Consider the following 144,179-nt stretch of genomic DNA (forward strand, 5'->3'; position numbering starts at 1 on the left):
ATTATTTATTCCCGCCACAAATAGGCTTACATTAACACTGCAATGAAGTTACTGTGAAAATCCTCTATTGCCACACTCCGGCACCTGTTTGGGTACACTGAGGGAAAATTTATCATGGCCAATGCACTTAACCAGCACGTCTTTCAGACTGTGGGAAGAAACCAGAGCACCCGCAAGAAAACCACAGACATTGGGAGAAGGTGCAGACTCTGCACAGACACTGACCCAAGCCAGGAATTGAACCTGGGTCCTTGGCACTGCGAGGCAGCAGTGCTAACCACTGTGCCACCATTCATCTCTGGATTAATAGTTGAATGATAGTACCACAAAGGCCTCCCCATTAAAGATGAGGGGAAGTTCTGTTTTTTTTCTATTTCACCTGCGCATCCAGAGCAACAGCTAGTGACATACAGATGCCCACTCCACCCAGTGCCGGATTTAGACTTGGTGAGGCCTTAAGCTATATAAAGCTTGGAGGCCCCTTGTTAAAAAGTTACACCAAAAGGACTCACAAAGGTGCGTACCAAAACAGGACCTTGGGTCGCCACAAAAAAATTGAAAACATAATTATGCCTTTTAATTATTTAATAGCAAGGTATTTAAAGTGAAAAATACAAATTATTTTCAAATGAATGCATTTACTGATTACATATTTATCACTTGGCTGGCTTGATCTCTCTCATAGATTATAATATAGTATACCCTGGAAACAATACTTAAATGTAATTTTAAAAATGATTTTAAGATATATTATATCTTAAATGTACTGGTGCTTTCTTTTTCTTTTACCGGTATCCGCTCTTAAATGTTCTCTTCATTGTAAACCTTCTGAAATTTTGTGAGGCCCGATGCTGCAGCTTGTTCAGTTTATGCCTAAATCCGGCACTGACTCCACCCCAATGCCATGTTGACATTCCCCCCCCCAACAATGAGTGTCCCAAGTAGGCTGACATCAACACTGCCCTTTTGCCTATGTTTTGGGGGGATGTGGAGGGGGGGGGGGGGGCGGGGGGAGAGGGATCCAGCCCCAAGGCAGCTGCTGCTGCGGGGCTGGCGCGCGGGGTTGGGGGGGTGGGGGGTGGGGGGCGGGGCTGGCGCGTCAGGGGGGGCGGGGCTGGCGCGCCAGGGGCGGGGCTGGGAAGCGGATCACGTGCTCCTGCTGCTGACGTGGGGACGGATGACGTGTGGTGAGGGCGCCGGGCAGCTTGTTTGGCCCTGTTTCCCTTCAGTTGTGATTTAACAGTTGGTGCAGCTTGAATCTCTCTCCCCCGTCCCCCCCCACAGTCTCTCCATGGACGCTCCGAACCAAGGTACTAAATCCTCGACACTCGGACTGGTAGTCGGCTCTTGTTTTATTTATATTTTTGTTTTGTTTCTGTTTCTCCTCCCCTCACCTCTCTGCGCGCTTTTTAGGCTTGGCCCCGCCGGAAGTTATACAGGGATTCGGGCATCAAACGCAGGCTGAGGGAGGGTTAGGCCAAGGCTCAAAAACTCAAGCACAGCAAGCCACTTTGGGGAGTGCTGTTGTTTGGGCTGGCAGCAGCTAATCAGTTGGCCAAACCCTTCCTTTATTTTATTCTTTGTCCAAGTTCGGTGGCCATAAAATGCAGGTTGCGGGAAGGTTTTAGTTTATTTGGCGTGTTAGCTTTGATCGTTCTTCAGATCGTTTGTATTATTCTTGTTGTCTCTTTCTCTCTCTCTCTCTCCTTCCCGACCAAATTAAAGTTTCGTTTGACTGTTGCGTAAAATTGAGAGTTGAGGCAGCAAGATGTGAAGTGCATAAGGCGAGTTGGTGTAAAGCTACACTTGTGTAAGTTAAAATACTTGTACTTTAGGGCTCCTCCCAGGGACGCCCTTCTCAGCTCAGGTAACTAGTGGCATCACTGCATTGCTTATGTATACCAATGTAGAGATGCAAAGTGCTTAATAGTTCGTGACAAGACAAAGAAAAAAATGTCTGGCGGTTCTCTCTGACCAAAGGTTTGAAAATACACTTTTGCACAGATAAATACAATCCCTACAGTACAGAATGAGCCCATTAGGCCCATTGAGTGTGCACTGATCCTCTGACAAATCATCTCACTCAGGACCGATCCCCACCCTATTCCTATAACCCCACACATTTATCCCACTAATCCCCTAATTTAGATATCTTGCGACACCTAAGGGGCAATTTAGCATGGCCTAGCCACTAACCTGAACATCTGTAGACTGTGGGAAGAAACTGCAGCACCTGGAGGAAACTGATGCACACATGGGGCGAATGTGCAGACTCTACACCGTCACCCAAGGCTGGAATTGGACCTGGGTCCCTGGTGCTGTAAGACAGCATGCTAACACTCTGCTCCTGTAAAGTTAATATGATTTGCAACCTCACCAACAAAAATAAAATAATTGTTTTACTTGAATTGGATTTTGCAACTAATAAGACAAATTGAAGAGCTGTCACTTGAAGGATTTTTAAATTCAGTCATTATGGGCTCAAGCAAACGATTTAACATAAACTGATACCAATAGTCCCCCATCTTTCATAGCATAAGGTTTGCACTGTATTTGGATCTTGCAATTATGGCATTGTCTTGCTGCAAATACTATTCAGTTAAGGGGAGAAGAATTACGGTGTAAAAACATTCAGTTCACATGTAGTTTCAAGTGCCCTATAACACGTTTTGAGAGCTCTGTTTGGGTTCATATGAATGCATGAATGTAAAAGGTTGTTGGTACAAATGAATCAAGGCAGAGCAGATGCATTGTATCAGTTTGCTTCCATTTTGATGCAAACATACCCACACACAATCGTCTCTGCACTGTTGGCAAGTCTGAACAGGCAGTGAATAATCTTACGACAGAGTGCTAGACCCACAAAAATCTGCATGCAATGATAACACTTAGCCCATGTATTGCACATCCCTAATTGCTCTTGAAAAGATGATTGTGTGCTGCTGTCTTGAACCACTGCAGTTCCTCCTGATGTAGGTACACCAACAGTGCTGTGAGGGAAGGAGTTCCAGGACTTGGAGCCAGTGTCAGTGAAGGAATAACAATATAATTCCAAGTCAGCATGATGTGCAACTTGGAGGGGAACTTGCAGGCAACGGTGTTTCCATTCATCTGCTGCCCTTCTCCTACTGGGTGGTAAATGTCACGGGTTTTGAAAGTGCTGTCGAAGGAGAGGATGTTTTTAGTTAACCTTATTGCAGGCATTGCTGCAGTTTGTGAGGCTTAATGAACAGCATAGCTACCCTGATGGTTGTCTGGACATGTACCATTTAGTGTTAGATTTAACTAAGATGGATATGCTAGGAAGTTGCTAGATTTATTGCTACATTTGGCAGCTGTGGTCTTGTAGAATATTTGTGATATTGCAGTTGGGCCCAAGCTTAATGGTTGCTTCCGATTGCAATTGAGCAGCTACTGCTTGAAACATGCAAGTGTAGATGTGGAGTAAGATCCAGCTCTGATACTTTGCATAATTTATTATTTGAGCTGAAGATTGACCACGAGAGAGATTTGTTGAAGGAGCGAAAGCTCAATGTGATTGTTACAAAAAGTTTACTTCAAGGTCTTGACAATAGTATTTTATCTTTCTACAGTTTTGTACTGTAGCAGTTGTAACATTCAAACAGTGAAGATTGTATTTTACAGAAAAGCTGTGACAACGCTGAATAATATTTACAAGATTTTTTTTCAGCTGTGAGAAGGAAATTCCCTAACTGGAAGTGTGATTTCGTTTCCCAGTACCAAGCACAATGACTTTCTAGTTGAAATCGGTGAATGGAAACAATCTCAATTTTTAAAAATAAGCTGACTTTAATGATTTTTTTTTCTAATTTTCACCATACCCACCTCAGTGTTAAATTGTGCTGGGACATAAAACTGAATATGTGCCAGTTGTCTTCCTTTATCTTGCTGTTATTCAGGTTTAAGGCTGGCCAATGTATGAAAAATATCTGGCCATAGAGGGTTTCAAAGCTAAGCCCGATCTCTGTTTTTAATGTCATTCTAATGTGGTGTTCTCGGCATGGATCACTGTATAGAAATCGGAAATGGGAACTTTCAGACTGACTTTACTTTTCCTCGCGCAAGATTGTTGAGGCAAGCTACACTAGTTCAATTGTTGCCTTTGCAGAGGTTGCCTATGCAGTTTAGCCTACTTTTTAATCTCGGGACTGTTGGACTGTATCACTTAGTGTGATATCGGGTGGGATGGTGCTTTCACTCGCAGATACTTCGGAAGTGAAAAGGAAAGCGCTGCTATAAAGTGCGATGCTTAAATTCTACAGAAGGATGTGTGGAAAATTAAAATTGTGGATATTGATTGACTCTTTATCTCCATAAAATGGTTTTGAAGCAAGTGATGAGAGTGCATTTTTATTTTTATTTGGGTAAACATTCTTTGTTGGTTAGACCCTGAAGATGTTTGTGTGTCTTGCACATTTCCTGAAAATCAGAAGATAGGAGCGTCATTAGTGGGGAAACAGCTTTCCAACTCTTGTTTCTTTTAGTTACTTTGTGTATCTAATTTTCTGAAACTTATTCAATCCTAGAAATGGATCTGCCTTTCTTTTGACATTTCCTGTTTTAGCAATATCTTTTGAAGTTCCTCTTTTGTAGAATAATACTGTCTTCTTTGCCTCTTCCTTTCCCAGACTTTAGTTTTGTACCGGTGAACCAGCTGTGCTTGTATGACTTTGAAGAGGAGAATCATTAACAAGTAATTTTATACCTGGTTCACTTATGTTTATAGCGGGACACTACAGCTGTTTGCAGTAATGATGCTTGGGTTCACTGCAGCTTGAGTCCCGTTGCTAGCTGTTTACTCGTTTGTTTGTTTGATTACCTGTGACAGATATCAACCTTAACTCTCCTAACAAAGGTCTGCCTGGAAACATGACGGACGTGCCTGTGGACACTCCTGCAAGTGGAGATGGAGTTAGTATGCTATCTGAAGCGGAAACAGAAGAGCTCAAGAGTGAACTTACCAAGGTATAGTGGAAGCACCTTTACAGCATAAAGAAAACTCAATGCTGGCTTTTAAGTGATGATACCATGCCACAATGTAACTTTTTTTGTTTCTGTTTTTTTTCTGTGCTGTAATTTGTTTAAGACTTAGGCCACTTGAGGCTCAAGGAGAATGTTTGGCTATTAGACTAGCAAGTTTAAAAATGTTCCTGAAAATGTAGGCAAAATCCCATATGCAGGATACTTATTTTCTGCTTTATACTAAACTTTTGTCCTTCAAATATATTTGGTTAAGTTTTTTTTAAAAATCAAATAATAGCAATCAGCCTATTTGTTCATTCAATACATGGCACGGTGGCACAGTGGTTAGCACTGCTGCCTTACAGAGCCAGGACCTGGGTTCAATTCTGGCCTCGGGCGACTGTCTATGTGGAGTTTGCACACGCTCCCCGTGTATGCGTGGGTTTCCTCCAGGTGCTCTGGTTTCCTCCCACAATTCAAAAGACATGCAGGCTAGGTTGATTGGCCATGATAAATTGCCCCTTAGTGTCAACAGGATCAGGAGGGTAAATAGGTGGGGTTACAGGAATAGGACCTGGATGGGACTGTTGTCAGTGTAGGCTTGATGGGCCAAATGGCCACCTTCTGCACTGTAGATTCTATGATTCAGATATCATGTTCAATGTACCTTGGTGCTATTTAAATTGTTGGCAGCTGAATTAGAGCCTGTTATAGCTTGTGGTTTTGAATGGGTTAAATCGGCTTATCATGTGCAACCGCATAAACAGCTTGTAGAGTTATTTATTTGAGATGCTCATCAATGGAATAATCTGAGATTTATTTTGTTCATTGCACTTTGAACAGTAGATTAGAATCCCTGCAGCGCAGCAAGAGGCCATTTGGCCTGTTGAGTCTGCACTGGCACTCAAAGCAATTTAGCATAGCTGATCGACCTAACCGGCTCATCTTTGGACAGCGGGGGGAAGAAAGTAGAGCACCCAGAGGGAACTCATGCAGACACGGGAAGAAGGTGCAAATTTCACAGTCACCCGAGGCCAGAATCAAACCAGCATTCCTGGCTCTGTTAGGCAGCAGTGCTCGCCACTGTGCCACCGTGCCATTTATTGAATGAATAAATAGACTGATTGCTATTATTGGATTTTTTTTGTTTACTTTCCAAATATCAGGGCGTCAGTTTATAACAAGTGAGTAATTCCTAGTGTTGAATTTTGGGTGGTTGAAGATGTCTGTTTGCAGTGGTGAATTTGCCAGTTAATTAGTCAATTGGAAAAAGTTGGGTGTGGTGCAACTACACTCAGTGACTCTTCCTCACAGCACACATTTCCCACCCCCATATTATAATGATCTGTCTGCAGTTGAAGGCAAGATGACTATCTACTTTTGGACACTCTTACAATGACTCGGCTTAATCTGTGACTCTCTGCTATGTACAATTGCTGACGAGTCGTCTTGTAAAATTTAGGCAATTAGCACCTTGCAAAAATGTTACTGGTCATGAAATAATGTGCATTTCCATCTTTGTTTTTGGTACTTTCGCAATACAGATTGCCATATGTAAAATAAAATTTAAATTAGACATTCCAAACAGCATTGCATTAAATTCCAATGTTCTGGTTGGCGATTATTTAGTTGTACAGTCAACACAAGAACTGTTAATCCGTCAAGGTTCAAGAAAAAAATCTTTTACACAGGCAACCATTCTGTTCCAGTCAGCTCCTTACACTTGGACATAGAAAGAAGTGCATTTTCAGTTCTTACTGGAGCATGTTTAGCAATGCAGACTTTCATTTATTGCTTTGTTTGATACCTTTAATTTAGATATTGCCAGAAGTATTTTGTGCTTCAGTGACCAAATTGCTTGCAGATCTGTATTTTTTTGTCCAAGTAGAATGTTTGTTTTTTCTGGAGTTGGGTAGGGGCAGGTGGAAAACATCTCAGTTGATTTAGTTTTGTCTTGCCCCACAAGCCTCTGGGCAGCTATTTCCAACATAGGACGTGAAAAATAGGGGCTGACTTTTCTGTCTCTGACCTGGCTGGCCTCCTGATGGCTATTCAGTCGAGCACACCAAGCTTGAGGACAAATAAGGGAAATGTATAAATGGGTGGAAATGCACCTGATGTTGGTTTTAGACTCATTCAGTACAATGGGTGGATTAGGCAAGTACACTACAATGTGGTGTTCTTGAGATTGTTATTTTATTATGAATTCTGCTTGTGATTTTAGCCTTGCTTTCTAAGTGTGTATATGAGTCCCTTTCACATTTTGGATAATTGCCATGTCATCGTGGCTAGCCAGGTATTTGGAAAGAGATATCTGGATGTGCCACAGTTCAGTAACTATAGCAACTTTTGTAGTAATTTCTTGTGGAAACATTCCCGATTCCGGGCATTATCATTAGATTTATTTTCTAAAATATTCTACTGAACAGTAGGCTGCAATGCATTTTCTAATTTCACAAAAGTCAGTGAAGATTAGGGTGGAGGTTTCGCCTATTGATTTCATTTTTCTGGAGCAACCTATGATCCATCAGAGCACTCAACTTCGTATTCATTCCTGATCCCAGTGTTTATTCCTCCACTGGAACAGGACTTCTTGTGCTGTTACTGGTAACTGTGATGAATTGCTTCCTGATGTCAATCCTGAGCTCAGCTCTTCCGTTTGTTCCATTTTAAAAAAAATTCTATTTTGATGCTTCACAAGCTTCTGTTGGAGGTACACTAAATTAAATATTTAACTTTTTTTTTCTGCGGTTGATCTGTTGGCAAATGCAACATTCAGTGTGATAATACAGATAAAGGAAATCTCCAGCTTTATCTCTGATCTGTTGTGCATTAACCTGATGTCAACTCGGCTGGTAGTAGTACTCCACTTATCCTGGGCAGGCTTGAGGCCAGGGGGAAGGAAAATTAAATCCAGCCTTCCAGGCCTGATTGCTGCACATTGATGCCTGCTGAAATGGATGTGATTGCAGACATTAGGTGAGATGAAAAGGTCGGGCTTGTCTGTAATAGGTCCTCCGTCATCAAAAATTGATTTTCCAGTTTCATTCGCAATAAGTGGTCAGCTGAATGAGAATATATGGTTGCTTGTACCTTTTGAGTTTTATTCCAATATGAATCACTTTCTTGGGGTGGAGACAGGAAGGAACACAGACTCAAACTGTTCCCTTGGCTAGTAACAGGATGGACCTGCAGCAGTACTTATTTTTTTTTTCCCTTTCCGTTTTGGCCCCCTGGGTCATTCATTAATTGACTGCGGGGAACTATGCTGCTTTTGGAAATCTGAGTGACTTTAGTTTGATTATGCGGAGGTGTGTGAGAGTAGCCTTTTTCTCCTTGCTAATGGGCACCTTCAAAATTGCTCAGTAGGGTAGGTTAATTGGAATTTGCTGTAGCCATTAGTGAAGATGCATTTTTTTTTTCTGGTGTTTGTCAGAGGAAGTGCCCTTTGAATTGTCAATTAGTATTGCATTGTGTGTGCTGTTTATATTTTTAATAACTGGACTGGGTGATGATCGTAATTTGTAACAGTGACAGTCCCCGTGCTGAACCAGTCTATTTCAGGAAGGGCCTGTGCTGGTGGACGTCTCTGTAGAATGATCTACAGAGTTGGTATTGTATACTTTCACATTGAATCTCGTTCATTTTTTTTGCCAAAATCATAAGTGTTGACAACATTTTGCCAGAAATTCACAAATGTACAATATTCACTGTTCTTTTTGTGGTGTTGGGACTACTTTGAATGATTTCCAAAACCACCTCTGCAAATACCATTCATTACAGTGAATTATTTGAAATGTTCTTTCCCTTTCTATGTCATGGAGTGGAATCTTACTGAGAGTATAATTTTTTAAAAATTAGTCACAAATAGGCGTACATGAACACTGCAAATAAATTATTGTGAAAATCCCCTAGTCGCCACATTCCGGCTCCTGTTCGAGTACACATGAGGGAGTATTTAGCATGGCCAATGCACCTAACCAACCAGTCTTTCGGACTGTGGGAGGAAACTCGAGCACCCGGAGGAATCCCACGCAGCAATGGAGAACGTGCAAACTCCGCATAGTGACTGTGACCCAAGCCGGGAATTGAACCTGGGTCCCTGGTGCTGTGAGGCAGCAGTGCTAACCACTGTGCCACCTTGCCTTAAGTACCTGCTGAATATTTTTTAGGTCAAGCTTATTCAATAAATTGATTGCACTTTCTAACTGTAGAAAACCCGAAGAAATATTTACACGAGAACTTTTGTGCTGAACACTAATTATTTCTGCATTTAAATTTTCTATTTTTTTCCCCCTCCCAGGTTGAAGATGAAATAGCAACACTTCGGCAGGTGCTAGTTGCCAAAGAAAGACATGCTGCTGAGATCAAAAGAAAGTTGGGATTAACTCCCTTCACTGAGCTCAAGCAAAATCTTAGCAAGAGCTGGCAAGATGTGCAAGCATCCAATGCGTGAGTACTTGGAATATGGAACTGGAACCTTTTCCATTGTTCACCTTTTTAAACAAAACCACGTTATCAGTATGACTCTTGAGAAGAGTCAGTTTCTGGGATACGTGTGGACGAGATTGCTTGTTAACTTGTGGGTGATGTCCTCCCAAATCTCCTCTGCACCTTATTTCAATTTCACATTAAGTCATTTCAGGTTCGGAGCTGAGTAAATACCTTTTTACTATCCCTCATCAGTGTGCTTTAACGTCAACCTTGTGGAGCATCCTCTTGCGTGCTGAATTTTATGTCTTTGGAAAACTCACAGTAATAGTCAGTGAGATTGCGAAAGTCAGCTGTTTTTGGAAGTTTTTCCTTTGATCCTGGCCCTTCATCCACAAGACTAAAACTTGTAGCCAATCGCCAAAGGTACCAGTTTTAAGGGGATGAATAATAAGGTTAATCTATTGTGTGTTTTAATTTTGATACTTTGGCGTGGCACAGGGGTTAGCACCACTGCCTCTCAGCGCCAGGGATCCGGGTTCAATTCCGGCTTCAGGTGACTGTGTGGAGTTTGCACGTTCTCCGTGTCTGCGTGGATTTCGTCTGGGTACTCCAGTTTCCTCCCAAGGTCCAAAGATGTATGCGTTAGGTTGATTGGCCATACTAAATTGACCCTAGTGTCAGGGAATTAGCAGGGTTAATACGTGGGGTTGCAGGACTAGGGCCTGGGTGGGATTGTGGTCGGTGCAGACTCGATGGGCTGAATGGCCTCCTTCTGCACTGTAGGGATTTAATGATTCTAGGACTTGCCTTTAAATATTAGACTGATATTGAGAGCAGTGAATGAACTGTAGCTAATTTTTGTCGAGTTTCTTCCTATTTCTCATAAATATAGATATAGTTAAAATTCTTATTTTATTAACATTTAAAGCTAATTGCTCAAACACCAACAGTAAAAATTATTCTGCTTTGTAGGTGGAAGTGATGCAAAATTCCTAAGCTGAGTAATTCCGTTTCTGCGTCAGAAACAATTTTCCCTTTTCACGATACTATGCTGCTCATACAGCTGAATAAAATGCTTACATTTCATCCAACATTGTGAAAGAATGAATGTGAAGGATGAATTAAATCCATTTCTCTCCCCTTTTCTCGCTATCCTTTATTCCCTTGCAGAAGAGTTTATATACAAACTTATTCAGCCATTCGATGCAAATTCTTTCATTTGCAAATTCTTTAACTCAATTTTCAAGGAGTTAAAATGATTTTGTGCTTCTAAAGCTGTGTGGTTATTTTTCAAGTTCTGACTAACTGGGTCCATTGGCATAGTTGGCACAGTATAGTTCCAGACAAAGGTTTGGAACCAATGGCCAAAAGTCTGTTGTCAGGTTATCTAAGAAACTGCAGCAACATATCGAGGTCATGTTTTGGGAATGCTATTCCTGTGAATAAGTACTTGACTTATTCTTTGTTTTTAACTTGGGCATTCCATTCTTTTTTGCTATTATTAAACCTATTTAAAGCTTCAAGGACAATAAATTTAAGAAAATAATCTTGCTACACCTGTTCTCACTTTGCGTTATTGTAGCAAAACCTGTTTTGCCGGCAATGACAACATTGGGCTGACAATTTCATCATAAGCCCACATCGAATTTATCGTTGGATTTGTGTGGCTGAGCAATTTTCATTTCCAGTTGGCAAAGGATTTGCACATGATTCAGTCTCCAAGTGAAATGATGCTGCTTGCATCATGTTACCGTCCTAGGTAGTTTATAACCAATTTTGTAACATTGTGTGATGTAGCAGCTAGCTAGTTTAATTAAGGGCTGATTGATTTGCATTCCATGTAACTTAGTGAGCACAATTGTAGAATGTGGAAGAAAAGTTGAATGTAATTTAAATAAATGCAGTGTGATAAGACACAAGTTTCTTTAGGGTTAGGAATTACGATTAAGATATTTAAATGCTTTGATGTCATTCCGTGCAAGTACGTAGTCATATAGATGTACAAGACAAAATAGGCCCTTTGGCTCATTGTATCCGTGCTGATCGAAGACCAAGGATCCAACTAAGCTCATAACACAGTGCATAGCTGCATCTTGACCTTAATGGTTTCTTCCAGATATGAAATAGTCATAGAGCGCAGAAAACGCCCTTCGGCCCACCATGTCCATACTGGTCAAAGACCAACCATGCAACTATTCTAATCTCGTACTGCATTTTTTTTGGTGATTCCAACACTGCAGCCTTGGAATCACCAACATGTACCCTTGGAATCACCAACATGTACCCTTGGAATCACCGACATGTACCCTTGGAATCACCGACATGTACCCTTGGAATCACCGACATGTACCCTTGGAATCACCGACATGTACCCTTGGAATCACCGACATGTACCCTTGGAATCACCGACATGTACCCTTGGAATCACCGACATGTACCCTTGGAATCACCGACATGTACCCTTGGAATCACCGACATGTACCCTTGGAATCACCGACATGTACCCTTGGAATCACCGACATGTACCCTTGGAATCACCGACATGTACCCTTGGAATCACCGACATGTACCCTTGGAATCACCGACATGTACCCTTGGAATCACCGACATGTACCCTTGGAATCACCGACATGTACCCTTGGAATCACCGACATGTACCCTTGGAATCACCGACATGTACCCTTGGAATCACCGACATGTACCCTTGGAATCACCGACATGTACCCTTGGAATCACCGACATGTACCCTTGGAATCACCGACATGTACCCTTGGAATCACCGACATGTACCCTTGGAATCACCGACATGTACCCTTGGAATCACCGACATGTACCCTTGGAATCACCGACATGTACCCTTGGAATCACCGACATGTACCCTTGGAATCACCGACATGTACCCTTGGAATCACCGACATGTACCCTTGGAATCACCGACATGTACCCTTGGAATCACCGACATGTACCCTTGGAATCACCGACATGTACCCTTGGAATCACCGACATGTACCCTTGGAATCACCGACATGTACCCTTGGAATCACCGACATGTACCCTTGGAATCACCGACATGTACCCTTGGAATCACCGACATGTACCCTTGGAATCACCGACATGTACCCTTGGAATCACCGACATGTACCCTTGGAATCACCGACATGTACCCTTGGAATCACCGACATGTACCCTTGGAATCACCGACATGTACCCTTGGAATCACCGACATGTACCCTTGGAATCACCGACATGTACCCTTGGAATCACCGACATGTACCCTTGGAATCACCGACATGTACCCTTGGAATCACCGACATGTACCCTTGGAATCACCGACATGTACCCTTGGAATCACCGACATGTACCCTTGGAATCACCGACATGTACCCTTGGAATCACCGACATGTACCCTTGGAATCACCGACATGTACCCTTGGAATCACCGACATGTACCCTTGGAATCACCGACATGTACCCTTGGAATCACCGACATGTACCCTTGGAATCACCGACATGTACCCTTGGAATCACCGACATGTACCCTTGGAATCACCGACATGTACCCTTGGAATCACCGACATGTACCCTTGGAATCACCGACATGTACCCTTGGAATCACCGACATGTACCCTTGGAATCACCGACATGTACCCTTGGAATCACCGACATGTACCCTTGGAATCACCGACATGTACCCTTGGAATCACCGACATGTACCCTTGGAATCACCGACATGTACCCTTGGAATCACCGACGCCCCATTCCCCTTGGAATAAGTAGCACTCACACCCTGCCCCTTGGAACCGCATCTTTGATAGATTTTAAACTGCAGGAAAGATTAGGCAAGTGAGTGTTGTAAACTGGCTGCATTTATGATCCATTACATTAGGTTACAATTTTATGACTTATTTAACCAATGTAGTTATGAATTTGTAAAAACTTGTTTGTAATAGGTTCCGTAATTTTCCCCGTAACCCCGATCCCCTTATTAATAGGTTAATAAGGGGATCGGGGTTACGGGGAAAAGGCAGGAGAACGGGGATGAGAAAAATATCAGCCATGATTGAATGGGCTGAGTGACCTAATTCTGCTCCCATGTCTAATGGTCATGAAGTTGGTCTAATCGAGGATTAAGTATTCCAGGAGTTGGTATAAATAGGGCCTTAGTTTGGGTAGTGCTTTGTTAGTTATTAGAGTTGTGGACTGCCATCGTGTAACAGTGGAGCATGTTTGCTGCTTGGAACCTGAGTAATACTTAATTGTTAGCTGTTGCTTTTCTCCATTTTTGATTTATTGTCACATGTATTAGCATAGTGAAAAGTATTGTTTCTTGCACACTATACAGACAAATCTTAGTGTACATTGGGAAGGAAAGAAGAGCGCGCAGAGTGTAGTGTTACAGTCATCAGCGAGGGTGTAGAGAAAGATCAACTTAATGAGGTAGGTCCATTCGCAAGTCTGGCAGCAGGGAAAAAGCTGTTCTGGAGTTAGTTGGTACGTGATCTCAGACTTGTGCATCTCTTTCCCAACAGAAGAAGGTGGAAGAGAGTATGTCTGGGGTGCGTGGGGTCCTTGATTATGCTGGCTGCTTTGCCAATGCAGTGGGAAGTGTAGACAGTGTCAGTGGATGGGAAACTGGTTTGCGTGATGGACTGGGCTTCATTCACATCTCTTTGTAGTTTCTTGCAGTCTTGGACAGAGCAGGAGCCATACCAAGGTGTGATACAACAAAGAATGCTTTCTATGGTGCATCTGTAGAAGTTGGTGAGAGTTGTAGCAGATGTGCCAAATTTCCTTAGTCTTCTGAGAAAGTAGAGGAGTTGGTGGGCTTTCTTAACTATAGCACCCCCATGGAGGGAGCAGGACAGGTTGTTGGTGATCTGGACAGCTTAAAAATGTGAAGCTCTCGACCATTTCTACTTGGTCCCCATTGATGTAGACGGGCATGCCCTCCACCGTGCTTCCTGAAGTTGATGATGATCTCCTTCGTTTTGTTGATCTTGATTTATAAAGGTTTTGCAAGTCCTTTTCTTAGACTTGACAACAAATGCCAAATGTATTTTTAAATACCTGGTATATCTATCATGAAATTATATGTTCCCAAAAATAATGTCCGATATATTCGGCAGATTTAATAGAGCAAACACGAGTTCGCATACAATAGTTGGAATTGTTCTTGTGATTAAGCTCTCTTGATGTGTAAATTGAGTGTAACATCTGCTCTGGAAATATACTCAAATTGTGCTGTTTTCCCAGTAGGTTCACTGAATCTCCTGTGAAGCTGAAGTGCATTATGTGCGCATAATCTGCTCATTAGTAGAAATAAGACATTTTCTGCTTTGTTCTTCTCTTGTATGGAGCATAAATGCAATCTTGTCGATCAACTATTTCCTTTCCTCCTTGCTCTCAAGAATTCCTCGAAATTTATGGCCCAGGCTTTCCTTTTTAGTTTCACATGTGCATTATTTGTCAGTTTTATTTGATGTAGCTATTTTAATTCCATTGGCTTTACCTCTGGTGCGAATGTTGCAGTCCTTGTTTCGTTGTTGTGGTGTTTTGTGCACAATGGCCTTGCTAAGCACTCCATTAATGCAAACTTTAAATTATTGGTGAGGCACTTCCACACTTAACAGTGGTATTCCTGTGCAATAATTATGTAATTCAGTGAAAGTGCCAGTGAGTACAGTTTCATTTAACAACAGAATACGGCACAAGATTTGATTGCCTTACCATCCCATGCGATGAAATTGGGCAATATTAACAGCACTTATGAACTACCTACTTAGTAGGTACAAATGAAAACAATGGAATCTTGCCAACATTATTGAAACAAAAATAGGGCATTAATAAACAGCACAAAAGTGGACCTCTAAATTCATTGCGTTTATGCCAACTTTTCAAATTGGTCAATTCCGACTGTTTCCCCACGCTTCTCTCCATGTTTGTTATGTTAAATATTTTGCAACGTTTATTCATACATCTTGTACATGTGGTAGTCGTGCAGGCTGTTTCTGGAGTGCAGTGTTCTGCCAAATTATCCTCTTCTCCACCACCAAAAATCAATTATGCCATAAATTAACCACGTCAGTGAGATAGTTAGCTTGTACCTGTGCTCCTTTATAACTCTAATGATAAACTTTAGTTATATGTACTAGAAATTTCATGTACTATTCTGGTATGAATTCATGTCCAAAATCTCATTTACGGACTGCCATATTTAAGCACTCTGACTGTGGCAACTGCCTAGTGACTACCTGGTGGTGCAGAATTGAGGTAATGCCATGGTGAAGGTGGTGTAACATTTGGAATTAACGTCATATCCCAGGATCCTGTGAATATTGATGTCCCAGCCCCAACAAATCTCTCGCTGCCATGTTTTGGAGGTAGCCAAAGCGCACAACCATGTGCAATCATATATTCTAGCTGGTATGACTGAAGTTGGTGTTGTTTATTTGGGCCTGTTCAGCCTGGCAAGTGACATCTACAAAAGCATTAGTGCGAGTACGTTCTCAGTAGACTTGTTTCACCAGGGTTTCATTGTAAAAGAAAGAATTGCCCTTGCGTATTTGCTTTGAGGACCACGAGGCATCTCGGTGCATTTTACCACTAATGAAGTACTTTTGAAGTGTCGTTACTTTTGTAGGATATTCAGCAACTAATTTGTACACAGCAAGCTCCTGCAAACAGTAATGTAAAATTAATTGGTCATTATTAGCAGCAGTACTATTTTTTTTCTCCTCTGGCTTCTTGGTTATGCCCCAAACACTGAATAGCTTACTGACAGCGCCACATAAGAATAAGTGGTTGACATGAGGTTGGCTAGTGTTTGATCTTGTCTTTCTAAGACACTGCCTCTAGTGTGTGTGTGTGTAGTTAGAGATATAGGCCTAAGTTTCTGACTTTTCTGATGAAGGATCATGTATGACCCAGTGCAACAAACCTTATAGGAAGCAGTGTAGAGAATCCGTGTAGTAACCACACCTTTTTAAGGCACTTTTTGCCATAGTTCAGTAAGTAAGAGCTTAAATGTCCCAAAGCAGCTTTAAAAACAGCTAAGGAGAGAAGGTATGTATGTAAGATGAAGAGATAGGGTGGCAGATTGGTTAGGTGGGTCAGGACTAGTCAAGTAGGAGGGGCATAGTTGGGTGGTGGGAGCTAGCCAGCTCTGATTGGAGATGGTCAGGGCACAAGTACATTGGGATATTTGGGTTATCAGTTGTATCGTTACCCAGGGATGAGACAAGAATTTTTCTATCTAACATTGCCTGGGTAACACTACTTAAGTAAGCAAGTCAAAATTAACCGAAGTCTCCAATTCTAATTCTGGAGTTGGAGAGGGTTTTTTTATGTGAGCTCCCAAGGAACATGGGGAATGTTCCATTGGAAGTTCAAATTTCCCAGTCAATTTCCATAGCATTCGTGTTGGGATTTCTGAGGAGTCTTGTAATGCATCTTCAGGGGTATGTCTGGTCTCCAACTTTCCAAACATCAGAACAAGTTTTATACCAGATATTTTGTGTATTAGAAACTGGAAATTTGTTGGAAAAAAACAGCCAATGGATGATGCCCAATACTTAATGGAGTCAAACAAATAGTAGGATCTGCTCAGAACTTCAAGAAAAATTGCTGCAACCAAATGATGTAGCAATAGAGGATCTGGCCTAAAGGAAGGGAGGAAAAGCACACTGATAATTTGTTCATTCTTTTTCACTTCTAACTTTGTTCATGGAATGTAGGTGGCTTTTTTGCCCATCATTAATTACCCTTGAGAAGGTGGTGGTCTGCTGTCGCCTTGAACTGCTGCAGTGCATGTGCTGTAGGAACACCCACAGTGTTGTCAGGAAGGGAGTTCGATGATTTTGACCCAGTGACAATGAAGGACTTCCCACCCATTCTCTCAAATGTCCCTGGCAAACGCACAGTATATATTTTTTTTCGGGATTACGTTAGGTTTGGTTGCCAAAATGTTCTTTGATACAAGAGTAGGATCACTTTGTCACTTCAGATACCTAATAAAAGTATTGAGCCTATTTTGAAATGTTGGTAATTTCAATTCCTGATGAGATAATTATGAAATAAATCGACTGAACCAGGCAGCTTGTTCTCACTAAGTTCAGCTCTTACGAAATGGTATTCACACTATTCAGGGAGGAACCTGCAGTAATGACTGTTCTGCCAAAAATATGACTCCGTGAATTCTGTGGGAGAAAAATAAAATAAAATGTGCTTTTAGTTGATTATTTTTCATGACCTTGGAACATCTCAAAAGTGTTTTACAGCCAGTGATTTTTTTTTTGAAATACAATCACTTGTATAAGTAGAAGGAAAAAAAAAGTTCCTTGAGCAGCAAGTTAGTGCAAACAACAAGATAGATGATTGGATTATCTGTTCAGGTAGTATTGATTTGAGGGATAAAATATTGGCCAGGAAATGTCATGTAATTAAAACTGATCTGACTCTAAATTAAAATTGGAAACCGAGTTCTACAGTTAAAACAACAAGATTTTTAAAGTGTGACGGGCAAAATAAGAGCAAGAGTTGAGTTAATCAAATTGACAAATTAAAACGCGAGTTAACCAACATGATCAACGATGCTTGAGTTTGGTTGATTCTTGAGAGGAAAGATAGTTATTGTGAGGCAAAACCAGGGATTGAAGATGTATCAAGGTTCAACAATAATGCACATGAAAAGCCTGAGGTGAGGTATGAAATGTTGGTCAGAGGCCAGTCTGAAATACTATTAAGGTCAAAGGGGACACCTGTGAATCAAGAACTTTTTTTTAACCTTTTCATGAACTGCACTTAAACGGTCAGTGTATTTAAATATAAAATTATGCTTCAAGCCTGAGTTAGTGTTTACTATTATATACCAGATGAAAATTTAGAGGTGTTGTAAAGTGCACTGATGGGTCGGGAGAAGGCAGTAACAGATTTTGTTTTGCATTCATGGCTGCAATTGTACAAATGCAGTCTGCACGTTGGAATGTGATGAGTTAAAATACCAAATCCTCATGTTCAAAGCACTCCTGTCTAATGTAATTTTCTTGCCAATGTAGAGACTTTCTTAACTTGTTTCGTCGTCTCCCTTCGGTCCCCACCTGCCCATACAACAGTGTATGGGAAAGAATTCACTGCCAATTTTAAGGGTGGAGTGATTCCTCAATGGCCCAAGCACCGCTCTGAGTTGTTGATGTAAGAGACCCTGCTCTCAGTTTGAAATTTGCCTTCCCAATTTGAAGTGGAACTTGGCTCGATTTGAAGTTTAGAAGTACATAGTGACATTACATTCATGGCAAATCCTGCAGACCTGCTGATGTTTTCCAACAAATATTTATTGCACTTGCACAAGCTTTTTGTTCGCATGATGTCAGTTTTCAGCTTGTTTTTCTGAACATTGGACAATACTATTCCAAAATACATGGTGAACCCATTAGATGTTGATCATTGAAAGTCGTCCATTGAAGCAGCATGTAGCATGGGACCTGGACAAAAATGCATAATTGAGTTTAACGGAGACCTTTTACAAAACATCGTTCTCTAAAATGTACTTCATGTCGGAGAGCAACTTGTATCCGTAACCAAATGGTTTGAGAACTCAACTTAAATGTTTGTGTATCTTGTGTCCCTTTCCAAATATGAATCATCTTGATTCACATTCTGAACACGGAAAGTAGTAAAATGATGTAGATGCCAAAGTTAGCTGCAACCCCAGGTGGTGGATGTTCACGATGTAAGTTAATCAAGTTCAACTCCCAATCGTACTGTTAAAAGTTTACACAGTATTTCCTTTTTCTGCTTTCAAAATAATTTCATCGACTGAATAAATTCTCTTTATCTTTATAGCTATAAAGGCGCATCTGAAAAAGTTGAAGATTTGAATAAGACAATCACTCAGTCTGAAGTGTGAGTGATTTTTCAATGGTTAAGAAATTGGTGCAAGTGAGATGGGATATAACGCTGGGTGTTTGTGTTCAGAGAACCTTGTTTACTAATTACTTCGCAAAATACTACATGAAATTAACATTCAAATCCGATATCTTTCTAAAGTTAGTCCTTGGCTGCTTTGGGTAACATTGTCCACTATCGAGTTGAGCCTTATCACTTCTCTAAGGATGTCCCAAAGTGTTTTTATTTTGAATTGCTTTTGCAGTGCAGTACTGTTGCATCTGCGAGGACTGCGAACTGAAACTGCAGTTGCTGTCATGTGACATATCTCGCCATGGGCTGGGGCAATATTGTTAAATTTTTAATAGTGACTACTTATCCCTTTCTTCCAATGGGAATATACTTGTCAAAGATTAACCATGCTGAGGTTAATTGCACATACCTTCAGATTGTGATAATCATAGTATCCCTACAGTACAGGAGGCCGCCATTTGACCCATCAAGTCTGTACCAACCACAATCCCATCCAGGCCCTATTCCCATAACCCTCATTTACCCTGCTAATTCCCCTGACACTAGGGTCAATTTAGCCTGGCCAATCAACCTAACCCGTGCATCTTTGGAGTGTGGGAGGAAACTGGAACACCCAGAGGAAACCCATGCAGACACGGGGAGAAAGTGCAAACTTCACACAGTCACCAGAGGCTGGAATCGAACCCGGGTCCCTGGTGCTGTGAGGCAGCAGTGCTAACCACTGTGCCACCGTGGTTTAAATTTCTTCAGCCCACCTATACTAAGAATAGTGATGTTTCCTTTGTAAAAATGTTACATTATTGCAGGTGGTTGACTTTGCCACTACATTTGATGTCCTCTTTCAACGTGACTCACTTGATTGCACTTCTGCCTTTGAGTGAGGAGATTTTGGTTCAAGCCACATCCAGGACTTGAGCACTTAGAACATAGAAAAGCTACAGCACAAGGCAGGCCCTTTGGCCCACAAGTTGTGCCGAACATGTCCCTACCTACTAGGCTGACCGAGAACCCTCTATCTTACTAACTTCCATGAACTTATCCAAAAGTCTCTTCAAAGACCCTATCGAATCCGCCTCCACCACCACTACCGGCAGCTGATTCCACGCACCCACCACCCTCTAAGTGAAAAACTTACCCCTAACATCTCCTCTGTACCTTCTCCCCAGCACCCTAAACCTGTGACCTCTTGTGGCAACCTTTTGAGCCCTGGGTAAAAGCCTCTGAGAATCCACTCTATCATTACCTCTCAACATCTTATACACCTCTATCAGGTCACCTCTCATCCTTCCCCTCTCCAAGGAGAAAAGACCTAGCTCTCTCAACCTATTCTCATAAGGCATGCTACCCAATCCAGGCAACATCCTTGTAAATCTCCTCTGCACCCTTTCTATGGCTTCCACATCCTTTCTGTAATGAGGCGACCAGAACTGGGCACAGTACTCCAGGTGGGGTATGACCAGGGTCCTTTACATCTGCAGCATTATCTCCCGATTTCTAAACTCAATTCCTCTATTGATGAAGGCCAGTATTCCATACTCCTTAACCACAGCCTCCACTTGCGACGCTGCTTTGAGCGTCCTATGAACCTGGACCCCAAGACCCTTCTGATCTTCCACACTGCCAAGCGTCTTACCCTTTAATATTATACTCTTTCATCCTATTCGACCTGCCAAAATGAACCACCACGCACTTATCTGGGTTGAAGTCCATCTGCCACTTCTCCACCCAATCTTGCATCTTATCCATGTCTCGTTGCAACTGCTGACATCCCTCTACACTATCCACAACCACACCAACCTTTGTGTCATCAGCAAACTTGCCAACCCATCCTTCCACTTCCTTATCCAGGTCATTTATAAAAATCACAAAGAGCAAGGGTCCCAGAACAGATCCCTGGGGCACTCCACTGGTGACCGACCTCCATGCTGAAAAAGACCCATCTACAACCACTCTTTGCCTTCTGTGGGCAAGCCAGTTCTGAATCCACAAAGCAACGTCCCCTTGTATCCCATGCCCCTTCACTTTCGCAATGAGCCTTGCATGGGGCACCTTATCAAACGCCTTGCTGAAATCGATATAAACTACATCTACCGCTCTTCCCTCGTCTGTGTCTAGTTACATCTTCAAAAAATTCAATTAGGCTCGTAAGGCATGATCTGCCTTGGACAAAGCCGTGCTGGCTATTTCTGATCATACTATTCCTCTCCAGATGTTCATAAATCCTGCCCCTCAGGATCTTCATCAACTTACCAACCACTGAGGTTAGACTCACTGGTCTATAATTTCCTGGGCTATCTCTTCTCCCTTTCTTGAATAACGGAACCACATCTGCAATCCTCCGGAACCTCTCCCGTCTCCATTGATGAGGCTCAGCAATCTCTTCTCTCGCCTCCCACAGTAACCTGGGGTACATCCCATCCGGTCCCGGCCATTTATCTAACTTGATGCTTTTCAAAAGCTCCAACACATCCTCTTAATGTCCACATGCTCAATCTTCTCAGTCCACTGCAAGTCTGCACTGCAACTACCAAGATCCCTTTCCACTGTGAATACTGAAGCCAAGTATTCATTGAGTACCTCTGCCATTTCTACCGGTTCTATACAGACTTTCCCACCATCACATTTGATAGGTCCTACTCCTTCACATCTTATCCTCTTGCTCTTAACATACTTGTAGAATGCTTTGGGCTTTTCCTTTATCCTGTCTGCCACGGCCTTCTCATGTCCCCTCCTGGCTCTTCTAATTTCTCTCTTTAGTTCCTTCCTACTAGTCATATACTCTTCTAGATTTCTAACATTACCTAGCTCCCTGAACCTTTTGTAGGCTTTTCTTTTCTTGACTAAATTCGTTACAGCTTTCGTGCACCATGGTTCCTGTGACCTACCATAACTCCCCTGTCTCATTGGAACGTTGCCGTGTAGAGCTCCAGCCAAATTTTCCCTGAAAATTTGCCACATTTCTTCTGTATATTTCCCTGAGAAAACCTCCTTCCAATTTATGCCTCTAATTTCCTGCCTAATAGCCTCATAATTGCCCTTGCTCCAAATAAACACTTTCCGAGCTTGACTGATCCTATCTCCAATGCGAATGTAAAGGAGATAGAGTTATGATCACTATCCCCAAAATGCTCTCCCACTGAGAGATCTGACACCTGCCCAGGTTCATTCCCTAATACCAAATCAAGGACAGCCTCTCGTCTTGTAGGCTTATACACAAACTGTGTCAGGAAGCCCTCCTGAATACACCTAACAAACTTGAATGCATGGAGCAAGTATTGTACTTTTTGAGGCTACCCAACCTTTAAGTGAGATGTTAAATCAAGGCTCTGTCTCTGAATGCTTTACGTAGAGCTTTGAGATCTTTTAACACTATTTGGGAAAAGATCAGGGATTTCTTCTGGTTTAATTCACTTTATAAACACTTTGGGAAATTTATGAGACATACAAGATGTTTCGAATTGATTTCAGCCTGTGGCCTGTAAGGCCAGTTGCCAACTTCTGTTGCAAATAAGTTTCTCTGAAATGCAATTTTCCTCCTTGTGTGGTAGTGTGTGTATGCATATAGACTTGTAGAACGGACAACTGAGCGAACTTAACGTGCCAGGGAGAATTGGGAAACTTCATTGGGTGGGAAATTTGATTTGTGTTGTATTCATTTACCTGATGTTAAATGAATATAACCAGGGTGGTTGAACTCTAACCCAGGGTAGTGAAATGCTGTTCCTTCTTGGCACTTGTGCAAAGTAACACAATCAAGCTTTGTATGGTAAAAACTCTTGTTATTTTGAGATCTCTGGCATTAGAGGCTTTTATCATAGAATCCCTACAGTGCATAAGGAGCCATTTGGCCCATTGAGTGTGCATCGACCCCAGTCCCATCCAGGCCCTATCCCCATAACCCCATGCATTTATCCTAGCTAGTCTCCCTGACACTAAGGGGAAATTTAGTATGGCCAATCAACTTGTCCTGCACATCTTTGGACTGTAGGAGAAACTGGAGCACCTGGAGGAAACCCACGCAGACACAGGGAGAATGTGCAAACTCTGCACAGAGTATCACCCAAGACCAGAATTGAACCTGGGTCCCTGTGAGGCAGCAGTGCTAACCACTGTGCTGCCAAAATATTATATTTAATATTACAGTAAAGTTACTTCTTTGTGATGCTCTCGTGTGTTTACACATGCCATTGGAGCTGGCTGCCACTGTCAATGCAATTACCAAGCTGGATGCAAATGCAGTGTTTGGACTTTGTTGTCTTCACTCATCCTGGCTGCTGGGAGTGGGACTCAAACTCTTGACTCTGACAGGAAAACTATCATTGAGTTGAGGCTAATTCTGACGAGAATGGTGTACATAAATTAGCATCCCGAGGCATGCTATAAAAGTGTTGGATTTAAAATCTGTTATGGCTGGAATGAGACTCCAAATATAATTATATTAGTTGCTCTGCTCATCTGCGTGTCTGTGCTGATGTCAGGACACTCATTATGATGTCAGTCCCTGGAGGCGTTGATGCTCGTTAGCTGCATTTAGTAGCCTGACCTAGTTGTAGAAGTGGCTTTCTCTGCTGTTGCTAGGCTTGTATAATCCCTTGAGGTTGCTTTCAGGGTGCTGCTAGCTTACTAGGAGTTGCATGCCAGAAGCCTGTGGTACCTATGTAATTTAACAATGTTTCTTACAGTTTCTTGTGACAGCATCTGGTTGCTGCATCACCTAATAGAGAAAAAACTTTCTTTTACTCATGCACAGGATGAATGCTCATAGTTCAGACTATTTTCCAAATTTAGGCAATGGAGGCGAGAAGCAAATAACAGATTCATTTTGAGAAATTGACATTGCGAATGCCTATTAAACCTCTTTAGGTAACCCGAAAGGGCCTGCCAGTCTTTTGAATGATGGGAGTACAAGTAAGAAACATTCTTGATTTTTCTCAACTCCGGTTGAGTTCTTCGCCATTGGACTTTATCGATGTCCGCAACTAAGTAGAGAAGTGATCCACATGTTGTCGTGCCATGTGTATCATGCTGGTTGGTATAATGGTAAATTTATTTTGCTGTGTGTGGGGTTCAATCTCTGGACTTTGCCAGTCTGCCTGACCTTGTCACAATGGGACAAAAAGTTTTTCCACCTCAAGTTCTTGAAAGGCAATGTCATTGTTTTCATCTCACCACCGTGTCTCTCATCCATTCCGCAAGGTGCGTTGGGACATTTTATTAAATTGTGCAAAGTAATCTTTATTATTTGCTGTATCCTTCCATCCCAGCATGTGAAGATTAGCTATGCAGTATGGTATGTAAATATGTTTTGTAAGGCACGAATGAATCTACAGGTAGGGATAAATTGTTTACACTAAACTCTGCACCATGCTTAAATGGGGGTACCTTTCTGCTTTTTCTTATCCCTTATTAGATGGTGAATTTTTGGGGAAATTATTACTATAACTTTCAGAACACTGTGCATTTAGGTCATGCTTTTATTTTTGCTTGTCCAGTCAAACTGTGCTTTGTAGCTCAAGTGCAATCTAAGCACTCACAGCTTCCTTTTCTGTGGAAGGAAAGAGAGAGAGAGTGCCTAAGAATCATAGAGATCTAAAGGCCCAGAAGGGCTTTGCATTCGATCTATTCATACCTTGAGTGCTTTTGTAATTGCCATATTTTATTGCATCAGATATGTTTTCCAAGCCCATATTTTCTATCAGTCTACTGTACTAAGACGGAAATCAAATTCTTTCGTTGTGTTCTCTCTTTCTCTGTGCTTTCCCTTCATACAACAGTGATACAGTTTACATTATCCACCAATGGCCCAGGAGGAGATTGCTTGCAGGAATTTAGAGTAATTTGAGAGGAAGTCACTATAAATTTGTGAATTTTAGAAACATTTGAGTGTCATTATATTTTAGGACCCCCCGTGAGGTTTTTGAAGTAATTTGTCATTGTCTTTTCATGTTGGTGGCTAGGCTTGACCAGTCGTTGTCGTCATTAGTAAGTGAGAGAGTTATTCCTGTACTTGGGAGTTTCCCCAAATATAACGGAACAAGTCACTTATGTCAAAATTGGATATCTTTGATGTTGAGACTTTATATTATTTAGACCTTTTTGTCAGAGCATGGGTGCTAAAGTAGGAGGTTATGGAAAGGCAAGTAGCACTCCTTGCGAGCTTAAATTGGAATTTGTATCTCCGGTTTCATGTCCGGGAGTAAAATTGACAATACAGACTGTTTCCCTTCACCTTTGCTGAGCAGCTGGGGTTCCCAGGAAGTGTTTGAATGTGATCACTACATATTTTCCTATGTGGTGCAGTCACATACCACAAGGGTATGTTGCTTGTTGACTGTACTAGCAAACTTGTGAAGGGGATCTCAGATCTGCAGATGCTTAAGCTTTAGAGCTAACAAGCTTCACCTATCATCAAAACAGAAAATTTTGGTTTTAGTGGTGTTCCAAATGATCCACTGTTTTTCTGTCTGGAGGATGCATCGTACCGTGAAGACCTCCCCCTCTGTGGAATTGTTTTCTAATCAGAAATTAATTAACTTTTTTTGCATAATTTCATGCATCTTACTGCCTACTGAGATTTCTTCAGGCAACTCTAATCAGTTATTTGATTTTCACCCTCTTTGTCGTCTTCCCGCCCCCTCCCCCAACTCACCCAATCATTGAATCTCTATTTCTTCAAACAAAAGCAAAATATTGAGTGCTGGAAATCTGAAGTAGAAACAGAAAATTCTGGTAATTCTCAGCAGGCCAGGCAGCATCAATGGAGAGAGAAACAGTTATTGTTTCAGGTTAATGACCTTTCACACTGGAAAACTTCAGAGACGTATTGTTTATAAGCAGATAAAACGGGCGACGGTGGGAAAAGAACAAAAATGCAGAATGATCAGTGCAAGGGTGGAAGATGGGTGATAGTAAATGACAGATTTGGTTGTGCAGAGCCAAAGGGAGTGGTAATGGGACAAGAACCCAATGGTGTGCCCAGACTTGTCCTATTAAATTGGAACGAGTAGAGATAGGTGAGCAGTTAAGAATTGTCATGTTTGAGTATTTCAATTGGTAAAAGTTATGCTAATTCTTTTTGTATTTTAACTGTTCTTAAAGTTTGTTTTGAAAAAAAGCTTCTGAGGGGGGTCAATAGAATCTCACCTCAAATGAACACCTTATCCTCACACTAATGCAAAATCAAAAATGGTTGGGGTCAAGTCTAACTTAATACACCTTGGAGTTTCTGATCTGGTCCCTAACAACACTGAGTGCTGCATACAGTTCCAATTATCATTTTATAAAAGGGATATGGAGGTTTTGGAGCAGGTGCAGAGAAGATTTAACATAATACTGGAAGTACAAGGACATGCAAATCAGGAAAGGATGAACAAACTGGTACTCTGTCTTTGGAAAAAGAAAGCTCTGGGGTAACCTGATAGAGGTCTTTCAAATTATGAAAGTCTTTGATCGTGTATGATCACAGTTGAGGTATTTAAATGGGTACTTTTCATCTGCCTTCTCTAAGGAAGAGGATACTGCCCCCAAGTCGCAGTGAAGGAGGAGATATTTGAGTGGATGAGCTGGAATTTAATAGAGGAGGTATTCGGCTGGCTGCACCTAAGTTCTCAGTTATTAAGACTAGATGAGATGTGTTTGAGGGTACAGAGAGAAGTAAAAGTGGGCATTTTGGGAACACTGGAGAGAGAAGGGAACACTTCCAACGTTTCTTTACAATACCATGGTGCTGCAAAACTTTTTGGAACAACAATTTGGGACAAAATCAACTGTCACTTGGGCAAATGTAGATTAATTAAGGAAAGTCGATGTGGATTTATTGAGGGCAAATTATGTTTACCTCACTTGGTTGAGATATTTTGATGACTTAAGAGAGAGAGTTGGCGTGGGTGAGGTGTTGTACATGGACTTCCAAAAGGTGAGTGCTTATGGCGCATAATAGGCTTGTGAGCAAAGTTGAAACCTATGGATTAAAAAGGACAGTGGCAGCATGGTTATCAAGTTGGCTGAGTGATGGGAAATGCAGTGGTGAACATTTTTTCAGGCTGGAAGAGGTAGACAAATGGCATTTCCCTGGGGTTGGTATTGGGCCCGCATGTAAATTGTGGATTTACATTAATGCCTTAGACTAGTGTGTACAGTGCAGAATTTGCACATGATGCAAAATTTGGAAGAATTGTGATCGTGACAAACTTCAAGAGAATATAGACAGGTTGGTGCAAGGGAGCAGATTGGGAAAGCATAAGGCATAATGGGTCTTTGGTCTTATAATTAGAGGTGTCAGAGTACAAAAGCAACCTTATCCTCACACTAAGGCCAAAACAGACATAATTGGGGTCTAGTCTAACTTAATGTACCTTGGGGTTCCTGGTCTGGTCCCTAACAAACCGCTTAACCAGGTCGAAAATATTGTTCGATAAAGTGAAATGTGACTTCCTTCCCTATAAAGCAGATTTTTTGTCATGAATTGCCATCTCTGGTTCATGAAGCAGTTGAAAATTTGCAATTGAAGGGGATGTCACAGATTCTGCTAATACCATAACTTAAACTCCTCCAAATAATTCATATTATCTACGCCTGAAGACAAATTCCACAGGCAAAACACAAGCCAACAGTTTTGTTTATAACCGTATAGCAGTATACTTTGTGTCATTAACTAAGACTGTGATATTGGTGGAATTTGGTTACAGTTCCCCTCAAGTTTTTCCAAGATGTTTACTCTCAACTGGACTAAGTGCCAGTGCAGTCTTGATGGGTAGAATAGCCCCCTTCTGTCTGTTCTGTTCTATGATCATTTTATTTACGGTGAATGCAACAAAATTCAAATCGCCATTTAGAAAATATTCTGATTTATTTTTGTTTTTCTTGCATCCAGACTGGGTTGTCACATTGAACTCTTTTTTTTAATTTTTTCTTATTAATGGGTTGTAGGCATTTTCCGCTGGGCCAGCCCTTGAATTGGGTGGCTTGCTAGGGCATTTTAAGAGTCAACCAAATTGCTGTGGGTCTGAAGACACATGTAAGCCAGACCAGTAAGGATGGCAGATTGCCTTCCCTAAAGGACATTGGTGAATCGGGTGAGTTTTAACAACAATCAACAATGGTCATTATTAGACTTTGTGTTCAAACTTCACCATCTGCTGTGGTGTGATCTGAATCTGGGTCCCCAGAGCATTATCCTGGGTCTCCGGATTATTAGTCTAGTGACAATACCACCATGCCACTGCCCTGCACCCCCCCCCACCCCCCCCACCCCCGCACCCGATAGTTTATCTATTCACTAATAATCTTTCTTTCTAATTTCCTGCTCCCATCTATGCAATCTACTATACTTCCTAATTTAGAACCATCTGCCAACTTGGACATGAAACTCTTCCTTGTTCCAAATCATTAGTATGTCATTAACTGAGGTTCCAGTACAGATCCCGAGAAGAAACAACTGGTCACATTCCACTAATCCCCTTTTTTCTTCTTTTGTCTCCTACCACCCAATTCATTTTCCAAGTTTATTCCATGTGCTTCCATTTTTTTTGCAAGTGATACCTTGTAAAGGATGGATGTAATCAGACGAGATGCAATACAGCAGAGATTTACAAGAATGAAGAATGTAGCTTTGAGGAAAGACTGGATAGACTGTGGTAATTTTCTTTGGAACAGAAGGCTAAGGGACGATACTGTCAGAGTTGGAAATTTTGAGAGACCTCGATTAAGGTGGTTAGGAAGGAGCTGTATCTGGAGCAGAGCGATCCATAACCAGGAGGCAAAGATTTAAAGTAGTTGGTAGAATAATTTGAGGGAACCTGAGAAGGGTTTTACTTAGAGGGTGGTGGGGGCAGTTCTGTAGCTCACTGTGTGAAAGGTTGGTGTAGGCAGAAACCAACATTGCATCTTTTTTGTAAAATGAATACTTCAATATAGACTTGATGTGCTCTGACTTGTCGGCCTCCAGACCAAAAGCTGGAAAGTGGGATTTGGCTGTAAAGCTCTATGGCAACATAGAGGGGCCAGTTGGATGGGGCCTCCTTCGGTGTTGTACATTTTCTATATTTCTACGTTATTGTTCCACAACTCTTATCTATTCTGTTTCCATTATTATTGGTGTCCCTTCTTTCTGGTGCTGTGCTCGTGTCTATCACCAAAACTGTTCCACAAAAACTCTTCTGGCTTATTTTTGGCTGATTTTTGAACGTGAGTTGAATACTGAAGATGCAAAAGAAAATATTTCATTTGACTAGCTTAAATGCAAGTACATCATGGAAAATCATACTTCGGGCTCAAAATTTTCAAACATATTAACAATGGGCAAAATGTCAATTATGAGCCCAAATCTTTGGAAACATTAAAGCCAAAAATTAACTCGGGTATTATAAAACACTAATTCAGTTTACTTCATGGAATCTTGTTTAGAAACATAGAAACATAGAAAACTACAGCACAAAACAGGCCCTTCGGCCCCACAAGTTGTGCCGAACATATCCCTACCTTTTAGGCCTACCTATAGCCCTCCATCCTATTAAGTCCCATGTACTCATCCAGGAGTCTCTTAAAAGACCCGATTGAGTTTGCCTCCACCACCACTGACGGCAGCCGATTCCACTCGCCCACCACCCTCTGTGTGAAAAACTTCCCCCTAACATTTCCCCTGTACCTACCCCCCAGCACCTTAAACCTGTGTCCTCTCGTAGCAACCATTTCCACCCTGGGAAAAAGCCTCAGAGTCCACCCGATCTATGCCTCCACCAATGATAGAATTTCATGTTATGTTTCCATGTGAGGAGGTTAAGTGCAAAATTAGTTTTTTTATTCATTCGTGGGACATGTGCATTGCTGGCTGGCTGGCATTATTGCCCATCCCTAGCTGTCCTTGTTTATGTGCAATCTATGATTTTGTGTACAAGTTTATTTTGAGCAATAGAAATTTTACTTGGGCAAGAATTTGGACATGAATTTTAGTTCGGTTCATCAACAAAACTGGCAGTGAAAGTTCATATACAGTTCTTGTGTTGTCATATTTTGATTTTAGTTCTCCATTTAAAAGAAAGCGGCAGAGTAAAGTTCATGAGTGTAAGAAATGTATGGCATTAGCAACATTTTTTAGTGTATAGATGTTCATATATTTTTGGAACTTTCCAGCTGCAGGCATGTTTTTATTCATTTTTAAGCCTGAACTGAGGACCCTTTGCAGTACCTCTATCAGTTTTGTGATAACATAACTCCTAGCCTTTTAAAATCATTGTTAGCTGCAATAGTAATATTTAACATAATTGGAAGATGCTTGTATGTGGTGATTGTATGGGTATCTGTGACAAATTAGGTTCCTATCAGGCAGTGTTTTGAGGGCTATTTTTCATCGGTTCCAGATCGGAACTGCAGAATGTAGTGTAAAGCTGTCAATCCAGTCTTTGGGCTCTTTTCCTTCCCAAATTCAAATTTCCCAATTTGCTTGCTCAGAATACTACTAACCTTAGTCTGTATTGTCTATATGCAGTAGTTTATATTGCTCCCCTTGTAGATAATGCAAATTATCACACTTGGAGAAAGTAACCAGCAATTTGGAACAAATATTATTCAACTGAAATTTACTTGGGAGATAGCAAATAAAACTTGTTGCTTAAAAATAGTATATTTTTTGTTGTTTGAAATACTTCACTATTCCAGCCTGATAGGATGTGCAGCCCAGACTCCAGGTCAGAGACTTATCTGGAAACTGTAATATTCCATAGTCTATATATTAATGTTGTTTGACAACTTGCATTTATATAGCACCTTTCAAGGAGTAAAATGTCCCAAGATGATTATGTATTATATAAACCACTTCATGGGGAAAGGAACCAGTTTTTTTCCCAATTAGATAAAGTTCTTTGCTTCAGCTTTGTTACTCCTTTAAAGAACTATTTACAATTAGCAGCTTGTCATCTGTTGGAAAACCAAATTCGAATGTTAGTTGTTAAACTTTAAGTACATTGTTGCATAGCTAATTGCCTTCCTGTGAACTCTGTTATGTACTCTTAAAAATGAGCATGAATACATGGTTCCCTTGAACTTGAAAATGGAACAAAATAATTATTTTCTACTCCACCTTGTGTCTTCAGAGAGGTCAAAACGTTTCACATGCAATGAACTACTACTTGAAATGCAATGACCAGTGCTGAGGTACAACAGCTGCCCTCACAGTAAGGTCTCCACAATCACTGAAAGAAAACGGTGGGAGAAGATTTGGTGTTGAAGCCAGACAGTGTAAATATACATTGCTCAGCTGAACCTCTTAATGGGAGGAGTCCATATGTCTGGACCAGAACTTCCAGGTTGAAGTCCAATGTCAGGAGTTGTTGGCCTCAGAAGGAGCGTTCATAACACCGTTCAATTGTGGAGATGGGGTGTGTGAAGATGTGTTTTATTAAAAAAATAAAGCCCTGAATGCATCAGACCATAAGTGCAACTAAAGATGGGGATGTGGAAATGGAACACTGGGGTCAATTGGATTCAATTGTGAGATTTACTAAACCTGGTCATTATTTTGCTTAAAATCTTAGGCTATTTTAAATTTTGTATTAATATTTTCTCTATTTTTGTTTAGCAGTATTTTACCCTGCTTAATCAAACAGTTCATTTTTTTCAAATGTGATGCAGTTAGTTGCCTTTCACCTCTGGGACCTTGGTTGAAATTCAACTTCGATTGGTGGAAATCTCAAACCGATACTTCACATTTTCGATACAACTTAAACTTTAAAACCTGCAACGGAAACTGCAATTTCAGTAGCTTCAATTAACTGTCAGTCCCCTGTATGTGATTACTTAAACAGGATCTGTTACTGTGAGAGAACACTGCTAACTTGGATATAGCTCAAAAAGTTGTATAAAAGTAAACAGCATCTGCTGACAGTGATCATAGATAAATGGAGCATAAAAAGAGAGCAAAAGTTGGCAATTGCAGAGACTGAGGGGGAGCTGCTGCTTTTTGCTTTCAATGTATGTAGGAGTTGGTGGACAGCAAGACCATCCTAAGTGAGCACATCTGCATTAAATGTTTTCATCTCTAATCTCTCCGACTTTTGAGTCATTGAGCCTTGGCAGCGATCTCTCTCACAAAGCCACATTGCCTAGATTCAACACTGGACCAGCTGTGCCAGCTCAACGTTCTACAAAGTATGGGAGCAAGTGTTTGACAACAAAGGGCTCCGCAAGTCAGCAGAAGTGTACAGAGTAGTTGTCTTTTCCAAACTCCTATACCGTAGTGAGATCTGTTCTCTATCAGCAAACCAAAGGCTAGAGAAATTCTATCTCAATGTCTCAATCCTATTCTCCAGATTCAATGGGAGGACCATCGAACAAGCATTGGTGTCCTTCCTGCACAGTAAGAAGTCTCAACACCAGGTTGAAGTCCAACAGCTTTATTTGGCACTAGCTTTCGGAGTCTCGGGCTCCTTCACCTGATGAACCAATGGTCAGTATACAAGGGGAGGACTAAAAAAAAATGCTTCCAAGACACTCGGGAGATCTCCTTGAAGCATGATAGCATTGGTGTGAATGACTGGGCCAAGTGTGCTACCAGTGGTTCAAATTCATTACAACTTGTTCTTCAACCTGCATTACACTTTGAGTCACAACATTTAATGATGAAGCTAAGCTGGGCAAAGAAAGAAAAGGAAGAGAATCCTGCACTCTGGATCCTAGTACCTCGGGGACACTCTACTATTTGAGAAATGAGAGGGGGAAAGCAGGGAATTGTGATCCCATTATCCTAATATCTCTGTCGAAAAATTACTGGAGTTTATAATTTAAGAATGGAATGACTGAACGTCTTGAAAAATTTTGAGCTGATTCGGGAGTCATGCTTGACATCTAAGAAATTTTGTTTTTGAAGAGATGACTAAAGTAGTGGATGATGGCCACTATGGATGTTTTTTATGTATACTTTCAGGAGGCACTTGATGAAATATCGTCATAAGATGATGCTTCCCAAAGTTCAAACCCATGGAATTGTCGATAAATTATTGACCTGACTAGGATATTGGCCGAATAACAGGGAACAAAGTAGACTTCATGGACAGGTACTCTAATTGGCAGAATGTGACTTCTGGGTGTCCTGCAGGGATCTATCTTATGGCCTCAGCTGTTAACTTTATTACTTAACTACATTGATGGGACAGGAAGACAGGTATCTGAATTGGCCAGTGACATTAGCTGGCATTATAAACAGCTTTTTAAAAATTCATTCATGGGACATGGGAGTTGCTGGCTGGTCAGCATTTATTGCCCATCCCTAGTCGCTCAAAGACAGTTGAGAGCCAACCACATTGCTGGAAGCGTAAAATTTCAGAGATATTAATGGATTAAAAAAAACAGACGAAAGTGTGGCAAATGTGATGACACCCATGTTGGACCTGAAAAGGAGAGAAGGGTTTTTAAATGGCAGGGGGCCAAAAAACTTCGGGTTCAGCTACCAGGCTCCATAAAGAGTACTGAAAATAGTCATATCCGAGAGAATTGGAATACAAAGGGGCAGAAGATGCATTCCAACTGTACGTAGCCCTGATCAGACCACACCTTGACCACTGAGAGCAATTCTGGACACCTCTTGGGAAGGAAGTCTTGGCTGGAGTGCAGCATAGATTTACCAGAATGTTATCTGGACTCCAAGGTTAAATTACGAGTAGGACTGCATTCCAAGGAATTTAAAAGATTAATGAGTAATTTTTTTCAAAATATTGAGAACAGGAAGGGCAGATAAAGGGAAGCTCTTTCCAGTGGTTGCGAGGTCTATGATTTGGGGGAGTTGTCTCATAAATAAAATTAAGCCTTCGAGTTAAATTCGGCAACATTTCCCCACTAAAAGGGGTAGAATTTTAGAATTCTGGTTCAGCAAATGGCAATTGATGCTCGATCATAATTAAAAGTCTGAATTTAATGGTTTTGGTTAATAGAAGGTATCAAGTGATTATGGGGCCAAGGTTGAGTTTTTGGAGCAAGGTCATAGATTTGCAATGAACTCAGCTGTTGCAACAGATTTAGAACCCAAGAAGGTCATTTTGTCCATGTACAAGTCTCCTCTGTGGTGAAATGAGGTTAGATATGATCAGCTTGGTTCCTGGTCACGTGAGCACATGGTAGTGCAGCACTTTCTCTCCTCTGTAATTAGCAATTTCTCATTCAGAAAAACCACAAGATGGCTGATATTGGAAATAGTGAAACACAGTGGGGTAGTAGAATTGAAGATTTATTTAATATTGTGCGAAACCAGAATGCTTGATGTTGATGGATGTTTTAAAATACTTCTAGTCCTCAAGATTGACATTCTCATCATGGATACACTTTTCTGAAAAAGGAAAAGGAAGCAAAACAAATAGATAAAATTCAAGGCTGCTCTGTATCAAGAGAAGGATTACATATTTTTCAGACTTGCATTTCATTTCTGTCAATGGTAGTGACACTTGGTTGGTTGATCATTTGTCAGTGAGTACTTTCTGGCATGGAGTAAAACAAAGTTAGAAGGTGAGAATCCTTGTATCTCAATCTCTCGGAATGGAACACTAAAGGATAGGAGCAAGGTACCTGCTTCTGTTGTGGACGCAAAAAAAACTTGATAACTCGTGATCAGAACAAGCAACTGAAGTGAAGCAAAGGGGTGCGAGTAATGCTAATTTCATCTTTGGTAGCTTGTGGCTTGACACTGAACTGTTGAATAGTTGTGGCTCATGTAATCTACAACTATCCATATGTCACTATTTTACTTATTTTCTTCAGACTTAATGAATCAGTGGTTTGATTTAATTTGCTTGATCTCCAATCTATTTTACAGAACCTCTTTCTATAGTAATTTGTATTAATACTTAATGGTTGTATTTTGCTTCATTTCGGTCATGCTCCTTACAGGTTCCATGTACAGAAAGTCACCCGCAAAACTAATTGTACTTTACCCCTTTTCACCAGTTATTATCCAATTGATGCTTTGTTGTCGGATCCCACTTTGCATTCTCTTTATATTCTTCCAAAATAAGCAGTATTACTTTAATTTTTAAATGCAAATTTAACTTTATGCGTAACATCCAAACTGTTACTGTTCTAATACAGGTACAAGAAGACACAAGCAACACTCTCTACTGCTGGGAATAAGACCACCAGTGCCATCTCCAGTGTTGGCTCAGCTCTTTCTAGGACGCTGGGAGAAATTAAGTAAGTTTGCTTTTGACTGTTGCACTCATTTCCAGTACAGAGATAATTAATTAAACTGCATAAAGTCATGAAAGTATGTACTTTTATAACAATCGTTTCAGAATGTATTGTCAAGTCTTTGAAAGTGAGGTATTAATAATAATTTTAATTGTGTTCCTGCAGTGCAACTTGAATTATCACTAATTGTAGATTTGTGTTCTGCTGATATCTCCAAGCCTTAAACTAAAAGTGCAAAGAATTTGAATTCGATGAAGTCTGGTGAAAAACACCTTGCAGAAAAATTGAAAATTCATTTTGACTCATTGAATGATTCTCCCGCTGATAAAATCATAGCCATGTTCCTATCCAAGCTTTTCCATTTACAGCTTACACACTGGCATCAACTGGATAATTTGGAACATTGCCCAGTATGTGCTGTCCACAAAAAGCAGGACAAATCCAAACCTGACAGCCACAACCCTATCAATCTATTCTCGATCAGCAGCCGAGAAATGGAATGTACTGTGAACCATGCAATTAAGTAGCACTTGCACAGCAATAACCTACTCACCAATTATGGGTTTGGGTTCCACCAAGGCTACTTGCCTCTGATATCATTGTAGCCTTAGTTCAAACATGGAAAAAAGAGATTTTTTTGAGAGTTGAGAGTAACAGCCCTGGAATTCAAGTTAGCGTTTGACTGTGTGGCATCAAAACAAAATTTAAATCAGTGGGATTTGGGGAGAATGTTCTCTACTCGTGTAATTCATACCTAGAACAAAGGGATATGTCTTCTGTTGTTCGAAGCAAATTATTTCAGCCCAGGAGTTCTTCAGCGTAGTGTCTTAGTTCCAAACATTTTCAGCTGCTTTATCAACGATCTTCCCTCCATGCTAAGGTCAGAAGTGGAGATAAGCACTGATGTTCAGTACCATTCACAACTCCTCCGATACTGAACCAGTCCATGCATGTAACCAAGCCTGGTGGAACATTTCGAGCTCTAGTTGGGAAGGGGCAAGTAACTCAGGCCAAACAAGTACCCGTCAACTAGAGAAACCGTCTTCCTTTGATGATTAATGATTTCACCATTACTGAATCCCCCATCAACATCCTGGATGTTACCAATGACCATAAACTTAACTGGATAGCTGAGTTATAAGAACAGGTCAGAGGTTGGGAATTCTACTTCATGTAACTCACCTCTACTACCCAAAGCCTGTCTACCATCTACAAGGCACAAGTCAAAAGTGTGATAGAATACTATCTACTTGCCTGGCTGAAGGCAGCTGCAACAACAGTCAAGAAGTTAAACCCCTTCCAGGCCACAGCAGCCCAGTTGATTAGCAGCCCAGTTGATTGACAACCCAACCACCACCTTAAGCATTCACACTTTCCACCAGTGGCAGACCTTCATAGCACTGTGCACTACCTACGGGATGCGCTGCAGCATCTTGCCACGGGTCCTTTCCTAAACCTGTGACTTCTGTCACCTAGAAGAACAAAGTCAGCAGAAGCATGGGAGAAGCACCATCTGCAAGATCCCCTTCAACTCTCACATTATCCTTACTTGGAACTATATCACTGTTCCTTCAAGGTTGCTGGTTCAATATCCAAGAACTCCCTTGCATCAGTACTGTGGCTGCACCTACACTGCATGGTGGATTAAAAGGGTGGCTCACCACCGTCTCGGGGACAATTGAGGATTGAAACACACGTCTTCAGTGTTACAGCTGGGATGTTGGCAATGCCTTAGCTTTTCATGCAAGTAGTATGCTCAGCTGTTTCTTGATAACTTGTGAATCCTATTGACTGAAGACTGGAATCTGTGATGTTGGGGACCTTAGAAAGCCAGGAAGCACCTTTGACTCGGCACTTCTGGATGAGGATGGTTGCAAATAGTTTACCTTTTTGTACACATGTGCTGGGATCCACCACCAGTGAGGATGGGGATGTTTGCAGAGCTGCCGCCTCTAGTTAACTGTCCACCATTCACAAGTGCATGTGGCAGAAGCGCACAACTTTGATCTGTTTTGTCAGTTGTGGGATTGTTTTGCTTTGTCCAGAGAATGCTGCTTCTGCTATTTAGTATGCATGTACTTTTAGTATGCCTGTGGTCCTGAGTTGTAGAATCACCAGGTTGGCACCTCAGTTTTGGGTATGCCTGCTGTGCTCCCCAACACTGCTCATTGAACCAGCGATGTCATTTGACTTCATGGCACTGGTAGGGTGGGGAATATGCCCAGTCACCAAGATGCATATTGTGGTGGAATATAATTCTGAGCTGCTAATGACCCAAAGTGCCTTATGGAATGCCCAGTATTGAGCTGCTAACTGTTTCCTGAATCTATCACCTTGGATGTGATGGTGTGCAGTGCAGCACAGTGGACGATATTCTCTGAAGATGGGGGTTTTCGTTTCCACAGGACTGTGGTGATCATTGCTGTCAACACTGGAATGGACTGATACTGTGATAGGTAGATTGGTGAGGATGTGGTTAGGAAGGCTTTTCCTATGTCGTTCAGAACTTGACCAACTCAGTCAGTCCTGGTGCTATTGAGCTACTTTTGGTGAATAGATATTCACCCTGACTAGATTCACTGTTACCCCGCGTGCTTCAACATGAAGGACTGATACATCAGTCAAGGGAGGACAGAGGTGGTAAACAGCATGTGATTTCCTTGTCCATTCCTGAACTGAAACCGAGACTTGATGGGGACTGGAATCAATCTGAGGACTCCTAGAGCCACTGCCTCTTCACGGTATACCAGCATCTGGTGGGTCTGATTTGTCAGTGAGATGGAGCTAATTCAAGGGCTTGGGAATGTCAGCTGTAAGGTATGATTCACTGAGCATGACTATCAAACTGTTGCTTGACCCATCTTCCAGTTTTGGCATGTCTCCAGAGCGCTCTTCAGGACCCTACGTCAGTAGAAGGCGTGGTATGTCAGGTTCCAGTCGACTTTTCTGTTAAGTTTTGATACAATTGAGTGGCTTCCTAGGCCATTTCAGAGGACATTTAAGAGTAAACAACAACAATGAGTCTGGAGTCAGATGTAGACCAGACTGGTTAACAATGAAGTGTTGCCTTCTCTGACATAAGTAAATCTTAGTACTTGAGAACAATCTCGCCTACCATTCAACAGCACCGTCATCCCACTGTCCATTCTGGAGTTTGAGCTAATGTGTGTAAAATGTGGTTGCCTGGAAAGCCAGTTTTAATCAAAATTATCGATCTTAAAGTTTCTCCTGATCATACCATGAGTCAAATGTCAAGATCTTTTCAAAGCAGATACTATGATATAAAATGCTCAAGATAATTTGTCAACCATGGGGAGTGAAATAATTTGTCTCCAGTGGTGAGCCAAGGTTAAGATGAAACTTTATTTCGATTTATTGACATTGTGACTTAATGAGACCCTTTTAAACACTGCATTACAAAACATTGTTTTGCTGCTTTAGAAATTATTTAATGGTCAGAGCTGCTAAATGTAGCATGTGTCTAACACACAGCTTTGCATTGTTTTGTGTTCAAATTCTCCACATTTCTGACTCTTAACAACAAACTCATGTTGCTATTAAGTAGCCAAACAACTATACTGTAACTGGCTTTTTGTATGCAGATAAACTCTTAAACAATGGGTACACAATATTTTTGTGTTGAAGTGTAAACACAAGATTGGTCAAGTACAAATTTGCATCAGACAATTTAGACTAAATCATAGAATCATAGAAACCCAACAGTGCAGAAAGAGGCCATCTGGCCCATCGAGTCTGCACCGACCACAATCCCACCCAGGCCCTACCCCCATATCCCTACCAAGGGTTTGGTTGTAACTATTCATAAGCTACATTTGACCAAGATCACTTCAGACTCTCCTTTTTCTTGTATAAACTAAACATACAATCTGTCCCCATAACGAGGTACTTTTTTACATTACTGGAAAATGTATGCAAAGGTGTTTAAGCAACCATTAATACAGTGACAATGCACAAATTGCTACAGTATTGGGAAGAAGTAACTTAATGAACAGTCAATTATATCAATTCAGACTTTTTCCTGCTTTTGCTAAGCCTTGAGATTTTCCTATTAATTTTGTTTGTTTTCGCTCCTTGTTCCTCTGTTTTTTTCCAGTGGTGAAGCAACTGCGATACCATTAAGCATCTTCTCATTGTGGGCACAGTTGAGATTAAGAGCTAATGTGTGGAGGGTGCTGGTTCTGTTCTACAGTTGTTTTGATACAGCATTTGCGTCCTCCTCTTGGCACTTTTTTGTAAAATACAGCTGTTTTTAAAACCAATTTTTACTATTTCCTTACCTTTTTCCACTGCTGCACCCCAACCAAAAATAACTCAAAACAGTATGAAGGTCAAAATGTTCTTGCAGCTTTGTGAAAAAAGGTTAATTTGATTAAGTTTGTCTCTGAATCTATTCAGGTACAGATTTAAAAAAAATCTTGTTTAAAAAGAAAAAATCCACTCAAGTGAATAGAGACTATAGTTTTGTGGTTTTCTCCGCTACCCTGCATGATGATTACAGTGTGCTATTTTGCATGTGAAATCAAATTTGGATTTTTTCTGACTTTAGTTTGAAATGTATAGTTGCATGTATTGTGTGTATTCAGAACGCTCAGATTCCCTCTGATTTGCTTGAGTGGTTAAACTTGTATTCCATTTCAAGCAAATCTATATATGTCAGATACTTATGCAATATTATTTTCCCAGATAAAACGTGAAGTTTGGTTCTTAAAGGAACATTTGTATGGGTTATACTACAAAGAGTAAGATTCAGGAATTTATTCCACAAACAGTTGTGATATATTGGCCACGGCCTCGAGTGCATTGTGTACTCGAGATTAAATTTTTATTTAGTGGGAGTTATAAGGATTAATACTTGGACGTGGTTGTCAAATTTTTAGAATGTTTGGCTGCCAAATTGGTTTTCAGTGAAAAACACAATTGTCTCCCCTAGGGTTGGTAACAGTGCGACTAAAAGCTCTGCTTGGTCACAGAAGGCTACAAAGAAGCATGGACTTGGAAATTTGCAGAATATGATAGAGCATAGGAGGAGCCCATTCTGCATATTGCACTGGCTCTTTCAGAGCAATATCCAGTGAATCCCATTTCCCTGTCCTTTCCCCATGGTATTTATCCCCTTCCACCACCCTACAGACCATGTGGTAATTCTCTTTCCCCTGATTTCTCCTTTGGTTCTTTTTGCAATTACTGTAAATCTGTAGCAGCTGGTTACTTAGCACCTGCCCACACCCTTAAAAACTACTCATGATTTGAAATACCTTGATCAAATCTCTCCTCTTGTTTTTTTCTGCTGAGGAAAATAACTCTCTTCCTCTTGTGTCTCCTCGTAATTGAAGCCTCTTTATTCCTGGTGCCAGTCTGATAAATTTTCTCTGCATCCTCCCTCAACTGTGCCCAGAATCACAGAATCCTTACAGTGCAGTAGGAGCCTATTCAGCCTGTGGAGTCTTCACTGACTTTCTGACGGAGTGTTTTAACCAGGCCCTCTACCTTGCCCTATCCCCATAATCCCGCACATTCACCATGGCTAATCCATCTACACATCTTGGGACACCAAGGGGCAATTTAGCATAGCCAATCCACCTAACCTGCACATCTTTGGACTGTGGAAGGAAACCGGAGCACCTGGAGAGAACCCATGCAGATACGGGGAGAACGTGCAAACTACACAGACCGTCACTCAAGGCTTGAATTGAACCTGGGTCCCTGGTACTGTGAGGCAGCAGTGCTAACCAGTGTTTCATGAAGTTTTAGCATTAGTTTGGTTTTGTACTCTATATTGCTAACTTATCATAACACCAATGCTTGCGAAGCACTGTTCCTTTACTGTCGCTGGGTCAAAGTCCTGCAACTCCTTCCCTAACAGCACTGTAGGTGTACCAACACCACAGGGACTGTTTTTTCAGGAAACTAGCTAACCAGCTCCTTGAGAGCAGTTAAGGATGGTCAATAAATACTGGCCGAGCCAGCGACACCCACTTCCTGTAAGTAGACAAAAAAATGCTGCTGATTTCCTTCCAGTGTGATAAAGAAGTTCACTACGACTATCCATCTTCTCTCCCAAGCTAATTTTGTATCCATGAATCTCCTGTGTCTTTAAGTTATTACAATAAGAGTTTTAACACCAGGTTAAAGTCCAACAGGTTTATTTGGTAGCAAATACCATTAGCTTTCGGACCGCTGCTCCTTCGTCAGATGGAGTGGAAATGTGCTCTCAAACAGGGCACAGAAACACAAAATCAAGTTACAGAATACTGATTAGAATGCAAATCCCTACAGCCAACCAGATCTTAAAGATACAGACAATGTGGGTGGAGGGAGCATTGAGCACAGGTTAAAGAGATGTGTATTGTCTCCAGACAGGACAGCCTGCAAGTCCAGGAGGCAAGCTGTGAGGGTTACTGATAATGTGACATAAATCCAACATCCCGGTTTAGGCCGTCCTCATGTGTGCGGAACTTGGCTATCAGTTTCGGCTCAGCGACTCTGTGCTGTCGTGTGTCGCGAAGGCCGCCTTGGAGAAGGCTTACCTGAAGATCAGAGGCTGAATGCCCGTGACTTCATTCACGTGCAGTCACGGGCATTCAGCCTCTGATCTTCAGGTAAGCGTTCTCCAAGGCGGCCTTCACGACACACAGCGCAGAGTCGCTGAGCAGAAACTGATAGCCAAGTTCCACACACATGAGGACGACCTAAACCGGGATGTTGGATTTATGTCACATTATCAGTAACCCCCACAGCTTGCCTCCTGGACTTGCGGGCTGTCCTGTCTGGAGACAATACACATCTCTTTAACTTGTGCTTAATGCTCCCTCCACCCACATTGTCTGTATCTTTAAGATCTGGTTGGTTGTAGGGATTCGCATTCTAATCAGTATTCTGTAACTTGATTTTGTGTCTCTGTGCCCTGTTTGAGAGCACATTTCCACTCCATCTGACGAAGGAGCAGCGGTCCGAAAGCTAATGGTATTTGCTACCAAATAAACCTGTTGGACTTTAACTTGGTGTTAAAACTCTTAATGTGTTCACCCCAGTCCAACGCCAGCATCTCCACATCTTTAAGTTATTAACAGGTCTATTATATGGTACCTGTTGAAATGGGCTTTTGAAAGTCTGTATTCATTACTATTATTGCCCACTTCAACCCTCTTTACTTATGAAAGAAATTAAATTATGCCAACATTATTTGCTGTTAATAAACAAAAGCCCGTACTATCTTAAGCCATATTTTTCCAGAAGACAATTTTTTCTAGGGTTCTTTATCTAAATGTTTTCTTACCACTGGCTTTTGGTTGACTGTCCTGAAGTTTCAAGGTATATCCCTCTCTAAACTTTGGAGCGGGGCTATAAAATTTATGCTCCTCCAAACCTCTGTACCACTCCCGTATCTGAAGAGGATTGAACGATTCTGGCCAGAATCTTTGCAATTACCACCCTTGCTCCCCTTAATTTTGAAACCATCCCACCCAGACTGGATGGTTGTTCTGCATTGAGCACTACCAACCTTTTGTATTTTTATCTGATCCACTTTCTGTACCACATCTTACTTTGATGTGACAGCCTTTTCTATTAAGAGTTGCAAAATGCTGATTTCATGCTTCAAACATGCTCCCCACTTCCACGGGGCTTTCTTCATTTTTGTCCTTAAACAGCCCCACCCTTCAGCTACCCTTTTACTGTTTGTCAATGAAAGACATCCGGGTCCCCTTGTATGTTACCCCTCAGTTATTTTTATATATGTTCTTTGCTCAGTTTTCCTCTGTACATTTGTATTCCGTTTGTTTCTCAACTGCATTATAAATCCAATATTTATTCCTAAACTTTCTTCTCCTATTTCCCTTGTCAGTCTAAGCTCTAGTATTGTATAACCTTCCTTTCCCGTTGTGGGAATGTTTCTGATTTCTTGCCAATCTTTGCTTCCGTTCTGTATGAACCAGATTAATTTTCACATTCAGATTTTTTTCTCCCATTAATCCTTTTCTGTAACATCTCTAAACTGCTTCCTAAATGCTCCTTGCCTCGTGTTCCTGAGAACTAGATTCAGCCTTGTTTCTTTCCACTTGGTCTGAGCATTCGGATTAAGAAACTTTTGCACACATTTCAGAAAGTACTCCCCCGCTTTGTTCATGAAACTATTATGTCCTTTATCTATGTAGGATAATTTAATCAAATGGTGGAATTCTATGAACTTAAGTATGATAAATCTCTAGATAATGTTTAATGATTGACTATTTTTATATAATAAAAAACTGCAAATTCTCAATTTTACTTGAGGCCTGGAATAAAAGCGTTCTCCCATACCTGTGCATTGTCAAAATTTTGTTCAGTGGGAATTATGAGCATTAATACTTGGAGATGGTTATCAAATCCTTAACTCAATATGGCAGCTAAACGTTCTATTTTCACGAAAAACAGAATATCTGTTTCCCTTGAAGTTTATAACAGTGTTACTTAAAGCTCGATTTAGTTTTGACTGGACAGTACTTTAGAAATATGCATATAATCACTCAAGTATTCACTCCTCTCAAATTGGGTCAATGCAATGCCAGCATTGCTTTAAGTGTCCACACTTCAGAGCTGAGTATGGATACTCAGTACCAGTTGCTTCTCGTACCAGATTTATTTTGTCTATATTTTTATTTCAAACTGGAACTATGTTGGGATTTGTTTTGTGCCCGCTAAGTAATGGAAAAATAGTCGTAATTTTGGAGCAACCCTAGGCTGAGAACTTTGATTCTAATTCTCTTTTGGGTATATTTTCAATATGGCAGCCAAAAGCTTTCTGACAAATTGAGGTATGGTCCTGATATTTAAGACTTTATGAACATTAATCACTGTGAGTGATATGATTCTTTAGCTGTTTTCTGTAGTCAAGTTGGTGATGTTATTGGGCTGAATTCTATCTGTTCTAGCTGACCTATCTTTCCTTTTTTGTTATTGCCTTATTTCAGGTCTCACCCTTTTTCTCAGTCCTTTAGGTAAGATGAATGTATAGCCTTTCCTGGGGCGTAGACTCAAATCTGACATGAGCCTTTTGTATTCATAAAATGGTGATTTTTGTTTTTCCTTCACCGCTGGCTCTTGCTTTTCTAAATTAACTTGGATTTAAAGTTGCGTTCACACAATAGCTATAGCTTTGATCTGAAGTTTTATTTTCACACATGTTGCTGTTAGTACAAATTCAGTCTGATTTTGATTTGGAGCCTGACCCAACACCAGAATATAAGAACAGAAATAGGTTCTTCAGGCCCTTGGGCTTGTTCTACCAATCAGTCAGATCATGATCTCTGCCTCAATTGTATGTAACTATCTTCGATCCACATTATTTGAAATCCTTAACTAACAAGAATGTTAGTTTCAGCCATGGAAATGGAGTGGAGCAGCATCTTTTATGCTGGGGGAAGGGTGGTTGGAGGGGATTGCAGATTTCCATGCCACTTCCTGTGTAACAAGTGCCTCAGAGTTTAATTTTACATGTTCTAGCTCTAATAAGACTCTTCCACCTTCTGAATTCCCCCAGGTGAGGAAATAGCTCCCCCAGTACCCACCCTATCGAATTTTTGTGTCATTTCAAATTTCACTTTAATTCTCGATCATTTAAACTTAAGGGGCTATTTAATAAGTCTGTCCAGCCGAGTGCAGAAGATTAAGATTTCCACGGAGTTAGTCTCTCTCCACTTTCTATTAGCACTGCAGGTTTGATTCCAGTGCAAAATCTAAACAGTTTTATGTTAATGTTAAAAATGTGCAATTTATTATTTCTCTTCCTAGATATATTATCATATCCAATTTGTACTGAATCTATAGGCATCAGGTTCAGGCCAGATGATTCGAGCAGATTTGGGAGTGAGAATGCCAGTTTTGTAGAATCCCTGCAGTGCAGAAAGAGGTCATTCAGCCCTTCGAGTCTGCACCAACTCTGACAGAGTATCTTACCCAGGTGCTCTCCCCCTCTCCCCATAACCCTATACATTTCTCATGGTCAATCCACCTAACCTGCACATCTTTGGACTGTGGGGGCACCCAGTGGTAACTCTCGCAGAGACAGGGAGCATGTGCAAACTCTACACACGGTGACCCGAGGCCGGAATTGAACCCGGGTCCCTGGCGCTGAGGCAGCAGTAGTAACCACTCTGCACCGTGCTACTGTTTACTTTGCAATGCTCAGGTTCAGAGACCTGAGAACAGGTCGAGTTCCCCACGGCTGAAGTTGGGAATGTCATGGGAAATATAGTGAAGGGGAGAAATTGTGGTCTTTTTGAATATTTGTTACATTGAACCATAGCCGATAAGGCACCAATACTATTCATGTTAGAAAAGGAAATTAATTTTAAGGTTTTATTTAAAAAGCTTCCAAGTATGAAAATTTAATTTGTTCATGAGTTGCATGTTTTTCTTTTTGTAGCTTTTGATCTTGCATTTGTAAAATTGTTAGGAATGTTTGTTATAAGGAAGCGATATATGCTCATTCATTGTTTTATAACCTTACGTGCCCATTGGGCCAATATTTATTTTTGTAACTTGGGATATTTGTTCGTTTTTTAATGCTTCCAAGTAGCAGTTACTCCATCCGTCATTCAATAAGCATGCCTGCTATGAGGTAATGTATTACTACATTAACTTGATCAGAGTCTTTTTTTCCTTTTCTGTTTAGTTGCTGCGTTGTTGGTAATGCTAACCCTTTAATTACCCAAAAGTGCAGCATTTTGTTTTGTTATCAGTTTTGCTTGTATGTGTCCAAATTTAGTAGCAGTATTCCTCATGTTTTACCCTAATTTAGTTTTATGATTTGTATCAAATCTAGTTGTCAGCTAAGTAGTTGACATGTACTTGCTGAACTATCAACAACTGGGATTTAAATACCATTGGTTTACTTATCATTCAAAAATTTCTATATTTTTCATTTCAGGGAATCGCCTACCTTTAAGTCATTTGAAGAAAGCGTTGGAAATCTAAAGGTATGAAATAAAAGCAGATCTACCAGTCTAATTTTTAACTTTTGCCTTTTAATTGTAGAGCAAATTCAGCTGCATATGAACCTGGAGCAGGAGTAGGCTACTTGCCCCTTCGAACCTACTCTACCATTCAATAAGATCATGGATGATCCTGCTTATCCCCTTGTTAATCAAGGATCTATTCACCTCTGCCTAGCAACAGTCTCTGCTTCCACAGCCTTTTGAGGAAGGGTGTTCCAAAGGCGCACTAACCTTTGAGAGGAAAAAATTCTTCTCATCCCTCTTAAATGGATGACCCCTTATTTGTAAACAGTGACCCCTAGTTTTAGGTTCTCCCACAAGAGGGTACATCCTCTCCTCATCCATCCTGTCAAGACCTCTCTTGTATGTTTCAATCAAGTTACCTCTTAATCTTCTAAAATTCAGTCGATACAAGTCTGGTCTGTCCAATCTTTCCTTATAAGATAACCTGCCCATTCCTGATATCATTTTACTGAACCTTTTCTAAATTGCTTGTAATGCAGTTTACATCCTTCCTTAAATACAGAGACCACCTCTGACTTTCAAAAAGGTTTCAGATGTGACAAAACGTATATTGCTACGAGATGCAATATGAAATGAATTTTGCTATTTTTTGAGGTTTATTCTCAACTAAGAACTGATCATTGTCAAGTGGTTTTGTGAGCTATAATCAGGAATATACTCCCTAAAAAAAATCCTTGCTAGGGCGATGGATTTATAGTGACTGTATAAATCAAATTCCATTTTCAGTGAATTGGAACCCTGGAATATTTTTAAATCATCACATTCCTTCTATTACAACTGTTAATTTAAGGTGACAAAGTTCCATTTTTATTTTCCAGGATTTTTAATCAGTATTTTAGGGATTTCATTGCACAAGTTTTTCAGTGATGCTGCTCATCAGTGGATTTCATCATAGCCCTGCATGGTGCACCCATCTGTATTTGTCAAGTGCTAATTTTATATTCCGAGAGAGCCCCAGGAAATAACCTGTTAGAGACTTGTATCTGCCTTGACAAAAAATATTGCATAAAGATGTATGTTCATGATGTGGAGATGCTGGCATCAGGCTGGGGTGGGCACAGTAAGAAGTCTCAACATCAGGTTAAAGTCCAACAGGTTTATTTGGAATCACGAGCTTTCGGAGCGCTGCTCCTTCCTCAGGTGAGCCTAACCTGAGGAAGGAGCAACGCTCCGAAAGCTCGTGATTCCAAATAAACCTGTTGGATTTCAACCCGATGTTGTGAGACTATGTATGTTCATAATTTATCTATACAACGTGTTGTACATTTCACACAAATTATTTCAAAATTGTCATCCTGTCCCATCTCTAAGGAGCGTCTCCATTTTTTCTTGTCCTATTAGTTACCTATTGTGTAGTCATGCCTAGAGTGTTACACCTTCATTAGTAGATCGAATTTTCTAAGCTGTAGAGGCTTCAGTTTATACTTGTATCTGCAATGTTGCTAATGTAATCTGAGAGCATTTTGCTTTGTTTAAATTGTGTGCACACAATTTTAAAAAAAAGAAACCAGAACAACTCCATATTGGGTATTAATTAAACTTTCTCTAGATCTGCCTCTAAACAGCTTTGGAAAGGATTTGTCTGAAATACTTAAGTGGTTGAGCCACTTCTATCTAATGAGTGGTGGTGCAGTCTGGAGATCTTAGCTGTGTCTGAATTTGAAACAGGTTAGCTGAATCTGTGAACTGCTGTTTGGGATCAAATTGAAATGGTTGTAAAGGCAAATACAAGTAGAATTTTTAAATACATTGCATGGTGGCTTACACTTGTTCTCTCATTTTGAACGCTACCTGAGCTGGACTTCTTCTGGCTGTACAGCTACATTCTAGCTGGTGAACGTCAAGGAAGGGGATGGCGTACTCAGCTGAGCACCAATGTATCAAATCTTGGTAGTCCGGATTTGAAGAAGGATGTTTAATTTATACAAGTAGAAATAATGATTGGTACTCAGCAAATTTCTATGTAGGCTAAATGTTAGTCCAAGAACAACAATGATCATAATTTGTACTGAATGTTCCTTGATAAAAGAATGGAACTTTTGGTTAAAACACCAATGCTTTACTTTCTAACTTGTCTTTTTAAACAAACTTCTTCCTGAATAATTATATTCAAGGGCGACTCTATAGTTCCCATTGCGCATATTGTATGATTGATACATTCTTCTGAATAGATATTGAAATAATTTTCATTCCTGGATATGAGTTGTGAATATTTGTTTCATGAAGTAGTAACAGTTTAGTTTTTCTGTGTTTGCAGTTATTTAACAGAAAAACTTAGCCAGTATTTCTTTGAAGGAAAACAGCAAAATCAGAGGGTAAGTTAGCCAAAGGTGCACACGTTCATATTGACTAGATTAAGAGTAGTTGAGGTAGTCTATTGATTCTGATACTCCAGTATCTTCTGCCAGATAGTGTTGTATTCTAAGCAGAAATGTAAGAAAAAGTCAGACATGTATCCATTATGTTTTTGGCATCAGTTTCAGGTCATGGGGTAGACACAGCATCACTTATGTTCCTGAAAGTGCAATTGAGCAAATTGCCTACATTTGCAAGCAGTCTAGAGTTTCTGAGAATTCTAACCATCTTTATGATGATCAAAAATGTCAGTTTGAACCTTGAACAAAATTCTCAGGAATCTCTCCAGGTTTAACCTTGTTACTGTTTTGAGCTGATTCCAACTTGGGAGTCTGAATCTCTGATCAACTATTTGCTTTTCTTTGTCTTTTTTCTGCTCACTTTTATTTCTCTTCCAACATCTCTTAAAATCTTTCTTATCTAAGAGGACTAATGACAGACCTGCTTCTGCTGGTGCAGCTTGATAACAGATGGCTCGCAAATGCACCAGAGCAGTGAATCAAGATGAACCTATGATATTCAGGAATTAAGGTTAGACATAGACGTAGAACAGTACAGAACAGAACAGGCCTTTCGGCCCACGATATTGTGCCGAGCTTTATCTGAAACCAAGATCAAGCTATCCCACTCCCTATCATCCTGGTGTGCTCCATGTGCCTATCCAATAACCGCTTAAATGTTCCTGAAGTGTCTGACTTCACTTTCACTGCAGGCAGTCCATTCCGCACCCCAACCACTCTGAGTAAAGAACCTACCTCGGACATCCTTCCTATATCTCCCAGCATGAACCCTGTAGTTATGCCCCCTTGTCATAGCTCCATCCACCCGAGGAAATAGCCTTTGAACGTTCACTCTATCTATCCCCTTCATCATTTTATAACCTCTAAGTCTCCCCTCGGCCTCCTCCGCTCCAGAGAGAACAGCCCTAGCTCCCTCAACCTTTCCTCATAAGACCTACCCTCCAAACCAGGCAGCATCCTGGTAAATCTCCTTTGCACTCTTTCCAGCGCTTCCACATCCTCCTTATAGTGAGGTGACCAGAACTGCACACAATATTCCAAATGTGGTCTCACCAAGGTCCTGTACAGTTGCAGCATAACCCCACGGCTCTTAAACTCCAACCCCCTATTAATAAAAGCTAACACCCTATAGGCCTTCTTCACAGCTCAATCCACTTGAGTGGCAACCTTCAGAGATCTGTGGATATGGACCCCAAGATCTCTGTTCCTCCACAGTCTTCAGAATCCTACCTTTGACCCTGTAATCCACATTTAAAGTTGTCCTACCAAAATGAATCACCTCACATTTATCAGGGTTAAACTCCATCTGCCATTTTTCAGCCCAGCTTTGCATCCTAGCTATGTCTCTTCACAGTCTCCAACAGCCCTCCACCTCATCCACTGCTCCACCAATCTTGTTGACATCAGCAAATTTACTGATCCACCCTTCAGCCCCCTCTTCTCGGTCATTAATAAAAATCACAAAGAGCAGAGGACCAAGCACTGATCCCTGTGGCACTCCGCTAGCAACCTGCCTCCAGTCCGAAAATTTTCCATCCACCACCACTTTCTGTCTTCTATCAGATAGTCAGTTACCTATCCAATCGGCCAACTTTCCCTCTATCCCACACCACCTTGCGTTCATCATAAGCCGACCATGGGGGACCTTATCAAACGCCTTACTAAAATCCATGTATATGACATCAACTGCCCTACCTTCATCAACACACTTAGTTACCTCCTCAAAAAATTCTATCAAATTTGTGAGGCACGACTTGCCTTTCACAAATCCGTGCTGACTATCCCGGATTAATCTGCATCTTTCTAAATGGTCGTAAATCCCATCCCTAAGGACCTTTTCCATCAACTTACCAACCACCAAAGTAAGACTAACCGGCCTATAATTCCCAGGGTCATTTCTATTCCCTTTCTTAAACAGAGGAACAACATTCGCCATTCTCCAGTCCTCTGGCACCATCCCCGTGGACAGTGAGGACCCAAAGATCAAAGCCAAAGGCTCTGCAATCTCATCCCTTGCCTCCCAGAGAATCCTAGGATATATTTCATCAGGCCCAGGGGACTTATCAACCTTCAGTTTATTTAAAATTGCTAGAACATCCTCCCTCCGCACATCTACTTCCTCCAGCCTATTAGCCTGTAACACCTTCTGTTCATCAAAAACATGGCCCCTCTCCTTGGTGAACACTGGAGAAAAGTATTCATTCATCACCTCTCCTATCTCTACTGACACCATACACAAGTTCCCACTACTGTCCTTGACCGGCCCTAACCTCACCCTGGTCATTCTTTTATTCCTCACAAAGGAGTAAAAAGCCTTGGGGTTTTCCTTGATCCGACCCGCCAAGGACTTCTCATGCCCCCTTCTAGCTCTCCTAAGCCCCTTTTTCAGCTCATTCCTTGTTAACTTGTAACACTCAATTGAGCCATCTGAACCTTGTTTCCTCATCCCTACATAAGCTTCTCTCTTCCTTTTTACAAGACATTTCATCTCTTTTGTGAACCATGGTTCCCTCACTCGGCCATTTCCTCCCTGCCTGACAAGGACACACAGTATTTGTTTCTTGAAAAAGTTCCACTTTTCTATAGTGCCTTTCCCTGACAGTTTCTGTTCCCATCTTATTCCCCCTAATTCTTGCCTAATCGCATCATAATTACTTCTCCCCCAATTAAAAACCTTGCCCTGCCGTACGGCCCTATCCCCCTCCATTGCAATAACAAAAGACACCGAATTGTGGTCACTATCTCCAAAGTGCTCTCCCACAACCAAATCTAACACTTGGCCCGGTTCATTTCCCAGTACCAAATCCAATGTGGCCCCACCTCTTGTCGGCCTATCCACATATTGTGTCAGGAAACCCTCCTGCACAAAGATGTGTGGGTTAGGTTGATTGGCCAGGTTAAAAAATTGCCCCTTAGCGTCCTGGGATGTGTAGGTTAGAGGGATTAGCGGGTAAAATATGTGGGGGTAGGGCCTGGGTGGGATTGTGGTCGGTGCGGACTCGATGGGCCGAATGGCCTCCTTCTGCACTGTAGGGTTTCTATGATTCTATGACACACTGCACAAAAACTGCCCCATCCGAACTATTCGACCTACAAAGGTTCCAATCAATATTTGGAAAGTTAAAGTCCCCCATGACAACTACCCTGTGACCCCCCACACCTATCCATAATCTGCTTCGCAATTTCTTCCTCCACATCTCTTACTATTTGGGGGCCTATAGTAAACTCCTAACAACGTGACCGCTCCTTTCCTATTTCTAACCTCAGCCCATATTACCTCTGTAGGCCGATCCCCCTCGAAGTGCCTTTCCGCCGCCGTTAAACTATCCTTGATTAACAATGCTGCTGCTCCTCCACCTCTTTTACCAGCTTCCCTACACTTACTGAAACACCTATACCCCGGAACGTCCAACAACCATTCCTGTCCTTGTTCTACCCATGTCTCTGTAATGGCCACAACATCGTAGTCCCAAGTACCAATCCACGCCCCAAGCTCATCTACCTTGTTCTGGATGCTCCTTGCATTGAAGTAGACACACTTCAACCCACCTTCCTGTCGACTGGTACCCACCCTTGACCTTGATACCTTCCCCAATACCTCACTACCCTCAACACTGACTTCCGGACTACAACTCCTTTTCCCACCCCCCCTGACAAATTAGGTTGCTGACGAAAGGTCATCAAAGTAAATTGTTAATTCTGTTCCTCATTCTACAGATTCAGCCTGTGCAATATTTTGCTTTGGCATTATGATAACGTTGTGGTATAATTGAAATCTGAAACCAACGGAGAGAAGTCAGTCACAGTCCTGTGTTTTACAAGGCTGATGTGCTGTGCCACCAGTCCAGTCTTTCACATGGCTTTGTTTAAAAACCTGATTAAAGACCAGTCCAGAAATTGAACTTATTCTGGTATTGCAGTGCCAAATGCAGGGCAACTAAATTACATATTCAGACCTGACTACAAAATTATTAATTAGACTTGTTCATTCTTCAGTACATTATATGCACATTTTCCAAATTTCTGGAATTAATGTGCATTCCTTGTCAAAATTGTCATGGGTATAATTGAGAGAGGGGAACTTGAGAATTGGTGTATCAACATAAATTGCAGCACGTCAATGTTTATCAACTCTTCACTTTTCTCACAGGCAGCAAATGGCATCCAACAAGAAGGTTCCCACCTTCAGCAGGATCCCGAATGGCTGCTGCAACACAAAATGGCCACCAGCCTTCTGTACAAGGCTGAATATAGTGGTTATTTGCATGTATGTTGCCATCTGCTGGTCAATTTGAAGTGTTCCATATTGTGTAAAAAGCTTTATTATATTTCATTGTGCACACTAGATTTTTATAGAATCTCTACAGTGCAGAAGGATTTGGCCCATCGGGTCTGCACCGACTCTTGACGGATTATTTTACCTAGGCCCTCTCCCCATCACCCACGACTACCCCATCTAACCAACACACCTCGGGACACTAAGGGGCAATTTTGGCTTGGCTCGTCCACATAACCTGTACATCTTTGGACTGTGGGAGGAATCCGGAGGAAACCCACGGAGAGAATGTGCAAACTCCACACAGGCCCCCACGGCCGGAATTGAACCCTGTTGCTGAGAGGTCACAGTGTACCACTGTGCTGCCGCTTTGGTACGGATGTTTGAGGTTAATGTTAACTTTTCGCATTAAATAAGATCTATGAAGAATTTTCTACTTGCACAAATATCAAAAATTTCAGCAGTTCTTAATGGTGGTTTGTGTTTCCTACACCCACGTGCATGAGCATATGCACACACCCCTCCCCAACATCAGCCAGCTAGTTGAGGTAGTGAACTGCTGAGTTATACGGATTAACTTAGTGCAAAGACTTCCTCAATTGCTCCAGTGCTGTTGACTTAGCAGGGGGAAATATCAGCCAGGGTTATTGAGTGCTGTTGAATGATGTCTTTAAGTATTGCAGGTGGAGGGTGAATATCTAATTGTGCTTTGCTGATCCCCTTACGTTAGAATGGACGATTACATCTTTCTCTTTACACACAATGTCTCGACTATGGCTTGGAATCAAAAACTTACCTTCCAAGTTCTGCCTGTCTCGTTGCTGAAACCTAATTGGTATCCTTTATTATTTTGTCCTTCTGCAGGACTTTTAGCTGCTCAGTTTTAAGGCTTATGCTATGAAGATGTCCCCTTGAGGTCAATTAGCTTTATATTCATGCGACTTGAATGGAACAAAAAACAGAAGTTTGTCTTATCACATGGTTGCTAAGAAATTTTTATAAAGAACAATTTTTAGCTTCACCTTTACTTCATGGCAGTGAAGCATCAACCCATCAAACATTAGAATATTTTCTTTTCCTCATTCTTTCATAGAATGTAGGTGTTGCTGGAAAAGCCAGCATTTATTGCTTATTCCTAATTGCCCTTGAACTGAGTGAAATGGCCTAATAAGCCAGAGGGCAGTAAGAATCAACCACACTGCAGAGAGTCTACAAACAAGTAGGCCAGACTGGGTAAGGATGGTAGATTTCTTTCCCTAAAGAGAATCAAATCTGTTGGACAAGTGCAAGTGCAGAGGCTGCCTCACTTGCATTCACACCCTCTTGTCCCTAAGCACAGACCAATTCAGGAACACCAAACCTGAGGTGTGACTGTTTCCTGGAACAAAGTATCCAGGTAACTTTTCCTCTCTCTGATGCTTGACATGTCCAAAGCTCATCAACTCTGATGCAAATTTCCTCTAGCTTCAGATACTCACTAATGTGAATGCTATGGATCACTGGGCCGCACATGTTACAGCTGCAATACATTACCCCTGGTTCTTTGTATTCTATTTAATTAATTAGGTTTCAGGTTTAGAAATATCACTAATTGTTGTCCGGTAGTTTAACGAGTTAAACGATAAACTTAATGCAGTATTTTTATTTCTTTTCCCACCACCAGATTAACCTGTTGCCTCAGTAAATTAATACTTGACATGCATTATCCTTCCACTCTTAATCATACACTTGCTGTTATTGTCATCCAATAAACAATTTTCATTTCTGTTTAGTGTTTAGGGAGGGAAGAGGAAAAATGCTCACCAACCAATCACTTACCTACTAATCTGTGACACCACACCTCCAATTATTTTCAAATGCATACTCCCAACCTGTTTTACCTCCCCAATGGTCGGTCTCTCTCTTGTTCTCAGTGTTCTGCCACCACCCTTTTATACTCCCTGCTGGTCTTGCTCTGTTCAGGAAATTTAGAACGTTTTTCCAAAGTGCTGAGGCCCAGCAAAATAACTTGTACCTAAGCTCCTTCCTCTCACAGATGCATCTATCTGTCCATGACAGTATCAGTAAGAGTAACCACCAAGGAGCCCTTGTGGAGACTAAGTCAGTCTTCACATTTAGGATACCCTCCATTGTGAGAAATTATTTACTTAGTTAAGCACAGTTGCCTCATTTGCTGAGTTTAAGATAATTAGAGGCTATGCTCCTTGGTAATGTGCAGCATTGTTTGTGTCCTTCCACAAGTACATAAGGGATTTGTTCTAAGGCTCCACTGATGGAGGTTGGCTGATTAAGTACGCTGGTCTATCCTGATCCTATTAGCAAGGACCACTCTTACTGGGGTAGTTCATAGCTTGCAATTGAACATATGGGGTTTGACACAAGAACTTGTTCATGACATCCAGTATTTCCCATTCCTTGATCCAGAGGATGTCTGCTGGTAAATCTTGCTCGGGGACAGTGCTCCATGTTGATGTCAAGATAGTAAGCGAGTACTAGGTGCGTTGAGCAGGTCATGGAGTGGTGAGATGCAGCAAGGATAGTTTCAACTAATTTGTGGATTTTTATCACAGCAGGTATGTGCGGCAATGATGGTTGCAAGAATAGGAAGCCAGGAGGAGGGGTGTTGAGTGGAGAGTTCCCGTTATGATGCACATTGTTGTATTCACTTGAGTGTCAACAAGATTATGACCTTTGCCAGACAGGTGCACAGTATTCTGGCCCATGATAGGGCCAGTACTGAGGTCTGGAGTGTTGTGGCAGCAGTACCCCCCACAGATCCAACAAATTTGGTTAGTTGGTTCTTCCTAATTTTCACCTTTGCTGTTTTCTCAATGTTCCCTGAATGGGCAGAGTCCTAGTTAGAGTAATTCCTAAGTTTTGTTGGTTTGGGATCTTAGTATCTGGCCATCCATGTAGATCATAGAAATCATAGAAACCCTGCAGTGTAGAAGGAAGCCAATCTAGCCTGCACCGATGACAATCCCACCCCAGGCCCTATCCTCTCAACCCCACACGTTTACCCCACTAATCCCTCTAACCTACACATCCCGGGACAATTTAGCATGGCCAATCAACCTAACCTGCACCTCTTTGGACTGTGCGAGGAAACCGGAGCACCTGGAGGAAACCTACGTAGCACGGGGAGAATGTGCAAACTCCACGCAGACAGTGACCCAAGCCAGGAATCAAACCCTGTTTTTTTTTTTTTGGCACTGGCGTTGTGAAGGTGGAATATACTGAATATGGTTTTATAGGGATTTAACATGAGACATCATGTTCTTCAGTAGTCTGTCAACCTTGGAACATTTTAATTCAGGATCTGGTCTAGAGTGCAGAAGGATGGAGCCTGGGTGATAAAACATGTCATCAGCATGGATGAACTTGCAGGTTGCTGGCAGGCCATTTGTAAATGTGTTGAACAGGGTTGGCGTTAGCACTGAACCCTGTGGTACTCTGTTGGCCTGTATTCTCCATACATTGCTCCCTGTCCAGGGGCGTCCTAACCTGTACTGCAACAGCCCTTTTAAAAGCTGGATTGAACACTATTTCAGTAGGCTGGGAGAAGGCCCTTGTGCAGCATGGATCTGTTGGGCTGCGTGGCCTGTGTTGAACTCTTAAGTGCTTGGGTTGCAGAGTCTAACAGGAGTTTTCCTTCAAGTACCAAGTCGTTGTTGGTTTTGAATAGTGTATTCTCATAGAACTAATTTTTAAAAACGCAACTGAAGAAGGAAGCAGGTTTGTGACTGAGAATGATCAAAATTAGCCTGAGTAGGAAGTGAAACTGGGTCAGGCAATGTGAGGTAAAGCATTGTCAAAAAAAACCCATCTAGTTTGATCAATATTAGATTCGAGCTGGTACTAAATAAAAATGAAGTAAGGTAGACCATTTGAAGTCCCGTGAAAAGAAATAGTCTTCACCAACTGTCTGGATCTGGATGTCACTCATTTATCACCTGTCCCTAGTTTTCCATGAAGGTGATGTTGAGCAATGTAGGCCATGTGGTGTAGGTCCACACGCATTGCTGTTAGGAAGACAGTTCCAGAATTTTGACCTCGCAACAGTGAAGGAATGTCAGCATAGTTCCCAGTCATGCTGGGGTGAGGCTTGGAGGGGAACTTGTAAGTGGTAGAGGTCATAGGTTTAGAAGATGCTGTGGAAAGAGCCTCGGCGCACTGCTGCATTGCATCTTCTATATGGTGTACACTGCTGCCACTGTCGGTGGTGGAGTGAATGTTTAAGGTGGTGGATGGGTGCCAGTCTAGTGGCCTGCTTTGTCCTGGATGATGTGTTGCTGGAGCATGTGTTGCTGGAGCTGCACTTATCCAGACAAGTGGAGAATATTCCATCATACTCCTGATTTGCACCTTGTAGATGGCGGACAGACTTTAGAGAGACAGGAGGTGAGAATTCTCAGCTTTTGACCTGCTGTTGTAACCACAGTGTTTATATGGCTGGTCCAATTCAGTTTCTGGTTAATGGTAACCCCCAGGATGTTGTTGGTGGGGGATTCAGTGATGATAATGCCATTTAATGTCAAGGGGCGATGTTTAGAATTCTCTCTTGTTGGAGATGGTCATTGCCTGGTATTTGGGTGGGACAAATATTACTTGCCACTTATCAGTCCAAATTGAATGTGGACCAGGACTTGTTACATATGGGTATGGATTGCTGCAATATCTGAGGAATTGTGAATGGTGCTGGACATTATGCAGCCGTCAGCAAACATCCTCAGGATGCAAGGAAAGTCATTACTGAAGCAACTGAAGATGGTTGGGTGGAGGACACTACCCTGAGGAACTCCTACAGTGACATCCTGGGACTAAGATGATTTACCTCCAGCAGCCACAAACATCTTCCATTGTGCTAGGTATGATGGACGGATGCCTAAGATTAGATAAAAGAAATGCTAAGAGGAAAAATTGAACTCGTTGGTCTCCTGTGATCACATGAATAGTTGGCACCAATGGCACTTTTCTCAGTTCGAGTTTTAACAACACCAGGTTAAAGTCCAACAGGTTTATTTGGTAGCAAATGCAATTAGCTTTCGGAGTGTTGCTCCTTCGTCAGATGGAGTGGAAATCTGCCTTCTCAATGAACTTCTCAGTTCAAGCAGTGTGAGGGGCAGAACAATGAAATTCCACCACGATAGTTGGAAGGGGAAATAGATTGAAGGGTAGGAAAGATGGAGATTGTGAGGAGCAGGGGAAAGAAAGGTTGCCTTTGCATGGAGTTTAATTTTTACCTTGGCACAGAGGAGTTGCGACCCAGTAACCTTTGCCTCTGTTGCCAGGAGACAGTACTAGTTTTGCGTTGTTAAGTGGGTGGTGGTGTAATTGGTGCTCGGTATTTCCTACCTTCCAAATATGGGCAAAGTTGTGAACAATTTTTATTTTCTGTCTCCTGGGACAAAGTAGAATGGCAGAGTTTAAACTGTTTAGTTTGTTTGTTTTCCTGCCGAGGATCTCTGGTTTTGGACTAGCTTCAGGATGGGAGTAAAGCTTCATTTATGGCTTTGGCATGATGTGCTTTAGTGCTTTTATTAAGGTTTTGTTGCTGTGTTGACAGATATTTTTCAAAATCTCTCAGCCAGCGACAAATGCTGTTTGGCAAGTTTCAGCCCAGGTGCTTTGTAAGAGTTGGAGTTAAAGTATTCACGTTAAAAGCTACATTTATGTAAAAATCATTAGATCGTCTTCCTTATCTCGATGCTTGCCATTCTTATTTACAACATGGATGCCTGTTTCAGAAACTAAACTAGTCAACAGTGACACTAGCTGGCAAAAGCATGTAGTTGTAATCATGAATTTTATGTTAACTTTTGGTTGGTCAGAAAGATGTTGTTTGGGCGGTTGATGAAAAATGAGGTAGTGCCTCATTGTTTTCCCATCATGTAATGTTAACATTTATAGCACCACTTACACGTGCAGTACCTGACGAATTTGAAATCATCCACTGTTTTAATATACAATCAGTGGTTGTAAGACAAAACATAAGATGGGGGCGAGGCTAGTTGTGGATGGATCATTGAAACCAGCAAGTGTGCAATTGGTGAAGAACCAAATTGTTCTTGGAAGTTGTATCCAAAGGCAAGGTATTGGGGAAGAGCCTGACAGTTGTAAAATTGCATAAAGCTCAGCTCAATCTGAGTTTAATATTTGATAAAATATATTACCATTTAATAGCTAGCTGTTCCTTGCATTTCACTATGAAGTTTTGATTCCTGGAATCTGGCTTTAAAGTCCAAAATAAAGGCCCGTTTGTTGCTGAAGTTTGTATCTTTCTCAGTGCACAGATTTTTTGTGTTCCAATTTACTATATAACACTGTCATTTTGCCATTTGATTATTTTACTATGAAAACAACAAACTTGAGTTTACAACTCACTCTTGCAGAAAAAGGCCTACAACATCTCATCAATGCAGAAATATAGAGATGCCAAGCTAAAGAAACAGAAATTAGGGGTAACTAGAAGATGGTCAAAGAAGATGCTCATAAGGATTTTATAAAGGAGGAGAGGGAAAATGTAGAGGCATCGGGGTTTATGAAGAGAAATTCAAGAGTGTGGAGCCTAAGTACCTGAAAACATATCTGCCAATGGGACAGAGGAGGGAATGTTGCACAATAAGCTGGTGTCAGAGGGCTGGAGAGTTCACTGGGGGTTGAAAAGCAGACACTGCAATGTCATAGTGCAGTTAACACAAGGGTGAGAATTCCAAATTTGATGCATTGGAGAACCTGGAACTGATGTAGATCAGCAAAGACTAGGATGTTGAAAAAGCAGGATTGGCATGAGGTAGGATTTGAGCAGTAGAATTTTGGGTGAGCTGACCTTGATGGCGGATGCAAGGCTGTTCAGACCGTTGAAACAAGTGGGTCTGTAGGTTAAAAAGGCTTGAAGGATTTTTTCTGTATCAGCATCATTATGAAAATCATGAATAACGTTACCAATGGTATGTGGACATGGAAGCCCCGTTATGTTTCCCAGTTTTTTTAGAAAAGAATCAGATTGTATTTTATGTGGTCAAGAATAGTTCAGGAATTCTAGTAACTCCCTCTTGTTGAAGGACCAACAACTATACAGACAGCACCTCGCTTTACTGGAATTTGAGTGATTTTATCTGCCTCTTGAACTTGTCAACAGTGTTCCACACTGGTCCTGATATGATTAGATTATAAGACTTGATAACATAGGAGGGGGTTGTTCGTCAATAATAGCTAACGTTCTCTGTGACTGGGCAACAATTTTTCTATGTTGTCGGTATTTGAGACTGTCCGATCCTCCTTCTGCATCATACTTGTTTTTATCAAAACAAGGTAACTGTAGATGGTGTAATTTTTTCAAAGTTGCAATTACAAGACCAATAAGTTATGATTGTCATTCAGGTGTAATGAAAAGGATTGATATCCCAAATAAACTCTGTCCTCATGACAGCCTTGATTCAAACATGGACAGAAAAGCTTAATTGCAGAAGTGTGAGAAACTGCCCTTGACGTCAAGATAGCATTTGACGGAGTGTGGCATCAAGGAGCCCTAGCAAAACTGGAGTCAATGGGAATCGGGGTTAAACCTTCCACTGGTTGGAGTCACACCTAGCACAAAGAAGCATGGTTGTGACGGTTGGAGGTAAATGATCTCAGTTCCAGGACATCACTGCAGGAGTTCCTCAAGGTAGTTCCCTGGCCCAAACATCATCAGCTGCTTCATCAATGCCCTTCCTTCTATCATAAGGTCAGAAGTGGGGATATTTGCTGTTCACCATTCGCAACAACTCAGCACTCCATGTCCAAGTGCAACAAAACCTGGACAACATCCCGGCTTGGGCTGACAAGTGGCGAATAACATTCACGCCACGCAAGTGCCAAGCATTGGCCATCACCAACAAGAAATAATCTCACCATTGCCCTTTGATATTCAATGATATTACCATTGCTACCATGAACTGGGCTAGTCATATAAATACTGTGGGTACAAGAACAGGTCAGAGGCTTGGAATCCTGTGGTGCATTACTTGACTCCTGACGCCTCAAAGCCTTTCAAGGCACCAACCAGGAGTCTGATGGAATACTCACCACTTACCTGGATGAGTGCCACTCCCATAAGAAACTCAACACCAATCAAAACAAAGCAGCCCACTTGGTTAACACCCCAATCACAGACATTCATGCCCACCACCAAACAGTGGCAGCAGTGCAAGGACTCACCCTGGCTCCTTCGATAGCACCTTCCGAATCCATGACCATTGCCATCAAGAAGGACAAGGACAGCAGACACATGTGAACACCACTACCTGGATGTTTCTCTCCAAATCACTTGCCTTCCTGACTTGAAAACATACTGCCATTGCTTCACTGTCACTGGGTCAAAATTCTGGAACACCCTCCATAATAGCACTGTGGGTGTACATGGACTTGTATGTGGTTCAAGAAGGCAATTCACCACCACTTTGCAAGGGCAATTAGGGATGGGTGATTATTGCTGGCGTCGTCTGTGATGCCCACATCCTGTAAATGACTGGTACTTTCTTGGATGCAGTGTTGTCAGTCACTCCCATTTGCTTGTTGTAGCTCCAGGTCAAATATGTACAGTCTCTCTCTCTCTCTCTCTCTCACACACACCACCCTCCCCCTCCCCTCCCCTTGTGACCTGAACTGGATGTTCTTATGTCTTATGTACTTGTGCACATGTATTTCTGCAGTCTTCAAAAGTGGAGCAAGCAAATACTTGTTATGATTAAGTTTTATATGAATCATGAAGCTGCTATATTTCACGGAGCTTGAGCATAGAGCCACAATTGTGCACGGATTCACTAATATCAATCAATACAAATTCTCTTTGTATAAAAACATGAAATATGAACACCATGCTTCTCTGCATCAATAGGTTGTCTTATTTGATTTTAACAATCTTTCTGTTGCATTCTGGCCTATAGCCTCGGGCAAAACAATCTTCCGGCAGTTTCCAGTTTTCTCTCCTGGCCATCAGTGCAGAATTTAATGGCTTAACATGGTAATGGTCCCTATTGAGTTGAAATCAAAAGCACTTTAACAATCGTAGTTGTGAATGATCAATAAAATACGACACTACTTCTTTATCATCTCTAGCACGCTGCTTTAGATGTCCCAGCTAAGCTCTATATTCCTAGCCTCCTCTTCCTGTGAATTTAACTTGGACAGTTGAATTTAGCTCAATATTCCTGAACTCAGACAGCTGGAGGTGGTGGTGGGAATCTAAAGGCAAGATGGAACACTGTACTGAGAATTTTCTGCACAGAATTGTTCTTTAACACAAATATTGCCCTAAAAATTGAACTCTTGTACCTTAACATCAAAATGATTTTAGCATTCTAACAAAGTAGTCTGCGATATAGGATTTAAAGTTTATTTCCTGATCTAGTCTTAATATCTTAAAACCTTAGCCTAATGTTACCTTGGTACTATTAGTCATATTTTGCCTGACTCGGGGTTCAAACCCCACTGTAGGATTTCTGCATGGAACCTGGACTGAAACTCAGCGCAATATTGAGTGATTGCTGCTTTGAGAGATGCCATCTGCTTTTCAGATGGCGATGAAACATTTCATGGTGCTACTTGACAGGCAAGCCATCTTTCCACAAGGTTGAAAGTTATTTAGCCCATCATTCATCCACCCAGAATGATCCTTTTTTCAAAAAAAACAAATTTCTGCACTCATGTTTCTGATGAATTCGGGGTTTTCACATTCACCGTTGCCCACTCTTATGTGGGGATAAACATTTCCAATTATTAGCCCGAAATTCCTTTCACTAGTTTGATCAACATTCCCTTATTCTATTTTGTACCTACTTCGTATCTTCCTTTCAGAGTAGTATTCCAGATTTACCTTTTTTGTAATCTTGTAGACCTCTCTAAAACTGTCTCCTAATGTCATCTTTCTCGACTGCAAACACCAAGTTTCTCTAGTTTTTCCTTGTATTTCAAGACATTTGACAGGAGGGATTAGTTCCTTTAAAAATCTGCACTCGGGCTTGAATGCTTATAACTTGGCTGCCAGAACTTGTATGTAATACTTCATATGAGAGCTATCAGACTTCCTGTGACCTGGTCTAACTATGTACTTCAACGTTCTGACTATTGTCTAACATTGGACACAGAGTCTCACGCTTACTCAATTTCCTTCGCAAAGATGAAGCATGCAAAGACTTTCAACAACATTCATGGTGTATGCATATTTTTTACGTGCAATACTTGTGTTAAGTTTCATTGTTTTGTCTTGCATACTTTATCAAAGTCATTCTGCAATAATTGTGTGCTTCCTGTGACTCAGCTGCTCCTTGTAGTTTGTGATCATTTGGAATTTTGACAATTTTCACTCAGTTTCTGAAATCCTATTTTTTGTAGGCATCAAATGATCATGGTCCCAACACTTGAGTCTAGAGATCTGTATTGTCTTGTCATAACCCTCTAATGTCCTTGTTTTGACCTATCATTTTTAAAAAACAATACTTAATGTTTAACCTGATCTTGTATAATGTTGACCTGAGAACTCTTGGTGTGGAACTTTAATTCTATTTTAACAGCATTGTAAGTCCACTTAGGTTGGTGATTCAGAATTTTCAAAGATGCTGTTAGACATCTAAACCCATGCTGCCTCATGGGGCCTGAGTCTACTCTGCCCACTTTTCAAATATGGGCACTTGGCAGCCCGTTAATTTTCTGACACTTTCCCAGTCTGCAGAAACTCTGGCATAATGTTGCGTCTACAGGAATCTCTGCCATCCTTAACACTTGCTCGTCACTTTGGAATTAATATTTTCTATTTGAGAATTTGCTGCTTTTGAGGCTTTTCAGAATTTTCGTGCTGCTAAATGAAAGTTAATGCATTTATCTCTGAATGCAGGGGGCATGTTGCTGATAAACATCCATGTGACTAATTGGAGAAAATAATTAGGCATTTTTTCTTCTTGAAAGTTCATTAGTTTTGAGTTCGTTTTCAGGTTTTAGGATTTTCATCTCTTTTCAGATCTCAATGTACTGAGAATTTTTATGATTTCCTCTGATGCGGACCTGGATCCTGTGATCGCCCTTTTCAAGTGTTTCTGCAGTTTCTTGTATTTATCCCAGTGAATCATTTTCCTTTGTCTTTCTCTTCAGGATTTGTAGCAACTGCTTTTCTTTATTTTACTTTGGGTTTATTAAATGATTTGGTGAAATTTGTTTACTCTGTGCTTGTGGGTATTCAGAATGTATTTATCCTACATGTTCAGAATTATTCCTTTTTAACATTTTCCATTTGCCCTTGAAGATTAGATGGCCTTTTGTTTGTGGGACCTTATGGTATTAACCCTATTTACAGTATTATATGCCAAGGAATAATTGGTTGTGAAGCACTTGAGACATGAATGCACATGTTATTTGTTCATCACTTTAATGTGCTTACTTAAAAAATATTGCCAGCATATTATTTGATGGTGTAATGGAGCTACTTGTATTTTCTAATATTATTATTTTTTTCAGGCTAAGGTTATCGGAAATGAAAACAACAGCAAAGGTGGCTATCATACTCCTACTGCCTCAAGTCCAAGTGCAGAGGAAAAACTCCCACAGGACAGTGCACCTTTCTGAACACGAGCTATTCTCTTCATACCTGACTCACTGAATCCCAAATCTACACAAATTGAATTTAGTGCTGTTGCAACCATCCCGTTAATGTACATACGGTTATTTGATGCCCATTTGGTGAAAAGTACATTACTGCTGATCTGGAAATCTGATAACCATTTTGTAATGTGTAAAACTTGGAACAAAATTCTTGACCTTCAGAATTCTTCTATCAAATTTGAAAGATAGTCAAATTATCTTTATAAAGCTGTTGTCACTATTTGAAAACCTAGCTTTGACGACCTTAAAACCTCAGTTTCAAAAGAGTAGCAAGTAGCAAGAACTACATAATTTACTCGGCACACTACTATTAACTCCGATTCATATCATACTCGCCTTACTTTGTGCTTTAATGTCACTTTTATATGTATGGGCCAACTCTGGGATATAAGTGGATAGAATTTCCAGTACTATTTAAGCTTGTATAGGATGATTATGTGCCACAACACACATCATTTCAAGAGTGCTTATTTGGACAGGGATTACTTCTGCTTCTGTTGTACGTTCAGCAGCTTTAAATATGTATGGTTAGTACACCTGTTAGCGACTGAAGCAAGCTGAATTTTCTTTTTAAAAATAAAGCCAAAATACTAGCGATTTACAAGCTGTGGTTTATATCCAGTGGGCTATAAGGGATACAAGTGTGAAATTTTTGTTGGATTTTAATGGAATGAAACACAATGTGGGTTTTAGTTTAGAATGTTTTGATGCATTATGGGTAATTGTCTGACCACTTCTGTTTTCAAACAAAAGGTGGGGGTTGTTCTGTTCCATGTATGCCAGGATATAATTGTACATTTCCCTTTCTATCACTAGAATGCTCACAATTAAACATTGGCTATTAAAGCATTCCAGAAGAATGTGGTGTTTTTTTCCTCCTTTGACCTCCTAAAACATATTCCTTCCTTTCTTCACCTGCCCTTCCCACTGCCCCGCCTCTTGCAAGTTAATTTTCAGAGTGGACAGTGTTTCCAAAGTATTAACATCTTGATTTTTCTCTGAAATTTCACTGACAATCTGAGGCATGTACTGACTATTTTACTACTTTGGATATCCAGTGTGTGGATCATGTTGGGGATGGGAAAGCACGGACATAATTTGATGGGTTGAATGATCTGTTTCCATGCTGTGACACTTGATTTTGCCTATCTTCACAATGGCAGTGCACAATACACAATATGACTGGCTGGTCTCAAAAGAGCTACATAATTTACTGGTGCTGTATAACTGGGTGATTAAGTATCCAATGTGTAATTGCTATTTTCTTTATGCGGTCGTTTTTCTCATACCCAAGGAAATTTTTTAAAAAATAACCTGAAGTGATATAACAAAGTGTCATCAGCTTAGTTTTTTAAATGTTAAATTTATATTAATTTCCATGTACTGAGTTGCTGCACCTTTGCAACTCTAGAAAAGAATAAACTAAGAGTACATAAAACTTCTAAAAATTGGCCCACTGGTCATAACTTCTAAAACTCCTTTTCCTATTTTGACATGAACTTAACCCAAAATGCCTTCTAGGCAGTCAGCTCCTGGGGGAGTTGTTCACTGTGCACATCTATTTGTGGCCATCTGCTGCCGTCCACTGCTCTGTCTGCCCCTCCATTCTCCTGATCTAACAGAAGGTGCATTTTAGCACAAACTTCAAATTAATTGTTAATTTAAATGGCCTTTGCTCATTCAAACTCCATCCCCTGACTTTGAGATCAGGCAAAGATTTGGAAAAGGCCTGTATGTGGATTTTCTCTCACATTTGGCTTCAAATTCTCTGGACACCAAGACCACGTTCCTGTGCTGCACCACAAGACTGATCCTGTTAGATCTGTGAGCAGTGGAAAAGATGGAAAAATCTAGATCTTGTCTCAAACTTGACTTCATATTCCTGAACATGTCTTGACATCAGGAAGATTCTTCTGCTCTTGCCTACACGGTGTGCTGGAAGATGCAAGTTTTGTCTCTAATCTGCTTCACAATATTTACAGTAACTTTGAGTTGCTGTTCCCCTTCACTGCTGTGAAAGACAATCGGGCTTATGCGGAATCTGTGACTCTCTGCTGATACAGGTTTGTCTGCTTCTGTTAAAATCATTTGCCATGGCTCCTCTCCTCTATCTCCAATCTCCTCCAGCCCCAGAACCTCCCAAGATAACTGCTCATCTAATTTTGGCCTCTGAGCATCCCAATTTTCATCACTCCACAACTGGTGGTTGTGCCTTCAGTTGCCTAGGCCCGAGGCTCCCATCTCTATCTCGCTTTCAAAGAGCAAAGAAAATTACTGCACCGGCACTGCGACCCTCCAAGCCTGCACCGACCATGCTGCTCGACTGAACTAAAACCCCCTGCCCATCTCCCGGAGACCATATCCCTCTATTCCCATCCTATTCATGTATTTGTCAAGACACCCCTTAAAAGACACTATTGTATCCGCTCCCATAACCTCCCCCAGCAGCGAGTTCCAGGAACCCACCATCCTCTGTGTAAAAAAAAAAAACTTGCCTCACACACCTCCTTTAAACCTTGTCCCTCACACCTTAAACCTATGCCCCCTAGAAATTGACTCTTCCACCCTGGAAAAAGCTTCTGACTCCACTCTGTCCATGCCCCTCATAATCTTGTAGACTTCTATTGGGTCGCCCCTCAGCCTTTGTTCCAGTGAGAACAAACCAAGTTTCTCCAGCTTCTCACAGCTAATGCCCTCCATACCAGCCAACATCCCGGTAAATCTTTTCTGTACCCTCTCCAAAGCCTCCGCATCTTTCTGGTAGTGTGGCAACCAGAATTGGACACGATATTCCAAGTGCGGCCTAACTAAAGTTCTATAAGGCTGCAACATGACTTGCCAATTTTTAAACTCAATGCCCCGGCCGAGTTTTTAAACTCAATTCCCCCAAAGCACTCTTCAGACCCATCCCTTTGACCAAGTTTTTGACCATTTGACCCAATTGCTTTGTGTGGCTTGATAAACTTTGATATTCTTATCATGATGCCTTGGGATAGTTTCTACGTTATAAATGCACATCGTCATGATGATTTTCTTTTAGATTTTTGAGATTTCAGAAGTTTAGGTGTGCACAAGAATGTGCACATTCTGTGGGCGGTGCAGATGGAATTCTCAAGTTTAGAATTAATATTTGTACAGAAAAGGAACATTTCCAAGGTCTTTAGTGCAGTGATCAGACTTTTGAATGGTCCAATCTTATATTAAGCTGATCTTTATACCCTAGCTTTGACTGTAGCACTATATTCTGCACATCCTTTCCTTCTCCCCTATGTACTCCATGAATGGTATGTCTTGTCTGTATAACGCGCAAGAAACAACACTTGTATCGGATACAGTGACATGTGACAATATATCAAATCAACCTGAAATCCCTCTTTCAGCTCTGGTGTCCAAAGGGGGCTGAGGTTTTCACACCTCCAGGGAAAGCCATTTTCTGAGGGCTCATTTGAATTTCAAGACTTTTCATGTCTGCCTGCAATCCACTTAATACCTTCTGGAAGCTTAATTATGTTGCTGTGGAAAAGGTCAGGTGACCGTTGGCAGCCATTTTTAAGGTTTTTGTGTCCATTTTGAAAGGAAGATGAGTTTTTCTTTTACAAAATCTGTTATCATGCAGTACACGTCTTGGAAATGTTTTAAAGGAATAATCAACTGATGTAGCTGTACATTGTCAAAAAAAAAATCAAGCATATTTATCTAGGCCAGAGTTAAAACTAACTTTGTAAAAATGTGAACATTTGGCGGGCATAAACTTAAGATAATCACAATAATTAAACAGAAGGTTGAGGGGGGAATTATGCAAGGATTGGTTTAAAATTTAGACCCATCCACAAACTGCTGTTAAAGCACTGTTAGTTATTTTAAAGGAATCAAATAATTGGTTATCATAGGATTAAACTAAGGTGGCTGATGAAGTGAAAAGCAGTGTTGCATTCCTGTAACAAATTATTTGTTTATGCTGTATAATTCAATAATTCTACATCTGACTTGCAAGCACTAGCAATTTTAGGTCTACATGATTCAATGAGGTAAAATTTGTTTCTGATTTTATTTCTTCTTGAGTGGTTTGTTTTCTTTGAATTTTGTGGGCCTGGAGTTTGGGAAGGGGTTGTTCTCAAGCATACAATGGTTACAGCACAGATCGAGACCATTTGTCCTGTCACGTCTCTGCCAGCTCTCTGCAAGAGCAACTCGGCTCATCCCACTCCACTGCCATTTCCCTGTAGTCCTGCATTTTTTCTTTAGCTACTTATCCAGTTTCCTTTTGAAGACCACTATTGAATCTGTCTGCACCACACACACTGCATTCCACTTGCTGTGAGAAAATGTTCTTCCCCACGTTATCTTACACGAATCATCTTAAATCAGTCCTCAGGTTGTCAACCCTTCTGCCAATCGGAATGGTTTCTGTCCAAACTAATCTGTCCAGACCCCTTGATCTCTTCTCAACCTTCATGCCCCTCATCCCAGAAACCATTTTCGTAAACCTTATCTGAACCCTCTCTAAGGCCTCCACCTGTCACTTTCAGGCAGGTAGCCACCATCTCCCTGATTGTGTCTGAAAGGCCCAGAGACTGGACCATGGCAGAAGACTGACATGCCAGCTGCTAGTGGAAAATTAGGTTTGCCTCGGGCAAACGTTCTGACCATCATTTCAGGTTGATGATCTTTATCCGAACTGAGAAAAGACATCAAATGGTTCATAAACAAGTATAAAAGCAAATAAAAAGCAAGGAGGAGCAGAAGAAAGAACGAAGTGGAAGGCAGGAGAGATTCAGTTACACTCGCAAGACAAAAGAGTGATAAACAGGATAAATAAATAACCTAAGGATAGATCTGGAGAATCATTGAAATATACTTTGATATGAAATTGCTCTGTTTAACATAAAAGGAACAGTTGGCACAGTAATCATGACTGACACACACACTTGGGGTCACTGACTGCAGCTCAAGTTAAAGATTCAAGTAATTTAACATTTTTCATTTGAGTCCTTGGAACAATTGCGACAATCCACTCTTTTTTGGAAGCATTAGTACTTGCTAAATCTTCATGTTATAGATAGCTGCTTTAGTTCCCTCATAATCCTAGTTTTTAATGTTTTTGATTACTGTATCTTTGTTAGGAATGGCTATCAAGTCAGCTTGAATTTTGAAGGTACACAATTTAAAGCCAAATCTGTACATGTATTTAAAAGTAGCCAAACCAGCATCAAGCAAAAGATCAATTGTTCAGTTTCTCTCGTGTGTAACATTAACCCCCAATTGTGTTGTTGCCATGTCAACTCTGTTGGCTATGCAGACAGAATCTCTTTCCTCTAACCACAGGTACTCGGGTTTAACAAAATGGCCCTACCTAGAAAATCCATCTTGAAACCTTTTGGTTGTTAAAAAAATACACATGTAGGTAATGCAATGATAGTGCTGTCGAACTATAATGTATTAAGAACCTATGAAGTAAATGTGCTTAGTTACTGAAGTAGGGTATCCTCAGCCTTTAGAAAAATGCAGACTTGTGGGCGTTGCATTTGCTTTCCTAATAAGCAGCCTGGTCGTCATCATCCTCAAAGAAATACCAGAGATTGAATTATGCTGAAATGGGAAGGAGGAGAGTGACAGGCTAGTGATTCACATTCAATCTAATCAGTTGGAGAGAAATACCTGCGGAATGCTGCTGAAGTCATATGTAAAATACCTCCATTTCAGAGAGAAGTGATTTGCAACTCCTCAGGCTCTGAAATTGTTTCTGGTTCAGACTGCCTCCATCAGCTCAGCATACACAATAAATTAAATGCGTGTCTCATCATATCTGATCCAACTAACAGAACCTACAGAATCCTTTTCCAGCAAGTTTTTGGCAAGATGATAGAATCATGCAGCAAGAACAGGCCCGTTGGCCCATCAAGTCTGCATTGACATCTTAGAAACACCTGAACTCCCATCTACTCCCATTTGCTAGCACTTAGCCCATAGCCCTGAATGTTATGATGTGCCAAGTGCTCATCCAGATACTTTTTAAAGGGTGTGAGGCTACTTGCTTCACCACTCTCGCAGGCAGTGCATTCCAGACCGTAACCACCCTCTGGGTAAAAAGGTTTTTCCTCACATGCCCCCTAAACCTCCTGCCCCTCACCTTGAACCTATGTCCCCTCGTGATTGACCCTTCAACTAAGGGGAACAGCTTGTTCCTTATCCACTGTGTCCATGTCTCTCAATCTAGTACGCCTCCATCAGGTCGCCCCCTCAGTCTTTGTGCCAACGAAAACAACCCAAGCCTATGCAATCTCTCTTCGTAACTTAAATGTTCCATCACGGGCAGCATCATGATGAATCTCCTCCGCACCCCTTCCAGTGCAATCACATCCTTCCGATAATGTTGTGACCAGAACTGCACACAGTACTCTAGCTGTGGCCTTACCAAAGTTCTACACAACTCCAACATGACTTCCCTGCTTTTGTAATCTATGCCTCGATTGATAAAGGCAAGTGTCCCATTTGCCTTTTTCACCACCCTACTAATGTGACCTTCCGCTTTCGGAGATCTGTGGACAAACACACCGAGGTTCCTTTGTTTCACAAAACTTCCTAGTGCCCTGCCATTCATTGAGTACTTTCTTGTCAAATAACCCCTTCCAAAGTGTATCACCTCACACTTTTCAGGGTTAAATTCCATCTGCCACTTTTTTTTATTCATTCGTGGGACATGGGCATCGCTGGCTGGCCAGCATTTTATTGCCCATCCCTAGTAGCTCTTCAGAAGGAGTGGTGAGCTGCCTTCTTGAATCTCTGCAGTCCACGTGCTGTGGGTTGACCCACAATGCCGTTAGGGAGGGAATTCCAGGATTTTGATCCAGCGACTGAAAAGGAACAGTGATATATTTCCAACTCAGGATGGTGAGTGGCTTGGAGGGGAACTTGCGGGTAGTGGTGTTCCCATGTATCTGCTGCCCTTGTCCTTCTAGATGGAAGTGGTTGTGCGTTTGAAAGGTGCCGTCTCAGGATCTTTGGTGAATTGCTGCTTGTAGATAGTACACACTGCTGCTACTGAGTGCCGGTGGTGGAGGGAGTGGTGTAGATGTGGTGCCAATCAAGCGGGCTGCTTTGTCCTGGACGGTGTCAAGCTTCTTGAGTGTTGTTGGAGCTGCACCCATCCAGGCAAGTGGGGAGTATTCCATCACACTCCTGACTTGTGCCTTGTGGATGATGGATAGGCTTTGAGGAATCAGGAAGTGAGTTACTTGCCAGAGTATTCCTAGCCTCTGACCTACTCTTGTAGCCACTGTGTTAATGTGGTGAGTCCAGTTGAGTTTTTGGTCAATGGTAACCCCAAAGATGTTGACAGTGGGGGATTCAGTGATGGTAAAACCATTGAATGTTAAGGGGCGGTGGTTAGAATGTCTCTTATTGGTGATGGTCATTGCCTGGCATTTGCGTGGTGTGAATGTTACTTGCCATTTGTCAGCCCAAACCTGGATATTGTCCAGATCTTATTGCATTTGAACATGGACTGTTTCAGTATCTGAGGAGCTGCAAATAGTGCTGAACATTGTGCAATCATCAGCGAACATTCCCACTTCTGACCTTATGGTGGAGGGAAGGTCATTGATGAAGTCGCTGAAGATTGTTGGGCCTAGGACACTACCCTGAGGGACTCCTGCAGAGAGTCCTGAAGCTGAGCTGACTGACCCTCCACAACCACAACCATCTTCCTATGTACCAGGGATGACTCCAACCAGCGGAGTGTTTGCCCCCGATACCCATTGATTCCAGTTTTGCTTGGACTTATCTGCTCATTTGACCATTCCATCAATATCTTCTTGTAGCCCAAGACACTCTGCCTCTACTAACCACCCAGCCAATCTTTGTGTCATCTGCAAACTTACTAATCCTACCCCCACATAGTCATCACTGTCATTTATATAAATGATGAATAATAGAGGGCCCAACACAGATTCCTGTGGTACGCCACTGGACAATGCCTTCCAGTCACTAAAGCAGCCTTCTTTCATCACCCTCTGTCTCCTACAACTGAGCCAATTATGAATCCTCTTTATCTTCTTTATGAATCTCCCATGTGGGCCTTTGTCAAAGGCTTTGCTGAAATCCATATAAACTACATCGACTGGACTACCCCTCGTCTGCACACCTGGTCTCCTCAAAAAATTCAATCAAATTTGTCAGGCATGACTTCCCTCTGACAAAGCTTTGCCTCTCCAAGTGGAGATAGATGCTCTCCTTCAGAAGTTTCTCTAATAATTTCCCTACCACTGACGTGAGACTTATTGGTCTGTCGTCCCCTGGTTTATCACCAACCATTCTTAAATAGTGGAACCACATTAGCTGTTCTCCAGTCATCTGGCACCTCCCCTGTGGCCAGAGAGGAATTGAAAATTTGGGTCAGAGCCCCTGCAATCTCTTCCCTTGCCTCCCACAGCAGCCTGGGGCACAATTCATCTGCACCTGGAGATTTATCCACTTTTAAGGCTGCCAATATCTCCAATACCTTGTCCTCCCCTATGTCAATTTGCTCAAGAACTGCACAATCTCTCTCCCTGAATTCCATACCATCGTCCTCATTCTCTTGGGTGAAGATAGATGTGAAGTCTTCATTCAACACTCTACCAATGTCCTCTGGCTCCACCCACAGATTGCCCCCTTGGGTGCCTTATGGGCCCTATTCTTTCCCTGGTTATCCTCTTCCCATTGATATACTTATGGAATATTTTGGATTTTCCCTACTTTTACCAGCCAGAGCCTTCTCACATCCTCAGTTTGCATTCCTAATTGCTTTCTTAAGCTTCACTCTACACTTTCTATACCTTATTAATGTCTCCACTGATTTGTTCCCCTTGTACTTTTTAAAAGCCTTTCTTTTCTTCTCATTGTATCCTGAATATCTCTGGTCATCCATGGTTCCCTGGGTTCATTATTCCTACCTATCACCCTTGAGGGAACATGCTGGGCTTGCACCCTCCCCATTTCCCTCTTGAATGCCCCCCACTGCTCTTCCGTAGATTTTCCCGTTAGTAACTGTTCCCAGTCTACCTTGGCCAGATCTTGTCTTATTTTACTAAAATCCATTCTCCCCCAATCCAAAAATTTTTTTTTTTTTTGCAGCTTGTCTATTTCCTTGTCCATAACAAGCGTAAATTGTACCAGATGGCTCCTGTTGTTCTGCAACCATTAAAGTTTACATCACCACATAATTTGGACCAGCCCTATCCATTGGTTTTGGCAAATCTGTCATCCTTTATTTAATGGTTCTTCACGTGTTAAGAGTGGTCATTTAAATTTAAGATACACAGTAAGACAACTTTGTTGAATTATGAAGAAAATAATGAACCCAACCACTCAGCAGATGGTGCTCACTCTAAGCAATGGCCAGAGAGATGGTGAAACATAGAAACATAGAAAAACTACAGCACAAACAGGCCCTTCGGCCCACAAGTTGTGCCGAACACATCCCTACCTTCTAGACCTACCTATAACCCTCCATCCTATTACGCTCCATGTACTCATCCAGGAGTCTCTTAAAAGACCCTATTGAGTTCACCTCCACCACCACTGACGGCAGCCGATTCCACGCGCCCACCGCCCTCTGTGTGAAAAACTTACCCCTAACATCTCCCCTGTACCTACCCCCCAGCACCCTAAACCTGTGTCCTCTCGTAGTAGACATTTCCACCCTGGTAAAAAGCCTCTGAGAGTCCACCCGATCTATGCCTCTCAACATCTTATACACCTCTATTAGGTCTCCTCTCATCCTTCGTCTCTCCAAGGAGAAAAGACCGAGCTCCCTCAGCCTATCCTCATAAGGCATGCCACTCAATCCAGGCAACATCCTTGTAAATCTCCTCTGCACCCTTTCAATCTTTTCCACATCCTTCCTATAGTGAGGCGACCAGAACTGAGCACAGTACTCCAAGTGGGGTCTGACGAGGGTCTTATATAGCTGCATCATTATCCCCGGATCCTAAACTCAATCCCTCAATTGGTAAAGGCCAGCACACCATACACCTTCTTAACCGCTCCTCCACCTGCGGGGCCGATTTTAGAGTCCTATGGACCCAGACCCCAAGGTCCTTCTGATCCTCTACAGTACTAAGAGTCTTTCCCTTTATATTGTACTCCTTCATCCCATTTGACCTACCAAAATGGATCACGACGCATTTATCTGGGTTGAAGTCCATCTGCCACTTGTCCGCCCAGTCTTGCATCCTACCTATGTCCCTCTGTAACTTCTGACATCCCTCCCGACTATCCACAACCCCACCAACCTTCGTGTCGTCGGCAAACTTACCAACCCATCCCTCCGCTTCCTCATCCAGGTCATTTATGAAAATGACAAATAGCAAGGGTCCCAGAACAGATCCCTGGGGCACACCACTGGTGACCGACCTCCATTTAGAAAAAGACCCATCTATACCCACTCTCTGCCTCCTTTGGGCAAGCCAGTTCTGGATCCACCGGGCAGCAGCCCCTTGGATCCCATGCCCTCTCACTTTTTCTAGAAGCCTTGCATTGGGGACCTTATCGAACGCCTTGCTAAAATCCATATAAACCACATCTACCGCCTTCCCTTCGTCAATGTGTTTTGTCACATTTTCGAAGAACTCCACCAGGCTCGTAAGGCACGATCTGCCCTTGACAAAGCCATGCTGAGTATTCTTGAGCATACTAAACCTCTCTAAATGCTCATATATCCTATCCCTCAGGATCTTCTCCATCAGTTTACCAACCACTGAGGTTAGACTCACCGGTCGGTAATTACCTGGGCTATCTCTATTCCCCTTCTTGAAAATAGGAACCACATCCGCAATCCTCCAATCCTCCAGCACCTCTCCCATCTCCATCGACGACGCAAAGATCATCGCCAGAGGCTCTGCAATCTCTTCCCTCGCCTCCCACAGTAACCTGGGGTACATCCCATCTGGACCGGCGACTTATCTATCTTGATGCCATTCAAAGATTCCAGCACAACCTCTTTCTTAAAGTCCACATACTCAATCCTTTCAGTCCACCGCACGCCCACAGTACATCCACCCAGGTCCTTCTCCTCTGGTGAAAACCGAGGCAAAATACTCGTTGAGCACCTCTGCCATTTCTACTGGTTCTGTACAGACTTTTCCGCCTTCACCTTTTATAGGCCCTATTCTGTCACGTCTCATCCTTTTACTCTTCACATATTTATAGAACGCCTTAGGGTTCTCCTTAATCCTACCTGCCAGGGCCTTCTCGTGACCCCTTCTGGCTCTCCTAATTTCCTTCTTTAGTCCCTTCCTACAAGCTGTATACTCTTCTAAATCCCTATCTTCGCCAAGCTCTCTGAGCCTTTTGTACGCTTTCCTTTTCTTCTCGACTAGGTCCCGCACAGCTTTCGTGCACCACAGTTCCTTTAACCGACCAACACCTCCCTGTCTGCTCGGAACGTAGTCCTGTAGAACTCTAGACAGACATTCCTTGAAAAACTGTCACCTCTCTTCAGTACATTTTCCCGAGAATATCTACTTCCAATTTATTCCTCTAATTTGCTGTCTAATGTCTTCATATTTCCCCTTACTCCATATAAACACTTTCCTAGCTTGCCTGATCGTCTCTTTTTCCAATGCAAGCCTAAAGGAGATAGAGTTATGATCGCTATCCCCAAGATGCTCTCCCACTGAGAGATCTGACACCTGTCCAGGTTCATTGGTCAGTATCAGATCAAGTACAGCCTCTCCTCTTGTAGGCTTGTCCACATGCTGTGTCAGGAAACCCTCCTGAACACACCTAACGAACTCTTCCCCAGCTCTGACCAATATCTTTGGGAAGGCCTGCAAGTATTAAGGGCCTCTTGAGTGGCCAGCAGTTAGCCTTCTCTGAGATCAAGGAACTTGGGGATGGAAATCCTGTCCCCACACCTGAGAGAGACCACTCAGGGGGCTAGCAGCTGTGCATTGCAGAGAGTTCCACCAGGGAGTGGTGATAGCTAGTGCTAATCTACCCACAGGCTGATGATTGCTGAGGGCCACTAAGTGTAATAGAAACCTAGAAACTAGAAGCAGGAGTAGGCCATTCAGCCCTTCAAGCCTCCTCCGCCATTCATTTTGATCATGGCTGATCATCGAATTTAACATCCTGATCCCCCTTCCCCCCATATCACTTGAATATTTTAGACCTAACATTTAGCTTCTAACATTTTCTCCATGACCGAACTTCGATTAACTGGCCTGTCGTTTCCTCTTTTCTGTCTCCCTCCCTTTTTGAATAAAGGAGTTACATTTTCCATCTTCCAATCCAATGGAACCTTCCCCAAATCCAGGGAATATTGTAAAATTAAAATCAGTGTGTTTGAGGATCAGCAGGGAGGGGGCAGCCCTCCGCATCCCTACACCCTTCTTGAAGATGTGTCCCTCAATCAGGAAATTACACAAAATGCCAGGGACACAGCTGATGACTAGTTCTGCAGGGAAAGGTTTTGAGGAAGGAAAATCCCCCTTTGTTTGATATTTGGGAATTCTTAAGGAGGACTATTTCACTTGATTGAAGAATGCTGATAACTTGGTAAGCAAATAGAGTCCATTCTGATTACTTAAAAAGCTTTCTCTATTATTTTTTATGACAACAGTGATGTTCAACAGTCATTATTAATCCCTAAGGACAAAGATCCGGAAAGAGAAATTGTATCTGATGAACTTTTGACTGAAGTACTTTATGAATAGACATACCACCCAGTATTCAAAAGAGCCACTGAGTAGTGAAACAACTGTAGTTGTTTGTAGGTCATCCCTGATCAAAAGACTTCTTGACAATATAGAAATTTGTGAGTGTTAAAGTTTATTTATTAGTCACAAGTAGGCTTACATTAACACTGCAATGAAGTTACTGTGAAAATCCCCTAGACGCCACACTCCAGCACCTGTTCGGGTACACTGAGGGAGAATTTAGCATGGCCACATGCACATCACCAGCACATCTTTCGGACTGTGGGAGGAAACCCACACGTACACAGGGAGAACGTGCAGTCTCCGCACAGACAGTAACCCAAACCGGGAATCGAACCTGGATCCCTGGCGCTGTGAGGCAACAATGCTAACCACTGTGTCACCGTGCCATGTTGTATGTTGGAGGATGACACAAGGGAGCTTTATTTACCGGTTTGAGTTCTCTTATATGGCTGCTTCTTCTCTGACTGTTTCCACTGTTAGGGATGTATAATGTCACTTATGGTGAATGTGTGAATGCATTAATATAGTAGAGCTCAGTAAGCCAATAAGAATGAACACAAATGCATAATATTTCCTCCTCCCTTAAATTGGAACATCCCCAACAGGTTAAAAACAACTTTAATAAGCAATAATTCAGTCACTATTAATAAGTCAGATGATCTAGAGATTGTCATCCTTAAAATGGTTGATAGCAAACCTCTGGCGTCTTCTTTACACTGGCATTTCTGTCTTTGGGCACGGTAGCACAGTGGTTAGCACTGCTGCCTTGCAGCTCCAGGGACCTGGGTTCGATTCCCGGCTTGGGTCACTGTCTGTGTGGAGTTTGCACGTTCTCCCTGTGTCTGCGTGGGTTTCCTCCGGGTGCTCCAGCTTCCTCCCACAGTCCAAAGATGTGCGGGTTAGGTTGATTGGACATGCTAAATCAACCGTCAGTGTCCCGGGATGTGAAAAGTTAGAGGGATTAGCAGGGTAACTAAGCAGGGATAGGGCCTGGGTGGGATTGTTGTCAGTGCAGACTCGATGGGCTGAATGACCTCCTTCTGCACTGTAGGGATTCTATGTTTCTATGTCCTTGCACAAAAGTCATTCAGTGGGGGTTTAGCCGGCATTGACGCTGGAACTAGAGGTTGTCTCGGTATCTGATCAGTAGGTGAGGTGTTGCTTTCCTCAACAGTGCCTGTTGGTGTCAGGGATGTAGGAAGGTTCAGGTCAGGACTTTATACAGTCGAATCTGGATTCTCCGCAGGTACCGATTCTGGAGGATCTGTTCCCCCAGCCAATAACTGGTCCACATGTCTCCTTCAGATAACGTCATCTCTGAACTGGACAGTATAAGAGGCAGGTCCAGTTTGTGCAAGGATTAGTGACAAGAATCCATTTCTCTCTTGTGGAGTAACTCCTAGCTAAAACTCCTTGTTCTTGGTTGAAAGCTCTTTGCTTTGATTTGCTTTCCTGCCATTCCATTTGTCCTTGTTGTTGCTGTTGTACGATCTCTTTAGTTTTTGTAGGATTCAACACATTCAATACTGACCGTAGTTGTCTCTTCACCATCATGTGTGGCATTCCTATACACTAGCAGGAATTTGTTGAGATATTTGATCAGTGAACCTTGTTCCCAGGTTGCTCTCAAGGTATGTTTCATGGTTTGGATAAAACGTTCTGCTTGTCCATTGCGAGCAGGATGATACAGTGTGGACCTAATATGTTAAATATCATTCTCTTGTAAGAAACTTTTGAATTCTTGTGAGACAAATTGAGATCCGTTATCACTTACCAGTTGTTCAGGGAATCCAAAATGACCAAATACTTCTCCTAGCTTCTCGCTAGTGTTCTCCAGCAGCTACCTTGATTTTCCGTTCACAGAAGGCAATAACCCAAGCTACAGCTTCTTATTTAACACACCCAACTCTATAACTGCTGCAGAGTATCATTCCTCATGTCCACCTAGCCCGTCAGGTCTGAGGCACATGCGAAAAGCTTCTTTTCTAACTTTTCCGTTCCCAACATATTCCTTGGTAAATTTGTCTTCCTGGGTGGCTTGCAAGCACCATTCGTAAGTTCATTAGATATAGGAGCAGAATTAGGCCATTCGGCCCATCAAATCTGCTCCACCATTCGATCATGGCTGATATGCTCCTTATCCCCATTTTCCCGCCTTCTCCCCATAACCCTCAACCCATTACCAATTAAAAATCTGTCTAACTCCTCAAATTTACTCACTGTCCCAGGATCTACTGCACTTTGGGGTAGTTCATCGTCCTTGTCACCAGTTTTTATGTTGTATGTCACTAGGGAGCACGGAGGATTTAAAACAACAGAACTTTATTTACAGGTGTGGGTTCTCTTACATGGCTGCTTCCTCTCTGCCTGTTTCCTGCACTAGGGATGTATGATGCCATGTCTGGTAAATACATTAATATCCAGAGCTCAGTAAACCGGAAAGAATGAATACAAATACATAACAGTGAGGACAATAAATAAGGATCTTCACTGCAGCATTATTGTCAGATTTATTGGAGTTTGGGATTACAATTAAAAATTCAGAGTTAATAAGGCAAAAATGTTACAAGTGAAACCTACCACAGTGAACACACCAAAGGCTGCATTGTTTTGAAAGATGGTTCTAAGTTGAGTTAAAATTAAACATATTTTAGTCTTGGTGATGGAATAAGTCAAAGTTTTTTTTGTCTTAAGGTGTTGAGATGGGAAGGAGGCAGATTTATCCCAGTTTTGTCAACCACAGAGATGTGATTCAAATAAGAAAGAGACCAGAATGATGAGTGCGAAGACTGAGTAAGAGAAACAGACCAGTTAATATGCAGGTTCCATGCAGGAGAAGCTCAGAGAACTGGAAAACCCCATTTCAGGGAGAAATTTAGCAGTTGCAATAATTTAACTCGATAAACATGTTCTCAAAGTTTCATATTAATGAAGTAATATGAATTTGATACCAGGGCTAGAAGGGTTAAATTTAGGTGCGTAGGTGAGGCTTGTAGTTTCACAAGTATAGCATCGAAGGATTCTAATCCAAGCAAACATGTAGCCACATAAAAAACACAGGAAACATTAATAATGCAATAAATAATTAAATCTAACTGTAAAATTAGTCATTTAATATTAGAAATCCCTACAGGATGTTTTCCTCACAAAGGCCTATCTTAATCTCTTGGGCTTTGGGTTTGATCACTAAACATGAACAATACCACAAAATATCTTCTTCTTGACAAAATAGGCACAGAATTGATATTAGGGCAGTTACTGAATAGAGTCACAGAGACTGCCAATGAACTTTTAACAATTAAACATTAAAATATTAACTATATTACATTATAGCTTCACCCCAACTATAACTTTAAAGATATATACAACTTCATAATGTTAACACAAGTTACTAAATTTACCTTGTATTCTAATGTTCACAGTAAGTACAGTCCATGTAGATCAATAGGCAACCTATGGTTAGACACTCCACACTCTGAAACCAAGTAACAGATGCCACCCAAAGCAACTTCTATGGATTTGTTATCAACATCCAACAGATACTTGTCACACTAAGAGTTAACTGCTTTTAACTTGGGCTTCCAATCTCCACTCTCAAAGAACTCACCTTGGTATTTCCTCCCAATCTTTGCTTTCACTTGGAGATCTTCAACTAGGATCCACCTCCAAGGTTTCAGTCTCTACTTCTGATTTTGCCCCCTGGATTGCCATGTGCATTCAAGCTTCGCCTTCCGCCCACAGGCTCAGATAGTCATCCGTACTAACAGAACACTACTGTTTCACAGGCCCAATATAAGGAATCACCAACCTTTGGCTGTTGCCTCTAATCTTCTGGCTTCTTGCAAGCTTGCTTTATCTTAACTGCAACCTTCTCCTTTTAATTCACAATCTTTTCCTCCGTACCTTACTTTAATTTCACTGAACAGGACCTTGTTCAGATTCCTGTTCCTTAACTTAAGTGTCTTCCTGGGCTTTTCTTATTGCCCCACTCCCTGGTTTCTGGGACTTTCTCCTGTTCTTTTGTGAAATCTGCTCCTCCTGCTACCACGGAACTAAAACTGCTTTCTGTTTCATAGAATCCCTACAGTGCAGAAGGAGGCCATTTGACCCATCGAGTCTGCACCAACAACAACCCCACTCAGGCCCTATCCCCGTAATCCCACATATTTACCCCGCTAATCCCTCTAACCTATGCATCCTGGGACACTAAGGGGCAATCTAGCATGGCCAATTCACCTAACCTGCACGTCTTTGGACTGTGGGAGGAAACCAGAGCACCCGGAGGAAACCCACACAGACAAGGGAAGAATGTGCAAACTCCACACAGACAGTGACCCAAGCCGGGAATCGAACCCAGGTCCTTGGAGCTGTGAGGCAGCAGTGCTAACCACTGTGCCACCATCTTTGTATCTAAGGGCTTCCTGTTGCTAAGCAACAGCCCAGGTTTTTTTTCTACTTTTGTTTAACTTCCCTAACCCACTACACCTTGAAAACACAGATCTCCACTTCAAGCGTCACAAAATCTCATTAACATGCAGATATACAAACCCACACATGTGCAGGAATCATTCTAAAGTGAAACCAAAACTCAAGTTTCTCCGTTCTTAACACACAGATACAGAAATATAAATTAAACTTAAAGCTATGGTTTAATCCTAAAATGGGTATAGAGCGATATGGGCCAAATGCAGGCACTTGGGACTAGCTTAGTGGTAAAAACTGGGCGACATAGGCAAGTTGGGCCAAAGGGCCTGTTTCCATGCTGTAAACCTCTATGACCCACAATATATAACTTACTTCAAACTATCTCTATTTCCTAACAAACTGGACATTTTGTTGCTGCCCTCTCTGCTGCCCTCTCTGTTGGGGAGGTATAAAAAAAATCTAAGGTTGCTATATACATTAAAGGAAGCTGGACAATGTGACTGATTACAAGCATACTTTCCAGTTAGCAGTTATTAAGTGATACTACCTATTTCATACATAGTGTTTAAGTAGTTTAAATAATTCTGTTGCAGTCTGCACTTAGATTTGGGTAAAATATTCATTTTGAAATGATACTTGGATGCTCTAGTTGTGATCCAGTAGTTGAATGTTGCAGCAGAGGCGTTATATTCCTTTTCTCCATGATGTTTGTCTTCTTTGTGCAAGTCGAATCTGATAAACACGTACTTCATCTCTCCCTTGTTGCAGTTTCTAATTACCCCAGAGGAATTCGTAGTGAGCTTGCCAGCTGGAGCTTGGAAGTGATCGGAGAGGGTGGTAATGAGGCAGCAGGGGGTGGTGTGAAGCTACATCTGCTTCAGTCAAACCTTTGTTCTTGAATTCATTTTGTGAAAATTGAAATGGTGAAGAATATGCCCACACATTTTCTGCATCACATCTTTGAGTTGTTGTTGCCACTCTGAGGTAAATAGAAAAATTGGTCAATGTTCCTGATGGTAAATCTATTCCAAGGCCGCAGCAATGGATAAAGTATTTCTAGAGTGGGTACCTGGAGCGGTTTCAACCCATTCCCTTTGAAATACAGGCAAACATTTTATTTGCCTTCCCTATTACCTGCTGAACTTGCATGCTAGTTTTTTGTGATTTATGCACAGGGACCCCCAAATCCCTCTTTGCTGCAGCCTTTCTCCATTTAGATAATGAGGTCATCCATCTCGAAATATTTCCTCTGTTCTCTGTCCACAGATGCTGTCAGGCGCTGGAAGTGATCGGACCTGCTGAGATTTTCCAGCATTTTCTGTTTTTGTTTCAGATTCCAGCATCGCAATAACTTGCTTTTATTATAATATTCAGCTCCTTTATTCCAAGTTTTTGCCCATTCACTTGACCTGTGTATACCCCTCTGTATAGACACACCACTTGCCCCCCCCCAACTATTTTGGTGTCATCTGCAAACTTGGCAAAGGTACATTTAGTTCCTTGTCCAAGTCATTAATGTATATTGTAAATAACTGTGGCGCCAGCACTGATCCCTGTGGCACCCCATCCTGAAATAGTCCCTCTATTTGTTAGTCAATCCTCTGTCCATGCTAATATGCTATCCCTAGCACCATGGGGATTTTTGGAAATCCAAGTATATTACATCTAATGGTTCCCCTTTATCTACATTGCTTGTTACCACCTCAAAGAATTCTAATAAATTTGTCAGGCATGATCATGAAGCCATGCTAACTCTGCTTGATTATATTTTATATTTCTAAATGTTCTTTTATATCCTTTATAATGGTCTCAAACATTTTTTCATTGACCAGTGTCAAGCTAATGGTCTATAGTTATTTATTTTTTTGCCTCCCTCCCTTCTTGAGTAGATTGGCAGTTTTCCAATCCTCTGGGACTTTGTTTATAGAATATAAGGGTTCTTGGAAGATTACCACCAGTGCATCCACTATCTCCGTAGCAACTTCCTTTAATGTCCAAGGATGCAACCGATCAGGTCCAGGGGACTTATCGGCCTTTAGCCCAATTAGTTTCTCTGGTACTTTTTTCTCTAGTGCAAGTGTTGGGGGAGAACAAATTGCCCCCCTCTTAGCTAGGATACATAAGATGACACGCAGCATCCATTTTGTGACAAAACAAGGTTAAAAGATATTACATCTTAAAAGCTGAAACCACAGAATGTCCTATCTGAACATTATGGAGTCTGAGCCAGCCCACCAGCTTAAAGACGTTAACGCATACACAAAGACGCATCAACAAGACAATCACAGAATGAGATCCAGACAGCGATCAGGAATAGTAAAGGACAAGGGATCACCCATCAAGACACGCCACTGGTCTAAATGTTTGCAAATGTATTTCAATGTCTCTGGCTGGTTTAATGAATGAAGATGGTATCAGGTTATTATACGGATATGGGTTTCGATGTCTTTGCAATTTAAAAAATAATACAGCAGTGATTATCTTCATCTGGGTAACATTCAGCTAAATCAAACTGTATGAATGTACGATGTGAATGTATCTTCCAACAAAGGTATAAATGTTGACACCTTTACACTGACTCTTTAAAGAAAGCACTAAGATTAGAACAGAAGCTTTCTCTTCACTGGTGTTAAATAAAACTACTTTGGAAGCCAGATCGGGACTCTGGGTGTGAAGTGATTTCTGAATTTGTCCACGCGAACAATAGTTATTACTTCCTCCCCTCTCTCCCCCCCCCCCCCCCACCCACCCCCCCCCCCTCCCCACCCCCCGCACCCACCTGCCTCGTTTCCAATTCTGAGTTAGAATTGGAGACTTTGGACAGTTCTGACATACTTATCTGGATATAGTTACCCAGGAAATGTTAGACAGAAGAACACTATCTCCTGGGTAAATACACAACTGACAACCCTGACTCCTTTCCTGATCCCCTGACCCCTCGGTTTCCCCCTCAACCCAACCTGACTAACCCCCACCACCCAATTACCCCCAACTGACCTGTCCAGCCCCCATCTACCACCCAACTCGCCATTTCCTTCAATGTACCTCAACCACCCTGCCCACCTACCTCACCCACCTGCCCACTGGAGTGGCACGGTGGCACAGTAGTTAGCACTGTTGCCTCACAGTGCCAGGGACCCGGATTCGATTCCCGGCCTGTGTCACTGTCAGTGCAGAGTCTGCACATCCTCCATGTGTCTGCGTGGGTTTCCTCTGTGTGCTCCCACAGTCTGAAGGATGTACTGGTTAAGTGAATTGGCCATGCTAAATTCTCCCTCATAAATAAACTTTAAACTTTACACCCCTACACCCTCACCCATTCACACACATATTCACTCATACACTCATTCACTAGCACACTGAGAAACCTGGGAACCATTAAGCTCTTTGAAGAATATGGCAGCTATTGCCATAAACAAGGAGCGTGTATTTTGTACCCTTCTCTTCACTGCTCTTTGCGAGAATTCCTGCGCTGACAGAGTTCTACAGGATTCTCCATTGGAAATTAGAGCCTATTTGACAGGTGCAGCTAAGTCTTGTCTGATCAGAGTTGAACATGGATATCGACTCTGATGGGAAATTTTGGGCCATAATTAAGGGCCCAATTAGGAGCCATTTTACAAACCTGGGGCAACCCATTATTGCATGCTAGCTAAATGTGATAGCAAAAAAATACTTTAATGGAGCAAGGAAGGGGCCGGGGCAGGGAAGGCAAAGACACGATAAAGTCCCCACAACCTTCCAAGCCCTGTTAATGTTTAATTTCTTTAAAACTATCTGCTTTAGGCTCAAGGCCTCCTGCATGCCTCAGTCCCTGTGATTGGCAAAATCAGGAGTTCACCCGCTATACCTAATTGTATGACAGACCCACAGGCAGCCAATCAGAAAATCACCTCTGCTAAAATTGCCAAGTAGGTCCTGCTGCCAACAAATGTGGGGTTGGGAGCCGCTTTTCACATGGACGTTTGGGTTCCTTCGAGGGCATGGTGACTGTAGAAGTGCTGACTGCCCAAAGACTGGCGACCAAGGAGTTATAACAAACAATACTTTATTCACTCGTCTTAGCAGCTCTCGTGCACTTGTCCTCTACCTCCGGCAGCTGGGAGACACAATGGGCTATGCACTAGCTGCAACAGCTTAATCTGTGCTTGACACTATGTAAATAGTTATGCATTGTTAGCCTGTTCAATCTACAATAAAATGGCTTGCACACAGTTAATTTGTGCATATGGTTACAACTCAGTACCACTGGTTGGCTCAACTCAAAGAGGACAGATGTAGACTGAGTGGTTATGTGATGACATAATGATGTGGTTACTTCAGAGATTATGTGACAGAAGCATACAAGTTCCTCCGGAAGTGCAGGCAGGATTGATAACAAATTATACTTTATTCACTTGTCTGAGCAACTCTTACATGCTTGTACTCTGCCCATGCTCTGGGAAGAAATCCCGTGCTTCAGTTGCATTCAATCTTCGGTAACCACATCATCACGTGACCACTCAGTCCACAGTGATCAAGGTTTGTGGAAGATTGTTCCAGTCTTTAATTGCTCTTGAGTTAGGAGTGTTGGGAAAAGGGGGGGGGGGTCCCAGAAGTCCCTCATACAATTCATTCTGAAGGTTTAGTCTGTACCTCAACCACCACATATGCTGAAGTGTTCCAGGATCTATTAGTCTGCAGTTCAAGAATTTTTCACCCCCATTCTTCTTTCAGTGAGGATCCTTGGCTTCTATTCCCTAGTTCCGTATTTGCCCATCAATAGAAAGGATCTTTCACTATTTACCAACATTAAGCTCTCTGGGTTTCACTCACTCCTTTATCGACTGCGCTTCTCCATGCCGCTCCCACTCACCATGTGGCTGATGCTGCTCTTGGCTTTGTGGGTAATGTTGCTCATGTCACAGAGCAGAATGGATGCACCATGATGGGAAATCAATAAGCTGATCTCCCAGGCGGCTGGAGGCACAGCTGGGAAGAGGTACAAGATGCCAGAAGAGTTTGGAACCTTACTCCCTGGCCTGAAAATCTATGGCAACACTTTATGAGGAGCCCATAACTGTGACTCTAAAATGCTTTTTATTTGTAGTTACATTCCAATTTAGGTCGCTAGCTTTTCATGAGCTTTCATGTGGTTGGACCTTGCTGTACTGGAGGGTTTTCCAGTGCAGACCTAACTTTGGTATCGTCCCAGCGTTTATAAATAACCCTGTACAGCACAAATGTGAATAATAAATAGCAACCATAAAAAATATGACAGATCAGTAACATATCCTGGGCTCAAATTTCACTTTAGTGCAATGTATGCAAACACAGCCTGTACCATTCTCCAATGAAGTGATCGGGTTATCACCCTATAAAACTGGAACATGCATGCAACGAGGCTATTTAAAGTTTATATAATCCATTAAAGGCATGTGATTACAATTTAATTAAAACAATCAATCTTCAAGGAAGGAAAGTTTAAAAACAGAGTCAGATGAGGCAAGTTAAAAAAAATTGGAAATGAGTGATCATTACTCAGTACTAAATGCACAAACATTTCAAAATGCTCATGTTTCTCTGATTTCATGGTTACATGATGTTAAATTTATCTCTCTACCATCTTTAGTATGTTAGTCGTCTTGTGTGATACAGATATCATTAAACGATAAAATTTACAGCACTGAAGGTTGCAGAAAGATGGAGTTAGTAATATGTTCAACATAAAAGCAGTGTGTATCCGCTGTTATCATCAATATTAATTTCCAATGTTACAAATTTGTGCAATAACTTGTAACATGTGCGGTATAGTGCACAGTGGTTAGCAGTGCTGCCTCACGGTGCCAGGATCCCAGGTTCGATTCCCAGCTTGGATCACTGTCTATGCGAAGTCTGCACATTCTCCCCGTGTCTGCGTGGGTTTCAAAGAACAAAGAAAATTACAGCACAGGAACAGGCATTTCGGCCCTCCAAGCCTGCACCGACCATGCTGCCCGACTTAACTAAAACCCCCTACCCTTCCGGGGACCATATCCCTCTATTCCCACCCTAAACATGTACTTGTCAAGACGCCCCTTAAAAGTCACTACCGTATTCGCTTCCACTACCACCCCCGGCAATGAGCTCCAGGCACCCACTACTCTCTGTGTAAAAAATCTGCCTCGTACATCTCCCTTAAACCTTGCCCCTCGCACTTTAAACCTATGCCCCCTAGCAATTGACTCTTCCACCCTGGGAAAAAGCTTCTGACTATCCAATCTGTCCATGCCTCTCATAATCTTGTAGACTTCTATCAGGTCGCCCCTCAACCTCCGTCGCTCCAGTGAGAACAAACCAAGCTTCTCCAATCTCTCCTCATAGCTAATGCCCTCCATACCAGGCAACATCCTGGTAAATCTTTTCTGTACCCTCTCCAAAGCCTCCACATCCTTCTGGTAGTATGGCGACCAGAATTGAACACTATATTCCAAGTGCGGCCTAACTAAGGTTCTATAAAGCTGCAACGTGATTTGCCAATTTTTAAACTCAATACCCCGGCCGATGAAGGCAAGCATGCCGTATGCCTTCTTGACTACCTTCTCCACCTGCATTGCCACTTTCAGTGACCTGTGTACCTGTATCCCCAGATCCCTTTGCCTATCAATACTCTTAAGAGTTCTGCCATTTACTGTATATTTCCTATCTTATTAGACCTTCCAAAATGCATTTCCTCCCACTGTCTGAAAGACGTGCTAGTTAGGTGCATTGGCCATACTAAATTCTCCCTCAATGTACCCAAACAGGCTCCGGAGTGTAGCGACCAGGGGATCTTCACTGTAACTTCATTGCAGTGTTAATGTAAGCCTACTTGTGGCACTAATAAATAAACTTTTTAAAAATGTATTTTGACAGTTTTTAAAACATAATTTGTGATTATAAAACTTCCTAAATTACGTATCAAACTTTAAAATTAATAGTTTAAAGCACCCCAAACTTTATGCAGCCACAAAGAATCTTCAGATGTGCAGCTTCACTTTGCAAATCCATTAAGTTACTTGGAACAATCTTTGACAGGCCTCCCTTTTGAGAAGTGATGCTTTGCACGCTTACCAACTGTGGAGGTGATTGAATCATGTGATACGGAGGAGCATTGAGACTTCCTGGCACTTTCATTTCCCAGAACACTCTTTTCAAAGCACACCTACACTTCCGGCCAATAGCTGCACACACTGTGTAAGAAGCCTGTAAGTAGAGGCACATCGGCTCCTTTTTCAATGTGTGTGTAAGAACTGATAAGGAATTCATTCACCAGTGAACTGCACGGTACCTTTCACAGACGGAAATCTTAGATGAAGCTCTGCTCACTGTAATTCCAGGGAAAAAATGGAACAGAATCAGCAGTAATAACTTATCCAGGAAAGTGCTGAACTATCTACAATTAGCTATTATTATCACCAGGGTGGTGGTATTGTTAGTTAGATTGAATTGTTCCAAGGGTGGTTTCTGGTTATTGCGCACACTGACTTTGCACTGAGCCTCTTTCTCCATGTTCAGTCAGACAACTTTTCGTAAACGTTTATTTATTAAAGTTTATTTATTCGTGTCACAAGTAGGCTTCCATTAACACTGTCACGAAGTTACTGTGAAAATCCCCTAGTTGCCACACTCCGGCACCTGTTCGGGTACACTGAGGGAGAATTTAGCATGGCCAATGCACCTAACCACACATCTTTCGGACTGTGGGAGGAAACCAGATCACCTGGAGGAAACCCATGCAGACACGGGGAGAATGTGCAAACTCCACACAGACAGTGACCCAAGCGGGAATCGAACCCAGGTCCCTGGTGCTGTGAGGCAGCAGTGCTAACCACTGTGATGAAGGCATTATTTTCCATATCTGTTCTTACAACCTTGAAGCAGAACCCCAAATGCAATGGCTAGTCATCAATGTCCTGTCTGAGAACTGATCAAACGTTATGATTGTGCAAAAGGATTCATATAGTACATGATCTTATTTGCTGCATAATATCCAAGCTGTACAATAAAATGATGTTTTTCCATGTATTTATCTTTAATAAATGGTCCAGGAATTGCGATGAGTGCCATGTGCTGAATGTGAGGACTAGCAAGGCCAATAGGTGGCACAGTGGCACAGTGGTTAGCACCGCTGCCTCACAGCACCATAGACCTGGGTTCAATTCCAGTCTTGGGTGACTGTGTGGAGTTTGCATGTTCTCCCCATGACTTCATGGGTTTCCTCCAGGCGCTCCGTTTTCTTCCCACCGTCCAAAGATGTGCAGGTTAGGTGGATTAGCAGGGTAAATATGTGGGGTTATGGGGATAGTGCTTGGGTAAAATGCTCTGCCGGAGAGTCGGTGCAGACTTGATGGGCTGAATGGCCTCATTCTGAGATTCATAGAATAGAGTAGAACTCCTATAGTACAGAAGGAGGCCATTCGGCCCATCGAGCCTGCACCAACAGCAATCCCACCCAGACCCTATCCCTGTAACTCCACGTACTTATCCTATCAGTACCCTGACACTCAGGGTCAATTTAGCATAGCCAATGCACCTAACCCGCACATCTTTGGACTGTGGGATGAAACCGGAGCACCCAGAAGAAATCCACATAGACACGGGGAGAACATGCAAGCTCTACACAGACAGCAACCCGAGGCCGGAATTGAACCCCATTCCCTGGCGCGGTGAGGCAGCAGTGCTAACCACTGTGCCACCATACCGCCCTATGTTCTATGAATATATGTAAGTAAGTACATCAGGGGAAACAGCAGGATCAGCAGTTAGGGAACCAGATGATCTATTGGGTCTACAATTGAAACTGTGCAACCTTTCCAAATCTGAGCTGCTGGTTCTCCAACTCGGAAGCCAGCAAATCTCTCTAAAGGTAAAGAGTTCCATAACACAAAAACTCCCCCCTCCCCATTTTCTTCCACCTTTGAACATTGGATTTTGAACTTCTCCTTCTCACTCCTGACTCCATTCCAGTTCCTAAGTATCTAGTCCTGGCTCTTGAGTCTTGCTGTGCTCCCTGCCCCTCTGCTTTTGAGCCATGGTTATCACTCTGCCACTTCTAATCGAGAAGCCTGAGTACAACTCTTGCCATCCTCAAATCTCCTGGTGTTTCCATTTCAAGGGCCATTCATTCTGCCTCAACCCTTGCAACATACAGGAATGTGAGCATGGGCAATGATTCTCAGTATACTAGTATTAAACAGAGTTGCAAATCTGGTTTAGTAGCTCCATCCCTTGGCAGCCTTTGACACACCACCCCATACAGATATTACAGCACCTCCCAGATAATTTTTCCTCCTCAAGCTCACATCATCTCATAGAGTCATAGAGGTTTACAGCATGGAAACAAGCCCTTCGGCCTAACTTGTCAATGCCGCCCTTTTTAAAAAAAATCCCTAAGCTAATCCCAATTGCCCGCATTTGGCCCATATCCCTCTATACCCATCGTACCCATGTAACTATTTAAATGCTTTTTAAAAGATAAAATTGTACCCGCCTCTACTACTACCTCTGGCAGCTTGTTCCAGACACTCACCACCCTCTGTGTGAAAAAATTGCCCCTCTGGACACTTTTGTATCTCTCCCCTCTCACCTTAAACCTATGCCCTCTAGTTTTAGACTCCCCTACCTTTGGGAAAAGATATTGACTATCTACCTTGTCTATGCCCCTCATTATTTTATAGACCTCTATACGGTCACCCCTCAGCCTCCTACGCTCCAGAGAAAAAAGTCCCAGTCTATTCAGCCTCTCCTTATAACTCAATCCATCAAGTCCCGGTAGCATCCTAGTAAATCTTTTCTGCACTCTTTCTAGTTTAATAATATCCTTTTCTGGTAATATAAACAGGGCCTAGTTTTAAGGCTGATAAAATTGGATATCCTAAATTAAAGAATTGGGCATATTAAAATCAAACACAGTCAAATCTCGGGCAGGCCAATTGTGCAAATACACAAATATGTCTGGACCTGACCCATCAACCACCCATCAAAGGTCATTGCACATTACTGATATTTAGCAGGAGATCATTGCACCCCATTGAAATGCACCGGCCTATCGTTCGAAGCCCAGATCGGGCCAGACTTTCTGTCACCCAGAGTTCCTGCAGTTAGCTTATCTGATAACAGGTTACATGTAAGCAACAGCATGGAGATGGACACCTGGGGGCGGACCCTGGCAGACATCAAGAAACCCACTGGATATTGGAACCCCCTCCTGGGACCTCATTGGCCGGAAGCCAGAGAAGTTTCTGGAAAGGCAAGCAGGCAGGGGGATAAAGGGACACATTTCAGACACACCAGGAGTGAAGACTCGACGAAGGAGGAGGCCTTGACCATTCGGAAGACTGACCAGAGAAGGAAGGAAGGAAGAGGAAGCTGCCATCGAGACTCACCTTCGTGATGACGGACCAGAGGGACTCAGAGAATCGAGCCTGCAGTTTAACCAAACCATCTTGCGGGTAGTATACTTGAATCTGGGGTATCCTCTTGTTTTATGTGGGTAATTTAAGGGTTAATAGTGTTATTATTAATAAACTTGTTGAACCTTTACTTGTGTTTGTCCTTTGTCCATCTTGCAAATAAGGGCACCGGGGTAAATCCTTGGAGTAAGCAAACTGGTCGAAAGTATCTGAGAATTAACAGGTAGGACACTTTCGATAATAGGGTGACCAGAATTGCACACAGTATTCCAAGTGTGGCCTTACCAATGTCTTGCACGACTTCAACAAGACGTCCCAACTCCTGTATTCAATGTTCTGACCGATGGAACCAAGCATGCCGAATGTCTACTTCACCACATCTCCTTTCCATCCAACAAATATTTCACCTTTTATCTTGCCCTTTACAAAGAATTTAAAGATATATATTTGTGAAATCAATAATGAAACATAAGCTGTTTTCGCACAGGGCAGTGAGAAGAGACAGCAAAGATCTATCCCACAGAAAGATTGAAAGAAGAGTCAAGGATGTAAAGGTGCAGCGACAAGATGAAAAAGGACATGATAGCCATATACAGGGACAGAGAGAAAGGAGAAAGACTGGGCAACAAATATAAAGAAGAAATATACAAATAACAACTTGAAAATGGAAGTGAAACAAGCAGTTGCAGAAAAGATAATGCAACTTTAAACCTATAGTTTTGTCCATGACTAACACCTGTGATGTTAGTGTATCTTTAAGAGTTTTTTTTTCAAATTCATGCTCACAGCATGAGATGATCTCATTGTTGGGAGGAAAAAAAAACTGTGCACAGGTCAGGTGACAGGGTTTCATTTTCAGTTTCAGCTTGGAGCTGCAGGTTTGAGTTTTTGCTTTTTAGAAGGGACAGCAAGATAAAAAGAAGTGTTTTCCCTCTCTCCCTGTTTTTCTTCCTTTGAAAATTCTCTTGTTTTCCTGAAGTGTGAAAATCTATTGTTGTTGGGACTGGACCAGAGTCCCTCTGGTGTTTTGGGAAGCTGCCTTGTCCTCAAACTGTTCGGAGTGAATCCAGAGAACTGCAGACTTCATCCAAAGGTCCCAAGTCCAGCATCATGCGAGCATTAGTCTGTGCTGTGTTAAACCTGTGAAAACGGTCTTTTGTCTATGGGATTGGTTTGATTGGAACATTGTAGATATCTTTGTTAAAGATTATACATTGTCATGATTATTTGTTTCTTGTTTGTAATTGATAAAAGTTCTTGCTAATTTTCTTACTATGCATGTTAACTTAAATAAACTTTGTTTAATAAAAGCTCCTAGTGGGGTCACTTGAATGATACCTGAAGTGAAACATCTCATGCTTATCCTAGCCAAATTCAAGATGCAAAACTTATGATTCAGGCGGGCTTCATAAAATACTTTGGAGTTTCTGGCCTGAACCGTAACACACCAAAAGGGATCAATTTGTTCTAGTAGATTCATAACAGGTCAGCACACCTTACCTGTAAAATAAAATTCTTTGTGGAATTGGACATATTTTAAATGCTGAAAAACCTTCTACTTCAATCTCATTATTTAATATTGTATTTTTACAATGTTGATATTTGATCTTATCCATGCATTTTCCTGCTGCCATTTTAACCCTGCCACAGCAACCTCTGCTGTCTGTAACCCTCACAGTTGCCTGGACCTGCAGAGTTTCACTGGCTGTCTTGTCTGGAGACAATACACATCTTTTTAGCCTGTCTTGATGCTCTCTCCACTCACGTTGTTTTGTTTCTTAAAGACTTGATTAGCTGTAAGTATTCGCATTCCAACCATTATTCATGTAAATTGAGTCTGTGTCTTTATATGCCCTGTTTGTGAACAGAATTCCCACTCACCTGAAGAAGGGGCTTAGAGCTCCGAAAGCTTGTGTGGCTTTTGCTACCAAATAAACCTGTTGGACTTTAACCTGGTGTTGTTAAACTTCTTACTGTGTTTACCCCAGTCCAACGCCGGCATCTCCACATCATGACTGCCATTTTAACTGCCATTGGATCGAACATTGTTGGATTTCGTTACATTAACACAGTGTGTAAATTCACAAGAATTAGGGTTAGGGTTCACGGGGGCGAGAGGAGGTGTGGGGTGGGGGGTGCGGAGAGCAGCATGATATAATTTCTGTAGTTAAACTGAACGTGGGTGGGAATGGCCAAATAATTGCTATTCATTCTAGGTCGGTAGGTTTTGGCCATCATCTGTGCTGTTATTTGGATTCTGAACTGGTCTCGGTCACAGCCTGAGGACTGAAATTTGTCAAAATTAATTTGGAATGTGCAAATTTTCACAGGGTTAGTTTACAACCTGATGTCAAATGCTAAGAAATTCAATGTCTTTTTAGTTAGTCACAGTCTCAAGGGGGCTCAGACATTCAGCTTATTTTTGTTGTCTTCGCCCTGAAAAACTGCAATTCTAACACCATAGATCTAGATCCTACAGTCTGTCATCTTGAGGCGATTTAATTCAGCTATTCATTACATCAGGCAATAAAAATCTATCATAAGCTGAATTTTAATGAATTTCTGATACGATTGGGCCTGAGGTACGTGGTGAGGCTGGGGGAGGAGGGGGAGGGGGGGAGGATGTGTTTTACTGAATAGTTTCAATAAAATATGAATTTGCGTACAAATGGTATAAAATGTTTGGTTCACTGTGGCTTCCCAGTTTGCACTGACAGTAAAGTTGTTGACTGCTTATGAATGGGAACTGGATCCTGTGACGTAAGGCAGCAAAGAATGGTTCCAGTGAAACATGAAACAGGCACCTATCAAGCAACATGTTACAGCATTGGTTAGAACGAGGTCAGCCCTGTGGGGGTGACATCTCACGAAACAATGAAGCTTGTGTTCCCAATTCATGCTTTTCCTTCTGGAGTCACATCTGTCAGCATTAAGATAAGGAAATTAAATTTACAGCCACTCAACTGGTTATTTTTCCCTGGATACAGCCTTTATATGTTCCTTGTGAAATGGTGTTTAACAACAATTGGATTGAAGTGAACTAAAGCAGAAAATGCGCAGTATGGCTATAAAGTCCAAAGACATGTTTATTGTTTTGGTTACCCTTTATTCTTTTTGCCTTTAGTTGCAGCTGGAAACTTGAGAAATAAGCAAACATTTTAGTACACTTGGAAACCTGGAGATGAAATGGAATGGTAGATACAACAGATGTTCCATCATAGAGTGAAAGGTAGTGGATAAATGATCTGCAGACTGATAGAAAACTGTTAAATGATATAAAACATTATTTCAGTGAGCCGATGGAAAACACTGAAAGAACAAAAGGTGCACATAGTTAAGACAATGAAACAAATACTAGAGGACTACATAAATGGAATGGTAAGTAAATAGATTAGAATCATAGAATCCCAACAGTGCAGAAGGAGGCCATTTGCCCCATCAAGCCTGCATCGACAACAATCCCACCCAAACTCTATCCCTGTAACCCCACATATTTACCCTACTAACCTCCCTGACATCCCCCTAACATGAAGGAGCAATTTAGCATGGCCAATCAACCTAACCCACACATTTTTGCACTGTGAGAGGAAACCGGAGCACCCATAGGAAACCCACGCAGATATGGGGAGAATGTGCAAACTCCACACACTCATCCGAGCTGGGAATCGAACCTGGGTCCCTAGTGCTGTGAGGCAGCAGTGCTAACCACTGTGCCACCGTGCCACCCAATTTAAGGATGAAAAATTGGAAATACTGGATATCTGAAGTAAAAGAAAGCACTTTTAATATTCTCTTTATAAATTGTAAAGCGCAACAAGATTCCCACAAGAGGGAAAATGAGATTAATGATCAGTTGATCTAATTTGGTGACATTGGCTAACGGATAAATGCAGAATAAATATTCCTCTTCGAAAGCAAAATATTGCAGATGCTGGAAATCGGAAATGGAAACAGAAAATGCTGGAAATACTCATAGGTCTGGCAGCATCTGTAGAAAGCTCTGGCTGTTGACACTGCTGGGATTCTCTGGTCCTGCCGGCCAGGCATCCCCTACTACGGGTTTCCCAGTGGAGTAGGGTGGCCTGAATGGGAACTCCACAGTGGTGAGACCAGAGGATCCCATCGCCAGGGAATGGTACACTGCCTCCCACTGCTGAGATAAACACTGAGTGGAGGCCAGTTCTGGTTGTGATGAAAGGTCAGGGTGGATGAGCAAACTAACCACAACAATATGGTGTAGGGGGAGTAAATAGGAATGACATTGTAGTAGGGGGCAGTATAATTAGAGGAATAGATATTGTTTTCCACAACCGAGAGTGTGAGTCTTGATGGGTGTGCTGCCTACCTGGTGACAGGGTTATGGACATCTTCTCTGGGCTGGAGAGGAACTTGAAGTGGAAAGGGAAGGATTTAGTCACCATGGTTCATGTGGGACATAGGGAGGTCTGAAGAGAGATTTCATTTAAGGTGTATGAGCAACAGGTAGCTAAATGAAGGAATCGCAGAACTACAAAAGTAATAATCCTTGGATTACTATCTGAACCAGGAACAAACTGGCATCAGGTAAATAAGATCAGGGAGCTTAATGCATAGCTCAAAGATTAGTATGGGAGAAATGGGTTTTTGATTCATTGGACACTAGCATCAGTATGTGGAAGAAGGGACGGTCTTCACCCAAACTGTGCTTTGACCAGTGTCCTGACCAGTTGTACAACTACAACTGTAGAGAGGGCTGTAGTCTAAATAGAGTAGGGGAAAGTTCACATGAAGGGAGATTTGGAAAGTTAAAGACAAAGGCCAGAGTGTGACAGGAAGCGACAGAGCATACAAAAATAAGTATGCACCAGCAAATATAATCAGAGTAGGAAAAAATGGCTTTAAATTATCTGATAGGAAGGAGACTGTAAGAACATAAGAACATAAGAACATAAGAAATAGGAGCAGGAGTAGGCCATCTAGCCCCTCGAGCCTGCCCCGCCATTCAATAAGATCATGGCTGATCTGACGTGGATCAGTACCACTTACCCGCCTGATCCCCATAACCCTTAATTCCCTTACCGATCAGGAATCCATCCATCCGCGCTTTAAACATATTCAGCGAGGTAGCCTCCACCACCTCAGTGGGCAGAGAATTCCAGAGATTCACCACCCTCTGGGAGAAGAAGTTCCTCCTCAACTCTGTCTTAAACCGACCCCCCTTTATTTTGAGGCTGTGTCCTCTAGTTTTAACTTCCTTACTAAGTGGAAAGAATCTCTCCGCCTCCACCCTATCCAGCCCCCGCATTATCTTATAAGTCTCCATAAGATCCCCCCTCATCCTTCTAAACTCCAACGAGTACAAACCCAATCTCCTCAGCCTCTCCTCATAATCCAAACCCCTCATCTCCGGTATCAACCTGGTGAACCTTCTCTGCACTCCCTCCAATGCCAATATATCCTTCCTCATATAAGGGGACCAATACTGCACACAGTATTCCAGCTGCGGCCTCACCAATGCCCTGTACAGGTGCATCAAGACATCCCTGCTTTTATATTCTATCCCCTTCGCAATATAGGCCAACATCCCATTTGCCTTCTTGATCACCTGTTGTACCTGCAGACTGGGCTTTTGCGTCTCATGCACAAGGACCCCCAGGTCCCTTTGCACGGTAGCATGTTTTAATTTGTTTCCATTGAGATAGTAATCCCATTTGTTATTATTTCCTCCAAAGTGTATAACCTCGCATTTCTCAACGTTATACTCCATTTGCCATATCCTCGCCCACTCACTCAGCCTGTCCAAATCTCTCTGCAGATCTTCTCCGTCCTCCACACGATTCACTTTTCCACTTATCTTTGTGTCGTCTGCAAACTTCGTTACCCTACACTCCGTCCCCTCCTCCAGATCATCTATATAAATGGTAAATAGTTGCGGCCCGAGTACCGATCCCTGCGGCACGCCACTAGTCACCTTCCTCCAACCGGAAAAACACCCATTTATTCCGACTCTTTGCTTCCTGTCGGATAGCCAGTCCCCAATCCACTTTAACACACTACCCCCAACTCCGTGTGCCCTAATCTTCTTCAGTAGCCTTTTATGGGGCACCTTATCAAACGCCTTTTGGAAATCCAAAAACACCGCATCCACCGGTTCTCCTCCATCAACCGCCCTAGTCACATCTTCATAAAAATCCAACATGTTCGTCAAGCACGACTTTCCCCTCATGAATCCATGCTGCGTCTGATTGATCGAACCATTTCTATCCAGATGCCCTGCTATCTCCTCTTTAATAATGGATTCCAGCATTTTCCCTACTACAGACGTTAAGCTGACCGGCCTATAGTTACCCGCCTTTTGTCTCCTTCCTTTTTTAAAAAAGGTGAAGAAAGATTTATACATTCAAAGAGAAAAACCGAAGCAATAGAAAAGTATTTCCACATGGGTAAAGACAAACTGAGTGGGACAGCAAGGGACAGAGAGTGTCATGGTAAAAGCTTGTCAGAGAGTCAGGTCCTCGCAACAAACAGCAGTGATCACTTTACCTGAATGCATGGAGCATCTGCAATAGGATAAATGACCTACTGGCATAAATAGAGGTAAGTGGTTTCGATCTAATCACCAGTACAGAGATATAGTTACAATAGACCATGGTTGGGAAATAAATATTCCAGGAGACATTTCTAAAAGAGAGGCAGAATAGAAAAGGAGGAGAGGGGAGAGGGGAGAGGTGGAGGGGGGTTGGGGGGGGGGGGGTGTGGGGGGGAGGTGGTATCATGATAAAAAAGAGTGACAAAAGGCCATTAATGAGAAAAGATCTTGGATCATAAAATCAGGAAGCAGAATTATACAGGTGGAGGTTAAGAATAGGATCAGAAAATGCTGGCGAAAGTAGTTAATTGGCCCCCTAACAGTAGTTACACCATTAGACAGAGCATTAAACAAGAAATTATTGGAGTTTGTAACAAAGGCAATACATTAGTTGTGGAGGACTTTAATCTTCATATAGACCGGACCAACCAAATTGACAACGGTGATCTGGAAGATGAGTTTGGGGAAAGCTTTGATGACAGTTTTCTGGAGTAGCATGTTGTGAAACTAACAAGGGGTGAAGCTATTTTACATCTAGTATTGTGCAATTAGGCAAGGTTAATTCGTAATGTGTCATAACAATGAAGGAGGAATGCAGAATTATATCTGGAAATATTGAACTTTAAATAAAACATGATTTTTAAAAATGGACACAAAAGCCAAAGATGGCTGAGGATGTAAAGTCAGTCACTGGCTGACTTCCTGGTGGGTGGTTCTATGAGAAACAATGGAACCACACAGACAAGATACTTCTGAAGCATCCAGAAACTAATTGCCATCTCTGCTGGAGACAATGGAATATAATGGGGGATGAGTATCATCTCATGAAGAGATATCCTGTGCGTAATGTCCAGATAGATTTGTGGATTTCACCTTCCAGGAATATACAAAGACTGTGATAAAAGCCAGCTGAAAAACTGCCCCAGGCATGTGCTTCTGTGTGTGTACCTGTGTGTGCACACACACATGTGTGCATGTGCACAGTCAAGAACTGTTTGTTTCTTATTTACTTCAGACTTAGTTATCACTTCGAAGCTGTAGGAAGAATCCTTTGTAGATTAATCTTGTTGTGGCCAGCGAGGAAATTGACTAACGAAAGGGAGTCAGTTCATCCCTCCTCACCTGGGGCATAATTATGTGAGGATATCCCAGCCAGACGGTAACAAATTGAGGGCTCTCAGCCAGATTAACAAATTTTGGGAATCATCACCTGGGGAGCTGTCATAACAAGTGACATCGTAAAAGATCCACTGGGAAATAGTGATTGGAATACAATTGAAATGCACATTGAGTTTGAAGCAAAATACTCCAATCACAAACAAGTATCTTAAACTTGTAGCTAAAGTAAATATTGATCCCTTAGACGTAGAGGCAAGAGAAATTATCATGGGGATCTATTATTAAAATGGTTTAAGTCAATGTGGTTTTGCAAAAGGGAAATCCTGTTTGCCAAATTTGTTAGGGTTTTTGATGTAATTAATAGAATAGATAAAGGGAAGATGTAGCAATAATGGATTTCCAAAAGGCATTTCATAAGGTGGCACACAAAAGGGAATTCTGCATTCCTCCTTCATTGTTATGATACATTACGAATTAACCTTGCCTAATTGCACAATACTGGACCTAATATATTTGCATGGATAGAAGAATGGATAACAGACAGGAATCAGTGCATAGGGATAAATCAGGAATTTTCAACATAGAAGGTAGGCAGTGTTACACCAGGATCAGTAAGTACCCCATGGGGCCTCAGTTATTTACAATCTATATTCATAACTTAGACAAAGAGACAGAGAGTAATGTAACTAAGTTTGCTGATGCGACAGAGCTAACTGTGACTGGAAGCTGTGGGGAGGACACCAAGAGGCTGCAAAGAGCTTAAGAACATAAGAAATAGGAGTAGGCCTTCTGGCTCCTCGAGCCTACTCCACCATTCAATAAGATCATGACTGATCTGACTGTGGCCTTAACTACACTTTCCTGCCTGCCCCCAAAACATTTGATTGCCTTTCAGTCACAGTGGTGGGATGGCACGGTGGCACAGTGGATAGCACTACTGCCTCACAGCTCTAGGGACCCAGGTTCAATTCTGGGCTTGGGTGACTGTCTTTGTGGAGTTTGCACGTTCTCCCTTTGTCTACATGGGTTTCTTCCAGGTGCTCCATTTCCTCCCACAGTCCAAAACTGTGCAGGTTAGGTTGATAGGCTGTGCAACATTGACCCTTAATGTCACGGGGATTAGCAGGGTAAATACGTGGGGTTGCTGGAATAGGGCGAGGGTGGGATTGTTGTTGGTGCAGACCTGATGGGCTGAATGGTCTCCTTTTGCACTGTAGGGATTCTATGAAAAATCTGTTAACTCAACCTTGACTATATTCAATAATCCAGCCTCCACTTCTCACTGGGGAAGAGAATTCCAAACAGTAACAACACTCTGGGAGAAGAAATATAAACAGATTAAATTAATAGATATCAAGGTGGTAGATGGATATAATGAGGGGAAAGTGTGTGGTTATTCACTTTCTGCATAAAATTAGAAAAGCAGAATATTTTTAAAAAGGTGTGAAACTTGTAAATATTAAAATTGCAGTGTATATTAGCATACCATGAACTAATGTGAAATTTCTTTGTCTGACGGTTCAGGGAGACTTAGTTATACTCCTACAAGGAACGCAAAAGGTTAGCATGCAGTTACAGCAAGCAATTAGGAAAGCAAATAGCATGTTGCAAGGACACTGGAGTACAAAAATAAAGAAGCCTTGCTACAATTGTACAGGGTTTTGGTGAGAACACATCTGGAATATTGTGTGCAATTTTAGCCTCCATATTTAAGGAAAGATAAACTTGTCCTGGAGACAGTATAGTGAAGGTTCACTGCATTGGGTTGAAAGATTGTCCTATGATGAGAGGTTGAGTAAATTAGGTGTATAGTCTCCAGAGTTTAAAAGAATGAGGGCTCATCTCACTGAAAAATTCAAGATGATTCAAGGGACTTGGTAGGGTAGATACTCAGACTTTGGGCACATCTTACCTACCATTCACGCCTCCATCCCGCTGCAGCGAGGTCGGAGAATTTGGTGACTAGCTAAATCTCCGTTCGCTGAAGTGGGATGGGAAAATGGTGATAAAATGTTTCTCTAGAATGAGGAGACACAGTTTCAGGGCGAGGAATTAATAATTTACAACAGAGTTGGGGAGAAATTACTTCACTCAAAGTGTTTGGAATCTCTACCTTGAGGGTTGTGGGTGCAGCATCACTGAATATATTTAAGGCTGGGATGGATGAATTTTTGGTCTCTCTGCATTGTGGGATATGCGGAGCAGGCAGGAAAAGGGCCCAGGGTCGGCCATGATTGTTTTGAGTGTTGGAGCAGGCTCGATGGGCCATCTGGTTTTCTGCTGTCATTTCTTCTTTTCTTATGCCAGACTTTCTGAGTTTTTTCTATTCCTCTTCAAACGTTGCTGTGGGATCTTCTTTCTATCTTGGCAGGCTTATAGGATGTCAGTTTGACATCTCATTTAGAAAATCAACAATACAGTGTTCCTCAGTACGGAATTAAATTGGTGGCTTTGATTATGAGTGACAGACAAAGATATTTCACATAAACTCATTGTATGCTGATATACACTGCAATATCAAGGCCCTGAAACCTAAGAAGAGTCTTTAAAAATAAATAATGATGTTTGGGCAGATAATCAGATAATGCACTTAGCTTTTCCTCACAACGTATTTCTCTGCAGTTACCTACAGGCTATCTATGTTACTATCTATATATTAGCATACTTTTTTTTCCCAAGCTGTTGACCAAATGTTACTATCCAGCTCCATTCCTTCTGTGTATTCTTGAAAATTGAATGGACCATTTACTTTGCTTATTGGATTAGAAGTCCACATTCTCTGAAAAGTGCTATAATAGATTAAAGCCAATCTCATTGACAATTAAATGAATCACAAGACTTCAACAGATCTATCGACTTGAACTTGTAAGTATTTTGCTGATGCAATGCTTACATCTTTGGCCAAATGAAATGGGCTAGAAATGTGTTAGTTCCCAGGTTAGCAATGAAGCTAACAATCTGGCTGTGTCATGCTCATCAATTACGAGGTAAGAAGCCTGTCTGCTCTGTACCATCTGGGCATACTACAACAGGTCCAATTTCTATCCCAATGCATTCCCCATCAGCGCCCTACATTCTAGGACATAGAAAATGCAGGATGTGAAAAGACGATTCAGTTATTTTCTGGTCAGTTCCAAAAACTGATACCACTCAATTGTCCATTCCCTCAAATATTCCTTGAATTGTCCCTCAAATTTTACATTGTATCAACTACTGTTTTCATGGACAGTCCGTTTCACCTGCTCAGGAACTTCTTCTGCTAGATCCAAGTGGTCTTTGCCCTTTTCCTATTTTAAACCTGACACATTTCTCTGATTCTTGAATGTTTGAAAAACCTGAGTATAATCTTACTGGGGTTCAGCTTAACAATTTCCATATGAATCTTAAATGTTTCAATAATTTCTTTCTTGAAACATTTCTTCTTAAGAGCAAGCATAGGCCCTTATACCATCTCTACAGCTCAAATATCTTAAAGTAAATATCATTTTGATTGCTCTTGTTAATCTGTGAGACAGAGGGCAACAACAAATGACCTTTCATAGGAATGATGTGCAAATGTGATTGAAAAATCAACATTCATAGAATCCCCGCAGCGCAGAAAGCCCAGCGAGTCTGCACTAATGCTCTGGAAGAGCATCTTACCCAATGCCACCACCCCACCCCATCACTGAAACCCCATGCATTTACCATGGCTAATCCACCTAATCTGGACACTAAGGGGCATTTTAGTATGGCCAATCCACCTAACCTGCACATCTTGGGACTGTGGGAGGAAACCGGAGCACTCGGAGGAAACCCCCACAGACATGGGGAGAATGTGCAAACTCCACGAAGACAGTCACCCAAGGCTGGAATTGAACCCGGGTCCCTGGCGCTGTGAGAATTGAGTGGATCACCATTTCTAGTAAGCAACATACAATCTATTAACACTAACCCAACTGGTAGATTAACACTTATTGTTTCCTCCAATTTAAAGGAAAAAAATTCATTATCTATGTTCTAAAAGCACTGCTTTGGACTGGAAAACTGGAAGCTTTATCACTGCTATCCTGGTTTGTAAAAGTATAACGTGTAGAGTGAAGGATATGAGCCAATATTTCTTTGTAGCTTGATGACTTACCTCACGAGAAATGTTCAACCCATGAAGGTCAAACCATTTTAGCTACTGCTCTATAGTTTTGCGTAATCTTTCTCACATAATTGACATAAGCAACATTTCACAGTTTTCTAAACCATTAGCATGTGTGAATTTAAAGTAATGATATATTTGCCGGGTAACTGAATCAAACAGAGGCCCTTGTGTGTGCCCCCTTGGCACTGTCCCCAGGGGAAACTGCCAAAGGAACACATGTAGGGGCACTGGAGTGGGGGGGGGGGGGGGGGGCACTGTCTTCCATTGGGGGTGGGGTTCCCCATCTGCATGTGGGGTTAGGGGGCTGTTCCTCTTGTTGTGGGGGGGTCCCAATATTGATGGAGTGGGGGGGGGGAGGGCGGATCCTGATATCTATGGGGGGCGGGAGGCCTCAATGTCTGGTGGGGAGGGCCTTAAATTTAACTTTGAGATTGAAGCTCCTTTTTTAAAGGGTGCCCCGATCTCAGATGCCTACGTTGCCAGCGTGTTTAGGCCCTGCCCCTCCAGCTGGCTGAAATTGCACAGGGTTGGCCGTTTAATCAGGCAGGAAAAGGCCTCTGTGAAGCCAGCGAGTTTCACACAGCTTTTCTCGCCTGTTCCAACACACTGTGCAATTTTGGAAAAATTGCACGTGCTTTTAGCCAGGAAATGCTAACTTGAATTTTCGTCAAGTTTTCCAACATAAATTAATTTATCTGTATTATCACTTTCACTGGACACTGGAAGTACTTGCTGAAAACGGATTTTTCTATTAAATAAGGCATCATGATAGACTGGTATCATACATCACATTTTCTGTCATAACCACAGTAACAACACTGGGCATATGGAATGTCTACAACTGTTCACTGATCCTGGGGCTACTGAAGGCCTTTTTAAAGTTAAAAGGTTGCCACGGGGATTGCACTTCATGTTGGAGTAATTCAGTTGCATTTCCTTAATAACGTTTTGCCTCGGGGTTGTCAAATCCAATATGCTTCTCCCCGGTTTGAAGGAGCATAGTTCTTTCCGATACTAATGTGCTAGAGTGATACAGCCACAGAAATTCCCTGCTTTCTGCCCCCCACGGGCCCCTGGTGTAAGTGCAAACACTGCTGCCAACCCCCTAAAAAACAGAAATTGAGACTGACCCGGAAACACTCCACAGGGTTAGAGAGGCGGCACGGTGGCACGGTGATTAGCACTGCTGCCTCACAGCACCAGGGACCTGGGTTCGATTCCCAGCTTGGGTCACTGTCTGCGTGGAGTTTGCACGTTCTCCCTGTGTCTGTGTGGGTTTCCTCCGGGTGCTCCGGCTTCCTCCCACAGTCTGAAAATGTGCAGGTTAGGTGCATAGGCCATGCTAAATTCTCCCTCAGTGTACCCAAACAGGTACCGGAGTGTGGCAACTAGGAGATTTTCTCAGTAACTTCATTGCAGTGTTAATGTAAGCCTACTTGTGACGGTCCTGGCAGTTTTGAATAAACTGAAGGTCGATAAGTCCCCTGGGCCTGATGAAATATATCCTCGGATTCTTTGGGAGGCAAGGGATGAGATTGCAGAGCCTTTGGCTTTGATCTTTGGGTCCTCACTGTCCACGGGGATGGTGCCAGAGGACTGGAGAATGGCGAATGTTGTTCCTCTGTTTAAGAAAGGGAATAGAAATGACCCTGGTAATTATAGACCGGTTAGTCTTACTTCGGTGGTTGGTAAATTGATGGAAAAGGTCCTTAGGGATGGGATTTACGACCATTCAGAAAGATGCGGATTAATCCGGGATAGTCAGCACGGATTCGTGAAGGGCAAGTCATGCCTCACAAATTTGATAGAATTTTTTGAGGAGGTAACTAAGTGTGTTGATGAAGGTAGGGCAGTTGATGTCATACATGGATTTTAGTAAGGCGTTTGATAAGGTCCCCCATGGTCGGCTTATGATGAAAGTGAGGAGGTGTGGGATAGAGGGCAAGTTGGCCGATTGGATAGGTAACTGGCTATCTGATCGAAGACAGAGGGTGGTGGTGGATGGAAAATTTTCGGATTGGAGGCAGGTTGCTAGCGGAGTGCCACAGAGATCAGTGCTTGGTCCTCTGCTCTTTGTGATTTTTATTAATGACTTAGAGGAGGGGGCTGAAGGGTGGATCAGTAAATTTGCTGATGACACCAAGATTGGTGGAGTAGTGGATGAGGTGGAGGGCTGTTGTAGGCTGCAAAGAGACATAGATAGGATGCAAAGCTGGGCTGAAAAATGGCAAATGGAGTTTAACCCTGATAAATGTGAGGTGATTCATTTTGGTAGGACAAATTTAAATGTGGATTACAGGGTCAAAGGTAGGGCTCTGAAGACTGTGGAGGAACCTAGAGATCTTGGGGTCCATATCCACAGATCTCTAAAGGTTGCCACTCAAGTGGATAGATCTGTGAAGAAGGCCTATAGTGTGTTAGCTTTTATTAACAGGGGGCTGGAGTTTAAGAGCCGTGGGGTTATGCTGCAACTGTACAGGACCTTGGTGAGACCACATTTGGAATATTGTGTGTAGTTCTGGTCACCTCACTATAAGAAGGATGTGGAAGCGCTGGAAAGAGTGCAGAGGAGATTTACCAGGATGCTGCCTGGTTTGGAGGGTAGGTCTTATGAGGAAAGGTTGAGGGAGCTAGGGCTGTTCTCTCTGGAGCGGAGGAGGCTGAGGGGAGACTTAATAGAGGTTTATAAAATGATGAAGGGGATAGATAGAGTGAACATTCAAAGACTATTTCCTCGGGTGGATGGAGCTATTACAAGGGGGCATAACTATAGGGTTCGTGGTGGGAGATATAGGAAGGATATCAGAGGTAGGTTCTTTACGCAGAGAGTGGTTGGGGTGTGGAATGGACTGCCTGCAGTGATAGTGGAGTCAGACACTTTTGGAACATTTAAGCGGTTATTGGATAGGCACATGGAGCACACCAGGATGATAGGGAGTGGGATAGCTTGATCTTGGTTTCAGATAAAGCTCGGCACAACATCGTGGGCCGAAGGGCCTGTTCTGTGCTGTACTGTTCTATGTTCTATGTTCTATGTGTCTAATAAATAAACTTAAAAAGAGGCAATGTTCTGCTGCAATATAATTACATTGGTGCAGTCGGCACAAAGGAAGCCAGTGTGTATTTTGATGTAAGACAAGCTATAGAGGGGGAGAATAAATGCAAAATGGGATTAGAAGAAAGCTTTAAAGAAAAATAACAAAGACTCTGTATGCACCTCAGAAATCTATGTTGGGCGATCTGTTACCGGTAGGCTAGTGGTCTCGGCAGATTTGCTTCCCTGGTGGTCAGTTGCGTTTTTTGTGATAATTCAGCAGTTTTTATACTAATTTTCCTCGTGCTCCCCAAAATTTGCTGATTATTTAACTCTGTCCACAACAAATTCGGTAAAGCAACTATATAAAGTTGCACATTTTCACCCACTTTGCATGATGACTTGCATAGCTGATAAGGGATAAGAAAAATTGGGCCAAAGAATTTAGTTCAGACCAGGAACTTATAACTTGAAAAATGAACAGACTTTTATTAAAACAAAACATAAATCTAATCTTTAATGAAAGGTTTTATGAATTAAATAACTATATATATATGTACAATTCAGTGGAGATTACTTTGCATCAAAGAATCCATGAGGAATTGGCCTTCTGGCTCACTCAGTTCTAGTGGTAATTTGTGTACCTTTCAACAATACTATTGGACAATGGTTATACATCCTTTGATACAACCAGAAAAGTGCTGTTGGCCATCTGGAGATGTTTGATCTGAATATCCGTGTGTATTTGCTCCCAGTGTAAGTTTTGGGATATGCTCTCAGGGAAACTACATCAGAATATCTGGGTTCAGGGGTAGGTTCCTTACTTGGCATCAACCTGGTCTGTGCCTGCTGGAATGGATGATGCGGTGCTGGGCAGATGCAGCATCCTCGTGCTGAGGCAGGCTGGGAAAGATTTATCATCCCTTTGTAAAGGGAACGAATTTCTGATAACAGACACAGAATTTCATCAAGGTTGTAGGTCAGGAACCAGCTATCATGACCCAACCTACACTCCTCCTATAATACCAGCTGTCCAATGTCACCAAGACCAGGGCCAAAGGCATCCTTGACCTGATTGTTTCCTCCCTGGCTATGCTCCCTCAATGTCAAGAGAGATTGTGAGCTTAGTGAAAAAGAAGAAGGAGGCATACATAAATTTCAGGAAATTGAAAATGGATAAGGTTCTTGAGGAATAGAAAGATAGCAGGAAGGAGCTTAAACGGAGAGTTAGGAGGACAAAAAGAGAAGAGAATAGGCTTATTAGTGATAGGCAGCGTGGTTTTGTGAAGGAGAGGTCATGTCTCATGAACTTGATTGAGTTCTTTGAGGAAGTGACAAGGAAAATTGACCAGGGCAGGGCAGCGGATGTTGTATACATGGACTTTAGTAAGGCCTTCGATAATGTTCTTCATGGCAGGCTGATATAGAAGGTGAAGTCATCTGGAATCCCAGGTGAGCTGGTAAGATGGATACAAAGCAGAGAGTAGCAGTGGAAGGGTACTTTTCTAACTGGAGGTCTGTGACAAGCGGTGCTCCACAAGAGTTCCTGCTGGGGCCTCTGTTGTTTGTAATATATATAAATGATTTGGAGGAAAATGTAGGAGGTCTGATTAGTAAATTTGCAGATGATACAAAAATTGGGGGAGTAGCGGATAGTGAGGAGGATTGTCAGAGGATACAGCAGGATATAAATCGGCTGGAGAGCTGGGCTGAAGATGGCAGATGGAATTTAACCTGGACAAATGTGAAGTGATGCGATTTGGAAGGTCTACTGCAGAAGGAAAGTATACAGTAAATGGTAGAGCACTTAGAAATATTAACAGACAAAGGGATCTAGGCATGCAGATCCACAGTTGCCTGAAGGTAGCAACTCAGGTGGACAAGTTGGTCAAGAAGGCATATGGCATGCTGGCCTTCATCAGTCGGGGTGTTGAGTATAGGAATTGGAAGAATCATATTGCAGCTGTATAAGGTCCACATTGGAGTATTGTGTACAGTTCTGGTCGCCACACTACGGAAGGATGTTGATGCATTGGAGAGGGTGCAGAAGAGATTTACCAGGATGTTGCTTGATTTGAAGGATATGGGCTATGAAGAAAGGTTGAACAAACTTGGATTGTTTTCATTGGAGCATCGAAGGTTGAGGGAGGACCGGATAGAGGTTTACATGATTATGGTAGGCTTGGATAGAGTGGATAGTCAGAGTTCTTTTCCCAGGGTCGAAGGGTAATTACTTGGGGGCATAGATTGAAAATGAGAGGGAGAAAGTTTAAAAGAGATGTAAGGGGCTAGTTTTTCATACAGAGGATGGTGAATGCATGGAACGCGCTGCCAGAGGAAGTGGTGGAAGCAGATTCTATAACGTTCAAGAGGCATTTGGATGGACACATAAATAGGCAGGGAATAGAGGGATATAGACCACGTAGAGGCAAGAAAATATTAGAGTAGAGAAGCACCTGTGTCGGCACAGACTTGGTGGGCCGAAGGGCCTGTTCCTGTGCTGTATTGTTCTTTGTCAATAGCATGTTTGATGCAGACAGTGGTTTCACCCCAAACAGGCTCTCCACCTTCTCCTCAGAAACTTAAGGCGAGCTTCTCTTGACCCCATATTCAAAGAAAGTAGGTACTGGCAACCACCGCCAACTCTCCCCAGCCACCATTAATAGCTTCCGCCCCCTGAGCCGCACCATTATCTCCCCAACCCTGGTCACTGTTGCTTTCCTTTACCACCAAGCTCCCAACCACTATTACCTCTCTCCCTCGACCCTGAACATGATTACTTCCAATTACCAGAATTCTTACAGTTACTGCCCCCATGGCTGATTGGATCCAAAGAAGAAGTTACTCTCTTTCACAAAATTTTACCCTGAGCTCATGGCTAAATGCAAACAACTTCTCAGAACTGAAAAATGCTCACATTCTCTACGTATGTGTCGACCATTTTAAACACTTCAGCAAAGTATAAATACGCTCTGATCCTCTTCATTCATTTCACAAGTTCGAGCATGTTTTAGTGTCTGTATTGTGTTAACAAGAGAGTCTGAAACGACTGAAATCAAATCCTCTGCAGACAAATGCACTTAAGGTTAGGGATAGAAAAGGGAATCTGTTGTTACTCGCCTGAACAAGACAAACCCACAGCTGTATTTATACAGCAAATCTGTGCACAAAGCGTGTGTAATGAAAGGCAGAACAGCAGAGCTGTTTTCAGCAAAGGCCAGCAGTCACACGGCGATTGAATTTCAGCGCTGATGTGAGAAAATATTTCCTCTCCCTCCTGGCATTTCTACGGGAAGAGAGATCTCTATTAACCCAGGCTTAGGAGACATTGCTAAATAGATTGCAATTATGTGGGTGATCAACTCGCTATTCAGACTGCCCCAATCAAGCTTTTTGGATATGATTGCCAGGACCTGAACTCTCAACTTCACCCATAAATAAAATCTCTGCTGTCTTAGAAAACAAGGAAACATTTAGAAGACAAGACCCACACGAAAGTTTAAAGTTTATTTATTAGTGTCACAAGTGAGCTTACATTAACACTGCAATGAAGTTACTGTGTAAATCCCCTAGTTGCCACAATCCGGTGCCTGTTCAGGTACACTGAGGGAGTTTTGAGCATGGCCAATGCAGTTGAAATTGCTGCTAGATAGGGTTAGTAACATGGTCAAAAATATAGACAGTGATTCAGAGAAGTACAAGTAGAAGCAATCGTAATAAGCTCAAATTCTATTTTCAATGGTTTGGGTATCTAGTGACTTGTGACACTGGATATATGCCAAACACCAGACTGATTTATCTTACTAGTTGTACCTTATTGTAGGTCTTTCACTTTCTCTCATAAAAAACTAGCTACAACATGTAATGTAGAATAACGGTGGCACGGTGGCAGAGTGGTTAGTACTGCTGCCTCACAGTGCCAGGGACATGGGTTCAATTCTGGTCCCAGATGACTGTCTGTGTGGAATTTGCACGTTTTCCCTGTGTCTGTGTGGGTTTCCTCTGGGTGCTCAGGTTTCCTCCCACAGTCTAAAGATGTGCAGGTTAGGTGGATTGGCCATGCTCAATTGCCCCTTAGTGTCAGGGGAACTAGCAGGGTAAATACATGGGGTTACGTGGATAGGGCCTAGGTGGGATTGTTGTTGGTACAGGCTCAATGGGCTGAATGGCCTCTTCCTGCACCGTAGAGATTCTATGAAAATATATGGTTTTACTATGTGTAACTGGTGTGGCTGTTGAAGGCTCCAAGCTCTAATTGCTACAAATTTACAACCAGAGGTGAATAGCAAGCTAATTGCTCTTAAGTTGATTTGAGTGACAATTATTGGATGATTTCTGTAGCTGAAGAAATTTCTCCTGAAATTGTCGCTTGCATTTAAACCATCTTAAGGGTCAGAACAAGCTATCAGAAAATGACCATGTTCCTTCCCATTTGTAACACTCTAAGTATAGTTTAAAGTTTATTTATTAGTGTCACAAGTGGGCTTACATTAACATTGCAATGGAGTTACTGCAAAAATCCCCTAGTCGCCACACTCTGGTGCCTATTCGGGTACACTGAGGGAGAATTTAGCATGGCCAATGTACCTAACCAGCACATCATTTGGACTGTGGGAGGAAACTGGAGCACCCAGAGGAAACCCACGCAGACACGCGGAGGACGTGCAGGCTTCAAATCACCCAAGCCGGGAATTAGTGTAATATAGACATTTGTGTGTGTGTGTAAAAATGTGACATCTGAAGTATGACTGATCCATATTCGAACTTTTATAACCTTCTGTGCCAATGTTTATACGCAATCTGTGTGGTCTGGAATATAGTTGTGTTTGGCTCATAATTGGCCCTCAATTTAAATAATAGTTGCACATTTCTTGTGCACATTGATCAGGTGAGTTTGTCAGAAGGAGCAGCGCTCCGAAAGCTCGTGATTCCAAATAAACCTGTTGGACTTTAACCTGGTGTTGTGAGACTTATCTTACTAAGATAATGTCCTTTTGGGACACCAAGCCAGCGACACCCATGTCCCATGAATAAATGAAAAAAACTTATATATCAAAACTGGGCATCACACACATTTTATAATATTTAGCCTTGTATGGTTCACACAATTAAGTACTACTGGATCTTTCCAACATTTTGTCCTGGATTTCATGGTCAGCAGTCAAGGGTCAACCCTTCCACCAACCTCAACGTAAGCTGCCCCAAAATTTAGTGGTCTCTAAGGCACAAATTATCCCCTTCTCAACAGTTAATTTGAGTCTAGCATCAAGGGGATTTCCAGCAGCAATGATGTCATCAAGCAGGGTAAGCAACCAATCACACTGAAGCATTCTCACAGACAGCAAAAGAGGAAGTAAAATGCTCCAAATTTTTGACTTCTAAATAAAATTTTAGCGAGTGAAATCATTGTTTGGGCCATATATATGGGATTAAAGTAGAAACAGAAATATCATAAACATGAAAAATGCTGGGGAAAATTGACATTCCACAAATATAAGTTTTTCAGGGACAATGAAGTCATTCATCAGTAATTATGAACTTAGTACACTGGTAAAATCCAAGTATACCACATTCAATAAGATGTAACTTTTTCATGGGTTTTTACATCGACACATATGGCATAAGAGGGCAAACTTTCATCAGTTCACTTTCTACTTGATTGCAGTCAAGATAAATGGGGATGCACTTCATCAATGCACCCTTTGGAAAAAACAAAGAACAAAAGAATAGTACAACACATGAATAGGCCCTTCCGTCCACTAAACCTGTGCTGACACATTATGCCTTTCTAAACTTAAAGACCTTCTGCCTCTACAAGGTCCCCATCCCCCTATTACCTGCCTATTCATGTATCTGTCAAGATGCCTCCTAAACATTGCTGTTTGTATCTGCTTCCACCATCTCTTCTGGCAACACATTCCAGGCACTTACCACCCTCTGTGTAAAAAATTGCCTCTCACATCTCCTTTAAACTTTCCCCCTTTTGCCATAAACCGATGTCCCCTAGTAATTGACATTGCTACCCTGGGAAAATGTAGAATCTCTGAGAGCAACTTCTGGATTGAAAATGTTTCTGTAATTTCCAGAATTAACAGTTTTTCCATCATTACTGCTGCCAAAGTCCATAACTTTATTTTTCTAGCTCATTTCTTGTCTGGAGTGTGCTAAGTGTAAGTGTAACAGTGCTCCAATTAAGTTGAGGATATACTGGTTTATAACAATAGGGGTGTTATCAACAACGTGATGGAGTAAATGTTGCAAGAAGTAATGCGACATTAACAGGAAGTGCATGCTATATGCAAGAACATAGAATCCCTACAGCTCAGAAGGAGGCCATTTGGCCTATTGAGCTTGCACCGACAACAATCCCACCCAGCCTCTATCCCTGTAACCCCACACACTTACCCTGCTAGTCCCCTGACACTAAGGAGCAATTTAGCATGGCCAATCAACCTAACCTGCACATCTTTGGAATGTGGGAGGAAACCGGAGCACCTGGAGGAAACCCACGCAGACATGGGGAGAATGTGCAAACTCCACACAGACAATGACCGAAGCCTGGAATCAAACCTGGCCCCTGGCGCTGTGAGGCAGCACTGCTAACCAGTGTGCACCCTCAATTCTTATTCTTAATGTATTAATGTAGATCTAGGGTTTTGTAGAACCGCATTAAAGCAAATTTCTTGCTGTCAACTTTCCATTATTACTTCCAAACCCACATTTACAATGGAAGCCGCAAATTTCAATTGATCAAACTTAAATTTCACCTTTCAATCGGTGACGATGTGACAATTGAAATGGATGTAGGGTATAAAATTATTTCATATTTTACCCAAATTGGAATTATTCTTGCCAGCTAGGTTGGCCTTTGCTTAATTGCATAAAAAGTATTTTAGAGAAAAAATTAGCAGCAGTGACTGAGGATAAAATAATGAGGGGCATAGATAAGGTAGATAGTCAATACCTTTTCCTAAAGGTAGGGGAGTCTAAAACTAGAGGGCAGAGGTTTAAGGTGAGAGGGGAGAGATACAAAAGTGTCCAGAGGGGCATTTTTTTCACAGAGGGTGGGGAGTGTCTGGAACAAGCTGCCAGAGGTAGTAGTAGAGGCGGGTACAATTTTGTCTTTTAAAAAACATTTAGATAGTTACATGGATAAGATGGGTATAGAGGGATATGGGCCAAATGCGGGCAATTGGGATTAGTTTAGGGGTTTAAAAAAAAGGGCGGCATGGACAAGTTGGGCCGAAGGGCCTGTTTCCATGCTGTAAACCTCTATGACGTGGAAAAAACTGTAAATGTAAAACAGGACATCAGTTATCGCAAAGGACAGCTCTGGTATCAGGTTTATACCACTGATGAACACGGAACAAGCAGCCAACCTGGGACATTTGCAGTAATCTTTAGCCGCTGGTTATAAAACAGAAGTTCTGCTTCCAATGAATACAATGAATCAAGAGGAACAGGATTAGTGCAACTAACTTTGTGTTACCCAGAGTTTTTTTTCCCCTGCAGATGTTTAAATGTGATCTTTTATTATTTTTTCCTTCTTTGACCAAGCAGAAACGTGACTCGCGTCTGACCATTTTCTGGAGTGGATTGAGTTTTACCATGGGCTTGGTGCACTGGTCAAACACATTACAGTGATTTTAAACTTCAAACTGCTCTTAAACTGCGGATCACGTCGGAGCGCAGACGGCCAGTCGCCGGCGCTAAAGAAAATCCCCCAGCAACAGGCGCCTGTTTAACAGCAGCCCAAGTTTGCCGGCGGCTGCTAGACCTTCCCACGCCGCTCTGTGTCGCACGTGTTGGGCACACAGCCTCGCTGGCTGGCGCCTCCTGAGTCTCATGTTTCTCCCCATCAGTGTCAGCGAAGCTGCCCTCTGTGAACTCTCCATCTCTCCTCTGCTGCAGCCGAATTTCAAATCTCTGAACAAGTTAACTGGTGAGACATGAGTTCAGGAATAAAATTACTATCCAGTTGGCAATATTGTTGAATATCTTTCTGACTCCTTCACCCAGTATCCTGTTAGAGACACCTACAAATTTGATTTGATTTATTATTCTCACATGTGTTGGGATACAATGAAAAGTATTGCTTCTATACAGACAAAACATACCATTCATAGATTACATAGGGGAGAAGGATAGGAGAGGGTGCAGAATATTGTCATAGAATCCTATTGTGTTGTAGTCATTTTTAAAATTTTGATTTATTAGTCACAAGCAGGCTTACATTAACAAAGAACAAAGAAAGTTACAGCACAGGAACAGGCCCTTCTGCCCTCCAAGCCTGCACCGACCATACTGCCTGACTTAACTAAAACCCCCTACCCTTCTGGGGACCATATCCCTCTATTCCCATCCTATTCATGTATTTGTCAAGACGCCCCTTAAAAGTCACTATCGTATCCACTTCCACTACCTCCCCCAGCAACAAGTTCCAGGCACCCACTACTCTCTGTGTAAAAAATCTGCCTTGTACATCTCCTTTAAACCTTGCCCCTCGCACCTTAAACTTGTGCCCCCTAGTAATTGGCTCTTCCACCCTGGGAAAAAGCTTCTGACTATCCACTCTGTCCATGCCTCTCATAATCTTGTAGACTTCTATCAGGTCGCCCCTCAACCTCCGTCGCTCCAGTGAGAGCAAACCAGGTTTCTCCAATCTCTCCTCATAGCTAATGCCCTCCATACCAGGCAACATCATGGTAAATCTTTTCTGTACCCTCTCCAAAGCCTCCACATCCTTCTGGTAGTGTGGCGACCAGAATTGAACACTATATTCCAAGTGCAGCCTAACTAAGGTTCTATAAAGCTGCAACATGACTTGCCAATTTTTAAACTCAATGCCCCGGACACTGCAGTGAAGTTACTGTGAAAATCCCCTAGTTGCCATACTCTGGCGTCTGTTTGGGTACACGGAAGGAGAATTTAGCATGGCCAATGCACCTAACCAGTGCATCTTTTGGTCCTAGCCAGGGCATAGAGAAAGATCAGCTTAATATATTGTAAGTCCATTCAAACATCTGATGGCAGCAGGGAAGAAGCTATTCTTGAGTCGGTTGGTACCTGACCTTGGACTTTTTATAACTGAGTTAAGGTTATTTTCCAAGATAGCAAATTTTAAAACTGGCCACGCAGTGATATGACATTGACAACATTCATTTCTGGGGGTTTTTAAAGTGGATTATTTCTGATAAAGAAAGCATTAACAGTACACGTGTAGATATTGTGGAGATACCCAGGCCCTGCCTCAATCTTGCTGGATGGGATTTTCCAGCCGCACTCGCCCCTAAACTGGAAAAACCTACCTGAGGTCAACAGACCTTTCCATGGTCCGCTCCTCGCCCACTATGATTCCTGTGGCGGGTGGAACAGGAAAATTCGCCCTGCTGCCTTTTTTGCTGATCCAAAATAAGTTGAGTTTCTCATTGACACAAACTATGTTTTTTAGTTCAGCTGAACTGAGTGGTGGCCAGACGATGGGCCACTCCACACTAAGGGAACAATTTTGCACAAGTTTTGCTTTTGCACTGGTTCTGTACAAAGTACCCCCCGACCCCCCCCCCCCCCTCCCTCCGCAACCCCAGGAACTTTCAAAACTATTTTGCTTTTTAGCAGAGCACTTGTTGTCTCAATAATTCTCTCCCAGTATTAAAAAAACCCAGATGTTAGTGGTTTGTTTCCATTTTTGCTGCCCAGAAGGTGACATAGCGGGAGCAAGATGATCTGATCTGTCAGTCCATATTTCTCAAAGCAGGTAACTACCTGAAGTTTATTTATTAGTCACAAGTAAGACTTACACTGCAATTAACACTGCAATGAAGTTACTGTGAAATTCCCCTAGTCTCCACACTCCGGCACCTGTTCGGATCAATGCACCTAACCAGCACGTCTTTCAGATTGTGAGAGGAAACTGGAGCACCCGGAGGAAACCCACGCAGACAAGGGGAGAACGTGCAGACTCCACACAGACAGTAACCCAAGCCGGGAATCGAACCTGGGTCCATGGTGCTGTGAGGCAGCAGTGCTAACCACTGTGCCACCATGCCACGTCAAGCCTGCAATGTGACAAGGTCCTTAAGTGTGCACCGTGTTCACTAAAAGTGGGTTCGAAAACCTCTCTGTGCACAGGCCCTAACAGCACTGTGAGCACAGGGACTGCAGCGGTTCAAGAAGTCAGCTCACTACCACCTTCTCAAACTCAAGGGCAATTTGGACTTGCTGATAAATGCTGATCTTGGCAGTGATGTCCTCAAAAGCAACATTTCCTCTGCATTGCAGGTGACAGGATTCAAAATATGTTTGTGACAGTCATGTCATGATCAGATCAAATATATTTCAAATGTTACAAAAGCAGGTCTGATTAATTTCTCCAGCTGCCAGTTTGGAAACTCCTTTACAGTTCTCTTTGGCTATTTGTGACTATTCCAGAGTTGATGCCAGTACAAAAACTTTCAGGAGGAATCATAGAAACCCTACAGTGCAGAAGGAGGCCATTCGGCCCATCGAGTCTGCACCGACCACAATCCCACCCAGGCCCTAGCCGCTAATCCCTTTTTTTTTTACCCGCTAATCCCTCTAACCTACGCATCCCAGGACTCTAAGGGGCAATTTTTAACCTGGCCAATCAACCTAACCCGCACATCTTTGGACTGTGGGAGGAAACTGGAGCACCCGCAGGAAATCCACGCAGACACGAGGAGAATGTGCAAACTCCACACAGACAATGACCCGAGCCGGGAATCGAACCCGGGACCCTGGAGCTGTGAAGCAGCAGTGCTAACCACTGTGCTACCGTGCCGCCCACGGCATGTGTCTCTCTCCCATTTATAATCATTGGTCCAAGCCAAAAGAACTCCCAAGTTGCTGCCCAACAGAACCTGTACAATCAGCATAAAACTGACATTGGCAAAGACAAGCCTGAAACCTTGTCAGAGTCAGATGACTTGGCTGCTGACTGTACACCACCACAGATACCACAGAAAGTAGTTGAGACCAAAACATTGTCTGATTTCAAGAAGATATTAGATATAGTTCGAGGGTCTAAAGGGATTAAGGGATATGGGAGGAAGGGGGGAATCAGGATATTGAATTTGTTGATCAGCCATGATCAAAATGAATGGCGGAGCAGGCTCGAAGGGCCGAATGGCCTCCTCCTACTTCTAGTTTTTATGTTTCTATGTAAATGCACTTGACTAGACACCATAAATACATAAGCATTTTTATAAGCCTCTATGTGATTTGATTATACTGCTTACATCAGAGTACCACATGCTCGGAGGCAAGGAAACTAGTGCCATACAAAAGCAAATAGTTTTTGGAGAGTAACTCGTAATAAAAACTCATTGTGTGATACAGAAGAGGACAGATAGCATTAAATGCAAGAACAATCTGAACATTTCCGGTAATATAAATTGGATTTAAATAACCCTAACTCTTGGTGGCCAGATTTGATGTGGTTTCTGAGATTGTTAGCTGCTATTTCCATTCCAGTGAATATTCTGCATTTTCCTTAATTCATTTATAGGATGTGGGTGTCACTGGCTAGGCCGGCATTTATTGCCCCTCTCCAATTACCCTTGAGAATATTACATCAAAACTCTACAAAGATGAAGACAATTCTAAATAAGATTTTAAAAATATTTCACCCTTGAATTGGTTTCGGATGTTGGTTCCTGTTGAGTGTCAGGTTTCTACAACAGGTGTGAAGACATGTACTATGTCTCTGAGATTACTTCTCCTTGGTTTGATGTTTCACACATTGCTGATCTCTCTGCATATACAATAATATATACATTTACAATATACAGTAGTGTCCACCCGATCTTCAAAAGGCCTACTCTATGGAAGGAGATACCAGAGCTCATCAAGTTATTAAATATCTCGACTGGGCTCTGTTCCCCTCAATGATAAAGTCAGTGTGTGTCTGATCACAAAGGATCCAAGAGGGATTCTGTGTTAAAGTGGCTGATCGCAGCCAGAGTGCAGGCACAGTTTGAGTTTGAGAGAGGGGGCAGTTCTACAACCCACTGCGCTGATTCCGTGCAGACTGTGGATCCCCAGACCCCTTCAGCGGAGGGGAAACTCAGCTCGGCCAACCAGCCCTGAGTGGAACAAAACCAGGGCCCGGGCGAGCTGTCAATCAAAGCGGTCTCAGGGGGGTTTGAGAGCTGCCGTCGAGCTGACAAGCTGATACCGTGGGAAAGCTGCCCGGGGTTCGAACCAATACGTCTCTCAGAGTAGAAGGGCTTTGTACAGGGAGGCGAACTGCGAAAGCATGAAGAGATCTTTGGAATTCAGCTCCTCCGACAGTGAACTGGACATTGAGGAACATAGGTGAATTAAATCTTCATTCCCTGAATTGTAATCTAGATTACTAAAATGCCATCATAGCTAGTGACAGAGTTGGATTAAACTGGCTGCTTTACTGAACAATCGGCCTGACGATATTTAATCTTATTTTAAATAGGAGTATGAAAGAATCTGTGTCACCATCGACTTGCTCCCAGAGCCAGGCAAGAAAGAAAAGACGAGGAGTACGTTTACCTCTTTCCTGCAAATCGTGCTTTACGCTCTCTGGCCACATTCTCCAGAGCATTTGGAAAATTGACTGAAGTTGACCTTTTCTAATTGCAGATCGTTGAGAAGCGTCGCAGAGATCGGATTAATAACAGTTTGTCGGAACTTCGCCGACTGGTTCCCAGTGCCTGCGAGAAACAAGTAGGAGGACTCAAACTTACTAACAGGACTTTGCAGGAAACACTGGTAGCTTAATACACTGATAGTTTAATACAGGGTAAACTGCTAGTTTAATACACTGAGTTAAATACAGGATACACTGATAGTTTAATACACTGACAGTTTAATACAGGATACACTGATAGTTTAATACACTAGTAGTTTAATAGACTGATAGTTTAATATACTGATAGTTTAACACAGGATACACTGTTAGTTTAATACACTGATAGTTTCATACACTGATAGTTTCATACAGGATACACAGCTAGTTGTATACACTGCTAGTTTAATACACTGAGTTAAATACAGGATACGCTGATAGTTAAATACACTGATAGTTTAATACACTAATAGTTCAATACAGGATGCACTGCTAGTTTAATACACTGATAGTTTAATATATTGATAGTTTAATACACTGCTAGTTTAATACAGGATACACTGATAGTTTAATACACTGATAGTTTCATACACTGATAGTTTCATACAGGATACACAGCTAGTTTAGGAGTCGTAGCGTTATGTTGCAACTGTACACAACTCTGGTGCGGCCGCACTTGGAGTACTGTGTGCAGTTCTGGTCCCCACATTACAGGAAGGATGTGGAGGCTTTGGAGAGGGTGCAGAGGAGGTTTACCAGGATGTTGCCTGGTATGGAGGGGAGATCCTATGAGGAGAGGCTGAGGGATTTGGGATTGTTTTCGCTGGAAAGGCGGCGGCTAAGAGGGGATCTTATTGAAACATATAAGATGATTAGAGGTTTAGATAGGGTGGATAGTGATAGCCTTTTTCCTCTGATGGAGAAATCCAGCACGAGGGGGCATGGCTTTAAATTGAGGGGGGGTAGTTATAGAACCGATGTCAGGGGTAGGTTCTTTACCCAGAGGGTGGTGAGGGATTGGAATGCCCTGCCAGCATCAGTAGTAAATGCGCCTAGTTTGGGGGCGTTTAAGAGATCCGTAGATAGGTTCATGGACGAAAAGAAATTGGTTTAGGTTGGAGGGTCACAGTTTTTTTTTTTAACTGGTCGGTGCAACATCGTGGGCCGAAGGGCCTGTTCTGCGCTGTAATGTTCTATGTTCTATGTTCTAGTTGTATACACTGCTAGTTTAATACACTGAGTTAAATACAGGATACGCTGATAGTTAAATACACTGATAGTTTAATACACTAATAGTTCAATACAGGATGCACTGCTAGTTTAATACACTGATAGTTTAATATATTGATAGTTTAATACACTGCCAGTTTAATACAGGATACACTGATAGTTTAATAGATTAGTAGTTTAATACACTGATAGTTTAATACAGATAGTTTAATACAGGAATGCACTGATAGTTTAATACACTGATAGTTTAATATACCGCTAGTTTAATACACTGATAGTTTAATACTGATAGTTTAATACAGGAATGCACTGATAGTTTAATACACTGATAGTTTAATATACTGATAGTTTAATACAGGATACACTGATTGTTTAATACACTGATAGTTTAGTACACTGATAGTTTAATACACTGACAGTTTAATATACTGATAGTTTAATACAAGATACACTGCTAGTTTAATGCACTGATAGTTTAGTACACTGATAGTTTAGTACACTGAGAGTTTAATACAGGATACACTGAGAGTTTAACACACGAGTAGTTTAATACACTGATAATTTAATACACTGATTAAACTATCAGTATATTAAACTATCAGTGTATTAAACTAGCAGTGTATCCTGTGTTAAACTGTCAGTGTATTAAACTATCAATGCATTAAACTCAGTTGAGGGATGGATCCCTCATGAGGCCCCTCCCCCTCCAATCGGAGGACTCTACTCTCTGACATTCCCTGCAGTTCCTGAGCTCCTTTCTCAACATTCACCAACGATAGAGCTGTCTCAATGGCCGGCCTTCTTTAGATCCAAATTGGGTTCTGTCAGTAATTATTTTTGGACTGTCACCTCGTTAATTCCAGTGACCAGTCTATCTCACAGCATGTCATTCAGGAGTGGCCCAAATTCACAGTGCTCTGCCAATTTTTGCACCCTGGTCAGAAATTCGGTGACAGATTCCCTAGGGATTTGCCCTTCTGTGTTAAAACGGTATCTCTGGAGTATTATGGAAAGTTGCAGATCATAATAGCTTTTAACCAAGTCCACAAATTCATTAAAGGTTTTGGAGTCAGGGGCAGGTTGGGACCCCGCATGCTATCAACAGGATCAGGTTCTGCTCCTCATTTCCCTCAATACTGTTGGTCCCAAAAAAAGTAACGCATGCGCTCCGCATATTGGGCCCAGTCTTCTATACTTGCATCGTGGGCTCCAAGTTCCCAAAAAGAGGCATGTTTCTTACCGGAGGATTACTTGTCTCAATAGTAAAAGGTGGTCCAGTGGGATGAAAAAACTTGATTGACTTGTCATCACCAATGTAATAATCTTTCCGAGGCCAGTCTTCCATCATCAGTCACCCTTTTATTTACACTGATACTTGAATGCCTTTCAACAGCTACAGAGTACAGTACAGGTCAGTCCTGAGTCTATCCCGAGTGGAGCCACTTGGTTAACAACACCCGCCCCCCCCCCCCCCCCCCCCTCCCCCCCCTCCACCCTCGGGCTTTTCCTTCTCCATTGGCAAGCCTCCACTCGCCTAATAGGGCAGCTCATATTCAGCAAGGCCGACGGGGAGATCTATTGATGATGCCCTGTGGCCATCAAACAGATACAATGATAGTTTAATATCCTGATAGCTTCATGCAATATACACTGATAGTTTAACACCCAGTGCAGATTTTGCTCCTGCTTTTTGGGGGAAGAAAAGCAGGACAAATTTTAAATTATGCGAGGAAAAATTGAAGAAAAATAAATCCGATTGCACAGTGGTAATGTGTGTGCATCGGTTCCTCTAACAGCCAAAAAATGTTGGGGCAGCATGGTGGCACAGTGGTTAGCACTGCTGCCTCATTGCACTAGGGATCCGGGTTCAATCCCAGCCTCAGGTCACTGTGTGGAGGTTGCACATTCTCCTCGAGTCTGTGTGGGTTTCCTCCGGGTGCTCCGGTTTCCTCCCACAGTCCAATGATGTGCGGGTTAGGTTGATTGGCTATACTAAATTGCCTCTTAGTGTCAGGAGGATTGGCAGCGTAAATAAGTGGGGTTACGGGTATAGGGCTTGGGTGGGATTGTGGTCAGTGCAGACTCGATGTGCTGAATGGCCTCCTTCTGCACAGTATGGATTCTACTGATTCAATGATGTTTACTTGCCTTACAGGGGTCAGCAAAACTGGAAAAAGCTGAAATACTGCAGATGACAGTTGATCATTTAAAAGTGTTACATACAAGTGGTAGAAAAGGTGAGTGTAAAGTTGAGGAGTTTTATTTTAGCAATTAAGTCACTATTAATCTCATTCTTAAAAACCTTGGGAAAGTTACACCTTGTTGAATGAGATGTAACTGAATTTTCAACTGGATACCAAGTTGGTAGTCACAGCTAAACATTTCTGCTGGCCTCAGAATACTAATTTTATATTTGGGGAATGTCTATATTTTCCATTATGGTTAAATGCAGTTTTAAAGTAGCTTTTAAGAAATGCATTTGATATCTCAGCATCTATTTTAATCCCATGTGCATTATTAAAATTGTATTTCAATGCGAAACATTCAGTGCATTTCATTTCCTGCTTGGAGCCTGTCAGAATATTTCAGCGTGATTACCTGCTGCCCCTGCTTGATGGCGACACTATTGCTTGATGTTAGGAGATCACAGATCGTAGAATTGCCTCATTCTGCACTCTTGGGGCGGCACGGTGGCACAGTGGTTAGCTGCCTCATAGTACCAGGGACCTGGGTTCGATTCCAGGCTTGGGTCACTGTCTGCATGGAGTTTGCACATTCTCCCCGCGTCTGCGTGGGTTTCCTCCGGGTGCGCCGGTTTCCTCCCACAGTCCAAAGGTGTGCAGGTTAGGTGGATTGGTCGTGCTAAATTATCCCTTACTGTCAGGGGGACTAGTTGGGGTAAATGCATGGGATTATGAGGATAGGGCCTGGGTGGGATTGTGGTTGGTGCAGACTTGATGGCCGAGTGGCCTCATTCTGCACTGTAGGATTCTGTGATTCTATGAGACGGCACGGTAGCACAGTGGTTAGCACTGCTGCTTCACAGCTCCAGGGTTGATTGGCCAGGTTAAAAATTGCCCCTTAGAGTCCTGAGATGCGTAGGTTAGAGGGATTAGCGGGTAAATATGTGGGGGTAGGGCCTGGGTGGGATTGTGGTCGGTGCAGACTCGATGGGCCGAATGGCCTCCTTCTGCACTGTAGGGTTTCTATGATTCTATGATTCTATGAGATCCCCTTGACTTGACTCAAGATTCAAACTGAAAGGGGAAATCCATACCACTGAGGTTGTTATATATTTTTGGGCACCTTTTTTTGAGATCATTTCTGAGCCCTATTGCTTTGCTGCTGACTCCAAAATCCAGACCCTTGCCCTGCTAAATTATACCCTTGAGGTATGGCCTAAGCTGACCTTTGGGCCACACTGGTGTGACACCTACTGGAGAAAGCAAATCTCACACACTTGAGTTTCACACTCAAGGAACATAACTCCTTTGCAGTATTAAACCTTGAAAAATCTGGGCATTCTTTCAAATTGACCTGGAGTCAAATGACATGAGTGTGGGTATTCCTTTCCACAATTTTGAAACCATTGACCAGAAACTGAACTGGTCCAGCCACATAAATAACGTGGCTACATGAGCAGGTCAGGAGGCACAAGTCAGGAGTGTGATGGAATGCTCCCTCACTTTCCTGGATGAGTACAGCTTCATCAACACTCAAGAAGCTGTACGCCATCCAGGACAAAGCAGCCCACTTGATTGACACTTTTTCAAGCACCTTAAACTAATGTCCTAGCACCGACCCCCACTAGTCATTGTCTGCCATTCGGAAAATAATCAGTTTATTCCTACTCTTTGTTTCCTCCCTGCCAACCAGTTTTCTGTCCATCTCAGTTTGCTACTCCCATTCCCATGCGCTTTAATGTTACACACTAATCTCTTATGTGGGACTTTGTCGAAAGCCTTCTGAAAGTCCAAATAAGCCACATCCCCTCATCAAGTCTACTAGCTACATCCTCGAAGAATTCCAGATTTGTTGAGCATGATTTCCCTTTCATAAATCCATGCTGACTCTGTCTGATTCTACCACTGTTTACTAAGTGCTCTGCTATAAAATCTTTCAAAATGAACTCTAGAATGAAGAGCTTTGTAATATTTTGGCATGGTAAGATTATTTTCAATGCTAATTTTATTAGCATAGCAGAATTTGGGGACAGGGTGGCATGGAAACTCCTGTGATTCATATGAACAATTTTTATATATTGTTAAAGTACCATGGAATTCATTGCTCTTCCATGAACTCATTATAAACATGCCTTTCAACTTGTTAAACATTATGCAACATGCGGCCAGAATGCAAGCGCCCCATTTTAACTATGGAAGAGTACACCAAACCTTTGAACAAAGAACAAGTACAGCAAAGGAACAGGCCTTTCAGCCCTCTAAGCCTGCGTCAATTATGATGCCTGCCTAAACTAAAACTGTATGCACTTATGGAATTCCACATCCTTCCATTCCCTTCCTATTCATGTATTTGTCTAGATTCCCCTTACATGCCACCCTCGTACCTGCTCCCACCACCTCTCCAGGCAGTGCTTTCCAAGTAAAAAACTTGCCTCTCACATCTTCTCTAAATTTGTCCCCAAGCATCTTTAAACCTACATCCTCTCGAACTTGACTTTTCTACCCTAGGAAAGAGCATCTGATTATCCACTCTGTCCATCAACTCATAATCTTGTAAACCTCGATCAGGTCATCTCTCAACCTCCGTCGTTTCAGTGAGAACAAACTGAATCTATCCAACCTTTCCTCATAGCTAATACCCTCCAGTCCAGGCAACATCCTGGTAAACTTCTTCTGTACCCTCTCCAAAGCATCCACATCCTTCTGGTAGTGTGGTAACCAGAATTGTACACAATATTCTAAATGAGGCCTAACTAAGGTTCTATACAGCTGCAGCATGACCTGCCAATTTTTATACTCAATGCCCTGCCCAATGAAGGCAAGCATGCCATGTGCCTTCTTGACTAACTTATCCACCTGCGTTGCCACTTTCAGTGATTGATGGACATGAATGCCCAGATCTCTCTGTCTGTCCATAAGACATAGGAGCAGAATTAGGCCACTTGGCTCATCGAGTCTGCTCTGCCATTCAATTATGGCTGATACTTTTCTCATCCCCATTCTCCTGCCTTTTCCCCATAACCCCTGATCTCCTTATTAATCAAGAACCTATCTATCTCTGTCTTAAAGACACTCAATAGCCTGGCCTCCACAGCCTTCTGTGGCAAAGAGTTCCACAGATTCACCACTCTCTGGCTGAAGAAATTCCTCCTCATTTCTGTTTTAAAGGATCGTCACTTTAGCCTGAGGTTGTGCCCTCTGGTTCTAGTTTTTCCTATTAGTGGAAACATCCTCTCCACTCTATCCAGGCCTCGCAGTATCCTGTCAATACTCCTAAGGGTTCTACCATTTACTGTATGCATTGGACCTTCCAAAATGCATTACCTCATATTTGTCCAGATTAAACTCCATCTGCCATTTCTCCGTCCAAGTCTCCAACTGTTTTTTTGGTTTGAATAATAATAATTGAATAATACCCAGAGTGAGAGGGGATAGTTATGAACAAAGACTTTAAAACTGAATTGTTACTCATGCAAACAGGAAAGTTAAAGAGAACCTAATAGATCTTTTCAGAATTATGAAAGGTGAATCATGGAGGATTATTTCCATTGATTGGCAAATCAGTCACAAAAAACTTTAGGGTTATCATTAGAAAATTAAAGATAAAGTTGGAAGAAATGGTTTCAAACAGTGTGGTACCATAGCATGGAATGCTTTAACGGAAGTGGTAAATGAAGTAGAAACTAATGTTTTTTTAGAGTGAAAATGGGTAAGTGCTTAAAGAGGAAAAAATAGAAAAGTATATGGGGGAAGGGCAGGGAGATGGGATTGGATCAGATAGCATCAGTTGAAGAGTTAACATTGACAAAGGCACAATGGACTGAATAGTCTCCTTGTGTGCGGCGATTTCTATGGGATATACATAATGTTCATGATGAGCAGTAGCCAAATTCATTATTGGATTTAACAAGCATGAAATAAGCCTTCATATTTTGCCGATGCTAACTGTCAAGCAATGGTAGCAAAATTTAACAAAACGTATTTTTAGAAATGTATCTATATGTGCGCGTGAGATTTTAAGATATATATTGGTTTTCAATGGGCAAATACAATGTATTGTCACTAGTCAACTTTCTTATTAGACAGAAAACAATCTATCAGTATCCAACAAAAGAACAATTATATGGGATCTAGTTGTCATGGCAATTCCCCATTCTCTGTACTCAACCTCAGCCGTGACTGCTTCTCAATTACATTTTCTTCATTCATGGATCTCACGCTGTCTCGGCCTTACGCATATCACTCCTGCTCTGTTATGTGGTTAACCCTCCCCCGAGTCCCAGCACTATGTCCCTCCCACTCCTGGTTTGTACGTCAGAGATTATTTCTCCCTGGTTTGGCCTTCCCTCGCCACTACCCTGTGCTCCACAGTGTTCTTTCACCTCCTCCAGTTCAGTTTTGAATCTTGGGACCCTACCCGCCTTAGGCCATGCTCGTTTTTCACTCCAGCATCAGACTCTAATCCTTCCTGTTCCATGATTTTGTCTCGATCTCTTGTTCATTATTGTTCATTGGGGTGGCACGGTGGCAGAGTGGTTAGCACTGCTGCCTCACAGCGCCAGGGACCCGGGTTCGATTCTCGACTTGGGTCGCTGTCTATGCAGAGTCTACATGTTGTCTGCATGGCTTTCCTCCAGGTGCTCCGGTTTCCTCCCACCGTCCGAAAGACGTGCTGGTTAGGTGCATTGACCATGCTAAATTGTACCGAAACAGGCGTTGGAGTATGGCGACAAGAGGATTTTCACTAACTTCATTGCAGTGTTAATGCAAGCCCACTTGTGATAAATAAACTTTAACAATACATTGAAAAATCACACAAGCTGTGATTATTGCTCAATGGTTTATGGTAGTTTATGGTAGGTCAGTTGTTTTGTCTTTTTCCTTTGACTGCTGGGAAAATATAATCCAAATCTGGGTGTGGTTCTGGTTACCCCAGATATGGAATTCCACATATGCCCTGCCTCCCTCGAGTACTTCATTTATCATTTATAAGTGAACCTTGACAGTGAGTGTCTGCAGGCTATTTAGTCACGACTGATCATTACACCCAAGCCTAGGCTTCTCCTCAATCGATACCCACAAAAGCCATTTGGGGTGATTGGATGGCTTTGTAATTTGAGGTCCTGAGGATAATTATAGTTTAGCTGCTCTTCAGAACGCCTGGCATTGATCTGTATTATTCTCTAAATAAATCTGTGAATCAGTGGTGGGGTACAGTATAGCAATATGTCGCAGACAGTTGTGGTTTTAAAACATCCTGCCTTTTAGTTCATTACAAAGTTAGAGTATCGTCACACTGTAATCGATTTTATTGCAGCAATTACACCGTTTCTAATGTTGCTGTTTTGAATTCATAGGCTATTTTGAGACTCCGGCGTTTGCCACAGATTATCGGATTCTGGGTTTTCGGGAATGCTTATCTGAAGTTGCCAGATATCTCAGTGTGACTGAGGGATTAGATCATTCCGATCCTTTGAAGGCTCGCCTGGTGTCACATTTAAACACGTGTGCATCACAGAGAGAAGTCGTGACCGTCGAGAGTGGCCATCAGCTCCTGGGTGCAGGGTACCCTCGCCAGCTCGCGCTGACCTCTCTGTCCCATTTCAGCGTAGAAGCTCCTGTGCGCAGCTTTCCTCCTGCAGAACAGAGTCATCACAAGGAGTCAGTGCTCAGCGGTGTCCACCTCGAACAGTTCAATAAATTGTCCCCCCTAGGTTGCATGGTCCCCACTCTGACAAATGCCGCACACCTACCATCATCAATCTTTCCAGTTGTTCCTCTGTCAGCCGTACACATCCCATTCTCCATTGATCCGCTTCCTCTCCTGCCAGCGGCTGTAGCCCGACCTCCAGTACCAGCTGTAAAAAGTGAAAAACACTTCTGGGCTACCGAAGTGGGGGCATTTTAATTTGAATGTGCGTTTATAGTTCTGGAAGTTCAAGTGACAAAATTTCCCATATATCGCACTAAAGTTTGCAATATGCACACAAATCCATGCACACTTGATGATATGGTAACTGTGGCTCTGCTGAGGTCAAACTTCATTATTATAAACTCAGTGCAAAGGAAAGCAGTTCTTATGTGGGATCATTCTCATCAATCTTTGGCTTACTTTAAGGACTTGTAATAATGCCTCAGCTGACTGCAGGGAAACATTAATTATGACAAAAATTTGCAGTAATGAGTTTCAAACGTATGTAATTTACTATAAATGATTGGAAAAGCCTTTTTTTTATTGCATGAAGCGATGACTTATGAAGTATCAGAGATTGATGAAAGTTACAGTTAAGAGTATTCACTAGTTCTGTGTGTAATTTCACTGTGCATTTTAATACTAACCGCTCCGAAGCACCAAGTTCCCAGGTTTGGTTCCTGTCTGTGCTGAGTTATAGTAGGCCTTCTGTTCCCTCAGCCGGCGAAGATAAAAGCCAGCAGTTTTCAAACTCTGAAGAATTGCCATGGGGTAATGTATCGGAGGGTTGCAGGTTCCTATGGAGTGACCTTGTTGTGAAATATTGCTTTCAAGAAGGAAAAAAAAAGTACAGCAAAAATTATAAGCAGATGTTAAACTAATTGCCTAGATTGGCATAATTACTGAGAGCTGAATATACCTACCATCTGACACACTTACAGGGGAGTTTCACTATCCTCATTGCAAACTGCAACATCTTGTTGAGTGTCCGTCATTCAGGCTTTGGGACAAGAGTGCCCTCTAGTGTTCCACATCCTTCCTGCAAGTTTGTACTTGTTCCTAATTGGAAATTTAAGCTCAGCCATTTATCTGGAATTTATGTTCTGAGAGCTTGCTACACAAAGTCATTCCTTCTTGGTCAAGGTTAACCTCCTATGGTTTAATGATTGATGATTAACCCACTGTCGGCACAGTAAGAAGTCTCACAAGACCAGGTTAAAGTCCAATAGGTTTATTTGGAATCACGAGCTTTTGGAGCGCTGCTCCTTCATCAGGTGTGCCCATTGATTCAAGTTAATTATCACTATATCTAGTAATTAATGTTAAACCCTTCCCCCTCAGTGTTTTTAACAACCAAGGTTAATCGCCACCATAGTCAATACTCGATATGGGTATAGCTAAATAATTAACACATCTCTCCATTATATCACAGGAAGGACTAATTTTTTTGTGAAACGACAGAATGGGATTGTACTAGATTTCATAGCACACATACTAGTGTGCAGGAGCCAAATAATACTTTCAATTTTAATCCCTCATGCACAACTGTGCGCTGAAAGAATGTTTATCTTAAAGTAGAGGTGATATCCATAGAATCCCTACAGTGCGGAAGGAGGCCATTCGGCCCATCGAGTCTGCACCGACAACAATCCCACCCAGGCCCTATTCCCATAACCCCACATATTTACCCTGCTAATTCCCCTTTCATTAAGGGTCAATCTAGCATGGCCAATCCACCATCTTTGGACTGTGGGAGGAAACCGGAGCACCCGGCGGAAAACCACACAGACGCGGGGAGAACGTGCAGATTCCGCACAGTGACTCGAGGCTGGTATTGAACCCGGGTCCCTGGTGCTGTGAGGCAGCAGTACTAACCACTGTGCCTCTGTGCCGCCCTATCTTTAATACCTAAAAATTGCATTGTTTAAAGTGACTGAGAAACAGCCCATGGGTACAAATAATTGGGCCAAAAATTAAATCTATCCTCTTTATTCAAATCAACATGTAAAATATTAATGCTAATAGAATGGAATCCAATCCTATTTCAGGGACCTAGTCTCAGGAACTAGCATTCCCAGGAATAATACAACCACGAGGGTACATAGCTTTAAAGTGAGGGGTGAGAGATATAGGACAGATGTCAGAGGTTGGTTCTTCACTCAGAGAGTAGTAAGAGCGTGGAATACCCTGCCTGCAGCAGTAGTGGACTCGCCAACATTAAGGGCATTTAAATGGTCATTGGATAAACATATGGATGATATTGGAATAGTGTAGGTTAGATGGGCTTTAGATTGGTTTCCCTGGTCAGCGCAACATTGAGGGCCGAAGGGCCTGTACTACGCTGTAGTGTTCTATGTTCTATGTTCTATATGTAAAGTAAAGCTTCCATCAAATGAGATGTTCTAAGTCGCAACCTCAGAAAGCACTTTTATTTTCCATCTCCCACATAAGCCACCTTTGTGACCTCTCTGAATGAGATTACCAATCTAGGATAGTTTTGAGTTTCATGCCCATGCTCACTAGAAACGGAAGTAAAAACAGAAAAGGCTCAAAAAGCTCAGCAGGTCTGGCATCACACCGGTGGGAGGGGCCGTAAACGTCCGGCCAACGTGTCAAGTTGATAACTTTTCATCAGAACTTCAAAAGTTCTGCTGAAAGGTCATCAACCTTTAAAGTTAACTCAATTGCTTTCTCCACAAGCGTTGCCTGTCCTGCTGAGATTTCCAGCATTTTCTGATGTTAGTTTGAGAATGCTCAAATTCATTCCCCATTGGACTTTTACAGCCAGCAGACAGACGAGACCTTCACCCTAATTATCAAAGCTGGATATGAACCAGATCATGGAAGTGAAAGCCCAGTATCTCACCCGTTGACTAGCTCTGCTAAGTTTAAAAACATTTTGTTAACTCCTTGAACTTGAGGGGAAACAAAGTTCTTTGTTGTTAATGGGGCATGGGTGTGCTAATTGTTTTCTCAGTTGCGATCAAAAACTAATTCAGTGGCACAAAATAGTACTTTATACTCAAAAACAAAGTGATAGTTTCACCTGATGCATGTCAGGGTGGCAGAGTGGTTAGCACTGCTGCCTCATAGCGCCAGAGACCCAGGTTCAATTCCAGCCACGGGTGGCTGTCTGTGTGGAGTTTGCGCATTCTCCCTGTGTCTGCATGGGTTTCCTCTGGGTGCTCCGGTTTCCTCCCACACTCCAAAGATGTGCGGGTTAGGTGGATTTGCCACGCTAAATTACCCCTTAATGTCAGGGGGATTAGCTGGGTAAATACATGGGGTTATGGGGATAGGGCCTGGGTGGGATTGTTGTCGGTGCAGGCTTAATGGGCTGAATGGCCTCCTTCTGCACTGGAGGGATTCTACGAGAATAGCCTGATGATCTATGAATCAATGTTAAGTAATTGAGTGAAAGTCCTGCTTTCTGATAAACACAAATATTCATGTCTTGGGATATTTTTTTATAAATGTGTGTTCCTGATACATTGCTGGAAACAGCCTCAAGTGGTTATTTTTGGATGTTTTGATAAAGCATTTTCTTCTAAATAAAAATACTCTTGACAGAATGTCATATTGTGTCTTATTTAATGAAATTAATGTTTTTCATCATTATAAGATTTTGATTTTTTGCTTTGAAAGTAATCCTCATTGTGCATATTAATTCATATAATCTCGTCCGAACATGTTCAAGAAGATTTGTTTATATCCACGTAAATATCATTGCCGGAATTATCGTAGTCATAATGATGAGGTTGTTAACACTCACCGTTGTCACTGTGCAAAAATGATAGCAACTTCTGGCATCCATATGTGTGCAATTAAATATAGAATCCAGAAGTAGCTGTCAGTGATGCCCTGCTGTCTGGGGGCGGGGGTAAAAATCTCTGATTTATTGTGATTTTAAACTAGTCTCACTGTAAGAATCAATGAAAATGTTAAGCTTTGTTCAATTTGGAATAACTGAGATTTTAATTGTATACTAATTCATAATTACTGCTGAACAACCTCTTTAGCTCTGAAAAATCTAATGTCACATATTTGCAGTCTCATTCTGTCAGGACATTTAAATTTGCAGATTTTAAAAACTTGAAACATTTGCGTTTTGATATTCAACTTTCTTTCCTAAAGCCAAAAATTATGTTCCAATCTTTATATCATGATCAATTTAATGATTTTTCTGTATGTTATTTATTTTCCCTACTTTTTAACTTCCTGCTTTGCCATCTATGAGAGTTCTTCAATCTGATTGGCTGATTAGGCTGCCTGCTGGATGCCACAGACCCCTGGTGAAAAGTGCTAAATTCAAACTGACATCGGAATAGAGGAAGTCTGTTCGCTAGAGAAATCATAGAAACCCTACAGTACAGAAAGAGGCCATTCGGCCCATCGAGTCTGCACCGACCACAATCCCACCCAGGCCCTACCCCCATATCTACCCACTAACCCCTCAACCTACGCATCTCAGGACACTAAGGGCAATTTTTAGCATGGCCAATCAACCTAACCCGCACATCTTTGGACTGTGGGAGGAAACTGGAGCACCCGGAGGAAACCCACACAGACATGAGGAGAATGTGCAAACTCCACACAGACAGTGACCCAAGCCAGGAATCGAACCCAGGTCCCTGGAGCTGTGAAGCAGCAGTGCTAACCACTGTGCTACCGTGCCGCCATGCTAAAATTTTGCCAGCAGCTTTCTTCAAGGTCAACCGTAGGCTCCATTCCTTCATCGCTGACATCAGAATCAGGGCCATCGATTGATCTGACGTAATTTATCCAACTTAAATGTAACTCATTTGCTGTCATACCAGGTGTAAAGCTTGGCTTGTTTACTGGATGATAAGAAGATTAGATGTAGATAAATGGAAATTCATTTTAAAATATTCTGCTGCTTCAGCATACTGATCTACTTTCTGGAACCATACATCATGTCATGAAGTTGGCTTGTTAACCAGCATTCTATATACATAGTATGATTCAACTTACTGTTCAGATGTTGAAGGAATAAAATCCCAATTGCCCACTCTCAACATGATGTATGTCAGGGAATTATATACATGCCTCCCAAGATTTTCCATCGTTTAGTTTTAACTTGTGATTTGCAATGTGACTTCCTATGTGTTTTTGATGAGTGAGGCACCACATTGGGAGAATACCATCAAAATTGTTCCAGGTAAGAAAGGATATGGAGGTTGTTTTCACCTTCATTGTTGGATTGGTGGTGCACACCACTTGCCTATGACAGAACCCACCCAATTTCAATGGAAATGAAAATCAGATGGGATCCATAGCAGGTGAGTGATCCGATTTGCCACAATACAGCGGAAGCAGTAAAAGTGACAATTACTCTCTGTAATTTTAAAGATTACTGTCGTTACATTAGTGGATGCTTCTGCATCTACTATTTTTACAGAAACATTAAACTGTTTTAAATGGGTTACTACTTCTGTTAAAACAGCAGAGAGGGGGCTATCATGAATTGAATATCACCAATGTTAATTTCTAGGTTTCAACTTCTTCCATGGCGCACTGTTTAACACAGACACATAAATTCCTTGATGTACTATTTATTAATTTTTTTCATGGGATGTTGGTGTTGCTGATAAGGCGCAGTAAGAAGTCTCACAACACTAGGATAAAGTCCAACAGGCTTATCTGGAATCAGGTCATGATGAAGGAGCAGTGCTCTGAAAGCTTGTGATTCAGATAAACCTGTTGGATTTCAATCTGGTGTTGTGAGACTTATTACTGTGCCCATCCCAGTCCAACATTGGCACCTCCAACATTGGCACCTTATCATGGCTGATAAGGCCAGCATTTGTTACCAATCCCTATTTGGCCTTGAACTGATTGGCTTGTTCAGCCATTTCAGAGGGCAACTAAAGTCAACCACATTGCAGTGGGTCTGGAGTAACATGTAGACCAGACTAGGTAAGGATGGCAGATTTCCTTCCTAAAGGACATTAGTGAACCAGATGGGTTTTTGTAACAATCAATGATAGTTTTATGGTCACAATTATTGAGATTAGTTGTCAATTCCAGATTTTATTTATTGAATTTAAATTCCACCAGCCGCCATCCACAGAGCATGGGCCACAGGGTTATGAATCCAATAACATTATCAATACACCACTATGTGCTGTTTTCAAAGTTATTATTAACTTTAAAAGAGATAACGGAATTAATATCAGGCTTAAAATAGCTCACAAATAACTTTTAACCAAACAGTACTCTGCAAGGGCAAAGCACACCCAGTGATGTTTTGTACATGGAAATTTGATGTATGCAATAAAGTCTAGTTATAAAGTTTCTAAAATAAATGGATGCTCAGTTTGTAATAAAATGTTCCATGTCGCAGTTGGCATTTTATCATCTCCTGATGATAGTTTTAGAACAGAGTTAGAAACTAAGTGAATGGAAGATGCCAACAATTCTGGCCCTTTGATAGTTAAAACACATCAAAAAAAGAATGGATTGCACATTATGACCCTGATATTAGCTTGGAGACACAGTGAGTATGGGAGTCTGATATCGCATGGGAAATGGGAGGGTAAGCTCAGCGCATCTGTATGTGGCATTTTAGCACAGCCACCTCAATTTTAATTTACTCGCTGGTCTGGCATTGATTGCACAGCGGTGGATGTGACGTGGACCTGGGTGACATGATCTGTATTCCAGTCCTTCTAGGGACAATCCAAAGGTACAATTTGGAAGAGTTGGGAGGTTTGGCACAGAGACAGTAATTTCACAATGGACTCAGGGCATTCAAAGGCTGGGCCTTGCTTTAATGGTGCCTTGCTTGATGCACTGCTGTCAGTGGTGAGCAGCAAGAGGGAAATAATCAGCCCCAGCAGCAGGAGAAATCTACCACCAACGCACAGAAAGCATGGCTGGAGATGGCTGCAGAAGTCAGCAGAACATTGTGCGACCCTCCTCGATTCAGCACCTTTAATGATAAAGCAGTTCAAGAAATGTAAGTATTCAGCATGTCATTTGCTTTGTCAACTTCCTCACATCATCACTCACGCCCATTTCACCTGCTTGATGCACCCATTGTTTTCATGTTCACAAATTCACATCAAACACTGACGCTCACGCTCACCTGATGAAGGAGCAGTGCTCCAAAAGCTTGTGGTACCAAATAAACCTGTTGGACTTTAACCTGGTGTTGTGAGACTTCTTGCTGTACTCACACCTAAGCAATTTCACACCTCTCTCTATATAGCAACCTCATTGATTGGGGAAGCTACTCATGGCTGAGACTGTGATCATACACAGGGCAAGGCAAAGACGCAGGTTCCAAGAACTATCTCAGCTGACACAGGGATTGAACCCATACAATTGGCATTATTCTGTACCACATACTAGCCAGCCAGCCAACTGAGTTAACTGACCCCTCCCTGATCGCCACCCCCACCAAATGCACTGCACCATCAGGTGGACACATGCCATTACATTCACTCATGGGTACGTTCTTTCCTTGTTGTAGAAGAGAACACAGAATATCAAAGGTGGTGCTCCATAGATCTCACAGCTGACAACAGCAAGAGAGGAAGTGGGATAGATCAGTGGCATTTTGGTTGTGGGAGATGGGGAGCCGGACCTCCCAGATACTTAGTGACACAATTAAATATCAGCAACAAATGTGTCATCTAACACTTAATCACGCTGGCCTGCTTTCAACAGTGAGTGAAATATAATCATCTTCATGATGAGAAGTTGCAACATACTTAACACGTCAGTATTTTGTCCCCACATCCATATATGCAATTAGAGTCCATGGACTTGATGGATGATGAATCCTCAAAGAAGCTGATTCTTTCTGAGGGTGCACCATCACAGGCCTCTTGTTTGCTATGCACCAGCGCAGTTACTTACACTTCAGTGGGATCAGTTATGCAGAGAGTTGGCTTCACGCCTGCTGACTCACATATCATAGAAGTGAGCAAGAACAGAGATAGGGGTGGCAGGGACAGCAGTGGAGAGTGTCAGAGAGTGCAGCCCTCTCCAAACCCTGCTCAGCTGGACATGCTGTACCCCTGAGGGCCATCACTGAAAAGGATAATTTCTGAGCAAGACAAGAGAATGTACAATATACTGAAAGGCCATCCAAGCACACAGGCCATGCTTGCAGAGGGAAGCGAGGAATTCACCTCAAGGATGAATGGGTATGACTGGGTAATGTCTTCTTGCATTGGCAGACTGGCCAACCCCAAGGACCAAACGTTGAAACCAAATGAGTTCATACACACCTTTACAGCTGGAGGCCAACATGTCGGCAATGTTCCCTTCAAGCTGTGCAACAATCTGGAAAGTAATGTGCAGCAAAATACCCTCTGATTTGTTTTTGTGGTGTGTGGCCCTTTAAAATTTTCCACAGGCCTGAATGAACAGTAGCTTAAGAGGAGGGCGGGCGACTTACGCTTGACTTACATGGGGAACTTTGGATTGCTAAATGGCCACATGGTGGCACAGTTTAGCAAGAACATTACTGTGCAATGAAACAAACAGATGGTGCAAAGCCAATGTTCATTTTAAGCTAAGTATGTGCACAGTCTCCTCAACTTCAAGAAAACTTAAAGGGATTATAGCATGTCTGCCACCTTAAATAGGATGATAGCTATCTTAACGTTTCCTCCGCAGCACTGCACTAATATGCGCTAACGTGCTGTGCAGCAGTAAAGTGGCTGCCCCAGACAGGAATGATGGCAAAGGGAATATGGAAGTGGAAACTCCACACAAAGTGCTTCCACTTCTCAACTATGACCCCCTACCCCCAGTCCCATCTCAGTCAATAGGTGAAATATTGCCTCATGTTCTGATAGTCGAGTCTGCCCCTGAACTGGTGTTGGTGGAATTATCTTCAGTGGGGCCTTTAGTTATTCCAAGACCCTGAAATCATCGGCAAAGAGCTTCTTATCAGCCTGCCTCTTCCTCTGCTGAAGCCACAGATGTGGGGCCATGTGAGAGGCTAGGACAAGCGACAGTAAAACAATGGGCCATCACTTTCTTGGAGTGGCAATCGGTTACGGGGTGGGAGGGAGGAATCAGAAGTTAGCGGTTGAAGTGTTAGAGGTTGGGGAGATTGGGATGGATGGTGGAGGGGGTTTAGAGATCGACGGGGGAGGGTTGGTTTGTGGGGGATTGGGTTGGGGTTGGGTAGGTGGGTGTTGAGCCTGCAGGGGGTTTGGGGAACGAGGTCTGATTGAGTTGGAGGGTTTCAGTTCAGCTGGATCAATGGGGGACAGTGCAAAGGATTGGTTGGATGTTTGCCAGAATGCTTTGTGTCACCTACATTGGAAGAGTACGCAGGAAGAGTGACTGCTGCATGTGCTTTTGACATCGGATCACCTATGCAACCCAAGGAAACCTTACATTAATATCCGAGTGTCCTGAAGCACCTCCAACGTGATGCTTTGCCTTCATCACATGTCATCTACTTTTTTCCCCCTCTTCATTGGACTTGGAGCGCAGAATGTGTGGAATTTACTACCATAGAAAGTAATTGAGGCCAAAACATTGTGTGATGTCAAGAAGAAATTAGATGTAGCTCTTGGGGCTAAAGGGATATGCTTAGTTTATGTATTAGTGTCACAAATAGGCTTACATTAACCCTGCAATGAAGTTACTGTGAAAATCCCCTAGTCGCCACACTCCGGCACCTATTCGGATACACTGAGGGAGAATTTAGCTTGGCCAATACACATCACTGTCCCCCTTATCCACGCCCCCCCCCCCCCACCCACACACATCACTGCCCCCCTTATCAAGAGTAGGGTGTAACGTATAAATGTGGAGTGGGGCTTTGGTTGTGTTCGAAAGTTAAAATAAGTTACCTTTTCTGTAGTTTTGTTTAGTTGCCTACTAAGTCATGTTTAGTTGATGTTGATTTTAGCTTGTTTGTTTGAGTAAAACTCTTAAAACATGGAATTTTGTCGTGTGATCCTTTGAACTGATGACTGGGAATTCCAATCTATTGTTGAAAGTTATCGGACTCTACCATCTATCTCTACAAGGACTATAATACTTGTCTTATGCAGTTGTGGACTGCTGATGAGGAGATACTTGATACATCTGTCAGAGTCCTGGGTGTAGCTGTGGCAAAAGAAGTGGAGGGAGGTAGTGGTTTTGACAGCCATAGTGATACATGGCCACTAGGTCCAGCAGGGAGTGGATATTCCTCCAGAAGGTGTCAAAAGCCTGCCACTACCTGAGGCAATAATCTGAACCTCCTGAATCACTGCTGTTCAACGTGTCAAGGACACTCAGTCGTGTTGAGTAGTGCCTCCCATGAGTTGCACCCTTCTCTGCTGTTCTGCTCTTTGTTATAAAGGTCTCTCGACTGCAGCCAGATACTGCTGGAGCTGGTGTGTCTCTTACTGCTCCTTGGCAGAGGTCTAATCTAAGACAACCAAGATACCACCCATCTTGATGTGACTGAAAGGCTCTGAAGTAAGTAAGCTCTCAGCAAAACTCCTGTGGACAAACACTTTTCCCACTAATAAGGGAAGGAAGCAGCTGTGAGTATAAAGTATTTTATTGCGGTATTTCCATGAGCTTTAACAGCTGGCTTAATTGCCTGTGTTCTCACATTGCTTTCACTGCCGGGGAAATCCACAGAAATGATGTTAAATTTAAAACTGGATTGAAAGATCACTCTGGGTATTTGTATTGTACATTATCAGGCAAGCAACCCTTCCTGAGTGTGTGTGTAATGTGTCAGCCTAATGAGTTCAAGTTAATCGTGGAGGCTGGATCTCCCATTTCTGCTGTTCTAACCCCCCTCAACTGTGCACACCTCCAGGTTAAAACTTCCCTCCTGGTTCCTTTATTCCCTCCATCGCGAGGGTTACCTTTTACTAATTTAGCTCCAATCTCTGACTGGTGTACAGAAGCAACATTTGTTAATTTTGGGCCCATGATGCAATGTGACTGCCATCAAATATTTGTGTTGTGCACCAATGATATTAGAGTTAGAGTATTTAATTATTTTTATGTGAGGATGGGGGTGAGGGTGTGTGTGGGGAGGGGGCGTAATTTGTTCATTATGTTGAGAGATGTTTGTTTTGTGGATTGGATCAGGTTTTGTATTCAATGTTCACACCCAGGTAGAATGCGGCACAGCTTAGGTCAGGGGTTCGCAAGCCGGGGCCCCGGGAACCCAAGGTGGGCACATTTCTAAAATGCTGCAGGCTGGCCTCTGAAGCGGGGTCAGCAGAGTGATGGGAAGAGAGGGCCTCGGAATGGAACTCGGAGCGAGGGCGGGCTGATGGGGCGAGGCGAGCAGCAGAGCTGGGAAGGGAGGAGGGGGGCCGGGGACAATGGCACGGGCAGCAGAGCGGAGGGGTAGAGTGGGTGGTAGAGCAGCAGGGCAGAGCGGGGTGGGCAGCTGAGTGGGCCTTGGAGCAGGAGGTCAGATTAGGCTTCAGAGAGTGAGAAAGTGGGGTGAGTGCGTGTGAGAGGGGGTGAGTTTGTGAGAGAGAGTGTGTGAGAAAGAGAGAGACAGATATGTGTGTGTGAGAGAGAAAGTCCTGTGCATGGTCATGTAAGTGTGTGTGAGTGAAAGAGGGAGACACGTGTGTGTGTGAAAGAGTGAGATTGATGCACTATCAATTACGACACGAAGACTCCAGTGAGTGAGGGAAACTAATAGGCTTTTATTCACAGAGAACAGGAGCACACCCTTGTAGCTGACCTGGTCTAGACTGAGGCGAGGAGGAGGGACCATCACCTTTATATCCCACTCTGGGTGGACAGGGAGGGGTCACAGGTGGAAAGGGAGGAGTCTCGGGCCAGGTACGGCGTGGGTGTGTCCAGGCACATACTTGTAGTAACAGTGGTTCACCACATTCACCCCTCCTTTAAAAAAAGAGTCCGGCGGGGTGGGTGGAACCATATGTACAGAGGTATATATACACATAAGAGTCACAAGCTGAGGTAAGGCGTCGTCCCTTCACAGGTTCAGCCTATCGGGCGGCTTGACCAGTCGTTGTGACCCGCCGCAGTACCGGTTGGGGTGTAGCTTCCGATGGCAGGGTGGAGCCGCTCGAATCCGCCATTGTCCCTTCTGGTCCGGTCCTGCGTGGTGACTCCAGGGGCTCAGGCGAGCTGCGTACAATGGGCAAAGATGTAAGCGAACCTGGTGCTACCTGAACAGAGGGGTTTAGGGGTGGGGGGTTATAGTGGGCTCCGGGGCACCCACAGGCGCCAGGTCCCGGATAGAGACCGTGTCCTCCCGCCCATCGTGGTATGCCACATAGGCATATTGGGGGTTGGCGTGGAGGAGCTGGACCTTTTCAACTAGGGGGTCCGACTTATGGGGTCGTACATGCCTCCGGAGCAGAACGGGGCCTGGGTATGCCAGCCATGACGGCAGTGCGACTCCCGAGGAGGACTTCCTCGGGAAGGCAAACATCCGCTCATGGGTGGTGGCGTTGGTGGCCGTACACAGGAGGGACCGAATTGAATGTAGTGCATCGGGGAGTACTTCTTGCCAGCGGGAGACTGGAAGGCCTTTAGACTGTAGCGCTAGCAAAACGGCCTTCCAGACTGTCGCGCTCTCCCTCTCCACCTGTCCGTTACCCCTGGGGTTGTAGCTGGTAGTCCTACTCGAGGCTATGCCCTTGGAGAGCAGGTACTGACGCAGCTCATCGCTCATGAATGAGGATCCCCGGTCGCTGTGGATATAGTTGGGGTAACCGAACAGGGTGAAGAGGCCGTGCAGGGCCTTGACGACCGTGGTTGCGGTCATGTCTGAGCAGGGGATGGCAAAGGGGAATCGGGAGTACTCAACTATCATGCTGAGGAAATAGATGTTGCGGTCAGAAGAAGGAAGGGGCCCTTTGAAATTAACACTGAGGCGTTCAAAGGGGCAGGTGGCTTTTATGAGGTGTGCCCAGTCCGGCCGATAGAAGTGCGGCTTACATTCTGCGCAGACCGGACAGTGTCTGGTTACAGACCGGACGTCCTCAACTGAATAGGGCAGGTTACGGGCCTTAATAAAATGGTAGAGCCTGGTGACCCCCGGGTGACAGAGGTCATTGTGGAGAGTCTGTAGTTGGTTCACCTGCGCGCACACATCACTGTCCCCCTTATCCACCCCCTCTACCCACACGCATCACTGTCCGCCTTATCCAACCCCCCCCCACTAGCCACACACATCACTGTCCCCCTTATCCACCCCCCCACTACCCAGACCGATCGCCACCACTGCCCCCCTCCCCTCCCCACCGATCGCCCACAGAGTGGCAGCGGTCCCCGTGCCACCCCGCCCCACCACCAGAGATCCATCTGCCCCTTCCCCCCACCAGTGAGTGATCGGGCCTCCCCCTCCCCCCCGAGATACATCTTACCCGCCTCCCCCCCCCCCCCCCCCCCCCCCCCCGCCCAGACAACAATCTGGCCTCACCAGACAATGGTCGCCCCCCCCCCCCCAACAGAGATACATCTGACCCGCCTCCTCCTCCTCCCCCACCACCCCCCCCCCCCCCCCCCCTCCCAACCCCGACAACGATCTGGCCTCACTCCCCTCCTCCACCCCCAACCAGAGAATGATCTGACCCGCCTCGCTCCTCCGCCCCCCCACCACTGATCTGAGTCAGAGAGCCGTTGGAAGCTCGGAAGGTGCCCTTCAGAAGCTGGAGCATCCGTTTCAGACTTTTATTCAGCAGGTCCATTACGGTGCGGTTCCGGATCGGCAAACGCGGTGGTAAAGGGGGAAATGCTGATAAAGTTGGTCGGGCAGTTCATTAATTCAATTTAAATGCATGCGCATTTGTTGCACCCGTTTTGGGCGCGAATCGAATCGCCGCCATTCCCGGGTTTCGGTAAAGTGGCAATCTGCGCGGATGTGGGTGTGGATCGCGATAATGGCCTCTCACCTGACTTTACCACGTTTTTGGGCATGAGGCAATGGTAAAATAGGGCCCATTGTGTCTCCATGCTACCAATAAAGAGGTTTTTAGATTGTCAAAGAACAAAGAACGGTATACCACAGGAACAGGCCATTCGGCTCATCAAGCCTGCACTGACACTTGACGTCTTTCTAAACTAAAGACCTTTTGCCTCTATGCGGTCCGTATCCCACTATTACCGGCATGTTCATGTATCTGTCAAGATGCCTCTTAAACGTTGCTATTGTATCTGCTTCTACCATCTCCTCTGGCAGCGCATTCCAAGCACTTACCACTTATCCTTGGCAAACTAACAATACCAAAAGAGAAACAACTTTTCTGGTAATATGTACAAGGCAGCAGTGGTCATATGTACAAGGCAGCAATGGTCATATGTACAAGGTGGCACGGTGGCATAGTGGTTAGCACTGCGTCAGGGACCTGGGTTCAATTCCGACCTCAGGTCACTGTCTGTGCGGAGTCTGCACGTTCTCCCTGTGTCTGTGTGGGTTTCCTCCGGGTGCTCCGGTTTCCTCCCACAGTCCAAAGATGTGCGGGTTCGTTTGATTGGCCATGGTAAATAATCCCATAGTGTCAAGGGGATTAGCAGGATTAATGCATGGGGTTAAGGGGATATGGCCTGGGTGGGATTGTGGTCAGTGCAGACTCGATGGCCGAATGGCCTCCTTCTGCACTGTAGGGATTCTATGACTTTACTTTTTAAAGGTATTTATTTTCCTTTCTCAACCTCAAGTTTGGCAAAAATATGGAACAATTCTCAATCAAGAGCCAAGTAAGCTGGAGAGGTATCGGGCAGGATAGTGAAGTGATCTAATCCATGAGGGCAGAAATGGAGAGGCTCCTTTACCAGCATGAAGCCTCATTCTATGCGAGTGGGCTCAGTACAGAGCCTCTCTGTTTCTCACCCTTTCTCCCTGCTTCTCTCCCTCTCTTCTCAACAGTTCCTTCACTTTTGTTTCCCTATCTTCTGCTTCTCTTCTGTTTCTCTGTCTGCTCCTTCACTTTTCACTCTCTTGCTGACGTTCGAGGGCCCAAAGGAGTGTGTTGGGGCTGTTGTTGTATCACGGAGAGTGGAAAGGAGCAGGATTGGACAATGGACATAACACAAACAACAGGAGAACTGGCTGGAACCTCAGATGCTTAACAGTGTAAATAGCATCCATCAGCAGCATGTAAAAGATTACATGAAGAAAGGGACAGTCCATTTAAATGTGCACTGAATATCAGGATTAGATAAGACGTGATTGCATCTCTCTATATAACAAGTAAATAACTTGATTACATAAATGACATCTTAATGGTAACAGTATTTTAGCTTTTTTATTAATCTAATG

General features: G+C 42.5%; 2 protein-coding genes across 10 annotated transcripts; both read left to right on the top strand.

The window, feature by feature from the left end:
• The first annotated feature begins 1,160 nt into the window (after positions 1-1,160).
• Positions 1,161-65,654, top strand: tpd52l2b (tpd52 like 2b). Of its 9 annotated transcripts, none has more exons than XM_078236588.1 (8): positions 1,161-1,310; positions 4,877-4,986; positions 9,287-9,435; positions 19,258-19,317; positions 35,401-35,502; positions 44,469-44,495; positions 46,427-46,475; positions 64,662-65,654. In XM_078236588.1, exons 1-8 carry the CDS (start codon positions 1,292-1,294, stop codon positions 64,767-64,769), a joined length of 624 nt encoding a protein of 207 aa, XP_078092714.1. In that variant the 5' UTR covers positions 1,161-1,291; the 3' UTR covers positions 64,770-65,654. The 9 variants fall into 9 exon arrangements, with proteins under 9 accessions (XP_078092714.1, XP_078092718.1, XP_078092715.1 ...); XM_078236586.1 differs by having other exon boundaries at positions 1,169-1,310; positions 4,850-4,986; XM_078236592.1 differs by lacking the exon at positions 19,258-19,317 and having other exon boundaries at positions 1,163-1,310.
• A 53,751-nt stretch (positions 65,655-119,405) lies between these two features.
• On the top strand, positions 119,406-129,334 carry LOC144508312 (hairy/enhancer-of-split related with YRPW motif protein 1-like). Its single transcript, XM_078236138.1, has 5 exons — positions 119,406-119,535; positions 119,669-119,735; positions 119,836-119,919; positions 123,207-123,288; positions 128,592-129,334. Exons 1-5 carry the CDS (start codon positions 119,477-119,479, stop codon positions 129,140-129,142), a joined length of 843 nt encoding a protein of 280 aa, XP_078092264.1. The 5' UTR covers positions 119,406-119,476; the 3' UTR covers positions 129,143-129,334.
• Positions 129,335-144,179: the final 14,845 nt, after the last annotated feature.

The sequence above is a fragment of the Mustelus asterias genome, chromosome 20 (genome assembly GCF_964213995.1).
Source record: "Mustelus asterias chromosome 20, sMusAst1.hap1.1, whole genome shotgun sequence".
Taxonomy (NCBI): Eukaryota; Metazoa; Chordata; class Chondrichthyes; order Carcharhiniformes; family Triakidae; genus Mustelus; species Mustelus asterias.

What these genes read in the sequence shown, in the direction of transcription:
- tpd52l2b (XM_078236586.1), top strand. An exon ending in ACAATCACTCAGTCTGAAGT is followed by an intron (nt 19,318 to 35,400) that starts GTGAGTGATTTT and finishes GTTCTAATACAG; the next exon opens with GTACAAGAAGACACAAGCAA. An exon ending in AAAGCGTTGGAAATCTAAAG is followed by an intron (nt 46,476 to 64,661) that starts GTATGAAATAAA and finishes TATTTTTTTCAG; the next exon opens with GCTAAGGTTATCGGAAATGA.
- LOC144508312 (XM_078236138.1), top strand. Translation starts at nt 119,477, where the DNA reads ATGAAGAGATCTTTGGAATTCAGCTCCTCCGACAGTGAACTGGACATT. An exon ending in CTGGACATTGAGGAACATAG is followed by an intron (nt 119,536 to 119,668) that starts GTGAATTAAATC and finishes TATTTTAAATAG; the next exon opens with GAGTATGAAAGAATCTGTGT. An exon ending in CCAGTGCCTGCGAGAAACAA is followed by an intron (nt 119,920 to 123,206) that starts GTAGGAGGACTC and finishes CTTGCCTTACAG; the next exon opens with GGGTCAGCAAAACTGGAAAA.